The sequence below is a fragment of the Sander lucioperca genome, chromosome 17 (assembly GCF_008315115.2).
Source record: "Sander lucioperca isolate FBNREF2018 chromosome 17, SLUC_FBN_1.2, whole genome shotgun sequence".
NCBI lineage: Eukaryota > Metazoa > Chordata > Actinopteri > Perciformes > Percidae > Sander > Sander lucioperca.
In genome coordinates, this window is record NC_050189.1 from 25,942,443 (window position 1) to 26,086,621 (window position 144,179).

At 39.1% G+C, this 144,179-nt stretch overlaps 4 protein-coding genes across 8 annotated transcripts in view; 1 reads left to right on the top strand and 3 right to left on the bottom strand.

The window, feature by feature from the left end:
* Positions 1 to 4,007: 4,007 nt before the first annotated feature.
* On the bottom strand, positions 4,008 to 11,950 carry brms1 (BRMS1 transcriptional repressor and anoikis regulator). Of its 3 annotated transcripts, none has more exons than XM_031285124.1 (10): positions 11,812 to 11,950; positions 10,028 to 10,244; positions 9,843 to 9,933; positions 9,602 to 9,729; positions 7,142 to 7,221; positions 6,410 to 6,506; positions 4,843 to 4,929; positions 4,654 to 4,718; positions 4,401 to 4,440; positions 4,008 to 4,310 (listed from the first exon to the last, which is right to left on the bottom strand). In XM_031285124.1, the coding sequence occupies exons 2-10, from the start codon at positions 10,236 to 10,238 to the stop codon at positions 4,303 to 4,305; spliced, it is 807 nt and encodes a 268-aa protein (XP_031140984.1). In that variant the 5' UTR covers positions 10,239 to 10,244; positions 11,812 to 11,950; the 3' UTR covers positions 4,008 to 4,302. The 3 variants fall into 3 exon arrangements, with proteins under 3 accessions (XP_031140984.1, XP_031140986.1, XP_031140985.1); XM_031285126.2 differs by having other exon boundaries at positions 10,028 to 10,270; positions 11,812 to 11,940; XM_031285125.2 differs by having other exon boundaries at positions 11,680 to 11,936.
* A 3,772-nt stretch (positions 11,951 to 15,722) lies between these two features.
* ppp1r14bb (protein phosphatase 1, regulatory (inhibitor) subunit 14Bb) lies at positions 15,723 to 34,820 on the bottom strand. Of its 2 annotated transcripts, XM_035993782.1 has the most exons (5): positions 34,616 to 34,820; positions 34,142 to 34,560; positions 16,330 to 16,413; positions 16,207 to 16,239; positions 15,723 to 16,081 (listed from the first exon to the last, which is right to left on the bottom strand). In XM_035993782.1, exons 2-5 carry the CDS (start codon positions 34,340 to 34,342, stop codon positions 16,013 to 16,015), a joined length of 387 nt encoding a protein of 128 aa, XP_035849675.1. In that variant the 5' UTR covers positions 34,343 to 34,560; positions 34,616 to 34,820; the 3' UTR covers positions 15,723 to 16,012. The 2 variants fall into 2 exon arrangements, with proteins under 2 accessions (XP_035849675.1, XP_031140988.1); XM_031285128.2 differs by having other exon boundaries at positions 34,142 to 34,777.
* Positions 34,821 to 43,869: 9,049 nt separating this feature from the next.
* Positions 43,870 to 98,089, top strand: plcb3 (phospholipase C, beta 3 (phosphatidylinositol-specific)). The gene is made up of 34 exons (XM_031285005.2): positions 43,870 to 44,614; positions 60,134 to 60,220; positions 76,117 to 76,185; positions 78,245 to 78,382; positions 79,208 to 79,287; positions 79,394 to 79,447; positions 79,712 to 79,784; positions 80,939 to 81,039; positions 81,184 to 81,350; positions 82,117 to 82,263; positions 82,391 to 82,548; positions 83,320 to 83,402; positions 83,680 to 83,764; positions 85,563 to 85,710; positions 85,936 to 86,037; positions 86,135 to 86,208; positions 86,295 to 86,391; positions 86,695 to 86,779; positions 87,405 to 87,529; positions 87,794 to 87,948; positions 88,036 to 88,197; positions 88,302 to 88,401; positions 88,600 to 88,704; positions 90,779 to 90,873; positions 90,981 to 91,122; positions 92,373 to 92,414; positions 92,616 to 92,725; positions 92,872 to 92,981; positions 93,162 to 93,321; positions 94,045 to 94,121; positions 94,431 to 94,520; positions 94,643 to 94,700; positions 95,076 to 95,162; positions 95,243 to 98,089. The coding sequence occupies exons 1-34, from the start codon at positions 44,516 to 44,518 to the stop codon at positions 95,546 to 95,548; spliced, it is 3,771 nt and encodes a 1,256-aa protein (XP_031140865.1). The 5' UTR covers positions 43,870 to 44,515; the 3' UTR covers positions 95,549 to 98,089.
* A 28,528-nt stretch (positions 98,090 to 126,617) lies between these two features.
* The window catches only part of slc8a4b (solute carrier family 8 member 4b), a 101,661-nt gene continuing 84,099 nt past the window's right edge, over positions 126,618 to 144,179 (bottom strand). Inside the window, exons 12-16 of one of the 2 annotated variants that reach the window (XM_031285041.2) lie at positions 142,254 to 142,360; positions 138,925 to 139,049; positions 137,457 to 137,556; positions 136,794 to 137,066; positions 126,618 to 132,512 (exon numbers count right to left, since the gene is read on the bottom strand). In XM_031285041.2, the coding sequence (XP_031140901.1) occupies positions 132,133 to 132,512; positions 136,794 to 137,066; positions 137,457 to 137,556; positions 138,925 to 139,049; positions 142,254 to 142,360 (985 nt within the window). In that variant the 3' untranslated portion in view covers positions 126,618 to 132,132. Of the gene's footprint in view, positions 132,513 to 136,793; positions 137,067 to 137,456; positions 137,557 to 137,633; positions 137,973 to 138,924; positions 139,050 to 142,253; positions 142,361 to 144,179 lie in introns of those variants that run through there. The other variant, XM_035994045.1, reaches the window with a different exon arrangement.

The following is a 144,179-nucleotide window of genomic DNA, read 5'->3' on the forward strand; positions in this document are numbered from 1 at the left end:
CCTGTCAGCTATAACATGACAAATTTCCTGTCAGAAGTTAATACATGTGCCTAGCTATGACATGGCATGCCTGTTAAAACCCTTAATAACTTTATTTCTTGGCCACTTGGCGGCAGCAGAAATATGTTGTTAACGCAACATTGCTAGTAGACAGTTGTCTTGTACACATCCGGCTGATACGAATGAAAAAGTAGCATTCATTTGGAGGCGTGTTTCTGGACACCTGATGACATATGTAAGTCCAGGGGCGCGTTCAGCCCCGACAAAACGTAGCAAAATGTTTGTTTAAAGGAAACTGTGGTGCATTGAACACCAGCTGTGTTCACAGGCGCACTGCCTTTTTTAATGCGTGTCGTCGTTCAAGCCGGCAACTATGCACACCGTTTTTAAGATTGAACGTGCCCCCAGTATTCACTCTCCTTTTAGCTCTGTTTTGCTCTGCACCAACTCGTAAGATATCTGACCCTTTAGCTGCTAAATGCTCCACTAATGTTCACCAACTAGTTGCTAACTTTGTCTGTCATTTGGTGCTGGGCAGGTAGTGTACAGCGGGTTGAAAATAGCTACAGCTAGCAGTGTTCCCTAAAACAGTTTTGAGTTTAGGAGTGCAGTGTTCTTGTATTAGGAGGATGAACGAGCAGAGACGTTTAAGCGAGCAGATTGAGGAGGACTTTGCGACGCAGAATGACATGCAGACAGGTGAGTACAACAACACACACCACACAACAACTCTCTCTCCAGGTATGGAACGCCAAAAAGCTCACATTACGTCACTTTCCTACCTGTTTTGAACGGTCAGGACGTCGTTTTTTTACGTCGTCTAATGACAAAACGCCGTAAAAAGCGCCGTGGAATGCTCATCTAACGCCGCTTTTTACGTGGCTCAGTACGCGTAACATAAGTTCAGTACGCGTCAAAAGACACATAGTATATATGATAATGAGCTCCACCCTGTCTTTTCCAAAGCCAATACATTTGGACTGTTATCACCCAATCAGTAAAGAACAACAACAGACCACATTAATCCAACCCAGCACAAGTATGAACAAAGCTCGGTGGATTTGGGAGAGGTTGTTTTTTTTGTACAGTCTATTTTTCTATTAGTTTGGCAATCAGTAAACTAAAATTGTAGGCAGATAAACTGTATTGTGTTTTCATTGAATAGGTTATCATTTGTGGAAGGTTTGCTGCAGATATAATTAACTAAAGGCCACTGATATTGTCCTAACTCGCTCTCGGTAAAATAAGTGCACCAACCTCCAACAATTAAAACCACGGACTTTCATCTCGCAAAATGAATGAGCTAGTTTTGATTGATATCGCTGCATTGTAGCTACATATTAAGTAAATAACGTCTGTGTTTCCCCCTACTTTTATTAACATAATAGAACCAATAGAACCATCCAGTTGATTTGAAGAGCCACAATCCAAACATAATGCAATATATCCACTAGGGGGCACTCCCAGTTGAAAGCCTATAATTTCACTATTTACTTTATTATCATTAGGCCACTTACTTGTACTCTCACCTACATCTCCTTGTATCTAATAATGTAGGAAGTAGGCCTAAGCATGTTGGTGAACTTGTTACATCAATACATTGTTGGTATGGATGTATACACTTTAAGTCTTTAAAGCCTGTTAAAAACGAATTTCTAGTGGGTGAGTGCCCCCTAGTGAATATATTGCATTATGTTGTTTTATTGTGGCTCTTCAAATCAACTGGATGGTTCTATTGGTTCTATTATGTTAATAAAAGTAGGGGGAAACACAGACGTTATTTACTTAATATGTAGCTACAATGCAGCGATATCAATCAAAACTAGCTCATTCATTTTGCGAGATGAAAGTCCGTGGTTTTAATTGTTGGAGGTTGGTGCACTTATTTTACCAAGAGCGAGTTAGGACAATATCAGTGGCCTTTAGTTAATTATATCTGCAGCAAACCTTCCACAAATGATAACCTATTCAATGAAAACACAATACAGTTTATCTGCCTACAATTTTAGTTTACCGATTGCCAAACTAATAGAAAAATAGACTGTACAAAAAAAACAACCTCTCCCAAATCCACCGAGCTTTGTTCATACTTGTGCTGGGTTGGATTAATGTGGTCTGTTGTTGTTCTTTACTGATTGGGTGATAACAGTCCAAATGTATTGGCTTTGGAAAAGACAGGGTGGAGCTCATTATCATATATACTATGTGTCTTTTGACGCGTTATGTTACGCGTACTGAGCCACGTAAAAAGCGGCGTTAGATGAGCATTCCACGGCGCTTTTTACGGCGTTTTGTCATTAGACGACGTAAAAAACGACGTCCTGACCGTTCAAAACAGGTAGGAAAGTGACGTAATGTGAGCTTTTTGGCGTTCCATATCCAGGTACCGTTTTTTATTGTTGACCCATCACGTGTTGTCTGCTTTGGTGATATTTTATTCTGTTGTTGATTTTATAAGAAGTACTTCTTTTACAACACGTGTTGCAACCACACTCATATATATATATATATATATATATATATATATATATATATATATATATATATATATATATATATATATATATATATATTTATATTGTCCAAATTGTGGCTCTTTTCTGGGTATTTGTTGTGAGGCTACACTGATGAAGGCTGTTGTTGATAATCAGCTGTAAACACAGGCTGCTAAGTGCCAATTGGAATTTACTGTTGGTTTGGACATTAGGGCTGTGTAGTGTGATGTTGACATTTAATGCAATTTATTTTGTAGCCTAAATATGTTCTTTCATCTAACAGTAGCATCATAACACCATGCTGCTAGCATTAGCCTCTTATTTAGCATACAGTCAGTAGCCATCATCTCGTATAATTGTCGACACAAAAGCGTATTTCCTGTTTAAACATTTCCTTGGTGGGTGGTGTTGTGCTGGGGGAATTTATTTGAGTTTTTTTTATTTGAGTCATGGCATCAGTATTTGTAAAATCCAGTACAGGGTCTTTATTGTTGCTGGTTCAAAATAAATGGCTCATAAGGATGAGTGGAAAATGTTGGGACACAAACTTTCATCACTCATATTCAACCTCAGAAATTGTGTGTATTGCCGTAATGAAAAACTTTGTTGAAATTACAACTTTTTACTAATTTCATTAAGACTTTCTTCTTGAAATATTTAAACCTAATTCTCAAAATCTCAATATTTCATTTTTGAAACAGAGACCCTAATACTCCCTTATATCAGTGTTGTAGTACTCGAGACCGGTCTCAAAGGACTTTTTGAAGGTCTCGTCTCGGAATCAACCACATCTTTACTCGGTCTCTAAATGAAGAGGACTCTGGATTTTATTTCAAGACCACAACTTTAGGGATATCACTAAATTGCCTGTGTATCGTCCGATTTATGTGTTAACATCATTACTGTGATTGGAGGTAAAACTTCCTGCTTCAAATGCAACCTATTACTTGACTCATTTCTAGTCTGAAATGTGTTACTGTTAACCCTCGCCCCCTTAACACGCACTCCCAAAGTGAATGTAGTTGACAGGAGAAGAAGCCAAATCGTCGGTAATAACATGTTATGTAATACATTTTATTATATTTTTTATAGTTTATTTGCAAAACAACATCTAAAAGAGTGTAAATTCTGCAATGTAACACTGATTGAGACAGCTGGGACCGCTACATTTTTAAAAAATCAGCACTTAGAAAGGAAGCATAAAGAAAGGTAAGATAAGTGTAAGTGACGCAAAACTCTCCACCCAAAGGGATTTACCGAATATTAGCTATACATATTAGCTAGTTGTGTATATACTGTATGTTTCAGTTGTTTGGTCTGGTCTTGGACCGGTCTCGCCCTGTCTTGGACTTGGTCTTGACTTGGTCTCAACCCCTCAAAGTCTCGGTCTCAATATATATATAAATATAAATAAAGAGGATATTTTGCTACAGTTATCTACATTTTCACTTAAAGGTCTTTCTGTGTGTGCAGTCAAACATTGAGCGGGAATCGAATAAACATGCAAAACCGTGTCACAAAAGATTACAATTTTAATCATTATAAATCATTCTATAAATACATGGTTGTCATATCATTAAGAACTTGTTTTAAATAGCAATAGATAACAAACAAACAAGCAGTCGGGTGGTTGGTTGCTGGGGTCAGGCACGATTCAACACAATCTTCTGGGTCTTGAGGTGACAAAACCGTAACCGTTAGTGGAAGTAGCTGGGAGTGTGTGTGTGTGTGTGTGTGTGAGTGAGTGTGAGTGAGTGAGAGATGTTTGGTTTTTGCCACAGGTCTTCAATAAGATCCTTTTTTATTATCACCGCTCTGAAAGACAAAATGAGAATGGCTTACAGGAAAAAAGAAATCTCCCAGCAGTATGGTGTTTGTATGCCAATATATGACAGGCAGACTTACTTTCAACTTTCTTTTTTAGTGGTGATAGTGCTGCTTTCGCCTGTAAAGCACGCAGAGACAAAGTTACCAAAGTATATCTGTAACCAAGATACAATTAGCTGGTATATTTGTTGGAGTGTGTGTAGTGTAGCGTTGTGGCATTGAGGAGTTTATTTACCTTAAATTAAGTTTAACGTCAACACTGAAATTACATGTTAGTGCAAAGGTGAGAAATGTGGGAGCTTGAAAGGAAAAGTAGCTCCTCATTTTTTACCTTCTTGATAGCAGACCAGTCTTCAAGGATGTCGATGTCTCTCAACATGTAGACGATGAAAGGCCCTGTGAGACAGAGAGGGAGTCATATTAAATCATCTGTCGGTCTGTCCAGCTGTCAGGAGGCAAATAATATTAAAGATACTGTTTGTGTCAGAATAAAAAAGGGAAAGAGGATGAGAAATTTTACCTGAAACCAGAGCTACTTTCTTTTTCCTCTCCGACCGACCCAGCAGGTTCTTTCTTTTACACTTCTTGCCCATCTCATCACTCCACTCTGGAATAAGAAAATATAGCATTCATTACATTACTCATCTCACTGTTTAGATTTATTTCTTCTGACAAGAGAAGTCTTCTGAGTGTAGTGATTATTACTTTGCGTAATGTATGTAAACACAGTCTTAGTTTTCACTAAGAAATTAGCAGGTTTTTGTCCAAACATTAAAGGTAAAGTTTGGATTTTTTGAAGTGAGGTTGTATGCTACTTATCCATAGTCAGTGTATTACCTACAGTAGATGGTGGTCGGCACACATGCGAGTTGTGGTCTATCAAGTGTTATTGTGTGACTTTTGGCATTTTAAAAAGGGTTAGGAATAGTCACTTAAACGCGTTATTAACGGCGTTAAAGCAAACCCATTTTAACGGTGTCAATTTTTTTATCGCAAGATGAACTTTTTGGCCTGGCAAACTTTGTAGTTTTTTTCACATGCTGTTGCAACAACTAGTAACGTTAGAAAAACTAAAACACCACACCGGATCTAGCTAGACCGGAAACAAAATAACAGGCACGCACTTGTTGCACTTGTTTGGGCTTGCGAGCCGGCCAAAGAGTAGTAGGCTAACGTTACGTTTTGAGCGGATGGCGAGCGTGAGACGCAGAAATGGATGCCAATTAGATTCTGAATGGAAAGTTTACTTTTAAAAAGTTGCCAAATGGTTCCATTGACAAGACCAAAGTGATCTGTGTGTTTTGTCGTTGTGAACTGAGCTATCATCGCAGCACGTCCAGTCTGAAATACCACTTGATGGCCAAGCACACAGCTGATGCAAATTCTACGCCCCCCAGTCGAAACGAGGCGACAAAAGCACAAAGCAAGCCGATCCACTTTTCCATGTTGATAAGAGCATTAAAATGAGAAAAAAATAATGGGACAAAAAGAAATCAAAGGACATTTAGAATAGATAAAAATGTGCGATTAATTGTGAGTTAACTATGACATTAATGCAATTAATCGCGATTAAATATTTTAATCGTTTGACAGCACTAGTTAGGAACTAACAAAACTAACAAACTAACTAATTAAGGCAGCGGTAGAGCAGCTGTGTTCTGCGAGGTAAAAGTACTGTTTTTGTCAATGGAGTCTGGTGGCTGAGAAGAGAGCATCTAACGGCTTAATTTCCCCCTGTGTAAACTTAAACAGGGCTGTTTGGCAGCAAGGTGAAATGGTGACAATATTCTAAATACAGCACATACACTTAAACTAAGATTTTAAGGTGGCTAAAATACATTGAGCTGCTGCCCCCTGTCCCCAGCAGTACATTGCTTAGCTTTCGTGCTGGGAATCTGGCCTGCTTCTCCAAACAGGGGGCGAGCCGACCGCCACCTACTGGAGGTTATACACTGACTATGGATTCAACCCCACTTGTAAAAAAAAAAAAATGAACTATACCTTGAATAATGGCAGCAAATGTACTGTAGATGTTGTTCCCTTAACCAACAAGACTAATGATGATGATGAGGACATTTTAGCTGTACCTGAGGTAAGGTCTACATTCTGTCTGTCCTCCTCCAGTCTTCTTATCTTCTCCAGCAGTTCGGTCTTCATGGCATCAAACAGCAACATCCGCTCACTCTGTATCACACATACATAAATACATACACACTTTTACTTTTGTAATAATTGTGTTCAATACCAATTGCGGCCCGCATCCGCTTCAAGACACTAGTACTTACGTACAGGGCCACGAACGGATCAGCACCCGCTTACATCCAGAACATGGTCAAACCATATACCCCAACCCGCCCACTTCGTTCTGCATCAGCCAAACTGCTGGCTGCTCCCTCACAGCGAGGGAGAACTAATCACTCAGCGAAATCCCGAATGTTCACTGTCCTGGCTCCCAAATGGTGGAACGAGCTCCCCATCGATATCAGGATGGCCGAAAGCCTACACATCTTCCGCCGAAGGCTAAAAACGCATCTCTTCCGACTACACCTCGGATAAAAAAAAAAAAAAAAAAATCTTGACTTGCACTTTCGAACCTGCACTTTCATTTGTCTCTTTGTAGCTTTGCCTATTTAAAGCTACTGTATTTGCACTTACTACTTGTGGTCTGGAGTTTGAACCTTCACAGTTGAAAGCACTTAATTGTAAGTCGCTTTGGATAAAAGCGTCAGCTAAATGACATGTAATGTAATGTAATAAGATTGGCTGAAGTGTACGAGAGTCCTGATGCAGTATGTAGTACTGTAATGTGTGTGTATTACCTCCAGGTGCTGCTTTGCTCCTTGTTGTTCACACTCGTACTTGTGTTTGATCACCTGCAGACACAGCTCTCTGTACACTCCTGTAGTTAGAGACAGTTAGAGAGGATGCTAAAGACAGTGTGGCTAATTTTAGATGCTTTTTGTGTCCTTAGTTTCTTTTAAAAGGTAGACAGAAACAGATAGTGACACCATACAGCATATTAACCTAATACAAGTCTTTTAGGGCGCTTTCACACCTATAGTTTGTTTGCTTTGGTACGAATCAGTTGATGAGTTTGTAAACTTGGAGCGATTTCCCCTTGGTTTGGTTTGGTTTCACACCTGGAAAATTCCAAGCGTTCAAGGGCTGGGCGATATGGAGAAAATCAAATATCACGATATTTTTGACCAAATACCTCGATATCGATACCGCAACGATATTGTAGTGTTGACTATTGGTGCTTTCACAAAATATTTACACAATGAGAGTTTTGATAATTAAGCATCAGTAATGTGGATATAATGACTAAGTGGGTAAAGGCAAATAATAGAACAGTTCAGAAAATGACATCACTTTAAAACCATATCACGATATCAATATAATATCGATATATTGCCCAGCTCTAAAGTGTACCAAAATGCATCATTACAAATCACGCAAGAACGTTCACTCCTTTTTATTGGTCGAATGTGTCTGGGGCGGGAGCAAGAAAGTAAATACAGGAAGAAGGTCCTGTGTGGACTAGTGCATATTTCTTGCATCTTCATGGTCAAACCAGCTCACTTCATTTAAATAATCAGACATTGTCACCGAGACTTGGCTCTGCTCTGCCGGTGTGCGTCTCCAACTGTAGTGCCGGCTGGTTTGACCACGCAGATGCGAGTGACGGTGAGCTTGACCGCAGTCATTTCTGTGAGAGAACCACTGCAAGCTGCTACAGTTAAACACACCTGACTACAGGAGACATTAGCTCCGACTTGCGGAGTATGTAGAGTTGGTGCGGTTCGAGGTCGGATCATGTTCTTACCACAAACAAACCGCTCCAGACTTGGTTTGAAAGCGTACCAAGACCACCTCTTCAGGCAGGTCTCGGTACGCTTGTTTGGTCCGCTTTTGGTGCGCACCAGAGTGCAATTGTCGGGTTCTCACCTGCCCAAACGCAGGGTCCCTGCGGGTCCTTAAAAATTCTTGAAACGTCTTAAATAAAATTTTCGATTTTTAAGGTCTGAAAATGTCTTGAAATCTGGAATTTACGATAAGGAGGTCTTAAATTTCATGTGGGACCGAGTCTGACTCGTCATCCGTTTTGGTTTTTTTCAACCGCAATTTGACCAGTGCACCATCTGGGGGCAGCACTTTGATCTATGTGGGTGCAACCTGCATCATTCCATAGGTGATTGATGAATGCGTTGCATTTTCTTGGGGGAGACCCCCCCAAACTGCCCTCAAGGCTATTTAGCAGCCACATTTACCCATAATTTAGAGAAAGGATGATGAATACTTTAACTTTTTGTGTATTTGTGGGTTTTTTTAATGTCCTGGGGCTGTCCTCCATGTCTTTTTCAAACTGCTATGAGGGGCCAAAATTTAGAAATGACCTGAGTACCTTAAAGGCTGATAGTTTATACATACACAGTCAACCATGTCAGGGTAAGGCGAATCAGCACTTGGTATAAAAGTTGTCGTGTCCCTGTGACCTGTCTTGAGCGTGGCTCTGGTGAGCTGTGCCGCGCTACGCTTCGCCACACCATTCTGTGTCGTGTCGCGCTGAACATTTTGCCGTTTGTTTTTTTTGTCGTGGTAAAGTCTTATATTTTCCTTTTTAGAGGACTTAAAAAAGGTCTTAAAAGTCAATAAATTTGCTGTTAAAAAATGTGCAGATACCCTGAAACGAATTGCAGCAGCGGGGCAAACGAACTCTAGTGCTATACAACCGAACTAAACGAGGCAGGTGTGAAAGCACCCTAACACCCACTTGCTAATCAAAGCAAAGATTTCAAGCTGCCTAGCAGACCATTTCCAATTCAACACAGCTAAAGAAACTAGAATTGGGCAGAATAGGAAACATTACAACAAGACACTGTTAGGGTAGGAATAAATTCCCTTAGATCGCTACTATATAGCATTTGAAATTAATTCGATCATACTGTAGGCCATCATTTCCATTAAATATGTTGGTGGTCGTCCTGACTCCCTTCACCCTACCAGAGAGATTAATGTGTGCAGCCCCACCCAGAGGCCAGGTGTTGAGAAACATCTACACCCTACAGATGATGCATGTCTGCTGGAAAAGATATGACAAAAATCAAATTGTACCACAGGTCCTGCTCATTTTCTTTCAGATATTGTGTGCTGGGTTTTTAACTTAATTTCAACATCATTCCACTGTGGTCAAAGTGACTTGTATGCCATGATAGAAAAGTTTAGGCTGTTGAGCACATCATATCCTGTCTTCCTGAGAAAAGGTGCGTTTTACTTACCGGCCACTTGTGTTCGTATGTGCATGCTCTCCTGTAGTAAAACCAGTGGTTCTCTGTATTCTCCAGCCTTCCCTGTCAGCACCTCGTCCAGCTTCACTTTCACCTGGTTCTGCCGCTCCCGAAACAACCTGCAATCACACAGTGGAGTCAGCCTTTCCTTCTTTTCTTTTCTTCCATCCTTCAAAAATCACACCAGAGGGACACACTGTCAAGTTTCTTCCCTCGTCCGCTTTCAACTTACTTCTCTTTCAGCTCCTGAAATTGTTTTTCCAGATCCAACATCTCATCTAGACATTCTCCTCTCCTGCGCTCACAGTCTTCATCATCCATCTCTTCACAGAGGACAGAGAGACAGAAACAGTTTAAAAACAACCAGTGACATTGCATACAATCAGGCAACAATTTAGCAGAGCACTTGGATTTTACCTGAACTCTCCTCTTCTTCCTCCTCCTCTTCACTATCCTCCAAGTCGCTATCCCTCTCCTCCGTGCTCTCCTCCATGGTCTCCTCTCCTCCTCTGCCTCCTCTTTCATCCTCTCTCGGTTGCTCCACCTCTCCGTTGGTTTCAGGGAGTTGTGACTCTCCTTCTGCCTCCATCTCCTCCTCCGGCTCCCTCACAGGGGGTTGGGCTGGCATGGCTGGCTGAGAAACATGCAGACACACACAAACTATACCACAATGTGTCTGGGTAGAGGTTTAAAAGTCAACCAAATCTGGTCTGTCCTTCTCTTGAGCCATTTCATCAGTAATTATCAGTTAGTACACTGGGTTACTCGTGTGTACTGATGTTTGCACTTTGTTAATCTGTTGAATAATGGGTTGTTCTCTTGTAGTAAACATGCTTACCACCACCAATAATCTAAATACTCTATGTAAAACGGCTTTGTTACATTTTTTTTTATTATTCCTTGATTTTGTTTTTTTTCTTAACGAGTCAACTAAAAATGACAAGCACAACATGCAAATTGCTTAGCTTTTTTGATGTCCCAATTTGAAAATATGCTGCATGAGCATATATTTCCATTTGTATCACAATTGCAATATTTGGTCAGACAAAAAAATGTGTGCATCCACTACTGAAGTACATTTACTCACTTATACTTATTTACTGCATTTGGAAATATAGCTGGTGCCTAGTTTTAAAATCCCTATCTTAGGTTCCACTTCTACTGCACACAGAGCAACACAACTGCCTTAAATATACTTTCCTTATGTTTATTTTGCTTAAATATTGCTGATGTTGATTAATGACAACAAACTCCAGCTGGGTTGCAATAAGAGTAAACCACAACAAGGAGCACTGAAAGCAGACAAACGTCCTACGTTGCTGAAACAGAAACGTGTTTAATTGTAAATTGTGGCATACAGATAGAACATATTATAAATATAGTAGCATTGGGGCGACCGCGGGACATCGAGCTATAGTGTTCCGTATCTCTGTCAAGCCCGCTAGAAAAACACAGCACAAGACAGGAAACTACCCGATTTTCTTGTCGAAAAGCAAAAAGTGATAGTCTAAAAATAATTACCTCACACTGCGTTAGGAACGCTTTATGGGAAATAATTACAAATGGAACATAAACTGTTTATTTTCGCCACACTTGTGCTACATCCATTAATAGGCGTTTGATTTTGTTTCCTTGCCCCGGACGTCCTATTTTTTTTTATTAGCCCAGCTTGACCACTAGTAGCTTCCGTGATGTCATTCAGTAAGACGGTAAACGTTATGGACTCGATGGCGGTATTTAGACTCAAATAACGACCCTAACAGAGTCTGAAGTCCGTTATACTACTAGTATATTTACATTCAACCCCCAAGAAATTAACCGAGACTCGTCGTTGCATTTTCATGTCAAATTAACGTCAAATAAACCACAGTGAAGTAAAGTGCAACACAAGCTAACAATTGAAACCACAGAGCGAGGGAACGACTGCCTGCTCATCACACTGTCAGACTATTATTCAAGTTAATGTATTGCTAGATATTTCCTCTACACGTATTTGGTAGTAAACAATATAATCGGCGTTAAAATGTCATTAATCACAACGAAGCATCGCCACAGTAGCTTTCACTGACCCTATCTTCCAACTCTGCACGGATTAACGTTAACGTTATCCCTCCGCCTATGCAGGCAGGCAGTCGATGCTGTTTGTAAACAGATAACCTTCCCTTCCCCGGACAACACAGTGACTAGAGGAGCCTGCTCACCTTCTCCCTCTGCTCGGCTGTAGAAAGTTAAAGTATAATTTTCAATATTTTCATTTTAAAAAGTACTTCCTCTTCACTTCAGTCGTCAGTTCGATACCTCGCCGAAGTCTACAACCCGTAAATTCAACCAATCAGGGCCGAGCCGTGATGTTTGAGTGACCAATAGGAGTGACCCCTCCCCCCCAAACGTCGGTTGCCCAATCAAAATGCTAAAGCAGGTTTAGTGGGCTAATCATAATCCAGTTTGGTGCTGTAAACCATCAGAATTAGCCAATAGGCTGGAGTTTACAAAAAATACCGCGCATCTCCCTGTTTTCAATCGCAATATAATATAATATAATATATACTATAATATAATTAATATAATATAATATAGCTAGGCCAGACCTCTCAGGTGAGCGTACACATGCACTACATACAATAATTACAGGCTTCAAAAAACAATACACCTTTTTAATGCAATAGTTCTAAAAATGTCAGTCTATAGGCCTACAAATATATTGTTAAGAGTTATATACAGGTGTGTATATATGGCCCAACTAACTAACTAACTATATTGGAGGAATTATGTAAACCACTGTGATCTTTTTATAGCTTAACTACAGGAGGTGTATTAATTTGCAAAGCATTTTTTGTGGCAGATACATTTTAAGCCAAACATCGACATAAGGATCCAACGTTGTCCCTTAACTCAGATAGGAGTAATGAGCACAATGTGATGCAGCCATTTATACTACTGGTGTTAAGCATCATTCTTACTTGGGCTTACATTAACCACCATGAGATCAGAACAGCATTCAACCACAAGATGGCCCCAAAGTGATACAGAATGTCTAGAGAGCAAATAATGGTGGAATTCATATCATTTGAACAATAGGCCTTTATCATGGCAGACATTTTGGCTTGTCAATGTAGGAAAACTACAGGTGGAACTAATAACATTAATTAAGTCTGCATTCCATTTTCTCATATTGTGTATGCTGGTCACTGACTTACAGGGACACCTAATGTAACAAAGCCAATGTTAATGGTATTAATTACATCTGTGCCTGTCAAAATGTCTTCCATGAAAAAGGTGTACAAAGGCTTAATGGGAATCAGTCACACACTGATTATCAAATTTCATTAATGATGCTTTGTTGATCTCAATAGCTAATAAACCGTTGTATAATCAGCTATAAGACTTATGGAGCAGAGAACTGACCCAGTGAAGACAGACAATATGTCCATTTTACATGTTTTTATTAAAGTTGCATAAAAGTGTAACAAAATTGGGCAAAAACAAGACCTGTTGTTGCTATTGCTACATTTGTTTGTTGGTTTGATCTAATCATTGTCCAAAAAACACCTCAATCTGCATGGTTTAGCTCTTGTATTTAGCATCATGATGATAATCAGTATATATATTTTTTTGCATTTTTTTTTCCCCCAAACAGTAAAAAAACAGACTTCTCAATAACAGTCTCAGAAGATATAATCCAAACCTGGATTTAGAAATGAAAATCCACTCAAATTCACCTTCTGATTGAGCTTGCCTGGTACAATCCAATGTCTACAAAAATGCAGACCGTGCTTGATTTGGAAACCCCACCAGGAAGGCAAAAGCAATCGCACCAAAGTGTATCTGATGGGATTTTTGTTTAACTACATGTTAATCCAAGGCCTGGCATCAAGAAGTGTCATGATCACAATAAAAACAGACCAGTATTCAAATGGAAAAATGTAAAGAACATTGTTTCATCTAAACAAAATCACTGTATAAAGGCCTAAGTATTAAACACTCACTTCTAAAAAACAAAACCGAATCTCATTTTGTTTTTTCAAAACAAAAAATAGCGACAGAAGGTCCACATGCCGCAATTCTGCTCAGTAACACACGTGTTTAGCAGTTTGCGTTACCTTTTTAAAAATGAATGTCTCCCGTTTTTTTGGTTTGTGTAACATAAATAATACCTAAGGCAACATCTGTTTTTGTTTTTTTAAAGGAAAGGAAAGTGAAGAAAGGATAGAGGGAGGGTGGGCAAAAGGATGGAAATGGGTGGGAGGAGAGAGGGGATGCCAGGGAGTAATAACAGAGCAGCAAGAGGGAAATGGGTCAGTGTGTGTATGAATGCATGTGTGTTGGCGCTGAGACAGAGACAGACAGTGGAGGTCTGCTGTCACCACAGGTGTTAGCAATTGGTCACAGGAATCACAGCAAATGCTACTGCTTCTCCAATTGGCCGATGGGCTTCCGTCTCTGATCTGATTGGCTCAGGAAGAGAAACAGATGGCTTATTCTTAGAGATGATTGGCAGCTGCTGCGGAGAAACACATATCGTGACAGCTATGGACCTGTCTCTCGGTCTCTCTCCCTTTCTCTCTCAGCATTTGGGATGTGTGTGTGTGTGTGTACACATCTGTGTAAGAGGCAGCTGTATTTGCTAATGTGTTTCCGATTTTCTCCGCTACACGGGTGGCCTGTGTGTGTGTGTGTGTGTGTGTGTGTGTGTGTGTGTGTGAGAGAGAGAGAGAGAAAGACGAAAAGGAAGGGTGAATGCATGTAGACAGCTTCAATGTAAAACAGTGGCCTCCATCCCTCCCATTCAGATGTCTCATCATTACTGGGTCTACTGACAGGTAGAGGACAGTACAAAGTCCCGACATCAACATGTAGCTCCAAAGACATTTTCAGAGTTGCATGTATGTGTGACTGCTTTGAACTGAGGTCTGCCAAACACAAAACAATGTGGTGGACTGAATAATTCCTAAGACACAAGGAGAAGAGTAAGAAAGAGATGGAGGAGGGGTTGTATTGATGATACAAAAAAAAAAAAAGGCAGCTTTGTTCTGGGTCCCCCTGTCGGACTGTCAGTGTGTGTGACAAAATGCATCCAGAAAAACAAAACAGGAACCAGTCCTCTACTAAAAGTCTAATTTGTCATACAGAACAGCAGAATATACAGGCCAGAAAATAACACTCCTATTATGAATGTTGCTGTACATTATGTAGCAACATGTAGCATTTAGCAACACACAGACGTACATATGTATGTGCAGGCTGGACAGCAGCGACTTCTAAAGAGCCTCTCTTACAACTGCACTACACATTTGAGGAAAGAAAAACTTTTTCACCCCTAACAATTTGAACTCTATTCAAGCACACCCAACCTAAGAGCTACTTCTACACAAGCCTCAAAGGAAGATTTTAAATCTAAAATTGGTTTGACTGTATGACCACCACAGCCAACCAGGGACTTTTTTTAAGGTTCAAGCACTATTTCCAGGGATCCAATTTCCCTCTTTGTTGGACTAAAGATATACCACACATATTCTTCGTGGTCAGAGGTTTAGATTTTCTTCCCAAAATGACAAAGTGGAGAAAAAAATGCACCACTGTAGCAAATGCCTCTGATTAAGGGGGGTAATTATCTGAAAAGACTGTACAGACCCCAAAAAAAAACAAAAAAAAACAAAACACAAACAAACAAAACAAGTTTAAACCCCTTACAAATAAAAAGATAAGGAATCTTATTGGTAGAGACATAAGCAATGATTAGGCCCTGCTTCAAGCTGATTGGCTGTTTCCGCCTTCGTCATTCTCCCTTCCACTCTTTTCTTTGCTGTTGCAGACTCTTTCTCTTGTTCCTCTTCCCACTCTCAGCCGCTCCACTCTCAGTAATTACGGGACTTGTCTCGTCTCTGCTCCTCTTCTCTCTTCCTCCTCAGACAGATGGAGGGTGGTATGAGGGAGGGTGGGAGGAAAAAAAGAGCTGGATGAGGAAGAGTAAAGCCAAACAAAGGGTGAAGGAGGAGCAGGAGTGAGAAAGAGGCGGAAGGAGAGTGCCTGGATTAAGACCAACGAATCGCTCCTGGTTGTTTTCGCCTGCTTATCATTACGCGTTCTTTACTTTTTCTTCCTCGCTGATGGGTTTTAGTAAGGGAGTCCAACAAACAACAAGGGAAGGTCACAAAATAATGAAAATTAAAAGTGATTTATGGGGCTGGGTCCAAGCAAAGAAGAGATTAAAAAGAATGGGGTTTAGAGCAGAGGGTGTAATGCAAAGACAGAACAAGGTTCAGTGAAAGAACCTCAATGGAAGAAAACTGACATCAAAATAAAAAATAAGTTGGAAAAGCACGTTAGGAAGACGAGAGGTGAGGGCTGAGTTGGAGGGGAGGGTGTGGGTGTGGAGGAGGAGGAGGAGGAAGAGGGACGCCATCATTTCTTCTGAGGCGTGGAGAGCTTCTGCATCCCTCGGATCTTGTCAAGCAACTCTGAGATAAAGTCCTACGGGGAGACAGGAGGGACAAAAACACATGGGGGGGGATTCAGAACCAAAAAAATCCACAGTTCATAGATGCGGGGGTAAAGTGTCAGGGGGTAGGAGGATGGAAGAGAGGGAGAACTCTTACCTCAGTAGGTTTAAAACAGTCAACCAGTAAGTCCTGTAAAACAAACAAGACAGTCTGAATATAAATCTCGGCTTTTGTGTGTGTCCTTGCGTGCTTTGACACGAGCGTAGAATTGTATCCTACCTTGACCCTGGCTCCCCGCTCAACGTCACTGGGCATATCCAGCAGCTCATCCACATCTATCTCAAGCTCTGGAATGGCCTCCTCCTAGAACCCGTGGAACAAGAGATGAGCACAGTTAGAGACCACCTACAAGTGTACTGGGAAAGAAGTGATCTTGTTTGGTTGGTCAACAGTAGGGATCGACCGATACTTGTTTTTCAAGGCCGATGCCAATTATTAGTAGTTAGTGAAACCGATAACCGATATTTGGAACCAATATGCATTTACAGTGAAAATGAAAAACGTGTAACATAATACCCAGTAAAAGAGAGTCGGATAGCGTTGTGGGACATTAAGTCAGACTCAGTGGTGAGGAATCAGAGGGACAGACACAGAGCTGTAGCCGAGCCAATGTAGCACACTTTTTAATTAATTAACTTTATCGGTTATCAGGCAAATAAAACGCACATACAGATAATCTGCAAACTGACAAAAAAACGCCAGATAATTGGCTCTATCCCTAGTCAACAGCTCAGTGTGCCTATAGCTAAGTGCAATCACTAGCCTATTTGTGAACATGAGTCTCTCTCTCTCTCTCTCTCTCTCTCTCTCTCTCTCTCTCTCTCTCTCTCTATGGACACATGGATACATGGATAAAAATCGTCCTCATCATTTCTATTCCTGGTCCCTGTGTTTATGTTATGTGGTTGTCTGCAAATAGCCCAGCACTGGCATTTCTGTCTCTGTATATGACGTGTTACAGCGACTGATGAATGGCCACTTCTGAACACTAGAGGGCGGCGTCCTTCCATTACCACGCATGTTGTACATGACGAAGAAAAAAGAGGAGAGACAAAGACAAAGGCTCGAAAAATAGGCCGGTATTTTCAAATAATATTTTTTTCAAGGGAGCAAAGAACAAAATGTCTATTTAAATGCAAAATGTATTTGCCCATGCACCCAGTTTGTGGACATGCTTGTTCTGTATAAAGAGCAAGCATTTAGTGTTTGCAATGCAAATCACAGCTTCACTTGACTGTTTAAAATCCTAATGGAAACAAAGTAGCGGGGAGGTAACAGTGTTTCAACAGGGGTGCTACACTGTACTTAAGTACACTAGGGCTGCAACTAACAATTATGATCATTATCAATTAATCTGCCAACCTCAATCTTGTCATTTTTACACTTTCTTCTTTCTTCTTCTTTAACTTTTTGTACAAAAGGAGATATAACATGATACCTACGGTGTGATTTTGTTATACTGGGACAGAACCAGGCCAGTTGTTTTCACATATTTTCAGTCTTTATGCTAAGCTAAGCTAACCAACTGCTGGATGAGGCTTCATATTCAGCGTACAGATATGAGAGTGGCATCTATCTTCTCATCTAACTCTTGGCAAGAAATCAAATAAGCGTATTTCCCAACATGTCAAACTATTGCTTAATAACTAGGCTAAGTGCAATATTGAAAGCTTGCCTGTAAATGGCTGACTGTCACGCTGTTGCCTAAAGTGAAAACACACTGCTGTAAATCTCAAAAGGGTCCAATGTACTCCAATGAATCATCGTAGATGTTTAGAACTGCACAGAAAGTTAGAGAATAACTTCATCCATTCCCACCTAACCAGAAATAGCTGCAATTAATAAAAATGCACACTTTTCATTTCAGCAAAGCAACTAGCGCCTGATACTGATGAGCTGACATGTAATATGAAGGTTAAGAGCAACCTTGTCACTAGCTCAGATATATTTGGCTTTTTAAATAAGTAAAAGCTGTTAGCTGTAAGTTTGTCTTTGTCTCGTTCTTTCCCTTTCTCGCCACACCTTCTCCCTTAAGCCAATCAATTCCTTTCTTTCTAATTAATCTGTCGCTCTATAAAAAGTGCTTTTATAAAGTGCTTTAATAGTCTCCCTCTCTTTCTCTGTTTCTCCATCTGTCTCATTCGAGCACACTACCTCAGTGTGTGCGCTATCAAAGTGGTTCACCACTGGCAACAACAACAACAACAACACACACACACACACACACACACACACACACACACACACACACACACACTCGTACTAAACACTCGTTTCCCCTTCTTTTGTAGCTCAATTGCTACCCTATATTCATGTCATTCGCTTGGAATCTCTCCCTTGCTCTCGTCCTCCCCCTCAGTTGGAGTTGCCCACACCAGCTGTCTCTGCACCTGCCCAACTGCCCCCTACTCCATCACACACACACACACACACACACACACACACACACACACAGCATGCTGGGCACATTTGTGTGTCACATTAACCGAATGGTACTTTTTTTCAAGTGACAAGGCTTCAACATCACACACACCTCACATACACATGGATTAAAGAATTATAAAATAAGCATTAATAAGTCTGAGCTAGATCAAGTGTGTGTGTGTGAGGATTTAATTCTGAGCAGGACAGCCTGTGTGTGTGAGATAGAGACTGGAGGTGACAGACAGACTTACTGTCAGCAGAGTAAAAACACACACACACACAGACAGCAAAAATACTGACACAAGTACACTATTAACACACACACACACACACACACACACACACACACACAGGTATTATAGAATTTCAAAATTAAAGCTTTGAAAGAGACACAAAGGTGCACACATGCTTAGACTGCAGACATACTGACGCTGTCTGTACACACACACACACACACACACACTCTACAGGCTGTGAAGTCTGACACAAAGACTGTTCTGCACAACATGTGGGCTCCATGTGCTGCTACTACATGATGCAGTAAAGAAAGCAAAGACAGAAAACGTGAGAAAGGCGAGAAGACAAAGGAAACAAGTTGAAACTCAATTCTTTACTGTAATCTACAGTTTTAAATGCTTTCCTGCCAATTCATTTCTTACATTAACAGCATTTTATTTCTACTTTGGGTCTACTTACAAGGTAAATGTAATGCACTAATTGCCGTTCCTGAAAAGCATAAGAGCTACACATTGGCTTCCATTTAATACAGCTTACTTGAAGATGATTTAAGAGACAGACTGTTCAATCTGCTGGGGGGTAGGGGGAGGGGAGGGGGGGGGGGGGGGGGGGGGGGGAGGGAACGCCAAGAGGAAGGAAGGTAAGAGGTTAAGGAGCATATCAAGAAGAGAAGAAGAGAAGAGGGAGCAGCTGAGTGGAGCAAAGCGAGAGGGAGTGAGGAGGGAGGGAGGGAGGGATGTTGAAAAAGGCCGGAAGAAAGGCTTCAGAGAAGAGACACAAAGAAAGCAGGGAATCACGAGGGAGGATTTCCAAAACAATCCTCCAGACTGACTTACTGAACTAGTCTAGAGTCTGGAGGGGATTTTACTGTTGGCTGCAGATGTGATCTGGACTAAAAGGTGCCTACAAGATATTGGCAAACACTGCAGGATTGTAAACAAAGCAGTGTGGATCTATTTAAAACCTGATGTACCCTGAACCAGGAATAGTTCCAGCAAATCCACAAAACATCAGCAGTTTGGATGTTTGATACATTAAAAGGAGTCACTGTGTAATTTATGATAAGACAAGATAAACTTTATTGATCCCACACTGGGGGAATTCACAAGTCACAGCAACTCAAGAGTCTAAAAAAAGTAAAAGGAAAGAAGACTTTTATTTCCCATAGTTACTCTAGACTACTGAACAAAAGGCCAACAGTATTTTATAAGGCCTATGTAATAATTCCCACATATTAAGCACTTCACTCGTGGTTCTGTTTATGCTACATGTAATTAAAAACAATGCCTTTGTCATTCTGGACCACCAGCATCATCTGAGAAACTAACTGCTACTACAAAATGGCATATTTTATTGTGGTCTTTAAATTTAATTACACTCTGCCCAACGAGCTTGCGAATATGATTCACACGCCACCACAATGCAGCTGAGAGACAGGGAGAGAGCGATGTCTGTCTTACTGGAGGCAGCCTGCGGAACAGAGCAGAATGAGATGTGACAGTATGAGAGCGTATTTGTGTGCATGTGTAGGTCACATAGTACTATTATTCCTCATACTGTGTATAGCGGCTGCAGGCTTGGACAGATCAGATGCCAGATTCAGCTCCCTCACAGGAGAAACATAAGCCACACACACACACACACACACACACACACGCACGTTAAAAGCTTCCAACACTGTGAATGTTTACTTGTGAGACAAACATAATGCAGTTACAGGCTACGCACAGAGAGAGATGAACTATGCAGATAAATAAAGGGAGCGTAAAATCGGAACAGCCACTAGACACCTGCAGATCGGACCATGTAAGTTTAGGCACATACGTATAGACACATGGCTAATGAAAAGACAATACAGGTCCATATTCAGTGTAATAAGGTGGATATAAGCTAATGCCTTTTTGTGTAGGAAGCATTGTTTGTAAGTAGGTCACAGAGGCCACCTACAAGGATTACACAGCATTTCTTCCAGTGATAACGCACTACATAGCTGATTCCTATGATAAACTGCGTTTGTGAGTGTATGAAAGAGGGCCAGAGAGAGAGGGAGATGTAAAAAAGTAATTCAAATGTACAGCATTACAGAGAGGTTTACCAAACACTGGACGATGAGTGACAAATAGCCACTTTTGCTTTCCTATTGCCGCAGTAACAAACAAGGATAAAAATAGTCAGACTTCAGGATGGCCAGTCGCCCGTTTTGCAATAGAAACAATGTTTTTGCCAATAACAATGCAGGGACGAAGGGGGGGGGGGGGGGGAGGAAGTTGGAGACAGAGGGAAGTGATGGCTGGAGCCGGCAGGATGGAGGATGAGGAAGGAGTAGGAAAAGTAGGCCGCGTGGCGCTGAACAATGTCGCCACTCACTCCAATTTCCGTGTGTGTGCTTGTTTTGACTGAAAAAAACAGACTCCTTTCTACGCCATTTGCTTCTTTTATGTTACTTGCTTGTTATTTATTTTTTATTGAATAGTTGTAGAGAGAAATACAGATGCGGAAGGGGAGGTTGACAATTGGAACCATTTTTACACTGCTAAACTAACACTATGGGTCTCTCCTTTCCAATTCTATATTTAATGTCTTACTGTATTGAGTTCAGTCCAAGCAGGACAGTGTGTTTTTGCTGAGTGTTTAAATGTGTTTGCATTGTAGAGTGGGTAAGTGAGTGTGTGTTGAAGTGTGCTGCTCCATTAAAACTATTACCCCATGCCGGTTGACTTGGCTCAGTGACACTGGTACAAAATATGTGTGAATGCTGACAATGACAAGTTACAGACACAGCCACTCTGCAGGGAATGTGAGCACAGGCATAGCTGTGATTGTTTGGCTCTTAAGTGTGTGTTTCGGTTCTCACGAGTTGAGAGAACCAAGTATCCACGCAACAATTTCACAGCTCCACATCCCTAACACCAGAGCAAGAAGGGTGCTAGTATCAATCTGTTTCAATTGGTTTGGATCAATCACTCAAGAGCTAAGAGTCTGAAACCAAAGCATCTGCTTGGATTTTCTGCCTATTGGCACTCAAAAAGCATGTTGAAACATTTTTTATGGAGAAAACTGGTTTTTGGTCTTTGTCTAAAGGTCCAAATCAAAAGGCCTAAGCTGTAAATCATTCAGCGCTTTGTCAATACTTTAAAGCTTGGTTGTGATTGTGAAAAAGGGTTATTGGTGCGTCACGGACAGAGAGAACATCAAGTTACCCACCGAGGTGTGCTAAAGGACGGAGGGAGAGAGAAACGAGGGAGAGAGAAGAGGCGAGCGCAGAGGTTGAAAAACAGAAGCATGGTTAAAAGCCAATGAAAACGCTCGGATGAAAGAACCGAGAATTTTGATTAAATAGTCTGACATCCAAGTAAGAAGAAGAAAGGAGATGAAATCTGACAGTCAATTCGAAAAACAAGTGTGGTCTTGTTTACCCCACGGAAAAGACAATTCCTGCATTGCTCAAGTTCAGGATAGTGGCGGCTTAAGGATGAAATACGCTTTTTTTATGTTTGTGATTTATTTTGTAATTGTTCAACTTACTTCCCAGAGCAAGATCATAGAAATTTATTAAGGAGTTAAAGTTATGCTGTCCGATAATGTGCAAATATCTGTGGATAATACCTGTGCATGGTAATGATGACCATGCCAATATGGAAACATCGTACTTGATAATATGACTTAGTGACCTATTTATATATGCTAGAGAAAAAAAAATAGAGTCCAGCATGGAAAAATAGTGGAAAAATACTGGGCTTGAACCCGCTTCCTGTCATGCTCTCCCCCTCTGTCTCTTTATCTTTATGTCTCCTTTGATGCCCTTCCTGTCTGCTTGGCATTACCACTCTGTGCTGCTGTCCTCTCAGTGCGTCTCTAACAGGGCAATTCATAGTGTGTAGGCCACCATGCTGTGGGCACTTGTGAGCGAACGACAGAGAGAATATAAGACAGAGGGGTCGACAAGGGTGTAGAGATTAGGGATGCATTGTGTCAGTCATCGGCTGCTGCTTTCCATCTTCTCTCTATCTCCCTCTCCCTCACACGATTGCTTATCAGGAATCTGCAGCTCTTTCAATAACAGACATTTTTGGCTTCCCTCTCCAAACACTTATTTTCCTTCCTCCCAGAACCAGTTTGGCTCACAAAATATGTGACCCCCCCCAGAACATGAGATTAAAAAGGTCTCCTTTTCATTCTTTTCTTATGCAATGAAGGGGTTAAAACACCAGAGCACCCAGCTACTTCCTGTCTGGGCACGATAGCGGGGGAGGGGAGGTAGAACGATATCTGTGGGAAGTGGCTGGCTCAGTGTGTGTGTGTGTGTGTGTGTGTGTGTGTGTGTGTGAGAGAGTGTGAGTGTGAGATAGAGAGAGAATATTTGTGTATGTTTGTTTACAGAAATACTTTTAGGGCAGAGTTGACAGTTGAATGTGTCTGTGCACGCAATTAATATAAGTGGTGTTTGGCTGCTGTAATGAATATGCAGCCACACACACACACACACACACACACACACACACAACGATAAACCACAACCATCCATAATCAATACAATGCAATGTACTTAAACCAGTCAGGAGTATGCATGTAACATCGTGTGTGTGTGTGTGTGTGTGTGTTATTGTGCACCTTTTGTTCATGTGTGTGTGTAATCAAAATCTCTATTGCACATCTAATCAGCTGAATGTGTTTCCTCCCAGGAAGAATATAATGTCCAGTTTTAATTATACGAAAAACAGTAGAACTGAACTAACTGCTTTACAGCCACGAAAGAGACTATTAAATATAACTTTTATCGGTCATATTTTCTGTCCCCTTTCACACACCTTGCAGTGAGTAAGGATTGTTTTTGTTCTATTAAAAACCCCTCCTCAAACAGCATGTACCCCTCATTGAGCACATCCTACCAGAGCCTCCATATGTTTAGACTCTGCAACCCTGTCAGCCTCCCTGCTATCTCACTACTGATAAAACAGCTCTGTCATGTAAAGTAAAAGGAACCAGAGCCTCCAGAGTCTGGTGGTAGTGATGTGGGCTTGCCATTGTGCTTCAGAGAGAGTGTGTGTGTGTGTGTGTGTGTGTGTGTGTGTGTGTGTGTGTGTGTGTGTGTGTGTTGCTTCAGAGTACTTATTGCAGGAGAAAGCCAAACCAAACAGGCTCCAAGTACACAGAACGTATCTTCATATGATGCCAGGAAACATTCATCACTATAATTAGGAGGCAAGAACAGTAGTTTTGGCAGTTCTTACACTGTGATTAGGCAACAATAGCACATATATATAGCATTAGTAGAGTCGAAAGACATATAATATAGAGTAAAGTGATATATTAGTAAAGAAGAGAGTGGCTAGCTAAATCTAAAGTTGCTAAAAAATATGGATTGGCCATGCATGCACCCAGAGTGCACACACATACACACACATTGCTACAAATCTATTTGGAGAGTTAAAATATAGATTGTCACCCAACCTTGACTCCCCCAAAAGCTGCCCAAAGTCATAACTGCTCGCAGTACGGCTGAATGATTCACACATCAGCTTGTTTGGCCTGACTGAACGGTTCAGTGGTTTCTGTGTGTCGACTGGACATGTCTGTGCTGCAGCTTCTCCGGGGAAAACAAGCCGGCTGGGCCCTCAGGGTCCCGACCAGCCTCAGGAAGACTTGTACTGGCAACCGAGCAGTGCCACCAGGGCTGAAGCTCTGCTGCCGTATCACGCTTACTAACTACTACATGAGGGCCACAGGTTGCCACTGCTGCTGCTCAGTTTACACCCAACTGTGAAGTCAAATTTAAAGACAAAAAATCACTGGAAGTGATGCATTTCACTTTTCTAGCCACAGCAAGAGGCACATTCAGCACTGATAAAAAGGTTAGGATAGGCTGAAATAGCTACCATAGCTGGTCAGGCAAAAAAAAAGCATCATCTACATAAACTTTGTCAAAAGAAAACCAAAGTGTAAAGACATTACAGTATCACTGGTGAAGCAGCACAGCACAAGTGGTTAGCACTAAAACATCCGATTCTGAGGAGCATATCATGAGTCAAGCCTTGTAATGGTGTAACATTAAAGCAAATTCATTGCATTTCTGTCAGTTAGGTAATGGCAAATACAGTAAATATAACACAACCACAACCTTTGGCTGCTAACTTTTAACATTTCAATTTCCATGCAGCTCTTTACAGCTTCTATCTGTACCTCTCTCTATCATACACACACGGTGATCCCGGCAGCATCTCAAGTGCCCACTTTCACCCTCCACATCCACTCTCCATCACGTCTTGAGTCTGTCATTTATGCAGCAGAAAACGGAGGACAGATCTGAGGACGAGATCATGGTGCTGCGCAAATTCACACTGATATTGACGTGTGTGTGTGTGTGTGTGTGTGTGTGTGCGCGCTTGCATGCATGCATCTTGGGAACATTAGAGAAAAAGTAACCTGAGGTGCTCTAACAAATTGATTTTTCCTTTTTCTTCCATCAATTACTGATTAGCATGAGAGCAGACAAGTAAAAAAAAAAAAAAAAACCTGGAACAAAAACATACAGAAAAAGGGAGGAAGGACACACACACACACACACACACACACACACACACACACACACACACACACACACACACACACACACACACACACACACACACACACACACACACACACACACACACACACAAAAACACCTCAATGAGCCAGAAGAGTCATTACCACTACAATTGGACTGAAAACAAGATTACGTGCAGATTAAATTAAGAATACAATACAAACAAGGATTAGACCAGATTATCATGATGTCACTCTTGGCGGGTACTACACACACAACCAAATGGCCCTACATTCATTTGTTGATTTTGCCGTGTCATTCATTGAATGACTTATTCCTTTATTCTGGCAGTTTGAGGCAGGAGTGAAGTTTGGCAATCCTACAAGGTTTTTCTAGCCTGACAAGCCAGACTGGGTCTGGGAACTCACGATTGGCAGGGCTCAATCCGAGAGGCGGGATAAACAGTTGTCTTTCAAATTCCCTCTGCATGCAATAGGATAGCTCTACGACCAACCAGAGCAACACTAGTTCATAGACTAAACTTTTGCCGTATCTCGTCGGCAAAACTCTGAACACATCTTCCTTTTTTAAGAATGACTTCAGTGCTTAACTCCAAGTCTTCCAGAGTCGCGGCCAAAACCGATTTGAAAGACTGCTGTTAGCCAGCAGCAACAGCCATCTTCTTTGTTTTCAAGTAGCAGGGAATCGTCGCAACTCTGCTGTCCTTATGTTAAGCCCACCCACCTACTCTATACACGATGTGATTGGCCTGACTAGAGTTTGGTTTTACCAGCTCGCAAGCCAACGAAGAGTTGCTCGAATGATCCTGGCTGCAAATTACATTTGCTGCCGCTAGGGTGCGTCTAGATTTCTAGGCTAAGGTTGTTCAGGTTCCACTGAAATATTTTTCCCCATTAATTTTCACACACTTTGCCACAGAAATGACCCTGTTTATTTGTGGAGCCTTTTAATTTATTCTGCCGTTATTCATTCATTATACAGATCAATCATAAGTGGATGTTATGGTTCAATTCCATATTCAGTCAAACAGTAACACGTTTCCAGCAGATTAATTACATAGAAACAAAAACAAACAGACAAGACAAGACATGGTCTGAAACAACAACCCTAATAAGAAACGGTATGTCCCAACAGGATCATTCATTTGCTTCACAAACTGATTTCTTCTTTTTTCGCAATTCATGTACTCTCCTCAGGTGTGTTCAGTACCAGGTTCAAACAGTGTTGGTGGGTTTTATGGCAATTACAGAATCCAACTGTAATAGATTAAAGTGATAATCCACCCAATATCACATTTAAGATATCAGATTTTATAATATGGAAAAGAGGTGAATGACTGAACACTTGTTGATTTTTTCATTCAATACTCTTAATTCCATCATTATGTGTCACATATGTGTAAGAGAGAGAAATAAAGAGAGTGACCCCCTTCCTGATGAATCAGTAATTTGTAAGTCAGAGTCTTTGCCCAAATTTGGTCAGTTTTTCCTTCCTGCTCAATGACCAAATGCACATTGAAGGAATAAACTCCAAAAAAGTAAATGTATTTATGATTCACTACTGAATTAGATGAACAATATGAAACTATATAATTAGAATTTCATATACTATCATAAATGACATTATTTCTCCACCTCAATCATCTTTTATCTCTACAGTATCTGCCTATCAGCCGTCTGTCAACACATCCAGTTCTTCCCATAGCCATTTTAACAAGAATCCTGCCGCATGACTTCCACGTTGCGATACCGTGAAAGCTTACGTTGACACAGCAGTGACATCATGGAGGACATATGAAGCCAACATGGCACCGGTGCTCTAACCTGGCAAACTCTTGATCAGTGTCTGCTAACACAGTGCCACAGTCTGTTCCTGTAAACCCATCTGACCCTATCATCAACTCCTCTGAATATACATCAGCAGGGAAGACACCGTGCACAGCTCCTGCATTGTCTGTTATTGGCGTACAAGAAGTATAATAAACACATTATACAAACACAATCAGATATATACTGAAATATGCTTCCCTGCAGTGCAACAACAGCTCAACTGGCGTCTGCTCTAATGCACCTCCTGGGACTAAAATACACTCCTGAGTGGATCTGTTTTACCTCACTCAACCTGCAGGCAGTTGGCTTTGCTTACAATGAGACTTCATGATGACGACTCCGTACCAAAGATGTATGAATGCCAGGCAGCTGCTGCCAACTCTAGTCGCAACTATTCAATATTGGGACAATGGCTTTGTCGGTTTTAATTTAGTTTGAGCATGCAGGCCAATAAAAACACGCATCACCAAAACCTCATATTCATCTCTCATTTAAAAGCACTATTACAGCAGCAACAGCCTGGAGTCACATATGGTAATAACACTGGCCTGTGCTCCAAACTACATCACTATTATACCCACGCTCCCTTTAAAAAGCCTCCTCAGGGCTGCTAGAGCTTTCACATAACAGCTACCAAAAGCAAATGTAGTCTTAAAATGATAAAAGAAATGACAGTGAATAGACTTTGGTTTGGACCAGGAAGAGTTTTTGTCTGAAACTACCTTGTAGCTCATTCACAATAATGAGCAGAGAGGCACAGGGGTGCTTTAATACATCAGTCATTATATTTATGGAAGCAAAAATCAACTGTTCCTTAGGACGATGTGAATTAACAACCGGCTTTCAAGTCTGTAAACTGTCTCATGACATTTAAACAAGTTACCACCTGCTATTAGACTTGCTGCAAGCAGCCGCATTTCGTAATCATACTCCAAATTTGCCCTGCTTGGCTTGTGATCATTGAAAGGTGAAATGGCTTTGTTTAAACCTTTTACACCTGGCTGACAGTCCAACCTGTGTGACAAGAGGATAGAATGATAAGTTCATCAGGCTTAGCTAGTGCTGAAACATAATACTGAAGAGTTTTACGTGGTGCAGAGATGTTGGGCAATCAGTACTGTACATGCAGCTTACGCTGGCGAACACATGACAGAGCATGTGCCAAGGACTGTGACAAACAAAAAAGAAAATGAGACAATCAAAAAAATATAGAAGAATAATGTATGCAATACATGCACGCACACGCACACAATTTATTATGCTTGTATTATTATTTATATGTTATTAGTAGAGCTGTAACAATTCCAAATTTGGTTTTTCAGTCCAATTTAAAAATATCTATTCATGTTATTATATATATTTTTCAGACATATTAAACTTTTGAATGAATCCCAGATAGATCTTTTGGTTATATCAATGTTATGTGACCCAGATAATGTAATAACACAAGTAAACCATGCCTCTTTATTATCATTAAACATTGTATTTTTTTCTTAAATGAACATAAAGCTGATAATTACCATCAACAGCCATAACCCTTACCTAATGTTGGCAATTAATTGCAGTTAAACAAAGAAACAGCGATAAGTAAAAAATATTGCGGTTAAAAAATGATGCAATAATTATTACAGGCCTAGTTATTAGGGTTAATGTTTTTGAAACTTACCTCTAAAAAGGTACCCTGTGGAGCTTTCTCGTAAACAGAGTTATATTTATTGCATCTTTGAGGCCTAACAAACATGCATGGAGAATGCATTTCAGTTCTCATAAAACACTTGCTAAGCCCATTTCTTTCCGAGCCAGAATCGTTTAAATCTACATTTGCTAGCTATCTTCATGCCTTTTGCTGGCAACTTTCAATCAGTGAAATACGGTGAAATGTCTCCAGGAATGTAAATCATATCGCCAATATACTTGTGCACATGCATGCGTGTCCTTGTGCATGTGCACAAGATACATACAAAACAGGGAGCTGCTCTACAAAACATTGTTCCATAGCAATTCTAGTGATCAAAAAAACTCCACAGGGTATCTTTAAGTAATTTACTCCCAAACATTTTCCAGCAATGCATGCTTACACATTAGAATTAATTAGTGTTGAGCATTCAAATCACAACTTAAAACACATCTGTTTAGATTAGCATACCAGACATAACTTCCACCATATCCACCTTGATTTTATTGACTTAAATGTTTTAACTAGTCACCTTGATTTTGCTTACTACTTGATTTTACTATTGATACATTTGTTGTGCTTTTATTATTGTTTAGAATGTGTGTTGTGTAAGGTGTCCTTGGGTGTCTTAAAAGGCTCAAACAAATAAAATGTATTATTACATTATTATTAATATTATTATGAGTGATAAGTGACTAGCATGATCTGATGCACTCTTGAAATGTAAGCAAACTGATTTGGCAAAAGGAGGATGCAATGTGACAAATAAGTCACAAGGGAGGATTTCTTGTCAGCTAAAATGATAAATTGGCCAACAGAACTGACCCCCCACACATGTGGTGCATTACATTCCTTTATCTCTTAACATTACTCACAAAACTTAACCTCAAACCTGACTCACATGTTTAAGACAGCCCCTTAAAAAGCGATTGACAGCTAAAAAAGAAACCCTAAACTGCGCATAACGCAACTGCAAATGTATTTAACCAAGACCGACATGTGAGTGTGTTTGTGTGAATCAACAGGTGTGTATTGATTGTGGGAGTGGTGTGTTAATATTCTCCATTTTCCTATGTACTCTATGTGTTTGTCTCTCGCACACATTTCCTGTGACAACATACATAAACATTCCCCTGGATGACTCACATCCCTCATTTTCTCTCTCTCTACACCCCTCTCTTTCTTCATCCATGCCTTCTCTCGCTTGGCGTTCTTTACTTCCTTCCGATCTTAGTCACACACAAACCAAAACACACGCTTGGTCTCCCTCACTCACAACGTTCTCGGCAGCCTCCCTCCTCTCTTGCCGGATGGATTTATGCGCTCGGTGTCTTAAAACTGCTCACATGGTCAGTCAGTGGGTCAGGCTACAATACATGCTGACTCACCCCTAATCAAACAGGAAAAGAACTGTTCAACATGTAGGACCACATGTAAGCTATTAACACGATGTGTGCATGCCCATGTGTGTGTGTGTGTGTGTGTGCTGGTGTGGGGGGTGTTTACAAAGACACACTGGAGTCTTTCACTCCCGCTGTGTAACAACCACTCTTTGTAGTCACCCTCTTACACACACTGAGTGAAACAGGGTAATACTGATTGGTATTCAGACCTTTAAGTGTAAAGGTTTAAGCAAATGTTGCACAGTATGTGTGTGTGTGTGTGTGTGTGTGTGTGTGTGTGTGTGTGTGTGTGTGTGTGTGTGTCAGCTGAAATGGCTTACTTGCACAGACACACAACACTTGGATGCATGTTGTGTTTTTGTTGACCTGGCTGTAGCCATCACTTCTTTAATCTTCTGTTGTTTGAGACCACGATAGATAATCAATTTACAAACTTCCTTTACTGCACTGTTAACATTAGAGGTTTGAGTGAGAAAAAGTAGTTTTGTTCATTTATTCAGCTGTCAGAATTCACTGGATTGTTTTCAGTGCCTGATCCGAGTGCTGCCTCAGTAAAGAAAAGCGGACTTTAGGCACTACTACTATATTAAAGCAACAGCAGAGGACACATGTTACAAAACACTTTCTCCCTATGTGACAGCCCCGCCTCCTCCTACTGATTTTTCCTTCTCTTCTTGCCATCCCCTCTAGTTTTTTTTCCTTCTCTTCCCCCGTTTATTGCATTCCTGCTCTCCTTTTCTGCCTCTGTTCTCTCATGTCCCCATCTGTGTGTGTGTGTGTGTGTGTGTGTGTGTGTGTGTGTGTGTGTGTGTGTGTGTGTGTGTGTGTGTGTGTGTGTGTGTGTGTGTGTATGTGTGTATGTGTGTGTGTGTGTGTGTGTGTGTGTGTGTGTGTGTGTGTGGCCACGTAGGGCCCTGCAGTTTGGAGATTGGACCGCCCACTCGCCCAACTGTTAACTATGTAGCTTCTGGTCAGCCCCAGTGTATTATAAGCACAAAACACAGCGGACTGAGAGAGAATAAGTCTTTACTGGCAAATTGACATTTAACAGCACAATTGCCATGAAATGATACCAAGGCTGCTGTGAAATCGGATAATTTATACTAAAAGTGGAGTTGTGGACTTGATGCGTGTAATAACCCCCCCACTTCTCTTTTCCCTAGAGTGAGCTCAAAACTCACTTAGCACCTGTATATACAAAGCCAGTAATATAGTGTAGGCTCAATAAACAACACAGAAAATGTACACAGTTTAAAAAGGCATATATCCTTAAAGAAACACTCCCTGATTTTGTTATGTGTCCAATAACACTTTTAAATCCTAACACTTCCTGCCAGTTCAGTGTTTATGTTTTCAACCTAACACAGTTTACAGTTGGGTTTAATAGAATAGTGTGAGATGGGCTGGAGTTGTGGGATTTTGAGCCTCTATTGTAGTCTTATGTACCCCCACAACCCTATCAGATGAATTCAAGTAACCCCTTTACTAACAATGGGAATTACTGCTCTATTGGGCACTATATCAAAACCAGTGTTTTTTTAACAAAGCAAATGCCACATTAACATCAACTGCAGGAATATAATACGTAACTGAATGGAACTAGTTATAATATTGCATTGAAAGAAAATAATAAAAACAGGTGCTTTTTGGAAATTATGATTTTACTGAGCTTTCTTTTACTAAATGGACCTTTTTTTCCACTGCATGGTTAACCAACACAAACATTTATCCCCGCCTTGTTGCCATGGAAGGCTCAGCTCTTTACTATTACCCATAGCAACTCTGACTGATAGACTAAGTGGCTGGATGAATATCTGACAAGCCAGGCTGGCAGAAAAGACTGGCTGACTGCTTGTAGCATGTTTAAAGGGATTATATGAATGGGGAAAATAGCTCATTATGAATTCCCTGTTGAACAAACCCCATGTCGTCTTATTAATAGCAGAAATATGTGTCCAAGACAGGAGAGACATAAAGTGAGACAGGAAATAATGAAGGGTGAAAATGTGGATTATGGCATGACAAAAAGACAGACACAGCGAGAAAAATGAGTGAAAGATGAAGCGATGGAGGGATATAGGGGAGGTGAAAGAAAAGGAGTAAAATCCCAGGCCACATGCTCCAGATCTTTTGTCAGTGAACAGGGTTCTCCCACTCTGCTCCCTGACCGGCTAAAGCTGCCTCTCCAGTTACACTGTTGAGTAGCACGTGCTCCACATTTCCCCATCTAAATGAGCCCAATGTGTCTCTATCAGTGACTGTAAATTAATCTCTTTGTTGTCTAAAAGCCTAGCCAGACACAGAATCAGAACAATGAAAAGCAAAAAAAAATAGGCATCAATATTTGAGATGAATGAGAGATGTGTGTCCAAAAATGTGAAATAAATCAATATCCTATTTTTTATTTAGAATAATCTCATAATCCCATAACCTCACTGTCACTGCGACACCTTTGGGACCCTGTTTGCTCAAAAAAAGCAGACTAAGCAACAAAGCATCAGTGCATTAAAAACATGCCTGACTGGAAGACTGGGTGGATTAGTGAATGAGAGATGGATGGATGGATGGGTGAATTAATGAATGTATCTATACCGACAAAAGAGAAATATTCATCCTTGAAAATCCTTGTGCACTGTCTGCTATCACTCACCACTTTGATTGTCTTCTGGTGAATTATAAAAAGGTCATACTAGAACACAGTACTGCATAGTACATACATAGCATATTAGTCCATCATTGGCAGACAATCACAGCACATTGATTTTAAAATCCTCTCTAGGCCTTTTAATCGCCTCTGCTGGCATGCAGGGCTCTGTGGTATCCGTACTACTTTATTATTATTCATATGTCACAGGATATCACCGTACCTGCCGTTAAAACCTCATTGACAGTTGGATACAATCTGGTTTTCACACCAGATGATAAGAGAGGTGTTGTGTCTGTTGTTAATGTCCAGCCTGTCTGCAACAAGACAACTCCACTATTATAGCAACAGCCAGGCCATCCCTTTGTATGTCTGTGTGTGGCAGGGGAGGCTGAAGAGATAAGTAGAATGTTTTGAGAGTTGTTGAAAGTTTTGCTCCGAAACAGCAAAAACTTTTTATCCTCTATAGGCCAGCCTAACTTAGTGTAAGTATGAGTGGATTTTCTTCCAGCCTCTTGCATTCCTTGTCTTTTTGTCTCCGTTAGCCTACTAGGAATTCTCCAAACCTGTTAAGTGGTTGTGTATTCCTCACGCTAGGAATAGAATGTGGGTCAATGCCAGCTCAGCAAAGACCACATGAGCTTAGCAACTACTGACTGCATCACAGCTGCCGCCAGGTTACATTAGAACTGCATGGCTCTCCATGTGTCACAATGACCAAGTAGGGTTTGATGTGCGATAGTGCAGAGTGACTCTGAAGTTGGCTTCCACTGATGGTTATACTCTAACCATTATTACAGCCTTATATATTCACAGGTGTGCTTTAAAACGACTTCAGCCAATCAGAACAGAGAGCAGAGGCTGTCCATTTCATGGTAAGGCTATAAAGCTGCATCAGCTGCATTTAGCCTACCTGTGGGTGTGGGGCTGAAGTTAAGCCACAAGGTCTTTATTTGACTGTTAATGTCTGACATGAAATCTTCATTTCCTGTCATGTTCACACTCTTTCATAATGTTCCGTCTTCATTAACTCATCTACTTGCATATGGCCCAGATCCTATAGGCTATAGAAGAAGCGAGGCTAGGCCAAAATCAGCGACAAAGGGCCTTTTAATGTTCCTTTATCAACAGTTTGCTTTAGGACTAGACAGACAAGCCCTAGAGCTGATAAACTGATTTATTAGGCGATACAGTAGAGCCCTATTACTTAGAAGGGCCGCCTGATCGATACGTCCGATCGGTTTCGAGGCCGGTTATTGTTAGGGTCTTTACCTCACAGTCGTAGAGGTCCGTTAGCTGGTCGATAATCCACTCCTCCAGGTTCAGTCTCTTCCTCAGCTCCTTACGGTCGTATTTGACGGTTACGCGTCCCTGCTTGCGAACGGGTGTCTCCGGTTCCTCCGTGGTGCCGGCCGGAGTCTGGAAATATACCCGGGGTTGAGGGCTCGTCTCCGGGCTTGTAACAGCAGCCATGGTCGCTCGGTTTGGGAGAAAAGAATCTCCCCTGGAGGTGTGGAAGTGTGAAAGCGGCGACGGAAAGGAGGCGAAGCGGTCTGTGGACGTGCTGCTGCTTGATTTTCTGCACTGAAAAAAACCCGACTGATAAGCGTGAGACTTGGAATCCCCGAAGAAACAGCGTTGGACCTGATGCTTTTGTTGTCCAAAATCGTTCAAAGGGACATTGGCAGTAGCTGGCCGCTTCTACAAAACAAAACGTGCCGACGGTTACGGCTAAACGAACAGTGTAACCGGCTTATTGGGCTATTTACAGCATGCAAACTCTGCTTATATAAAAAAAAAAGAGAGGTGAGCAGTAGCAAAGCCGGCCTCAACTCTTCATTCAGTAGTACAAAGAGAAATCACACGTCTCTCTCTCTCTCTCTTTCTCTCTGTCCCCACGAGAGGTGCGTGCGCGCTCTCTGACTCGAGCGCATCCGACGTAGCGCGACTGAAAAAAAAAAAAGAGCAAATGTTGATTCCCCCCCCTCCCCCCCTCTCCAAAAACTAAAGTGCTAAAACTCAAATTTGTGAACAAGTATAAAGTGACTGCTCTAATGAAGTGGGAAAGATGTTATAGATGACACTGAGAGCGCCAAGGGAAATGTTCTGACTATATGGGAACATTTTCTGTTTGAGAAATGAGAACACTATAATAGAATAAAGCTCATTGGGTATAAAAAAAAGAAAACAAACATATTGTGGGTCCATGGAATTCATTGTCTATGGAGCAGCTCCAGACTTTATACTTGATGACATCAGAGTTACATCTCTGGTTTCTGGCTTTGAGAGAGAGAGAGAGAGAGAGAGAGAGAGAGAGAGAGAGAGAGAGAGAGAAGCTCATGTTCACAAATAGGCTATTGATTGCACTTGCCTATAGGTCATGGAAATAACATATTGAAATTCTTAATTCAAGTGGTGTTCCCCTTTAAGTCTTTCTCCACAGTGACCAAACTTTGACAAACCTTTTGACTTTTACTTTACCTATTATTTATCATAGAGTTCACCAAGAGCCAAACCACGATACACTAAAGACATATGTACTTTGTCCCAGCCTACACAGTATTTGCACAAATTGCCTGTTTGGCCAGGGGCCTAACTGCTTCAAACACTTGGTATTTGAATGCTCATTTGACTAGTTTACAACAAATGTCTCCTCTGGAATGTGTAAAAAGGTAAAGGCCTACAGACAAAATGTCACACGGTCACACCTTGATAAGAAAAGAAAAGACAAGAAAAGATAATCTTATAATCCACAGTTTACAAAAAAGTGATTGTTAAATGTATTCCATGTTTGCAAAATGTAGTTTTTCTCTTCTAAGATTATAAACTGTACTGTGAGTGTAAAGCAGCTGGAGTAGCTGGATTTTTTTGTTTGGATTCAGATTTTTTACTTTTAAGTTTCATCTGTAGCTTCAACAGAGATAAAAAATCAACTGGAGGTGTTCCATTAACAGGAAACCAGTTCCATTTTTTTTTTACAGTCTGTCCATTGTGTTGTCACAGCAGGGAACCCCACACCCAGGCTAGGCTGGTTAATAACAAGAGTTATATTAATAATAGGAGTGTGAAGTGAAGGGGGAGGTAAAGAGAGGGAGTCAATTCATAATGTCTCTCTCTTTCTCGCTCTCTCTTCTCTCTCCCCCCTTTGGAGTGTGTATGGGGGTGTTCACATCTGTCAACATGCTCATATTGGTGTGTGTGTGTGTGTGTGTGTGTGTGTGTCTCTGTCGGTCGCACCGGCCCAAGCAGCCATTTCACAGACAACCATGGCAACAAGACATAAAAAAACCTGAATTATTCAGTAAGCATGTCTGAAACTTACAGTTGAGTAAGCACAGACAGACCAACACACACACACACACACACACACACACACACACACACACACACACACACAAACACGATAACTTACACATTCACATCACACACAACACACACAGACATGCAGTCACTGTTACACTGAAACACAAACCTAGTGTGTCACCAGGTAAAATAATACAATGCATATGCAAAACAGCTGCATGCATCTGCATATAGACCTGTATGACATGACATGTTTGGAATATTTGGGTCTTTCTACTTCATGTCAGACAGATACTAGACTAGCCAGACCCTCCTCCGCGCCGCTGTGGAGGAAGGTCTGGCAAAGCGAAACTAGACAGATACAGGCCTCTTGAGAGGAAGTCAGTATAATGTTCGCATGCAACAATGAAACTACAACAAGGCCAGTATATACGGTATGGGTCTGAGAAAAAGTTATGTCATGAGCTCAAATAATCTCACTAAGAACCTCGAGTTTACAAATAGCCGTAGAACTGAGCTAATTAGATTGTATAGTTAATATCCCGGGGCTTAAGCACCGTGGGAGACCTATACATGGCACAGATCTGCTATTACCTAACACTGTATGTAGCTGTGTCATATACTATACTCCTGATCAGTCCATGGTTCCACAGTGACATGGTTATCTTCTGTGAGAAACCAGTCAGGAGCTCCCCCATTTAACTCCCCCCCCCCATTTAATCTTTAAGTGTGCAAAAGCAAAACTCGAGAGCCAAGAAAACCTCTTATCACCCACCTTATCATCCCCAAAACCATTATCACAATGCAGCAAAAAGAATGGATTTCACTTCTCCAGTCAGTAAGTTGTCAACAGTACAAAGACCTCTTTTTGCTCTGACATTGTGAGCTTTGGGAATAAGCAGCCAGGTAACAGCGGTGGGGGGAAGTATCCAGAATCTTCTTAAGTAAAAGTAGCAACACACACCGCAATCTGCGGAACATTTCTTTACAAGTGAAAAAAAGGTCACTAAAATAAAGTACCGCAAGGACATGTACAGTAAGAAGATAAGCGGAAGAGACAAATTCGGTAGTCTACTTTCAGTATCGACTTCCTTCTCTGTAGGTTTGACACTGTAAACCAGGCTTTCACCTGCTATTTATTTATGTACATGGACTTTTGGAGCTTCATTTAGAGAACTGCTCTCAGAAATACAGACCTCTCTCCTTTGTTACTTACACGGAGCCAGCCAGGAGTTTAGGAAGTCATCCACCCACAGAGAGTGACAGTTGAGCTGTTTCCACTCAGACGTTAGCTCTGTGAGAACCAACCTGGATGGTTTTGTCCCAGTACATTTGTATTCACCTTGTTTCTTGCCATTGCACATGTTCCCCCATAAGTAATAATAAGGCTACACAGTCTATGATTACACATTCTTTTTTCTCTATCCTTCCAGGAAGGAGTTCAGAGGTCAGCGTCAACTACACAACAAACCAAGTCAGACCAACACACTTTGAGCTGGACTGAATTCACCAAATAGAAATTATTATATAGTCTTCGATTATTAATGGAAATATAACATGGTGGATGATACAAATACAACACATACACAAACATATGAAGTCAGCATTGAAGTGTATTGCAAAAATGATTTGATTCCAACATTGTATTGTATTGTACTCTTTTGCAGTGGTTCTCATACTTTATTTAAGCACCAGCACAAAATATTTTTGGTAGAAAAAAAAAGCCTAGCTATATAAAGAGGCACAATATAGTGCTGCACCATCACTGTCTCATTTACTAAGCAACAATATTGTAACTGAAAAACACTTAAAAGTCACATTCTGATATTAAGAATCCCTAAATTAATTCATTACTATAGTGTATAATTATTTTAGGGATAAAGCAAGGCACTTTTTTTTTTTAAATCTCACGTACCCCCTGCAGTACTCAAAAGTACCCCATAGGGTTACCCATCCCCCCCATTTAAAAAACACTGCTCTATTCTATTCTATTCCATTCTATGATTTTCCAATTCACTGACTGTCAGGATGGAATCTGAATCAGTTTCTCTCATGTGTCTGCTAGAGTCTTGCCTTATTTGCCTATGTTATTTATGTAGGGTACACAATGGTTTCACCTTGATTCACGTGTGCAAATACGCTTAACGCAGATTGCTGTGATTGCACATACACCGGTGGGCTACACCCCCAGTATTCTCACAGCAGAGGGAAGCTTTAATAGTGTCTGCAACTAGTGCATCCATATTCCTAACTGTTGCACAATCCAGTCAGCACTGCACAGAGGGGAGGGTAGTGCTGCCATGCAGCCAATAGATGGCAGTATAGGATTGTACTATAGACATGTGGCAGTGATAAAAGGAGTAAAAATCTTGGGTTCAGTCCCCCCATGTGGAGCATTTTGAGGCTGCAGGGGGAATGGGGTTGAGCTAACTGGAGCTAAACTCATTTGGACGGAGTGGACTGTGATAAATGGAACTATCATGAAAGACAGGTTGGTTCTCGGCCACCATATCCATCTGCATTGTATATGAATGCCTCTTCTGGGGAAAACTGTAATCGACACTTTGCTCACATGCCCACATGATAGCAGCTTTTCTGGATAATAACCGTGCAGTGTTATGGAGACAGATGGGTCCCGTCTCTGCTGAACTGTCAGCGACTTCAGGCCAAAATCTCAGCAGCGCTGTGCAAAGTAATCTGATCAAGTTTTTATTGCTACTGTTGACTGAGTCAGGCCTTTCTTATTAAAGTTAGTGTGTGTACTGTACGCATGTGTCTGTGTGTGTGTGTGTGTGTGTGTGTGTGTGTGTGTGTGCGTGCGTGCGTGCGTGCGTGTGTGTGTGTGCGTGCGTGCTTGCGTGCTTGTGTGTGTGGAGAGGGGGCAGTGTGTGGCGAGACAGTGAATATGCCTGTGTGTCTTTATACAATGTGTCTTTGTGAGTCCTTGGCTTTGCGTTGGAGAGAAAGATCTGGCTGTCACTAGAGAGAGGGAATAGGAGAGAGAGAGAGAGAGAGAGAGAGAGAGAGAGAGAGAGAAAATGTGCTAACGTTTTTGCCATTTTCTTGATTTTATGATTTGTACCTTTTTATTTTTCCCTCTCATTATTACTTGAAGCTTTTGCAATATTGTCTTTGTTACACTCATAAAAATAAATAAAGCATATTGAATTGAAAATAGAGAGAGAGAGAGAGAGAGAGAGAGAGAGAGAGAGAGAGAGAGAGGGTGGGTGGTTGGGGGGTTCTCTGCAACATCTTTTCCATGTGTCTTTGTCCCTTACTTTGCTCCATTTTTAACCTCCATTGTCCCACTTTTGTCTCTTTATTAGCAGGCTATTATGATGAGTCCTTTTTTTCTCACTGCCTACACATATTCCAAACTCTACCCCTTTCTCCTTCTCTATCATTTTTCTTTCACTTGTTCTTTCTTACTGACTTCGCTTTCATTCCAACACTTGTATTTTTACTGTATGTCAAACAGAGACAGCCTTTCTTGTTAAACTAAACACAGAAAAGTAAATACCTGAACATGATTAGATCTCACATTCACTCTTACATTTCCAATGAATGTAAACTAGCGCTATCCCTTTCATCCCCCTCCTTTTTCGGTATTCTTTTTAATGAAATTATACTTCCTTTTGCTCAGCTTGTCCTCCTTGGCCCCTCTCCTCTCTCAGCTTTAAAGGGGGCTTGTGAGGACACTGCAGCTGTTTCATGGCAATCCAACTAATAGTTGTCAGGACATGTCACTGAAAACCAAACATGTTAACATGCGGGTGGTGCAACAAGCAAAGGCATGGGGTCATTTAAGTCAGTAGGCCTTCTCCCCTGGGAACCATGAATTTCAGTACTAAATTTCATGGCGACCCATACAATTGTTGAAATATTTCAGTCTGGAAAAAGGTAGTGGACTGACCGACAAAAACTAAAAACCACTCCGCATGCACTCTCCAGACACAAACACACACAGTCACTGTTTTAATGTGGACCCAGTTGTGATAGATCTCAGGTCATACAGGACCAAATCAACCTCGGATCCTATTCTTTTTTTAAGATGATTTTTTGGGGCTTTTCTGCCTTTCTCACTTATCTGTCCTGATCAGGACAGATAAGTGATCTGTCCTGATGTGTCCTGATCAGGACAGATAAGCGAGAAAGGGGAGAGAGAGGGGGAAGACATGCAGGTAATCCTCACAGGTCGGATTTGAACCCTGGACCTCTGCGTCGAGGCATAAACCTCTCAGTATATGTGTGCCTGCTCTACCCACTGAGCCAACCCGACCACGACTCGGATCCTATTCTAGGTAAAGTTGTAAAAGAACCTCCTGTGAGCATGAGAGATCTCACTGGACTGAAGTCAGAAATGTACAGGGAAGCCAAACCAGTACTGTCAGTAGAAACATGAAGAGCCTGCTCATCTACATTTACTCTTGTTACAGACTGTTTTGTTGCCTATTTCCATGTTTATTATGATGAGCACCATGTACACTATATCCAACTAACCAATGGGAGCTGGAAACCTGTTGGAATGAGAGAGCAGGAGATAAGGGAAAAACACAGAGGAGGAAGAGAGAGGCTCGGACAGAGCGACCTAAAGAGAGAATGTATTTGAAAGATGAGAGAGAGAACAGAGAAAGGGGTGAATGGAGGGAAGAGGCCATCTATTTACACCACAGGTGCCTGCACTTCAAATGCAGCGTTCGACACAATATTGTCTGGCTAAAAAGAAGTTCATTTGTGTGTATGTGTGGAGAGAGAGAGAGAGAGAGAGAGAGAGAGAGAGAGAGAGAGAGAGAGAGAGAGAGAGAGAGAGAGAGAGAGAGAGAGAGAGAGAGAGAGAGAGAGAGAGAGAGAGAGAGAGAGAGAGAGAGAGAGAGAGAGAGAGAGAGAGAGAGAATTTTATTATGCACCAGAGAAACACAATATCCCTGCTTATGCATGTGTGTGCTGCGCTGTTGAAATGATGCATTTGCATGTGTCCATATTGTATTTGTTTGTTGTCATTTGAGAGGTTGTGTTTGTGTGTGTGTGTGTGTGTGTGTGTTTGTGTTTGTGTGTGTGCGTGCAGGATCAGATAAATCAACCAGATAAATCTACCTGTGGACTCGGTTACTGCCTGTACTCAAACTAACACAGCTCAGATATACAAAGACACACACACACACACACACACACACACACACACACACACACACACACACACACACACACACACACACACACACACAACCAACTCAATGCCAAACTGTCTGGCTGCTGAATTGTTAAACAATGTATCTCCCGCTGGATGTGTGAACCTCCTCAGGGTCATGTAACACTGACACCGGCACAAATATGGAATTTTGTGTTCATGATAGATTATTTCTGATTAATACCTGTGGATATCCTTTGGATTTCCTCTTCCTTGCTATGGTTTTGGTCAAGGGAGAACACACTGCCAGGCAGTCACTAAGTCAGTCAGTCAGCAGGCTGCAGCATAGCAGACATTCCTGCCGGGTATAGCTAAGGAGTTAGAGAATGAAAACAGTCGCCAAAAATCTGTTGCTGTTTTTTTTTTTTTTTTTTTTTTATGAGAAGTCCAAGTTGTAATGTTGCTTGGCAGCAGGATTTGGACGGTATTGGATTGTTACTGTGCAGCCTCCTTTGCTCTCACGCTCCTTAAAACATGATACGCTGCCACTGATCAGGAGGAGGAGGCAGGGGAAAGTTACCTAATGACTCGCAGTGGCTTCAATTACCGCACCTCCACATCCTCTGAATGATTTCCTGTTTATATGAATCACATTTAATATCATTCATAAAGCATATCCTTAATTCCTAAGACGCCTCTATTGTTTCAGAATTACATCGGAACTGATTGTATTTCCAGTAACTGTGATGTTTTTAATAACATTACTGGATACACAAGTAATCTGTCACTGTCAACACCAAGTAAAATCATTTAAAGCAATTAAAGTATAATAAAAAACAAAACAGCCTTTGATTATGCTTTTGCTTCCTGCAGACTACAGTAAGTAGGAGATGACTCTTATATGTCTACAGGTATGCATGTGTGCCTGTGATATTAATGGACCTTACACAATTGTATATGTATGCTGTGTCAGCGGTTCCCAAAGTTTTTGGTATGTGGCCCCTTTAAAGGAACCCTTCACAAGTGAATAGTTGTGGAATGTAACTAAGGTACTTAGGTACTTGTCCTTTACTTTCATTGTATGAAGGCCACATGGACATTAGCAGAGAAACCAAAGAGTTGCTCACATATTCCTTTAACCCTGATGTTGTCTTCCCGTTGACCATTAACTTGTTGTCCTTCCGGGTCAAAATAAAAAATGTACTCTTTTTTTTGGCGCTTTTTTCCGACCTTTATGTCACTTTTTTCAAAGCTTTCTTTGTTCATGGTTCATGGTCAATAATGACATTATAGCTCATAATTTCTGCTTTTAGTTAAAAAAAGCAGAAATTATGATTTATTTATGACTAATAGTTAAGATCAGAGGATGTTGAGTGGATCACAGACAGGTTTATGTCAAAATTTAGTCCGGATGCTGTTTTGAAACTATTGACTATTTTTTTTTTTTTCAAATGCTATACAATTGAATAAAACATCCAAAATTCAATGAAAGTAATCATTTATTTGACCTGCGAAGAACATTCTATTGGTTCTCTACAACGTAAATACATACATCCATGTTATTTGTGGGTAATTTGGTTGAAAGAAACCCATATTTGTGATTTCAAAAAAACTTGGAAATGGGTCAAATTTGCATGTGTTGGGACAACACATGCGTTAATTGATGAAGAGGTGATGGAGTATTTCACCCAAAATAAAAAAAAAAAAACAGGAATAATTTGAGAATAGACAGAATCAACATTTCTTCTGCATTCTTATGCATTTAATCATCTTGAGACCCCTGAGATTCATCCCGGCTCTCAGTGTTGCTAATATGTGGATGTATATGCTTATATAAACATAGATTTATATTTTTACTTAACACTGTGTTACAATTCAGAGAAGGCTTATGATGGGGATTCCTCTCAATAACACCTGAGTGTCCTATGTGTACTGCTGAAGACTTTAGTACTCAAACACTCATTAAAAGGGCACTTGGCAGATTTTACACATCAAGGTCAATGTAGCCAGCATGGGAAGTAATACATTACCCGGAAAACTGTTGTATAATGTCCTCTGTGGCCCCAGAGAAGCTTTCCAACGTTTAAGAAACAATTACCTGTAGTGATGTCACCAGGGTTATCTCGGCTTGGGTTTAGAGACTAAACATTTTCAATTCAATTGTGTATTAGAACGTTATTTATATTGATTTATAAATAATTGACTAGGAATGGAATGGAATTGGAAGAGACTTCATAGTTGCATTGTGGGAAGTGTAGGACTTTTGGAGCCTGACTTCATAGGGACCATAAGGATATCTCAGCCTGTTGCTTTTATTTTGACGATTCTTCTTTTTCAAAGTCCCCAAAACTTTATGGAAGTACAATACTAAATGAAGTACACATAAAAGCTGTAAACTTTTAGCAAATAGGCTAAAGGGGAAACAATCGGTATTGTTTCAGAGTAAAAAGCATAGACGCTATCATTTTCAATCTAGATTTAAGGAGAAATGCAGACAGACTGGCAGGCAGAGGAACAGAATTAAAACACACCCCTTTTACGCGAACTGACTTCCACCCTCCTCTCTCATTCCTCACTCACTCAGCGCTATCTGACGCTGTCCTTCTTCCTCACACACTCTCCTCTCGGAATCTTCTCAGCTTTTCGCTCCACACAAAACATGCAGGGAGGAGAGGAGGAGGAGAAAAGAAGAAACGCGTCGGAGGCGACAAGAGAGAGAGGAAGCAGAGAAAGTTGGTAGAGGAGCGAGAGGGCAAGGAGGAGAGGAGAGGGGTCGACCAGATGGGAGGAAGGAAGGAAAGGATCTCTCAGCGGGCTCAAGTGTGCGATTAAAGGATTCTGCATAAATAAACAAATATATGAATCAAAGCCTATAATAATAAAAAAAAAAGAGCAGTAGGCGCGCCTCCGCGTTGCGTGGACGCGGACAAGACAGCTGCGGTGCGCGCTAAAAACAGTCAAATCCTGTCTTTCTCTGTTTGGATTTTACTCCTCATGTTCTTCAAACTCTCGGCGAGGTTCACTAACTTTTGAGGTCAGTGTCTGAAAAACTTTCCCTCCCCTCGTCCTTTTTAAGTCACTGTCTCCCCGGAAAAGAAACCCCAGCTCCGGCGTGGAAGTGAAGGAAGGACGAGCGTTTTTTTGTTCCTTCCGAGGAGACCAGCTCGCCGTAGCCGGGGTTTAGGCGTTGGCACCCGGGCAGGGAGTCCCTCGCCATGGCCGGGGCCAAGCCGGGAGTCCACGCGCTGCAGCTCAAACCCGTGTCCGTCCACGAAGCGCTGAAGAAGGGGGGCAAATTCATCAAATGGGACGAGGTGAGAATGCAATGTTTGAAACTTGTTTTCTTCCCGGTCAGCACTTGTGTCGCTGTTAAAGCCTCAAAGTGAAACGAATCATTGTTTTCTGATCAAGAAGGGCTCCTGATGAGATCAACTTAGGACAGGAGACAGACAGCATGAGACATGACAGCCTGATTTGATTCAAGCCCACTGTTGTGAAGTGACACACAAGACGTGTGTGTGTGTGTGTGTGTGTGTGTGTGTGTGTGTGTGTGTGTGTGTGTGTGTGTGTGTGTGTGTGTGTGTGTGTGTTGGAAAGAAACAAACACGGATCATGTGTATAAGTAGCCTAGTGTACAGGTGTGCGCATAGCCTCACAAAAATGCGCTGTGTGTGTGTGTTTGTCTGATAGCCTACTGTGTTAGAAAACTCCCTTATAGTTGCCAGCAGTGCTTAAGTGTGTGTGTGTGTGTGTGTGTGTGTGTGTGTGTGTGTTGAATTCTTGTCAAGCCGGTTTTCCTCGGGCTCAGGTTCAGTTCAGACGACCTTACACCCTCCTCTTCCTCATGTTTCTCTCTCTGTTTGTACTTGCCCTCTTTATTCCCAGCGGAATAGAGAAGAAAGCACCTGCCTGAGTGCACCTTGAGCTGCGAATCACACTCTGAAATATCCAACCAGTATCCAGTATCCTTAACCAACATGTTTATCGTGTTGTTTTTGTTTCTATGACTATTTTAATCATTTCAGCACAAAGGATTTGCTCTATTTTTCCTTCTGCGTGTTTCTGTAGAAGCATGTCTGGCAACCCTGACATGCACCGGCCTGTGTCATTGACCAGGTGTGTGTGTGTGTGTGTGTGTGTTGGAGTTTTCTGAGACAGAGTGCAGGGCCATTTTGCAATCTTCCCCACAGAGTAAATAGGTGTGTGTCCATGTGTCTGAGCGGCCATCAATGATTAACTGAGTTGCTGACTGACCTAGGTCTTCCAACAAATGCATGCATGTGTGTGTGATCACAATATTGCCTGGGAAGGTCCATAGTTCCAATTAGGCTGTTATCATAGGTTTTATCATACTTTGCAGATATGAGGTCAGGTGTGGTCTTACATGCACACACACACACACACACACACACACACACACACACACACACACACACAAAGAAAAAACGACAACCCCAATGTTTAATATAAAACCATATGTCAGCAACAGAGCTTCACACACATTGTAATGATGACATGATATGTGTGTGTGTGCGCATGTGTGTGTCTGGCCTCAGAAGAAGGGTCTTGTCACGCAAACACTGCATACCAGATCCTTATGATTTCCTTTCTTTCACAGCCTCTCTCTCTCTTTCACACACACACACACACACACTCACTCACTCACTCACTCACTCACTCACTCACTCACTCACTCACTCACTCACTCACTCACTCACCTCTCTCTCTCTCTCTCTCTCTCTCTGTCTCTCTCTCTCTCGCTCTCTCTCTCTCTCTCTCTCTCTCTCTCTCTCTCTCTCTCAAAGGGAATTCCCAGGAAATGGTTATGCTGGTGATTAAGTGTGTGAACACTCAAAAACATGTGCATGCTTCCTCCTTGTATATCTTTCATCCCCTCTATTTGCTATTGCCCGCGTAAGTCAAAATATGAATTATGGAGTATATATGGAGAAAGAGAACACATCTGGGAGAGGAGGGGTGTGGGAGAGATGGAGAGAAGTAAAAATGTTTTCCAAAATGTACAGTTCATAAAATAATTACAGGAATGCTTTTGTATTTGGGGACAAGATGTCAAAGATGCTCTATTGTTAAACATCATTAAAACATAATGGCACCCTGGTTGAGATGGTACAGATGTCATCTCTAACCAGGGGCTGTTTCACAATTCAGGATTATACATCCTGCAAAATCCAGAAAACCATTTAAATGTGGAAGAGAAATAATGAACTAATGTACAGTGAAATGAGCTGTTCCAGGGTTTATTCAGTGCAGTTATTCAGCCAGCAACGTAACTGCTGCAACAACGATGCTTTTCCTGAATGTACAAGAAACTCACTGAAGAAACAGTATGTCCTTCTGTTTTGTCCCATAAAGCCATCTTGCAGATTTTCTGCCAAATCCATAACGTAACCTGCTGCATAAAAAAGTAAATTAGTCATCCAATTCTCAGTTTTACCATAATTGCATCGCAAATTTCTTTCAATAATGAAATGCGATTAAATGAATGACAAACGCTATTTAAGTCAGTAAGCAAGTTGTTAATATTGTGTCCTCTGGAGTCCAGCATCTTCTCTGCACGCCAAGATAGTGCACAAACAATTAATTATTCTTTGATTGCTGATCCACAGAAAATTAGCTGTCAGTTATTTATCAACATAAAATCCTTAACGTTCTCTGGTTCCGACTTTGCAAATGTGAGGATTTGCTACTTTTCTCTGTTGTTGTTGCATTGAGTGTTGTATGAGTCAGACAAAACGAGCAACTTGACGACACCTTGAGCTATAGGAAATTGTTTGCATTGCTTTTTTTTTTTACTGTTTTCTAATGTTTTTTAATGGACAAAATTGATGGATTAATGGGTGATAAAAATAATAGTGAGTTGTATCCCCACAGTGCAATTATCCAGCCAACATAGTAATCCTGCTTAGTGAGAGAGGCACATCTTCTAATAATCCTGTTTCTATTGTCACAAAATGATGCCTCCACTTCTCCCCAACAACTCATTGAAGAAACTGCATATTTTCCTGTTTTTCCCCAAATAATCAAATTTCTTACCGAATCCATAAAATAAATGTAAGTGTAAAGACAAGACTGTCTGCGAGTTAAGACTGCCAGTCCCAATAATCATCTTATAAGCTCACTTTTGTCATAATGATAATTAATGACTTGTATAGGTGAATAATTTAGAAAGCTCTTTAACACAGTTAAAAGCTGATTTTATGCTCCTGGGCTCCATCAAAATACTTAAATGGATACTTTGCCTATGTCAGTCCACCTCTGCATCGTCTTTGTGTGGGCAGTGTGTTTAGATGATCCGCCGGATGACGCAAAATGTGCCATTTCGCGACATCTGGTGGATTTCAGTAGATCTTGGCTGCTCCAAGCTCCGTGCACTGCAGCCACGGAGAGAAACACACACACACACACACACACACACACACACACACACACACACACACACACACACACACTTCATCTAAACACACTGCCCACACTGCCATGACACAGAGCTGGATTTAAATCTGCTAAATATCTCTTTAAGCATACTAATGTCTCAAACATGAGAAAATAAGAACTTGTTGACCTTAAGTGTTCATTTAAATTTAATTTTGTTGAAGCCTTTTTAACGAGGAAGTGTGTTGAGATGCACATTGAGATGTCTCTTTTACAAAAGAAACCTGGCCAAAACGGCAGCGTAGAGTTAACACAGATTCACTTAAAAAATACATTTGCAACTTTTCCATATAGCAATAGCATAACCCCATAGGGCCTGAGAGGCATTCATTGGAGATCTTGACTGTTTAATACAGTTGAATTTCTTATGAATTTTTTTTCTTAATGTCATTTTAATGCCTGGTGTTTCCATATCTTGTAAATTATTCCAAAGCCAGGGTACATGCAGTTTTTCACAAGTTCCTAACAGACTCTAGTGACTCTGAAGGTTATCCATATCAAATGAAGTATGAGTCAACCTGGCTATGTTATGCAGAAAAACTGAGAAAATGTACCCCAACCATGCTGCAGAAATAATTGTACCACAGGGAGTTGCATAGAATTTATTAAGGTTCATGTTTAAGATGTATTGATTATTACCTGGACATGTAATAAATCCACCTATTTTATTAAAGGAGCTGCTCATCTCAAAGCTGTGTTTTCAAAGTTTTCACATGGAGCTCCGTTAGCAAAGTGAGAAAAGAATTAGGACACACACACACACACACACACACACACACACACACACACACACACACACACACACACACACACTGATTCACACAGGGCGGAGAAGAAGGAATGCATTGCAAATTGACCGTCTTTCTTCTGTGTTTTGGCTTGTGTACACACGTGTTCTCATATGTGTGTATGTCAATGACTTCCTGTTCGAGCTTGTTGTAAGGCTCCAGAGCCAAACCATTTTCTTTCTCTCTCCTTCCTTCTCTGCCTTTCTCCGCCTGCTGCTGCTCCACCCTCTGCAGCCCGGCCACAATTCAATTTAGAAGAATTCCAACTGGAATTCAGTTAAAATTCCTCCTAAACAACCAATTAAGCAAACAGAGACAGACAGCATGTCTACAGAGCAGCTCTCTGTCAGTGTGCCGTAGAGCTCACAAAAGTCAAATACAAGAATCATCTTTACACCTCACATTTACCTACTCTGCACAGTGTTTAATTCAGATGGATTATATTTGCACCTGGTATTCAGGTTCAGGATATTGAATGAATATATATATATATATATATATATATATATGATATCCTGAACTAGGGCTGCACGATATGAGGAAAAGCTGCGATGTGCGATAACATTGTTTAATATTGCGATGACGATATGACTTGCGATAAATATTCAAATGTGAATGTTAGCTATACTGTTCCCATGTCTTAGTGCTTTAATAGGTTCTTTGCGAACCTAAACATTGAATAGCCTATTCCCACTGAATAAAGAAATCAAATAGATAATTTTTGACATGCTTTTATTGAACAAATTACACATAAATGAGGCATTATAACTATAAGAAATTAACGTTCGACGAAAATCTTTTAAACTGACCTTTGTTGATCTGAAATGAAGACAGATTCAGCAACTGCACGGCCTATTTCTCTCTTAAAATGTTTTCAGAAACACGTTTCGGGGAACTATTTTAGTACAATATGAGATCGTATTCTGAACGAGACGCCATGACAGTCTGGCTGTGAATTTCCGGAGAAAAAAGAACCACGTGACGCGTTCGTCCAATCAGCTGCCGGTTTTCATTTTCTGTGAAATAATCAGACTGTTAATGGAAACAATACAGAGCAGCGCCGCCTGCTGCTATGGAGACGTGTTACGCTTCGCGTCGTCTCAGTGTGTAAACTGTTTTCCCTTATTCATCGTGTCAGGCTGTCTGTTGCGATGTGTTCATCGCGCTAGTTCATATCGCGATGACGATTAAAATTCAATGTATCGTTCAGCCCTATCCTGAACGTGAATACCAGGTGCAAATATAATTCATCTGAATTAAACACTGTGCTGAGTAGGTAATTGTGAGGTGTAAAGATGATTCTTGTATTTGACTTTTGTGAGCTCTACGGCACACTGACAGAGAGCTGCTCTGTAGACATGCTGTCTGTCTCTGTTTGCTTAATTGGTTTTGTATATGTGTTCACATTGCACAATAACAAGCAAACCATGGCTTATAAGCACAGTCACATTGAATCACTAGTTGCTCATTAATTGGACCAAGGTTTTGGAACGTTACGGGTTTGGCTCCAGTTCAAAATGCCTGTAATTTCAGTGAAGCATAACAAACAAAATGTTGCATTTCAAGGTTGTTTCCTGCAGTTTGTAGGGAATATCAGACCTTACAGACCGCACCGTAGTTCACTTTAAAATAGCTCAGAAGTATAATCTTGGCAACAGTTAATGACATAAAAACACTTGTAGTAGCTATTGTCCTCAGTGTTTATCACTACTGTGTTGCCAAACCAAACTTGAAACCTGATCCTGACTAGGCATTTTTGGATCTACTCTTTTGACCACCCCCATCTAGTTTGAAGCGCCTGCCCACATGTGCATTTTAAATTATCCATGCATGAAAGTTATTGTCATTCTGATAGTTTGTCGGAATCAGCCAAATATCTACTTCTCAACTACCTTAGAATGAGGTTTGGATTAGAGCTGCACAATATACTGTATCATTTTTTTTTTTTATCGTCATTCTAATATCAACTGGCGCAATATACATATCAGTAGGAAACTGCACTTCAAAATGTAACTTTTGAATCCCTTTTAGTGCTGCTCTTTATATTCAATTCAATGTTCAATTTGTTCAGTAAAAGAATGTTAGAAATTATTTCCTTTTATTTGTTTTAAATTCAACAAGTAATTTGTTGTATTTTAGAAGAATACTAAAAGCACCAGAAATGCAGAACTGAGTACATTGTAATATGTTATTTGTCGCAAGTAATATCGTCTTCGCGATATTCAACAACGTTATCGCATATTTTGCTCATATCGTGCAGCCCTAGTTTGGAGGAATGTCACTGCATCTGAGTCAATTTAAACCTAAAGTATGGTTTATCAAGCTCTACCGCAGATGCTCACGCAGGTTGTGAAAGGAACAGTTTGACGTTTTGGGAAACTTGCTTATCCACTTTCTTGTTGAGAGTTTGATGATAAGATCATTACCACTCTCATGTATGTATGGTAAACATAAAGCTGCAGCGAGTTAGCTTAGCATCAAGAATTGGAAAAAGGGTTCAAACAGTTCATTTTAAAGCAAATTTGCGCCCAGATTTTTGCATATATGTGGACATTTGAAGACAAAGCTCATAGATTATTATGTTACATCGTATTTGTTCAGTCGGCTCAAACATTACAACTACTAAACTAAAAAAGACCAGCTGTTTCCCCGTTTCCGGTCTTTATGCTATTAAGCTAACAAAGTGGTAACAATCTTCTCCTCTAACTCTCAGCAAGAAAGCGAATGAGTTTAAGGGTGCCATTGTTAACCTCAGTACCAGTTTAATGTTTCCTGGAAATCCATTAAACACTGCCTGACTAAGGTTTTATTCTAAGGCTGACGAAACATTTTCTTAGAAGTTTTTTTTTTGTTGTTCCAACACTCATGGGGTGACTGAAATCTTTTTTTTTTCTGTAAGTGTTCTTCCGCTGCATGTTGAGACTTGCCATGCACCTCTTTTTATCTTCGTGTTTTTTTTTTTTATTCCAGCTTGGCTTTGGCAAGTTCTTCATAAACAGTCACTTTATATTACAACATGAAATGTTTTTATGATGCCACAGCAGCACTGATGAAAAATGTCCACTGGAGCAGCCTTGAACGATCATTGCTCTCCTAAACTAAGATAAATAATAAAGATATTTTCATAACTGACTCTGCACCGCTCACATTGGATTACATTGGATATATGATATGTTGAAAGTCCTAACACAAGGCGAGATGGTTTTGTAATGGCTTGGAGAGCGTTTGACAGAGAGATGTGAGATATGACAGCCAATACATCAAAATGAAACCGTTTCTATCCTAAGAAGTCGATCTCTTTTGCAAGCAGAGGTGCTGTGTCATTGTTACTTGGGAAAACATAATGCGCTCCACTTGTTCCTGTGTGCCTGTATCAGAAATATGGATGATTCAGTTTAGCATTCGATTGACGCGTCAAAGCAACGAGCCACAACTTGTCATTATCAGTCAATGAGTACATTTACATGCATACCAATACTCCTCTATTATTCCGAATATGACAATATTCCGAATTTGATACAGGTCATGTAAACAGCATATTCCGGTTGGATATTCAGAAGAAGGCCTTTTTCCAAATATAGCATTTTCCAATTAAGACATGTGGGCTATTCCTGTATTATTCAGGTTTTAGAGGCATTCTTTGGACATGTATACAGCGCATTCGGAATATGCGTCTCAATCTGGGTTTTTACCGCAGGCTTACAGTCAGCTCTGTGCGTTGCTATGGTTGCTGTACACAAACCAACCAGCCAACAGTTTGCAAGGCTGCAGACCCGATAAGAAGGAGAAACACAGCTTCTTCTAAACATTATTAAAGACTTGGATATCAACAGGTTTTTGGACATGCGCACACATCGCTACGCCGACCTTTTCTAAAGGTGGTTGAAGGAATAAAAGAGGGACGCTGTGTTGGCACGGTCCAACAAGTCCTCCGCCGGTGGAATACTTCGTATTTTGCACGGCTACATGTAAACGGGAATATTAGTGGAATATTCACTTTCATTAGCCATGTAAACAGCTTAGTCAGACTATTGTCTTTTTCGGAATAAGGGCAAAACCCCGGAATATTTTGAGCACGTAAACGTAGTCAGTTAAAGGGTAAATGTTTAGGAGATGAGAGTAAGAGGAGGAGGAAGAGCAGGCTTGTGGGAAGGTCTGACGCAGTGCCGAGAAACACTGCTGACATCCTGACAGAGTGGTGAGAAACGAGGGATGGAGGGAGAGAGAGGTGGAAGGTCAACCACAGCCACATGTTAAGTGTGGGACTGACATCTGGACTGCTCCATCTCTACTCCTCCTCCTTCCACTCATGCAGCCTTGTTGCGCCTCTGTATCGTATATGCGATCTCTTCCCCATTCTTTCTTTTGCCATCTTTCTATCACTCTCTCTTCCTCCTTCTATTAGTCTCTGTCTGCTTCCTGTCTCTTAGTTTTGTTTCCCCTCCTCTTTTTTTCTTTGTCTTGTCTTCAGTTTAGATCTCTGTCTGGTCTTGTGTAATAATACTACTATGCTTAAAGGACAATTCTGGCACAAAATGAACCTAGGGGTTAATAACATATGTGTACCCAGTCGACTGTTCTCTGGGATATGTTTTCATGCTAATCGAATGTGTATTTAGCTTGAACCAAGCTAGCGCGAACTGGTGATTAGCTGCTAATGCTACCTTTTGGGGCAGAGGGTAAATCGCTATTTTATACCACTAACAAGGCTCAAAATAGCACCACACGGCCACGGTAGCATAATGAGTGTCCCTAAATGTTAACTGAAGCATTGAGAACTTTGTAAGTGTACAGACAGTTTATTAAAAAGATAGATTATAAAGACAGTAGCGTTCATTTTTACATGCGGGCGCCATCTTGGAAAACAGTCACGATCAGTCGAACGATATAATCTATCTTTTTAATAAACTGTCTGTACACTTAGGGTTATCCCCGTTAATCGCCGGTACGCATTCGCGGTAGAGTTGGTAGAGGTCTTTTCGTCGTCGTTGAAATGGTTTAGTTGGCTAAAAGTAGTATTTACATAAATTAAATTTTGGGAGACAATTAAAATTGGAGGATTTTATGTCACACACCTTTCCAATGTCAGAATTGGGGAAGCGTGTGTAACTTTCCAAAACTGACAATCTGACATTCACCCTTACTTCATGCAGCGATTGGCCATGTTTGTGGAAGTGAGAAAGTAAGCAGGGCTTGAATTTCTATTTCAAGCTCTCTTTTTTTTTTTTTTTTTTTTTTTCAATCTTTACACAACTATTTCTCTCACTTGTCATATTTATAACCAAGTGCAACACTATGAATGACTTCCAGGAGAGACTGTCTGCAAATGCCCATCCTTATCCTCATATTTAGATATTGCATCTCCCCCATCTTTAAGACAACCGGCTTTTCACTCACTGCCTTTGAGTGTGGCCTATACACAGGGTGCAATTTGTGTTTTAACCACAATATTTTTCCTAAACCTAACTAGTCGTTTTGTTGCTGCATTTGTCATCGCTGCATGACGCTAACTTCTTCTGGTTTAACTCCACTACCACGGCCCCTGAAAGGTTCACATTCACCTATTGGCGGCCAAACAACTGCCGCTGGTAGCCAGCGTCCCGGAGCTCTGTTGGCTAAATACAATCAGTGTGTTCACATTACAGCGCTTTACTTAGTTTAAAATACTTTTTATTTTCGGTATATAATATAGGGCCTATGGTCTATTGGTGAAGTAGTATTGATCACTTTGAGGGGGGGGGGACACATTTTGTCCCCGCCGGGGATAAAAATAATTCAGCAGAAAATCGCACAAGTATAAAAATGTTGGATTTCCGACATGGTCGTTTTGAACTATTTCTGATCAGGCATAACCCAACCTTACCCCTTGGGGTTCAAATCAACAACAGGACAAGGACAGGATCAGTACAGGAGAATGTGACCTCCTGTCTGAAAAAAAATCTTGCCACTTCATTTAACTTTATGCAACCTGCATACACTGGGGTCTTGTTCAGTCGTTAGAATGCGACAGGGTTAGCGGCCCATTTCCTGAGTGGATGTTGAATCAGATGAAGGTTAAATGACCCCTGTGGAGAAATTAGGTGCTGCAGCACCTAGTGTACATATGTACTAAAAGTTATGGAAGAAAATCTAACTAACCAAGAGTGTAAACACACCTACAGTAGTATGTGTATGAATAAATCCATCCACCACATACCCTCTACCACTCTACTAAATATTAACTTTATTGACCTTCTTTTTGTATTATATTCTATAGCTAATTTTCCCTCTCTGGCCCCACTCTTTCCTCTCCTCTCTCTCATTTGAGTCCAAAGGTTACCTACTGTCACCAACTTTTACCACGTTGCCAAAGCCGCAGCTCAGACGCACTCACACTGAGTGCACACTGGCCCTCTTTCTCACACCACTCCTGCAAGAACACACACACACACACACACACACACACACACACACACACACACACACACACACACACACACACACACACACACACACACACACACACACACACACACACAGTATGACAGACCAAAGATGCAGCCACTTTTTATCAGTTTCTCTCACTAATGGCTTTCTCCTGATTCACATTATACAACTTACACACACACACACACACACACACACACACACACACACACACACACACACATTAATTTGTGGTCTGGACAGTATGTAGGAAGAGAGGCAGAATAGATTGTGTGTGTCTCTTTACATGCCCTTTTTTAAGTGGGGCTCATTAGCTAACGTCTGTCCATGTAAGACCTCAGAGGGTGGTCCGTCCACTGAGTGTGTGTTTGACATTATGGTCAGGTAATGATGGTGTTTGTCAGGGTCAGGGCATCTGGAGGAGGTCTGGAGAAAGAGGTGTAGTCTTCAACCAATTAAGGAGGAAAAAAGGACTCAAAGTGTTGGAGAGAGAGAGTAAATTGAAGGGATGATTGACATGGAGGGAAAGACAAACATGAAAGAATGAAAAGAAAGAAAGGAAGAAGGCGAGACTTCAGAAGGTTCCTACATATGGCAGTTAATTAGGGAGTGGAATGAGGTCCTATTATAGACCTACCACCCACTTGCACACAGAAAACACACCATAGGGTGCATGTTTACGGTAAAACACACTTTTACAACAAAGTTTTGTTGTCATTAATCTGTTGATTGATTTGATTATTCATTTGATCTATAAAATGTATAGGAAAAGTAGTGAACAAATGGCCATAGAATTGTGATGACGTCATGTTCAATTTATATGAATACAAAAGATAGAATACCAGCAAATCTTCATGTGTTATAGCTGGAAGCACATATTTGACATTTTTGCCTGATTTAAACGGTTAATTGATGATGAAAAGAAACCAAATAAAATAATTGAGTGAATAAACATGGAAAGATAATTTATGGGAAGAAACAAGAGAGAAAGACAGAGTGGAGTGTAACAGATGTGTGTCATGGTGAAAGGAAGCAATTGCCATGTATGTAAAACTCAACTCAGAACATGCAAAGTGTGTGTGTGTGGGGGGGTGTGTGTGTGGGTGTGTGGCTCTAAGGCTATATGGGAGATGTCATGGTCACATGAGCCTATAGATCACATTCCTCTTGGTAAATTTATATTTTTGTGTCCGGTCACAGTGGAATTCCCCATCGATACTGCAAAGTGTGTATTGTCGAGAGAAGAAGAGAACTAGTGACATAAACTGAGCCTGTTGTGGAACGGTTGAGGATAAACCGTTTAATGTGTCAATTAATAAACAAATTTAAGAGAAGGAGACACCTTATTCACCTCATTTCTACGGAGGCAATTTGAACACTTAGGGTGGGTGCCTGAAACACCTTGAATATAAAATGTACCTCAAAACACTGTACTACGCGCACCATATACACATTCTGTTTAACAAATTTGAATTATTTTCTTCAAAATAGCAATGCCTTCCATAATGTATTCATCCAACATTATAAAGATAATATTGCATACATTATAATGTTGCCTAGCAAGGGTAATGGAGCATGAAATGGCTGTAAAAAATGTAATGTGAGGGTGCTCATTCTGTTCCACTTACAAGCCGTCATCACCATTTTTAGATTGAAGTCAGTGAAGTTGAATGGAAACTGGCAGAAAACAAAATGTAAATCTGACTCTTGAAGTAGAGTGGAGAACTTTCTAAAATGGATTAAAGTGAAATTTGTGACTGTCAATGCATACTGTGGATTTGGATGTGTGGTTTTTTTTTTTGTGTTGACCAACTGCAGCAAAGATTACCTAGAATTTTCAAACAACAGTCTCATTTGCCTCCATCGCCCAAGCCAGGCATTTTGATTTGCAAATGATTTGCATTATTTCATAGAAAGCACGGTTGTCTCTGCCAAACAAGAATGGGCGTTGGTTATGTTTTCAGCACTTTGACCGTGGTAACAACATTCTTCACCTTCCCAACTGGCTGTTTCCAGTTTGTGTTGTAAATTACGTTCTGTTGTCTCACAAAGTCAAACCTAGCAAACCAACAACAAAAAGGTGCAAATATATGCAAGCTCACAGGCTTCACTGCAAGTTAAAGAACTGCTCAGTGTTGACATCAAACCACCAGCTGAAAAGAGCATCTGACATCAGGTCACAGGCTCTAGATGGTAATCCCAGCGTGAAATTGGAGTTGTACAGTTTTCCACTGATTCCAGTGAGTAAACACAGGTCACAAGTTCAGTGATTTATCGTGCAGTCGGCTTCACATTTGAAGTTAAAGTTAAGCTGTCATATGAAAGCACAGGAAGACATCCTGATAACTTCCCAGCTGGTTGGCGCTACAGAGCGTCTTGCTGTATAGAAGTAGTCTCATAATCACTCAGTTAGGAATGCCCTCTTTAAAAAGACTACATTTACTGTGGCTTATTAAGGTCTCATGATGTGGTTGGACTTTGATCTCATGCTCTCTTCTTCTACTCCTGACCTTTTTGTTTCCTTCTCTTTTTCAACCTCAAACCTTCCCCTCCCCCCCAATCCCTCTCCTATCCATCTTTTCTCCCATTTTTCTCTCTCTCTCAAACTCTTCTCTCCTTTTCTCTCTGTGTTCCTTCTGTCCTTCTCCCAACTCAAACATTCACCTCTCCTGCACTCTCCTTCTCCGTTAGCCGACTTTGGAGCCTAAACTCAAGGTATGTTCGGCTTAAAATGCACTAAAAACGTGCATTTCCTGGGAATGAGACAAAAGTTAAAGCTGAGGAGACTTCTTTAAGGAATAGTTCAACATTTAGGAAAATACACTTACTCGCTTTCTTGCGGAGAGATAGACAAGCATTATTAGCTTAACGTGAGCATAAAGATGGGTAAACAGATAGCCTGGCTCTGTCTGAAGATACCTGTTTTACAACCTAGCAATGTTTTGTATCCCTCTATTTAAGCCAAGCATGATCATTGTGAGTATATACGTATATGAGTCAAATAGTCCTTTATGGAGTCTTATGAAGTGATAATGTAGCATTAAGTAATTTGCTTACTAAATTGATAAATTGATGTATATAAATTCTTTTATGCTAGATTGTTTGTTATGCAGAATTTGAAATCATGAATCTTGAATAATTATTCAAATATTCAAAAAATGTTACTTTCATGTGGTAAACATGAAACTATTAGTCTACTGGAAATCCCTATACGGCCCATATGAAACCCACAAATGTTTTCTATTAAATTTTATGATTGGAATGTCATTTTTAGGCCTAGTGGATGAAATTAAGCTTGGTTGCTAAACGTTGCATGTTGGGCAATTTGAGTAATTAACATAATAAGTTAATAAAGGTTAGACACTGCAGGTGAATAAGGTATAAAATGTAACTAATAGATATCAACATGAACCTTTCCCAGTTGATTACTTACATTAAGACAATGTTGGTATCGTTATCTGAAAGGTTATGTTTAAGTATGCAAATGAGGCATTCTCTTATTGAATATGCGTATATTTGCATACACATCCATCGGCTTAGTTAAAATCATATAGTAGTCTTTGGATTTGTTCTACTTCATATTAGGAAATGCAGTTTGTATGTGGTTAGTTGTTAGTGTGTTGCGTTTCTGTGAACTTACTGCATTTCCTCTTATAGTATGTCAGTGGGAAAGTTTGTGTGGGTTGCCATGCAGAACTTTCTCTCTCTTCCCATCTAATGGCGATGATGATGATGCTGATATTGATGCTCATGATGACATGTGTACATGAGTCATCTGTCACTGCAATAACAAACAATCTGGGTCATCATCGTTGTTTCCCAGGATGTCTGGACAGTATGTTTGTCTGTTGGACCGGAGTATGGCCGCTTACCACTGTAATTACAGAGGCCAGTAGATGTGTGTGTTTACGTGTGCGGTCATGGTATCTTGCGTATAACCCCATAATGATGATGCTAATGACATGTTGATGCAGGCTTCCATCTTCATGCTGGCAAAACTGTGTGGTTTTTCTGCATCAAAACAGCTGTTGCACCACACATGCACAGAAACACACAATATCCCTGATTGTCTACATTTCCATAATGCCAAGGCACCATACAACGGCAGGTACAAGCAGGTACAGCTATGGCCACATCCATAAACAGCTTTTTTCATGTAGTTTTCAAAAACATTGGCTGTTCAGTTCGGAAACAAAATTATGGTTTCATACATCCTGGGTCTTATTTTCATAACTTTGGCTAATCGGAAGTATCACTTCTTTCAAAAATTTAATTTCAACAAACCAAACTGACGTGTTTTTTTTTAAATTTTTGATCCAGTTCAAATGCAACCCACGTAGCCCTGTCCTAAACTACGACGGCCTATTAGGGCCATTCTAGGTAGGGGAGAGAAAAAATATTCAAAATATCATATCAAAATTTTCGAGATTAGTTGTAAATCCATGAAAAAAAACCTTGGATATTCTCCGAGATTAAAGTGGTAAATTTAAGATAAAAAAATAAATAAAAACAGTTAAATTCCTACAGATTGAATGACTGTTTTTCTCTAATGTTTCGTACAGTAGTTCTAATTTTGAATGAAATGTGACAACCTTAACATGTAGTCACCAAGTTAATTGCTCAAATGTACATTGCTACAAAGTAGTCAGACTGCTTGAGAAAGAAGACGATCTGATCGAACTTATTTGGAAGAGAAAATGAAAGCAAATGATACATTTTGTCCCCAATTTCTAAGTTGTAAACATCCCTCACAATTTACAGAACTTCCTGGTCCATTTTGACCTATCGTACTTTACAGTTGTGCAGTGAGGGATTACAGTGACATTTCAGATGTGCTCACTTTCAGTTATCCCTCTTAATAAAGTGGTTTAGATATTAATACAGCTAAACTCATCATCTGAACACTTGTTTTTTGACCCAGTCAGACGTCGCTGTAACAATGTAGCCATGTTCCCAGTCATCAGCAATGACTTTGGATAGGATTATCATAGCCAATAGAATTGTTGACTAAAAGTATTAAAATAAGTCGCAAGTTGTAATAAACCTGTACACTGTCTTCTCGTTATAAACTTGAAGCTCACTTTACCTGAGCAACACAATAAGTGTGTGTGTGTGTGTGATGTTATTGTTAGTCCCTCTAACATCTCTATTTCTGTTGTTGTCTAGGAGCCCAACAGCGGGCCCCCCACCCTGGTAACCCTGAAAGTTGACCCAGATGGATTCTATCTCTACTGGACTGGAGGATCCAACCTGGTGAGACACACACACACACACACACACACACACACACACACACACACACACACACACACACACACACACACACACACACACACACACACACACACACACACACACACACTGGTTGGTTTCAAAGTTGGCCAAATGGACTCACAAAGTATTCACAAAAACAGACGTGATCATATACAAATGGGCCACTCTATAGCAGACCACAATGGATTTTTAATGCACCAATAGGAGTACCAATATGGACATTACACTTGTTATTTGTTTATTTGAAGTCTACCACATATCTTCTTCTTCCATCGTCTTTCTAAATAGTTGGTTCTTCTTCCTCTCTCTTTGTGTCTCTTTGTCTCTTATTGTGGTTTTATCCAGTCCATTAGTTCAACCAAAATGGCTTTTATCAATTTCTCCCAGCCTTGTTTGCCTCCTCCTTCCCCCTGTTCCTCCTTCTCCCTGATGTCTTTGTGGTCTTCATCCTTTTAGCCCTCCATCTCTTTCCCTCCATCCAACTATACTTCACCCTCCCCGCCATGTCTTTTGGTGGCTGCGCTGAAGCCATTAGTTTAGTAAGATTGGATTTTAGGCATTTAGCTGACATGATTAGCTGTAGCAGGATGTAGGGTTTTGAGATGTGCAGATGTAATAAGGGTGTTTTATTTTAATCCCATATACAAAGCAAATCTCTCTTCATCTGTCTCCCCTCGACCTTTAATATAGATGAATGGAAGATAATAGTATATTCCATTCATCTGTCCATCTATGATATGTGTATATATTAGAGCTGGGCAATATATCGATATTATATCGATATTGTGATATGAGACTGGATATCGTCTTAGATTTTGGATATCGTAATATCGTAATATGGCATAAGTGTTGTCTTTTCCTGGTTTTAAAGGCTGCATTACTGTAAAGTGATGTACTTTTCTGAACTTACCAGACTGTTGAAACTGTTCTATTATTTGCCTTTTCCCACTTTCTGTCATTATATCCACATTACTGATGATTATTTATGAAAAATCTCATTGTGTAAATATTTTGTGAAAGCACCAATAGTCAACACTACAATGTCGTTGAGGCATCGATATCTCGGTATTTGGTCAAAAATATCGTGATATACACATATATATATATATATATATATATATATATATATATATATATATATATATATATACACACAGTATATACTGTATATCTGTGTGATGTTGGCCTGGTCAGAACATTTTGTGATGCTTCTCTTGGATCAATTTTATGATTTCAAAGCAGCTCAATTAACTCACTCCACCTCCCCCATGCCTCCCATCCCAATCTCTCTCTATGTTTTTCTTCTCTCTCTCTCACAAACACACACACACACACACACACACACACACACACACACACACACACACACACACACACACACTGACCCTCTTTTTTCATTTCTGGCTTTCTATTTATCCAAAAGGCATGTATGGAATGACCAATATTATCACTGCGTTGTGTCTCCGTGTGTGTGTGTGTGTGTGTGTGTGTGTGTGTGTGTGTCTATGTCTATCTATCTGGGCCAGAGCACACATAATGCTGTCTGTCTGCACGTGTGTCAGCCTGTGTTCATGCATTCACATAACACACGGAGGCTTGAAATACTCATTTTATTCTGATGCCTGCACAAGCACGCGCGCGTGTGTGCGTGCGCAGTGTTACGTTAATGGGCCATTTGTCGCCCGAGGTGCAGCTGTGACATTGTTTAGCGAGGAGTCAGACCGTCAGGCATTGAATCTTTTCATCGTGACGATGAAGGCGCTCCACACTCCACTCCACAGATGACTACAAACAGCTTTATAAAGACACACCACTAGAAGCAACAGGTTGTTTAGATGTCACATCACATGTGGTATGGGTAACAAAAAGAGAACAGGAGATGGTAAGAGAGACAGAAAACTGCAGAGAAACCCCTGTGAGCTTATTACAGGAGCGTAGGTGAAATATCTCTTAAACTTTCATAATTCTGCCATGTCACATTCAATTTAAAACTACAATTTTTAAGTCATCTTCCAGGTGCCTCCCTGGAAATGCTAGGATAAAGCAGTGTCAGTGTCACCACAGTTGCCTCATGTGCTGCAGTGTTTGGCTTTACTTTGATTACTTACTTACTTAGGGCGTTTCATCTTTGTTATTGTTGGCGTGACTGAGCTGGATTGTGGCCACTATGCTTCAGTAGCGGGAATTCAGCTTGCTGTTGGCCACAAAAGCTAGAATAAGCCTCAAAATATTCAGCCCACCAAGGCCAATGACAGGGAAATGTGGGTATTTAGACATGTAGAAAAGGAGTCAGGCAGTGACAAATAATGCTAATCCTTTTTTGTCCATTTTTACAACATTTAAAAGTCCAAAAAGCTGCATGTGACCAATTCTGTGGTGTTTTTGAACTGCGCTTCCCAGAGATCACTTGTCAGTTAAACTGTAGGGCCAGTGCTGTGATGTCCGTTTCTTCAACTTTTCTATGTATTAGGTTTCTACAGTGATGCAGGTTTAAAAATCTGGACAGTAGAAATGGGAATGAAACAGGGAAACGTGCCCTCCGCTCTCTCCATTCTCTGCACTGTTCTAAAGTGAAAATAAACTATTTATAATTTAGAATTTATAGATCTAAATATGGACCGTGGCTTTAAAGAAGTCCTATTTCAGTGATTTCTGTGATCCCATTGAAGCTTTAAATCAGCGTTGTGGCTCCCCTGGAGATTTTAAACCAGAGCTGAAACGAAAGAGGACACGGCAACACAGATATCCAGCTATTATTAATGAGATCAGTTAATATGCTTTTACACAGATGACAAGGGTATTCTGGATGGAACCCATTTCTCTGAATAGAGGTACCCAAAATATTTGATCTCCAGTGCTCTTCTTTTTACTTTTCATGTCAAGTGATACAGTGTTCAGAGAAAGACACAGTGGGATTCTTTCCATTCAGAGGTGATTCTGGATGTATTTGTGTCTGCTTTGTAAAATTCAGGGTCTTAACGGTCAGTGAGTGGAACTGGAGTCATTTTTAAATCCTCGGCAAAGACACGCGAGGACGTCCAAAAGTCTATAACCAAAAAAAGTCTTTAGAATAGGGCTGGGCAATATATCGATATTATATTGATATCGTGATATGAGACTAGATATCGTCTTAGATTTTGGATATCGTAAAATCGTAATATATTAAGTGTTATCTTTTCCTGGTTTTAAAGGCTGCATTAGCGTAAAGTGATGTAGTTTTCTGAGCTTACCAGACTGTTCTAGCTGTTCTATTATTTGCCTTTACACACTTTGTCATTAAATCGACATTTCTGATGATTATTTATCAAAAATCTCATTGTGTAAATAATATTTTGTTAAAGCACCAATTGTCAACACTACAATATTGTCACAATATCAACATCAAGGTATTTAGTCAAGAATATCGTGATATTTGATTTTCTCCATATCGCCCAGCTCTACTTTAGAACCTTTTTTTTTAAACAATGCTCAACTTGAGATGAGAGGATAGAAAATATCACTTTGTTTATCAAGGTGAGAAGGACGGAGCACTGACATTGCATTTCATTTAGGATGGGCCTATGCATAATAGCTCAGCCTCTGTGGATTTGAGTGTGAAGACTCCGCACATAGAGGACTTTTGAAACAAACGCTCTAAAAAATAAAACTTCTAAATCAAAATTTTAGGCCTTAAAAAGTCTTAAATTCGCGGAAGTATTGTGTTCTAGGTTAGTCTGGGTAAACCCAACCCGATCTGCCGGCGATTTGTTTCGCCCTGCAGCTCAGGCTGGAAACCTGTACGTTTATCTATCCTGCTTCCGTTACAAATTTGTGGGAACCAATCACAAACTGGCTTATCCACCCGGCGCTCTATTGGCGGGTTTAACTAGATGACGATAGAGAAGCGAAGGCAAGCAGCTTTTTGTTTACATTCAACATGGTGGCCACCAAAGCGCAGCAACCCGTTGACACCGCTGTCGCTGCTGTTTTAAAAGATTTCAAAGGCAAGTTTTCTCTGAAAACGGAATAGAAACTTGCCCTGGAACAATTCCTACAAAAGAAGGATGTGTTTGCCTTACTACCGGTTGGCTTTCGCTCTGCAAAGTACGTCACCCGGATCGTTGGTCTGATTGGTTGAAGGACTATCCAATTGCGTACAGAGTCATTTGAACTATGCCCGTTGATCATGCCTCTTGTGCAGAGAAAATACAGAGCAGACTCCCCCAGACTAATGTTCAATCTTCAAACAGGTCTTAATTTTCCTACGTCAATGTAACGCTACCTGTAATGCTCATTGAAATGTTCCCGCAGCGCCTTAGAATTCTGTGGTGTTGTAGTTCTTTCTATCGCTAGTCTAAATATAATTTGCTGTATTATAACTACAAATGAGACCAACATGCAACTTATATTGCAGCCAATGTTGACACCGGTCCTGTAATGCCAATGAGGAAATCGGGGAATTCTTTCAGACAATGTTACTGGACTCTGACATCTGACTTTGTTTTTGATGTTGTGATATACAGTAGGTCTTAAATTTCATTCATAATGGTCTTAAAAAGGTCTTAAAAGTCTTAAATTTGATTTGGTGAAACCTGCAGAAACCCTGGGTATTTAAATCAAATATTTTTCCACACCTGCAATTCAATATAATTTCAGAAATCCCCCTACATGCAACCTGAAGAAGCACTGCTCCGGCCTTTTCTCTTACTCCATTCATTTATTCCTCTCTGACGTTATTTGAACCACTTGCCTCTTTCTTCTTACCTTCTCTTTCAGTTTTGAATTTACAAAATGTCCTCCTTAAATCTGGTTTATCTCATTCCCTTTCCTCCTCCTTTTGTACATCCATCTGAATATGTGTCCTTTCACCTTTTCTCCAGGTGCTCCTGCTTGTCCCATCCACCATCTATTCTCGTTCTCTTCACTTATCTCCATCTGTTCCCTGTCACCTTTCATCTTTGTTTAACATTTTCCTTTAAATAACTCTATCTATATTTCTCTCTTCTTCCAGTGTTTCATTTGTTTCCGTCTCATTCCTGACACCTTTTCTTTGGAACATTATTCACGCTCCCTTTCTTGAGTGCAGTATTCTTCCTGCTCTGCCGGTCAGCTGTGCCTTCTCCATCCTTCTGTGATAATCTTTGACATCTCTCCCTTCCCTTCCTCTCCTCCCTTCCTTTATCCTTTTCTCTGTTATCTCCCTCTCTCCATCTTTATATAATGTTCAGAGGTTTGGCTTACAAGACCTCTGACGTGTGTTAGTGTGTGTGTGTGTGTGAACTCAGAGCCCAGAATTTCCCATAATGCCTCAGTCAGTGGCGATAACAACCGACACACACACACACACACACACACACACACACACACACACACACATTGGCTTGGCAGTGAGGGAGACACACCCCACCACACCGCACCAGTCTCCACTGTTTTTCTTTCCCTTTTACTCGCTCACTGTCCTTCCTTTTCATTCCCGACTCTTTAAATCTATCCACTCTTTGCACTTTGAGATGAAGTTGTTATTAACATGATTGGCAATACATTTGCAGTTGAAAGAGTTAACTTTATCTAACTGAGGTGCAGCTACGCTCTTTTGATTTATATGAGTTATCATTCCCTTGGGTGTTCTTCGGGCATAAATCGAGTAGGGTACACAGGGGTTGGATTTTATAAAAATATTTAAAAGTAATGACGCGCGACTCTGTGACATAACATACAGGCCTCGCCAAATGTTGGTGTAACACGGTTGATGCTGTTTGATGTAGCACCTTGGAGAATTATACTCTCACACTGCTAATTTATGCAGTCCAAAGGCAGGTTGGTTCCAAGCGGTCGCTTTAATTAAACAGTGCATATCTCACCAGTTTCCAAACTTTAAAACAGTTCATTTGATAAAGCTGCAGCAGAATTTCCTGCGTAAACTGCATTTTAATGCCTGCCTGTCTAGGAAAAAAACTATCATTGTAGACATTAACATAGTCTTATTGTGTTAATCTTTAATTCAAAACAGTAAAATTATATTATTCCAAGACAATTGAGATTGGTTTAAAGAAATGCCAATAAACCAGTTTTTTTTTTAATGTGTGGACTCACCAGACCCCCCTCCGCAGCGCTGTGGAGTAAGGTCTGGCAAAGCGAGACCCCTACAATGACCCCTAAGGATCCATGGTGTCCAGTTTGGAAACCAATTCCCCAATACTGGAGGCATTGCCAGTGGCTGAGGGTTACACAAGATCCACATCCCAAATCCACACATCTGTTACAACAAATGCTTGCACCCTCCTGCTAACCCCGCTGTGTGAGTCCTTTTTCTGTCTTCTAGCCAAACACTCCTCCACCTCTACATTTGCAATCTAAATTTGATGCTTTGAGTATTTAGCAGATGGACAGACTGTTGGAGGTAAAATAACGGGTTATAAAATAAAATAAATAAAGGGTTCTCTAAAGAGGTTGGGAAGGGGTCTCAAACTAGAGCCATCAATCATGTAGCATCGACAAGTTGATTAAAGGAGTAGACTGAAGTTTGTTGATTGTTCCTTTGTGGAAACTGCAGCTGTAATTTTCCACAGTTTTTAGAGAACAAATCACCCCTGGATTCCTCAGAGAGGATAAACCTTGAAAGTGAATTTCAGTTTCAATACTTGGTTCATTTTCTAGCCGTTTTAACCTGCCCTGTATTGCAGATTACAATGCTATTTTTGACGTGCTTGCACTGTATCTGGGGTTTCTTGGGGTTTTATTCTGTTCTGTTCAAATCTCCATCTTACACTCACTTCTTTGGAAAGTAAACGTGTGAGTTACAGAGAATAGCAGGGTTGGGCATCGTTTTGATTTTAACAGTTATATTTTCGATTCTTCCTTTTGATTCCGGTTCTTATAGATTCTGGATTTTGATTCTTTGAGGGTTGGAGTTGAAACTGGTCACATTCTGATTTCACAAATAAGAGGAAAGTTTTATTTTGATTCAGTGGTGATTTACAGTTTTACTGCATTTTTTTCAACGTAACATAAAGCCACACTACAGTAAAGGGGTGGCGGTAGCTCAGTTGGTTTGGGAATGGAGGGTCGCTGGTTCAAGTCCCCGTACGGACCAAAGTACAGAGTGTGGATTGGTAGCTGGAGAGATGCCAGTTCACCTCCTGGCCACTGCCAAGGTGCTCTTGAGCAAGGCGCCCTACCCCACCCAACCGCTTCAGGGCGCTGGTCCAGCACTGGCAGCCCACTCACTCTGACATCACTCTGACATCTCTGTCTTGTGCATGAATAGGTCCTGAACGTGTGTGTGTGTGTGTGTGTGTGTGTGTGTAGTGATTTCTAACAAACAGAGTGTAAATTGTAATTTCCCCACTGGGGATCAATAAAAAGTATAAATGAAATGAATAAAAAATTAGAGCGCAGCTTACTGTGCTCCACGGCTGCAACACAACAAGCCCCCTGTCTGCTGTCAAAACTTGCGCATGTTAAATTTGGAACCGATGATCGGATTTGAAACCAAATCTTCCAAACGATTCCAATAAAGAAACGTTTCCAATGGAATCATAATTTTTTTAAACGATTCCAAGTTGGTTTTAAAGAACAACACAGGGTAAAGCCTGGTCACTACTACATGGCCAAACAGGGCTAACCTGCCCAGATATTAGTCATGACACCTTGTTTACTTGTTCAAGAACATTTCTGCAATAATTTTCCACACCGCTGTTGCCAGCACCGATGATTTGTCAGGTGAAATGCCGTTTCCAACAAACAGACGTTTGATTTAGGGTTGTCCTGGCGGAGTGCAGCCTCACCTGCCAATGGCTAATCCTCACCGTTGCTCTGTTTTACTTTGGCTATCCTTTCTTTGCTGTTGGCTCTTGACCTGTTTCTACACGGCTAATCCACCTTCAGTTTGTCTTTCTCTCCCTCCTTTTATTTCCCCGTGCCTCGCTGTCAGGGGGGCAGCTGGTAGCTGTCAGAGAGCTGAGGCAAAAGTTGGTCCTTTTAGTGTAAACTGAAGGATGACATTTCCTACCTCGCTGCTCTCCGTCTTTTTTTTCTTTTTTTTTGCTCCTTGTCTGCCACCTCGCTATCTCAATTTTCTCTTCTTCTCTTTGTCCATCCCTCCCTTTTGCTCCCTTCATCTTCTTCTTCCTCATCTCATCGATGCATTTTCTCACGTGGTCCCTTCCTACTAGAGTTAATGCTCTTTAATTTCTTGTAACAACACTTCTAATCTCGCTCATTCTCTCTCTTGGCGTGGGAAAGTGGGCAGGAAGTTACTCAGACAGGGAGATAGGGGTTCTCCCCCCTATCTCCTCCTCCTCCTACACATTTCCCCTTTTCTCTGAATTTCTCTCTCTCTCTCTCTCCTTCTGTCCTTCCTCCTGTCTTTCCTTCCTTCCCTCCCTCCTACTTTAAGGTCTAGACCTACAGGTTATGTCAATAGCTCCTGGGCTTTTAGACATTTGCCCCCAGGGATGTAATTAAGTTGCAACAGAAGTCCAAATTAGCCTCTAATTGTGTGGAATTGATTTCACATACCTTGGCCAGATTGAGGGGCGGGACAGAAACCACAAAGATGTAATCTAGTGTGTCAGGTACCTGTGAAGTAAGTTTAACAAACACCCTAGGGGGGTGCTCCAGTGTCACCACATACAATACTTCCTGGAGTCGCTGGAGGTAAAAGTGATTTGAATCATTGTTTCAGTCCAGTATGAGAAAAAAGTGCTGTGAGTGGTTTGGGTTTTTAAATTAGGGTTGATTTTCAGTATTGATTATGTGTACATTTAACGTTTTGATTAACTGAATGTTTGTTTAAAGGAATAGGACATTTTGAGAAATATGCCTCTCTTGCCGAGAGTTTGCTGAGAAGATCGATGCCCCTCCCATATCCGTCCGTTGAACATACATTTACAGCCAGGAGACAACAAACTTAGCTTAGCATACAGACTGGAAGCAGGGGGAGCTTGCACAGTCCGAAGGTTAAATAATTATGCCAAAACTCACTAATTATAGTTATATCTGGTTTGTTTAATCCATACAAAAAACTGTCAATTTGTGTTTTTTAGCGAGGGGGTTATGTGTTGTAGATGCTAGAATGTATATACTGAGCGTAACTCAACATATTCAATTTTATCTAATTTACAATTAGATAAAGTAGAGAAAAGCAGCAAATCTCCAAGCTAAAACCGTTTTAATGTAGTAGCACCCTCTTGAAACTCTCTCTCTCTCTGTGTGTGTGTGTGTGTGTGTGTGTGTGTGTTAACTGAATTGTAAGTAGAACGATTGTTGGCAGGTATAAGTAGAGATCTAATAGAGATTATCGCCGTGGCTCAAGACAGACATCCACAAGGAATTAACTTGGAACAAGGGGTTTACATAACACACACACACACACACACACACACACACACACACACACACACACACACACACACACACACACACACACACACACACACACACACTGGCGCAGGAGGTCATTCTTTCGCACACACTCCCAGTGAGCGGTGGCAGGGGAAGTTGAGTGTGTCAGTCGATAATGTGACAGCTTCCCTCTTTCTCCTCTCTTCTGGTTTCTTTACTTCGCTTAAACACACGTTTCATTTTCTGTTGACATTATCTGTACGTGCACATGGCGGTCTTAACTTTCACTCTCTGTCTCTCTCTCGCGCGCACGCACACACATACACACACACACACACACACACACACACACACACACACACACACACACTCGTAGACATTCAGTTCTGCACTGTATGAAGAACTGAGACACTGCACGGTATCGAATCCATTGTCTAAGCAGATGCTTCCTCGTACATGTGTGTTTTTGGGTGAGTGTTTGTACACTACTTACTGCTAATCTCTCTACTCAGCTAATTAAACTTCACCTCGTGTGTATGACAGGCTGAGAAATCAAACATTAAAAGATAGTTCTGGTTTATCACAATCTTATTTTGAGAGTTTTATCCATTTATAACGTTGCATTTTCCAAATTAATTGCGAAAGGCAGTCGGGGCAGGAAAAGAAAGTCATGCAGTCAGTTGATCAAACAGGTTGTAAAAAGACTTTCAGGTTAGTTTAACTTATTTGGAGCAGAGGAGGGGCAAATTAATCCAATTTTTACCTCAACTGTCTCTTTAAAACATCGGTCACAGTTCCCAGACGGACTTTCTGGTTCAGCTTTGACCTACTCCTCGTCATAGTTTTCCTGTGCATTGAGGGATTATTACCAACATTCTTGTGCACTCAATCTCTGTTTCACCTCCAAATAAAGTAGTTTATATTATCCCAGTTTTACATTTAGTGGACAGATTGATATTGAACTTCTTGTGTAACTCTCGGCAAGAAAGTGAAAAAGCTTATTTCCCAAAGCGTTGAACTATTCCTCAAAACTAAACACGCTCATCGACTCAACAATCTTCCTGTCGTGTGTGTGTGTGTGTGTGTGTGTGTGTGTGTGTGTGGCCTGCTGGCAGCTGCACATATGGGTTTGTGTTGTAAGTCCCCCCCCCCACTGATCTCTGTGTGTTTGTGTTTTGTGAGAGATTTATGATTCCAGCAACTATTTTTGTTTTGTGTGAGTTTCTATGTGTTTGGCCCACTTTTGCGCTTTGAGACATTTGGTATGCCTTTGTTGTTTTGTGTGTGTGTTAATTTTATTGATGTTCATCTTCTTTTTGCTTTTCCTTTCAAAAATGATGATGTTTTTCCTTCCTCGCACATTTGGACTTCATTTCTCTTTCGTGTTTTGTTGTTTCTTTTTCCATCTTTTCAGCACTTCATCTTCTTTGTGTAGATTGTAATATTTAACTGCTTTCCGGATCAGTCTGTCAGCTAAGTGGCTTAAAATGTTTACTCTCTACTCTCTCTTCATTTTCGCCCTCTCCAGACCACAGAAATACGAAACAACTAAGTGAGGAGGAAAGACAAAGAACGAGAGAGAGAGATAAACCAATAAATGAGGGAGCAATAGTGGATGGGGGTAGAACGGGGAGAGCGGTATCTCATTGATATACGCAGACGGAATATTACGAGGCGACACGGACAGTTATAGAGCTGTCCCGTGTTTACAGGGGTATTAAGTGTTCCCCACCTTCTCTTTCTCTAAACACCTTGCCAACTGTCTCATCGCGGCCATAAAACAGTTTGAAGGTCTCTTTGTTCTGCTTCTCCGATGTTTCCTTTAAAGTCTTCTTCTGTCAAGGCCTCCTCTCCTCTCCTCCTCTCCTCTTCTCCTCTTCTCGTCTCCTCCTCTCCTCTCCTCTCCTCTCCTCTCCTCTCCTCTCCTCTCCTCTCCTCTCCTCTCCTCTCCTCTCCTCCTCTTCTCCTCTTCTCCTCTTCTCTTCTCCTCTTCTCCTCTTCTCCTCTCCTCCTCTCCTCTCCTCCTCTCAATTCAATTTCAATTCAATTTTATTTATAGTATCAAATCATAACAAGAGTTATCTCGAGACACTTTACAGATAGAGTGGGTCTAGACCACACTCTATAATTTACAAAGCCCCAACAATTACAGTAATTCCCTCAAGAGCAAGCATTAGCAGTAGCTATTGCGAGAGTGGCGAGGAAAAACTCCCTTTTAGGAAGAAACCTCGGCAGACCCAGACTCTTGGTAGGCGGTGTCTGACGGTGCTGGTTGGGGGTGTGGTGAACAGTGGCAATAATAGTCATAGTAAAGATAATGGAACAGTGACTACAATGGTAGTCGTAGTAGTTCATGTCATAGTAGGGCACAGCAGAGCATGGTTGGACGCAGTAGAATCGCAGAGCATAGCAGGGTGTAGCAGGTCCACAGCGACAGCTGCACCCATGACCCAGGGCTTGGTGCCACCTTAATCCAAGGCGATATTCTGGGTGAAGAAGAAACATAAGGACTCCGGGAAGTAAACTCCCCAGAGCTAGGTTAGTAACAAGCATTTCTGGGACAAGGATGCACACAAATGGAAACAAATGAAAAGAGAGGTGAGAGAGCAGCTCATTGTGTCATAGGAAGGAAGGAACTTCCCCAGTGGTCTAGAATTATAATAGCATAACTAAGAGAGGCAGGCTCTCCTCTCCTCCTCTCCTCCTCTTCTCCTCCTCTCATCTCAGCTTCTCCTCTCCTCTCCTCTCCTCTCCTCTGCACTGATTGTCAGTTTGGGTCACAGGGGGTGGAGGTGTGTGTGTGTGTGTGTGTGTGTGTGTGTGTGTGTGTGCGTGCAGGAGGATCAGTTTCCTATATGCCGTCATCATATGTTATTTGATAGGAGCCGTGATTGGTCATTCGAGGCATATTTAGCCGTGGTGATCTTTCAGACACACACGCTGGCGCGTCACAGGAAAGGAGTGGCGCTCTGGTGATTGTTTAGTTGCCCTTTCATATTCCCTTCTTAAGACAATAAAATGAGGAGAGTGACAGGGCAGGAGGGAGGAGGGGTAGTCAAGAGTCAATGAAAGAAATGAAGGAAGGAAAGGAGTAAGTGAACGAGGGCCTAATCAAAGCACATTAACATTTACTGTACTTTATGTTTAAATATAGACTGACCTGCTAGCAATTGTTGAAGCAAAAACCACCTACGCACGCAACTGCAGCAAGATTACCCAAAGGATACTGTGTCAGAAATTATGATTTTATTTAAAGCAATAGTTTGACGTTTTGAGAAATACACTTATTTCCTTTTGTGCAGAGGGTTAGATGAGAAGATCAGTACCACTCATATCCGTCCGATAAATATAATAGTGTTATCAAAGGCCATCCCGTACATCACAGTGAATCAACACCTAATGTGGCACTGACACTGCGAGGCCTTGTGGCTAAGCTATTAAAGCATGTTCCATCCTTGTATTTCTGGGTCCATTTTGTCATTTTCTGGCATTGCTCTTGTGGCCAAATGTAAAATGATGGCTCACTCTTTTGTCTCTGATACTGCGTTGGGTGAAATGACGATTTATATCAATGAGATTAGAGGAATTTGTCAACCGATACTTTGCTTTACTGCTTACACCAAGGTATCTTTCCTTTCAACATTTTCTTGTGGATAAGGATGGGAATTGATAACATTGATACCAGTGGCATTATTGAGAGAGTTGTGTGGAGCTGATAGTCTTAATTAGCTTTGTATCAACTCATTTGGCAATGGCTTCAATGTAACGGACGTTCATTAATATCAAAAAGTTGCGCACTAAAGCTTTAACAGACTATTTGATACACCACAATTCAGCAATAGCTCCAGATCAATTATTCTGTGGTTGACAGCAGAAAGAATAAATCTTATCTAAAACATCAACAGTAATGGTGTTTGTTCACTTCCTTAGAACCAAAGAGGGGAGGATGAGCTTCTACTAGACTCAATAGACCAGAGTGCCTTGCAGCAGCACCTGCATTGTTTGGAGTAAGAGGTGCAATACATTTTTTGTCAACTCGAAACTGCTGAGTGCAACAAGTTTACAACATTCTCTAGAAGTGGTAGTGAAGTGCATTCTGGAAAATGTAGGAAATCACTAATGAAGCAGTGAGGCAGGCTGAGGAAAAGTTCTTTGGTCCATCAAAAACTGGTAAATTATAGCAAATTATAGCACTTTATCACAACATGACTCCTGGAAAACTCTCACCCAGACTCATTTAGAGCAATAACGAGCCTGCAGCCGTGTCTGAAGTGATAAATGAGTGAGCGGTGTTTTGGCTTAGCACAGAGATGAATGGAGCGCTACAGCTGCCACGGCTAGCTAAATATTACACACTGAAGCACACAGATACACACACGCTAACTGAGCAGAAGGCCGGAATATGTTAGGAATGTGCTCTCTGAGATGACCGACCTTCACACGGACACACGCACCACGTTGTGTGCTCGGATACACAACTTTTGTTCCAAAACGCACACATTTCAGTTGGCATTCACACACTTCTCTGATCACATGCTGACACATTTGTACTTGAGTGAAGATTTGCTCATGAAGAATTGCTCACACTTCTGTGTCTCATGCATCTGTCTTCTGACTTACAAGCCTTTTCCACACACACACATGCACACACCTACACACACACACACATGCACACACCTACACACATACACCCAGTCTTGCTCAACAGGTCAGGATGTTTCACAAGTCGAGACCTGCATGTCGAGAATATGCCTGTCTGTATATTGCTGCGTTTGAGTGTGTGTGTTTTACATTACTAGCCAGTGAGAAACTGTAAACTAAAGACACACACACACAAACACACAGGCGGCAGACAAAGTTGTAGTCTCATTACTGCGGTCTCCAAGGAGTCACCATGGCAATTGCAGAATGAAACCATGGCCTGTGGGAGAGGGGGGTGTGTGTGTGTGTGTGTGTGTGTGTGTGTCCTACAGACCCAGAAGTGGATTATTCCTCCAGGAAGTAAGGTATTCTCCACAGGCCAATCAGAGGACAAAGTATAAGACAGAGTTTAATCCAATTGTTCCAACACTTCTGACCTTTTATTACCCGTGTCCAATCCCAGGGGAGCGGACAGCCAGAGTGAAGTAACGAAAGCAGGAGTGAGGAAGATGGAGTTTCAATACTTGAGCCAAGGATAGGGACTTTATGAGTTTGGCTTTGCTATTATTATCAGAAAGGAAATATGGAGAGAACATAGATAAAACAAGGGCAAATAACAGTCAGAGTCAGAGAATAACTTTTACTAAAGACGGAGTAAAAATGCACTCAATGAGGAGAAAATGATGTGAGAGAAGAGTGACATAAATGTAGTAAGAAAGCCTGGGGAATGAGTGCAGGGCTAAACAAATATTTACAGCGCATCCTCCTCTGTGTTTATGGCTGGGTTTATGACCACACTTTTCTCATCTTGTCCATCGCTCCCATTTTTTTCTTCATCTCACTTCCAGAGCACATTCTCCTTCAGGCTAAGGGTGCCGTTGGGTCCTTGCATGCTGTTATGTAGTACAACTATTTTCCTATCTTCTGTGTTTGTTTCGCTTGTTTGCATATTTGTGCATGCACACATCAGTATTTGTGTCACAGCATCCATCATGCAAATCTATTCCAAAGATGTATGTAAGATATGTTTGTGGAGTTGTCCAAACATTCTGTGTCCCATTGTCACACACACACACACACACACACACACACACACACACACAGAGAGAGATGTCATATGTAGCTGGTTGTGTTTTATGTCTGCAGAAGCGGAGGAATCTGATAAAAGATAGATAAAAGTGGATTTAATGGAAGGAGGACAAAGGCTAGACGGAGCATAAACATACCTAAAACAAAGTATCAGTGTCAGTATTTCTGCTTGCTGCTTCTTACATAAACTTTAAATAGCAGAACAAATTGGCGCCACCATGGTGCATAAACCTACTCGCCTCTATTATCAGTTAAAGTACATTTTCTGTTCACTATATTTCACTGTGGCTCTGTTATTCTTGCAAACATTTGCTATCTAGCACAGAGTAAAGCTGAGGCTGATGAGAATGTCTTTAGTTTTGCAGGTGTTTGTGATCCCTTAACTTTCCAAATACCACTGACCAAAGGGATTACAGTTCTTCCGGATAAGAGGACATGAAAGTTAGCACCAAATGTCATGACTATCCTGTCAAAAGTTGTTGAGAGATTTCACTTAAAACCAACAATGCTTTTTTGACTATCAAAGTCAGTAGGAACCATGAATGTGTCTGCACAAAAGTTTGTGGCAATCTCCCCTACCGTTAGTAAGATATTTCAGTTTGGACCAAAGTAATGGACATACCAACCGACCAACATTGCCATCCCCAGAATGACACCCCATAGCGTGGCAAAAATATGATGGTGAGGGATTATTTCCCCCAGAATGATATACCAAAATAATATATTCATATAGTTAGCAAAATACTGATGCTAATGTTGAATTTTTGCACACACTCTGCTACTCATCAAGTAATTGACATTTATCTGTCTGTTTTTTTTAGGAGGTGGAAATTCTGGACATAAACACTATCAGGGACACCAGAACAGGAAAATACGCCAAACTACCAAAGGTTGGTAATTTGTGTGTGTGTGTGTGTGTGTGTGTGTGTGTGTGTGTGTGAAGCTGTCACCTCCTGCTGTTGATAACTTTGTCACAAGAAATGTAATGCTCAAGTGTGACTGTCACTAAAAGATGTGTCCACTGTATGTGTGTGTTTCCTCTCTCAGCTAATGGGGCTAAGGTGACAGAGTGCTAATGAGCCTGCTGACAGATGGATCTTCAGACAGGAAGTGATATAACCAGTGACTGTTGGCTAGGAAGTCATTGTGTAAAGAGCCTAGATCTGGCCGCCAGAGACGATAATTTAAAGCCGTGTAATAGTGGTTCAAACATACGGATGTGTTGACATAGTGCAAGCTTGTGGGTCAGATTGGTAAAAAAAATAACAAGACTCATGCTGCACTGATCAATAACATTATTATTTTACTGAACTCTATAATCAAAGTAAGGAACAATCAAATTTGGTTATGCTTTTAATCGGTATGCAAGAGTAGATTCTGCAATAACTGAAATGAAGCCTTAGCCGTTATGCAAGAAAAACTGCATGTTCAGGAATATTTTGGGGTGTGACATTTAGGGCTGTTAGGGTGGGAGTATGACTAATGAACAATGTCAAAATATGGTGTTCATATCAGTGGTTAAATGCTTAAATGGCCAGTTCACCCAAATTACAAAAGTACCCATCTCCTCACCTATCATGAATGGCATCTAGCTATGCTGATAGCTATGGTAGGCGCAGGTTTTGCTCTGAAAAACGCTCTAATAAACTAACTGACTAACTAACTACGCTACCTGTTCAGCACCAAAGAGCACACAGACGACATTAGAGCTGTTGAACATAGTGGAGCATTTAGCAGCTAAAGAGTCAGATACTTTCCTCAGGAGTTGGTAAAGACCTAGTCTATATCCTTGACGTTCCACTTCCGGGATATCTCCGTTGCCGACGGAAATTCCGCCGGATTTCACTCATTTAGGCCAGATGTCCGTTGCCTTGGGCTTTCTTTGTGTTGGCATTTTAAACTCCGGTGGATTTATGAGGACTATGGTTAACTGCTCCTCAGATCTCTGCAGGGTAAATCCAGACAGCTAGCTAGACTGCTCAGATCTGTCCAATCTGAGTTTTCTCTTGCAAGACTAAAACAACTTTTGAACGTACACATAACGCAATAAACCAGAGCACGTTTTTCTCCCATCCCGGAATACTGTGTGGACTCGCCAGACCCTCCTCTGCAGCACTGCAGTGGAGGAAGGTCTGGCATGCGAGACTAGTAAAGACCAGACCAGAGCTAACAGGAGAGTGAATATTAGACTTACATTCTTCATGTTGCCTGAAACACGTCTTCGAATGAATGCTAATGTAGCTCTGTATGGATATGTCAATAAGTAACTGTTTGTTAACTTCGCCATATCAACTTTATAAGATAATAATATATTGATGTTGTATTAACAGCTTGCCAAAAGAATAAAAGGCTCTGATCCACAGAACACACTGTTTACAGTTTTACAAGGACTATATATTTGGTCGATAGTGGTTCCAAAGAAAACTGTTAATAGTGGAGTCTGTGTAATATCTTTAGTCATGTGGATGCTTTTTAATTAAAAAAAATAATAATTTAATTTGAGTGTTCTGGTCCTTTAAACTCGCTTCCCGCTTAATGACAAAGTACATTTTGTGCTCTGCTTTGGAAGTATTTGTCTTCATAAACAGGCATCCAAGTTAATAACTTTAATTGAAATGAAAGAGAGACATGACAGAGAGGGAGTGATGGAGAGAATGCATAATTGATGGAGAGACATTGAGTGTTGGAGAGAGTTGGTGGTAAAGAAAGAGTGCTCCAAAAAGAAGGAAAGAGTCGTTTGGTTAATTAGATCAGAGTGCTACACCACATGCATCACATTTACTGTTCTCAGGAGGCAGAGAGCTGGACAAGGAGTGGGAAGGATGGAGAGTTTGTATGCACAAGTCAAACCAGTGTCAATATACTGTGTGTGTGTGTGTGTGTGTCATGTTCACATGCAATGTCTTAAAGAGTATGTAAGCACAACAGTGTGTGTGTTTGTGTGTTCAGGACCCGAAGCTGCGGGACGTGCTGGGCTTTGGTAAGGGCGATAACGCCGAAGGGAAGCTGGTAACCGTCGTCTATGGCCACGACCTGGTCAACATCTCCTACCTTAACTTCCAGGCTATGCAGGAAGATACAGCCAAGGTAATTATGGAAACTGCCACCACCATCCCATAACCTACTTACATTACTTATACCTGCCTTTAAAGGTCCTTTACGATGTTGACATAGGGGCATGTGCGTGATTAGGAGTTGTTAAAAGGTTGTTTTCCCCTCTGTGTGTGTGTGTGTCTGTGTGTGTGTGAGTGTGTGTGTGTGTCTGTTGTATATAGAAACTGTTTCACTTAGGGGCCATCCACACGGAGACGCTTTTTGGTGTAAACGCACGTTTTGCATCGTTTTGGCCAATCGTCCGCACGAATCCTGTAAACGCACTGCCTGAAGACGCACTTTTTTGAAACCTGGTCCCAGGGTGAAAAAAATTCTAAAACGCAGCCCATGCGGCTTTGTTTGGACGGCGAAGCCGCATACTTGCGTATCGATGATGTCATCGCCACACCCCTCGACCTCTAGCCTTCGACCTCTTATCCCGCAATGACGTCTCATAACAACAACAACAACAACAACAACAATGGCAGACTACATGCTTGTGTCCCTGCTTGAGAAGATATTGAGCCATTTTCGTTGTCTTCTTCTTGTGTTTGGTTTCTTCTTCTACTGTCTGTTTGTATACAGCGCGCAAGCTTTATGCGCATGCTCCGCCTCTTCTTCTCCATTTTTTGGTGAATTTCTGTAGCAGAAACAGCGCCAGCTATAGGCCCGGAATATGAAGTAGCGTGTTGAGTCATTTACAATCCGTTTGGACGCAAATATTCTTGAATATAAAGATTGTTTTGGTACGTGTGGACGTGGCCTAAGTTTTGAATTCAGACAGTCAAACAACCCTGTTTTATCATCTTGTGTTTCCAGATTTGGACAGATGAGCTGTTCACTTTGGCTACAAACATACTTTCCCAGAATGCATCGCGGCACACCTTCCTCAACAAAGCGTAAGAAGTTGTTGTCTTATCTTGACATTAGGGAACTGTAGATTTGAGATCATTGTTTTTAAAGCCTCTCTGTCTGTCTGTCTGTCTGTCTGTCTGTCTGTTTCAGGTACACTAAGTTAAAGCTGCAGGTGAATCAGGATGGGAAGATTCCTGTAAAGAAGTGAGAAACATGTTAAAACACTTCTTCTTTCCATTCCTCTTCTCTGTCTCTCTTCCATTTTCTCTCTTGTCTCCTCTTGACCCCTGGCGTATCTCTCCTCACTGTTAAGGTTTGTTGATCCGCCCTGTCTCATGCACATGTAATCCTTCTGTAATCAGACTTTGCTGACAGGATTTGTCTTTTAATGGTGAATGGCTTGACTCATGATAAACCCCTTTTTGAACAGTGACTGTTATCTCTCCAAATTCTTTGTCTTTCTTTCAGTATTCTCAAGATGTTTTCAGATAAAAAGAGAGTAGAGACGGCTCTGGAGCAGTGTGGCCTCGTCAATAACAGGGTAATCATCAAATGTGATCACTGACCACACGGCTACTCATGATATGCACATGTATTGTTTTGGTCCATACATGAGATTCAAAAAGTTGCAACTCACCCTGGGGTGTTGCATAGTATTCTTTGCATGCCTTTGCAATGTAAGGAAGGCAACAAAAAGGCTGCAGGCAGACATTCTGATTAACTGTCAACCATTGTCTTAAGTTTTTAAGATTGTTTTTTGTACGGATTAAACAAACAAAATATAACATGGTAATTAGACAGTCTTAAAGATGCTGTGGATTTTGTTGCAGAGAAAGGCTAGCTGTTTCCAGTCTTTGTGCTGGACTTCATATTAACCTAACAGACATGAGAGTGGTGTCAATCTGCACAACTAACTTTCAGCAAGAAAGCAAATAAGCCTATTTTCCCAAATGTCAAACAATTCCTTTTAAATCCTTGTGTTGCTATTGAGCTTGCATAAAAACTAGATATCAAGTAGTTTACTTAGTAGTCGCACAATATTTCCTCATACATTTGGCTTCGTAGAGAGAGAGAGAGAGAGAGCAACTGTTAAAATACTAAAGTCCTGGCTTCATTCATTCTTTCAAACTTGAGTGTCCAATAATCATAATGTATTGTCAAAGTCTGCGTGTATCTGCAGTGTAAGGTACCACTGGCTTGCGGTTTGGTAGGTAAAACAAGATTTCCAGTGTGTTATTAGTCAGTGCAATCTTTCCTTAAAATCAGTCTTGGAGTCACAAGACATTTCTTTTTTGAATAAGGGACCAGATTGTGCAAACTGCACTGTCAGCGTTTCTCTTTGTACCGTTGTACTCCAGTGCCTCCTGCTGGTTGAATAGGAGAACACGTGGGAAAAGACTGAGGAGGATCTGAGCCCCGACTGACATTGACATCAGTGTTATTTGGTGCTTTGGAAAGCATATATATCTTCCACCTACAGACTGTACAATACTTGACAGTTTGGTTTAACTTGTATTGGAAATCAGGGGATCAGTAGTGGAGACCAGAATGAATTTTAATGGCATAGCAGCGGCATGTGTGAGCCAACATTTACATGTGTTACACTTGGCATTTCATCCTCAGTTTGGTCATTTTTTACTCTTCTTTCTCTTTCCCTCCATATCTTTCTACACAATCCTCGCTGTTCTGTTTCAGGCAGAGGGAATCAAGCCAGATGATTTCACGTGGGAGGCCTTCCAGAAGTTTCTCGACAGCCTCTGTCTCCGGCCTGAGATACAAAGCATCTTTGAGGAAAGGTTTGTGACACTTTCACCAACATATGTTGGGATTTTTCATTATGTTTGTCCCCATTTTTGAGGATGCTATATTTTGAGGATCCCTACTATTGCTCACAACCTGTACCTAAGTGATCACACAGTACACTTTTCTCTTTGCTCCAGTGGCTCCAAGAGGAAGCCATTCATCTCTTTGGACCAGTTGATGGATTTCATTAACCGCAGGCAGCGAGACTCCAGACTGAACGAGGTGCTGTACCCCCCGCTGAAAAGAGAGCAGGTCCGACAGATCATGGAGAAATATGAGACCAACGCCAGCCAGCTGGAGAGAGGTCAGTAACTTTGGGTGTGCTTTGTTTTTTCTGTTCACATTCCAGGTATGTAGATGCTTGTGTCCAGAGCAGCTTAAAACAGGTGATCTTCATTTCTCAGATATTTTAATTCAATAATGGAGGGGGGGGGGGACTGCACAGAAAGAGATTCAAGTCACATAAAGTAATATTATTTCACTAGATAACAAGAGTTCAGTATACGTGCAGCTGTATCCTCTTACAGATTATATATTTGTCCCAAAGCAAGGTTTATCAATTGCAGCAAAGTTATAGGTTTATAGGTATGATTGATTTCCTGGTCTTTTATTGCAGTAGGTTGTCCTTTTCTAAAATCCTTGGCCGTGCACTGACCAAGCCCATATCAATTTCCCTTCTGTAAAACATCCAGAATGTGGGAATCATTTGCAAATTTGATTAATTGTCCTCCACCTGTTTTGCCGTGGATAAACTGTACTGCTGTCGTAAGCCTCTCTGCTAGGACACTGTTAAGCCAAAATCTGTAAGATGATCCACTATCCAGCCCACTGTGTTCAGAACTAAGCTGGAGCTCCATTAAAGTCAGCTGATGTCCGAATACAGACAGTACATGACGTACATTTAGTATAGTATCTTCCAGTCCTTGCCCTTTAAATCAATTACTCTGTTCGTCATGAACAGATGGATGCTGGTCTGACTGTGAAAAACAAGTTTGACCTTTTTCATATTCTCTCTCTCTCTCTCTCTCTCTCTCTCTCTCTCTCTCTCTCTCTCTCTCTCTCTCTTGCAGACCAGATCAGTTTGCAGGCGTTCAGTCGGTATCTGGGAGGAGAGGAAAACAGCATCGTACCTTCAGAGAGGCTGGATATCATCGACGATATGAACCAACCGCTGTCTCACTACTTTATCAACTCCTCGCACAACACATACCTCACAGGTAAACGTATACACCTTCAGATCTGACAAGACCCAAGTGTAATGCGGCATTATGATATCTAGCTTCATAGTTCATTTTTTGCATCCAAAACCCATCTTTCCCTCCCTTTTTGTCTGTCTGCCCGCAGTGGGTCAGCTAACCGGTCTGTCGTCAGTGGAGATGTACAGGCAGGTGCTGCTGACTGGCTGTCGCTGTATAGAGCTGGACTGCTGGAAGGGCCGGCCGCAAGATGAGGAGCCCTACATCACCCACGGGTTCACCATGACCACTGAGATCCCCTTTAAGGTGGCAGTCACTGCTGTTTGGCATTCAATCACCCCAGATTATTCTTTGGAGCTTTTGTCTAGTTTCAATGTGACACCTTGGTTAGGTTGAGATCAAAGTTATTGCTCTCATATAACATTTACTGTACAGCATTTTGACAAGGGAATGAAATGTTCACTTTCCCTATTTATGAGAGGTTTTGCATTTACACACAAGAAGTGCAGTATTTTTTATCTTTATGGAGTCATTATTGTCTTTTATGTACATATTATAAAGGCCTAACAAGCTGAGACGCTATTTCTTCTCCTCCAGCTGTTAAACATATAAAAATGATGAAGGGAACTTGGTGTTTGGACCTCTTAACCTTGGTGCATTTCTGCGGTTTGGTCAGCAAATTCTTTGTGCAGTGGATTCAGAAATGCTGAATATGGAGGCAGCAACTGCAGACAGCTTGTACAAACAGAAGAAAGCTGAAGAAATAATAGTCTCCATTGTACACTGACATTCATTTTTTATTATTATTACTACAGAAAGTGGTAGCAGTGCCATAACCTGTTGCCAAAATGAACTCAAGCTAAATAAGTTTCAAACCTTTATCATAAAAAAGCTCCCTTCTGCTTTATAACTGTGTTAACAAGGCAAAGTTCTGCTTTTTATAAGCTACAAGTTGCTCAGTAAGTACTCATGACCTTACAATCTGAGGAAATGTTTATTTTACCATTGTTGTATGAGATTTTATTCAGTGAAGCTTATTTTAAATTTCTCATTCTTTCTTCCTGTCCCTGACTGTAGGAGGTGATTGAGGCAATAGCAGAGAGTGCTTTCAAGACCTCACCATACCCCCTCATCCTGTCCTTTGAAAACCACGTAGATTCGTAAGTCTTGTCAGCCTCTATAAGTATGTTTGTCAGCACATAGATTCAGATCATCTGGTTTCTCTAAGGCTCTATGTGTTTTGGGTTGCAGTTGATGTGTTTATTACCAGACCAGATGCAAAATGTAAGGCTTTTATTGAAGCATTTGCTCTAAAGATGCGCTGTTACAATGGCAATTGATGATTGAAGGCATGTTGGAGTTTTAATTTAGGGGCCCTGTCCCATTGTGGCAGGTTATAGTAAACCAGAAACTAACCTGTGTCTCTCATTCTGTCAGGGCCAAGCAGCAGGCCAAAATGGCAGAGTACTGCAGGACCATCTTTGGAGACGCCCTGCTCATTGATCCACTGGAGAAATATCCAGTAAGACTGATCTCCAGACATGAACTTTGACAATGTGTTGCACTTAGCTTTCAATATGCAGTACTTTCTCACACACACACACACACACACACACACACACACACACACACACACACACACACACACACACACACGCACACACACACACGCACACACACACACACACACACACACACACACACACACACACACACACACACACACTGAACAGTCATATATTATATATTCTAAGGTCTGTTTTAGTCTAGAATAAATGCATTTTTAGTGAAGCCTTGCTGCTGTTTCTCAAAGAAAAAACACAACACACTTATATCCTTTGACTCCACAGTCATGGTGTTCATCAACTTGCAAACTATCAAACAGCTTGTGATACGCAGATCAGATCAGCTCATGATGCACTGCTTTTGAGCTCATAAACCCCTCTGTATTCACAACTTTCAGTGCATGCACACAATTCCTGAAATAAAACTCAGACTTAGGGTCATAGCATTCGATTTGATCATACAGTGTTAATATTATTTTCTATATTTCTACTTGCAGAAGCATGAGCTATGCATGTTTTGTATTTTTATTTTAGTGTTTTCCTGAGAACTCTTAACTGTGTTACGAAGTAAAAGTGGGGTTTGCAGTAAAAGTGCACATGAATTAATTACAACATGTTTTACTGGTGAGGAGCTGCATATTCACAAGAAATATATGTGTAATATGTATTAAAGTGTTTATGCAGGTTAAAGCATACAATGAATGGGGCAGTGTGAAGCACAGGGCAGAGTGGGATGACTTTTAAGTTAAACACAAACACAATCATTCAGAGTTTTAAGACTGCAAAGTTGATTTAGACAGATGATTTTTAAGGCTAAAGTTGAACTTTAGTTATAACACATTGTGCATGGCCATGTTACTCTTTTGATAAAACATAAAATCATTGCACGAACATTATGAAGTTTAAAACAAAAACACTTTATTAAAAGTATGTGAGGATGAAGAAGGATGATTGCGAGGCTGGGTTACTGTACTGATTGTACTGGGATGAGTGATTAGGGTGATGGCTTGTTTGGTAGGTGTTTAAAATTATATATATATTATGTATATTTGTTATCTTGCTATGCATATATAATATAAAATATATAATGATACATACATATACAAAATATATAATATATACAGTAACTATTTAGAGTTGAGTGAGTGGTGGGAAAAATAACAAGCTTTGTCCCGCTCCTTTTCAGACATATTGAACATATTGTTTGTAAAACTTTATAGATATTGTTTTTCCTTTTGGTGTGTTGCTACGTACTTATTGTGTTTTTATATTTTATTTTGTTGTTATTTTTGTTCAAAATAAAAAAAAAAAAATAAAGAAACATTAGGGCTGGGTACTGAACTCCTGACCGAATTGCCTCCATAATATCGAAAAATGCCTTGTCATTCAATACCAAAGTGTATTACCTATGTGTGTGTCACATAGGTGTAAAAGAGCTGAACAATAAATTTGTACTGTAATGTTGTCATTTATTTTTGTTATAAAATTGGTATCGGAAAAAGTATTGTTTAGAATCCGGTATCTAATTCATGCTATCGCTACCATTATCAAAATTATAACTATAATTATAACCAGCCCTAGTAACATTACATTTAGATATGTTGTGGCTGCCAGTCTACACATGACTGACACATGACATCGAAAAAAAACAATACGTAATCTAGCACTGATACTGGATAAACTGGATTTTATTCTGTTCTTTTTCCAAATGATCAATTTTGACTGAGTTTACCAGTGTCTTTCTTGTGTCTTCAGCTGGTCCCCGGTCAGCTCCTCCCCTCACCGCAGGAGATGATGGGGAAGATTCTCATCAAAAACAAGAAGAAGCACCACCACCACCGACCCTCGAGTAGTGGCAGCATACGTCGCAGAGAGCTGGAGGGGCGCTCGTCACCCAACAACGGTGAGCGCAGGCGACTGGCTGCGTCTTTTGCAGTGGCGTGCAGGGCAGAGAATGTGACTTCACTCCTATGTCCCTCCTGTCTGGTTGTAAAGAGTGTTTGTAGCTTTCAGTCATATGCCATTATTCCTCCAATGCATCTACCACATACATGCTTCAAATGAGCTTAATATATACCATTTAGTACACATAGATGTTAACACTATTAGTTTTCTGTTTTCTGTGTAGACTGCCCTTTGACAGACAGCGAGGGAAGCCAGCTCCTGTCTAACGTGGAAGAGAAGCTGGCTGAGGGGATGGTCAAAGACTCTGAGCCTCGCAAATCCATTGGTAGGTTGTAGAAGAAGGTATAGATGGATATACGGATTATAAAGCCGGCCATTCAACGACTGGGTTTTGCATAACATGTATTTATTACATTGCTCAGGAGGCGAGGGAGAAAGCGAGGAGGATGAGGAGGACGAAACGGCGGCGGAGCTGAAAAAGCCGAACTCCGACGAGGTAAGAGCCATCAGGAACAGGGCTGACGGTGTGTTTGGCATGCTGATGGGCGGATTCATGGATTAGTTGCTATCTGCCTCCTTCAGGGTACAGCCAGCAGTGAGGTGAACGCCACAGAGGAGATGTCGACTCTCGTCAACTACATTGAACCTGTCAAATTCAAGAGTTTCGAGGTGGCAAACAGTAAGTGTGTGTGTGTGTGTGTGTGCGCATGCGCATGCGTGTGTGATAAAGAGACAAAGATGTTGTGACTTAGAGTACAGGAAGGATATGAAGTGAAAGGAAAAGAGTGTGTATGATGAGGTGGACAAACCTCATTAGTTTTAAGCACCCCATGTAGCTCATTAGGCAGACAGGCCGGTTGTGTGGACTCATTTGTGGTTAATGATCAGTATTGTCATACAGACCTGTCGCACATAAAATACAGAAATTGATTAAGATAGTCTGACTTCTTTTCTCTTTTTTCACTTTCTTTCTGTCCACCAGAGAGGAGGAAGTTCTTTGAAATGTCGTCCTTGGTGGAAACCAAAGGCATGGACACCCTGAAGAGCTTCCCCAACGAGTTTGTCGAGTATCCCTGGAAGCTTATTAGCTTTTTTTTTTATTGAGGAATACGGTTTATGTGTATGTGCATCATTTTTTTGTGTGTTCAAGTGTCTCTTCTGTAGGGCTGCAACTAACGATTATTGTCATTGCCTACCAATCTGTCGATTATTTTCTCGATTAATCGATAAGTTGTTTATAAAATGTCAGACAATGGAGAAAAATGTTGAATCAGTGTTTCCCAAAGCCCAAGATGTCGTCTTGAAATGTCAAGTTTTGTCCACACCTCAAAGATATTCAGTTTACCAGGAGTACATAAAATAGAAAATATGCACATTTAAAAAGCTGGAATCAGAGCATTTTCACTTTTTCTTCATAAAAAAAAACGATTAATTGATTATCCAAATAGTTGGCGATTAATTTAACAACAATTGACAACTAATCGATTATTCGATAATTCTTTGCACATCCACTCTTTTGTGTTGTAACTCTTTATCAGTATGGAAAAGACTTGGTGAGGAGAAGTCTTTGACGCCTAGTCTTGACTTTAAAACAACAAGTAAAAAGTGAGGTTTGCCTTTTATCTGCTACAGTGTACAACATGCAACAAATGCCGCATATCCAGTGCTTGGTTCTTAACAGCACTCCTCCAGGTACAATAAGAATCAGCTGAGCCGAATCTACCCTAAAGGAACAAGGGTGGACAGCTCCAACTACATGCCTCAGCTCTTCTGGAATGTCGGCTGCCAGATGGTGGCGCTTAACTTCCAGACCCTAGGTGAGTCCGGTTATTTTAGCCTCAGATTGCCTAACAGGGGCATGTAAGCTAGGTCTATAAAGTACAAAGTATACACAGAACCAAACATAAAGCAGGTCTTTAAGGAATAAAAGTTTTGCTTTCTGTAGCTGGCAGATACTGTGCCACGGACGATAATTTAAAGAGGCTCAGGGAGTTCAAGTTAAATAATCTCCGTTTTTATGCTTTATCCCTTTATCTTCCTCTCAAACCACCCCTCTTCATCTCTCCATTCCTCTGTACCAGACCTCCCTATGCAGCTGAACATGGGGGTGTTTGAGTACAACGGCCACAGCGGCTACCTGCTGAAACCTGAGTTCATGAGAAGGACAGACAAACACTTTGACCCTTTCACAGAAAACATAGTGGACGGGATAGTCGCCAATACTGTCAAAATTAAGGTAAGGATAAAATGTGTCATCATTTGGACATAAAAAAATCTTTGTAAGACTTGTTCTAACAAACATGTTTTATTTAACCTCCACCAGGTGATCTCAGGCCAGTTTCTGTCAGATAAAAAGGTTGGCGTGTACGTGGAAGTGGACATGTTTGGACTTCCTGCTGATACAAAGAGGAAGTACAGAACCAAAACATCCAATGGGAACTCGCTGGACCCCGTGTGGGATGATGAAATGTTTGTGTTTAATAAGGTGCACATACCAGGAGTCAGATGTCTTTCACATTGTTCTCTCACCCTTCATTGTCTGTCCTTTGTTCACTCTCTAAACGTCTCTCTCTCTCTCTCTCTCTCCAGGTGGTCCTCCCCACACTGGCCTCTCTGAGGATAGCGGTGTTTGAAGAAAACGGAAAGTTTATTGGACACAGGATCCTCCCTGTGTCTGCCATCAGACCTGGTCAGTTCAAAAAACACAAACACCCATAAACACGCTCTCGTACTGTTAAGCATTTAGAGAGTCTGGTTGTAATGATGCACGGTATGTCTGCATTCAGTTGAAATGTCGTTCCTGTACCTGTACCGTTTAATGTCCAGCCCTAACGGACAGTAGTCATTTATGTATTTGTTTCTTCCTTTCCTTCTTCTATGCTTCTAGGCTACCACTACATCAACCTGAAAAATGAGCTGAACCAGCCCCTCCTCCTGCCCTCTCTGCTGGTTTACACTGAAGCTCAGGACTACATCCCTAATGAACACCAGGGTAAGAACACCACATTAACAGCAGCACTTTGCAGCTTTGCACCACACAACACACTTGAGTCACTTGACTCGGCTAACTTTAAACCTACCACCTTAAAGCAATATTTTTAACAATTTGAGAAATAACTTGTAGCTATCTATTTCAGCTGTTTATCCATTGCCTCTCTAACTATTTGAACAATTAATGCATTAGTTTTAGCTAACTATGTTGACTTCTCTGCACACTTGCTTACTAGTTTTCTGGCAATCTCATTGGCAACATGTGGCTTTAAAGGTCCAATATTGTAAAAACTAAGATTTCCATGTCTTTTTTCATTATAAAGCAGGTCGGTGAAATACTAAATACTAGGGGTGTGCAAAAAAATCGATTCACATTCGTATCGCGATTCAAGCTCTACCGATTCAAAATCGATTCATAGAATTCCAAAAATCAATTTTTTTTTTATCGTATGGCTACTGCAGCCACATGGGAAAAGTAACTATATTTACATACTGTGAATTGTTTTTTTAATCGAGAATCGTTTTTAAATCGAAAATCGATTTTGAATCGAATCTTGAGCCTAAAAATCAATATCGAATCGTGACATTTTCTGAATCGTGCACCCCTAATAAATACTGTGAAAGTATCAAAAATGCTCAATCCACAGAGAAATGCACACAGCCCGTATTCAGAAACTGCGCCTTTAAACGAGTCGTCAGGACTTCTGTATGGTTGTGATGTCACAATAAATTCAATATATAGTTAGAAAGTGCTGCTACAGTGCCGTTACAGTCATTCCAGGGCTGCAATGATGGTGTAGAGACTCCGAGAGCCGTGATGCAGCAGATTAAAAAAAAAGCTGACCAATTAGAGAAGACTGGTCTTTTTTGGGGGGTGGGGGTTAATAAGACAGGCATTAAAACTAAGCATTTTAGACAGAGAGTGAATATAGGTATATTTAAAACAGACAGTATAAGAAAAATAATGTTTTTTGAACATTAAAGCATGTAAACAGGTTCTGGTAGAAACTCAAAATACAAGTATGAACCTGAAAATGAGCATAATATGGGACCTTTAAAGGGAACGTTATTTGGTTTCTTGTCGAGAGTTGGATGAGAAGATCGATACTAGACTTGAGCCGGATACTCGGCTGAAACGAGTATCTGGTACGAATAAAGCACTTTTGCAGAGTACGAGTATTATACGAGTAATACGTGTCAATATCTGTGCTCGGATTGAATAAAAATCCTCATCATTCACACTCACACACACACATATACCTGGTGTGGAAATAAAAAATAAAAAAAAGAAGAACCAAAAAAAAAAAAAAATCGCACTGATCATAAAAAAATTAAAAGTTAAAAAAAGAAAGTTATGTTGAGTATGAAAACTCTTGTTCATTACATTTGACTTCATAATTGCAACCGCATGTGTTGTATTCATTGTTCTTGTTCTGTATATAGTTTGTTTGTTATCGTGATCAAAACCATTGATCTGAAGCTCAATGCTGATGCTGTCATGTAAATAGTTTTCTAATCAGCAATAAATATAACAATTTCTGATCAACCCATATCAATTGCATGCTTAAAATAACATACTGGTTAAAGCCCCGCCCATTTCAAGACAACCCGATCCACTTCCGGGTTAAATCCTGTCCACTTCCGGGTTAGGCCCCGCCCAGTCCGAGTACAGATACAGATACAGATAATTCATATGGTTAACAGATACAGATACAGATAATGCTGTACTCGCTCATCCCTAATCGATACCACTCGCATGTCTGTACAGTAAATATGAAGCTAGAGTCAGTCTGGAAACGGCAAACAGCTACACTGACCCGGTAAATCCCAGAACCATATTAATCAAAAGGCCTTGGTCTCAGCTATGTAAAAAAAAGAAAATCTTTGAAAGAGAAACCTTCAGAGACCTGAAGGAGTCCCACACTGCAATATTAAAGTTATTGAAGTACTTGATTTGAAAACTTGTGACTTGACTTGGACTTACCATAAAATACTTCAACTTTGCCACTGGTCTAGAATATCTGAACCTATGGTTATCTATGACATCTTGTGTGTGTGTTTGTGTGTATTCTCAGAGTACGCAGAGGCTCTGACCAACCCCATAAAGCACATCAGTCAGTTGCACAAGAGAGAGACACAGCTGGCTGTTCTCTTAGAGGACAGCAGTGAGGTAAGACACATCTGTGCTTTAAATAATAATTAGCAACTAAAAAGAATTTATAGTCATTTTTTTAAATCTGTACCCCAATTATACATCTTCCTGTTGCTATTGTCCAGCATGTTCCCAACCAGCCGAAAGAGAGAGAGACCAAGGGAGAGTGTGAAGTCAATTCAGGAAGTCGACTCCCCTCCTCCTTCCACACGCTCCCCCCCTGCTCATTGGATGAAGCCCCTGACATCATCAAATTACCTACACCGGGTAGAGACATCTACAAATCACACATACACAGCCACAAATGTTGTCTCAATGTCTACACGACACACATGCAAATACACACGCCTGTCATGTATCTGCACTTCTGAAAGGGTGTTATACAATACATTAGATTTGTATCACTTCCAATGATCAATACCTTTAATTTACTGCCGTGAATGACTTTTTACTGTCAGTACTGAATACGATTCTAGGTGTAATCCACTGTAACATTATCAGTCCATTTTAGCTGTTTCAGGTCTACCGCTCCTGTATAAGGGTGGTTGGTTGCAAATTTTGGTTATTGTTATCGGTTGATAACTCAGAAATGATGTTGGGAGACTTCAAAGATGATGACCAGTCCGATGAGTTCAAATCAAATGCAGCTTTATTCAAACAGTGAACAAACTCTCATGACAATGAGACAACCGTGAGCATACAAAAGCTTCTGCCCAAGGGTGACTAACATGAACATCAAAATGGATCCTTTTTAAACTCTTTTTGTCCTCACACAGTCCAAGTTATCTATTTTAATGGACCAGTTGCTTTCAAACTACACCTTTTATGGAAGATTCTTCTAATAGAGTCTCACATTCCAGGCTCCAATTCCTCTGTGTGAAGGTTGTACCCAAACTCATAATAGATTCACACATTCTAAGCTAGGTATTTCTGTGAGACAATGTCACCTTAAAACTGACCCGTTCATAGAAGCTCCTTAGAATAGATGAGATACATTCGAACACCTGCATGCACAAATACCAAACCTATCAGTTATGGAGCTAATTTAGCAGTCAAAACGTTGCTACACTCCATCAGTCTGCTTGTCTTACGTGTATATTTGCGTCAACCTGCTGCAAAGTGTATTCTATGTTAACGTTAGCTAATGTAATATGTCCATGTATATGTCTTCACTGCACAAATATCCATTGTAATCTATTTAAGATCTTTTCACTTGTCTCTAGGAAACTTCAACAAGTGAAACAATATTTTTTGTTGTGAAAATCATTAAATGTCAACATAAGGCTTTTTGAAAATGTAACTTTTTAGGAAATCCAAAGGGACATTTTATTATCAGTTTCTTCCATTTATGAAAAATATTGTTCTTTGCTCATTGCATTAGACACAGTTGTTTGTGTCTGGTTCCCATCATCCATTTCACTCATACTGTCTGTGTGCTTCTCCTCTTGTATTTGTGTGTGTGTGTGTGTGTGTGTGTGTGTGTGTGTGTGTGTGTGTGTGTGTGTGTGTGTGTGTAGCACAAAGTCAGAAGGAAGACCTCATAATCACTGTTCTGGCAGGTAAGGTCATTCCAGCGCATTCATTTCTACACAGAAACTAGTGAAATCATTTGTGTGTCACATAGAGCTAGAACATTTATTTTATGGCTATTTTTTAGGTTGGAAAAGCAAGGAGTGGCTAGTTTTCAGCAAGATTTACACTGAATGATATGGTGATTGGCCATAATTCTATGTCTGTCTGTCTGTCTGTCTGTCTCTCAGATGTCCAGGCCCAGTCTATAGAGGAGTTGAAGCAGCAGAAGAGCTATTCAAAGCTACTAAAAAACCAGAGCAAAGATCTCAAAGAGATGCGAAAGAAACACCTCAAGAAGGTACACACACTGACAGATGCCTAACAGAATGGAAACATATTTTTAACTCTGCAAAGAAACTGGATTTGAAAGGTCCACTGTGTATATCACCTACTTTTGCTTGTGTGCTGCAAAGCAAATCGTTTTTTGCTTGTGTGCATTTGTAGGTGTGGAATCTAAGTAAGGAGCAGAAGAGTCGGACTAGCAAGCTTCAATCTGACACCCAGAGGAGACGAAGTCAGATGGAAAAACACCTTAAATCTAGCATCAAGAAAAAGTGAGGATGGAAGGATGGTTTTGTGGGCTGTATGAAGGAAGAACAGTGGAGAAAATCTCAAGAAGTACTAGTAAAGAAAGGAGGAAAGGATATGTTGAAATGCGTGGATAGATTGATGGTGTAAAGATGGATAGATGAAACTAAACTGGCTGACTAAACCTGACTTAATTGTTTGTTCAGCGAGCCCCATGAGCCGGTGCAGCATGAGCTGTCAAAGTTGGACCAGGAGCTTGAGAAGCAGACGGTCCAGCTGAGGGAATGGCAGATGCAAGAACTGCTGAAGCTCCGACAGGACCTTCACTTACTGGAGAGAGAGAAGCAACAAACACACCTGCAGGAGGTAACGACACACACACACACACACCTATATATGAAAGACATCAGTGCACTTCCCCAATCTTTGCACACTTATGCACTTATTGCAAAGACCCAATCACAATGTTTGTTACGGTTGATAACTTCCAGGTAGAAAATCCCTGCGTCCCGTACATACAGTTTAACCGTGCTGAGCAAACGGGGATGAGGAACAACTGGATATACCCCCATCTCCTTCATTTAAAATGCATGTTTGATGCTTTCATATGTCAACACTTTCACTAACATTAGGTTGGAGACTTAATTTACCTGTTGGGCCACAGACTGCTAGTTTTGGGTGGTGTCATTTTCTTCAGTCAGTGCGACCGGTGGTGAGATGACGCTGTTGATAACACTAGATTTGGTTTATCATAGGTTGGCCCTCCGTGTTTAACTATGTCTTTTAAACATTACAGTTACGGTTGAAAATGACAACAGAAATAAACAAGTTTGCCAAATTCCCAAATCTCAATTCAACTAAACGGTCAGTTGTCTACCCGGAATTAATTGTTTGTGTTAGCATGACTTCATGTTGATTCGGTCTATACTCAGTGTGACAAACTTGGAATAATAAATTACAGATATATACTGTACACACGCTCACACACAGAGTTCATCATTAGCTGACCTCTGAGACACTTTGTGGCACTACCGTACACCTGCACAGTGATTTGCTGACAGGTCGTCATCTGCTGCTGTGTGTTTTCAGGCCTTCCTGAAGTTAAAGGAGACGGCCGTTGAATGCCAAGCAGCTCAGCTGAAGAAGCTGAAGGAGACATGTGAGAAGTAAGTGCAACCTCCTTACCTTGCATGGCCAAATAAGAAAAGTAGGGACAGGACCCAGAAGTCACTGCCAGTGTGACTTTCTGCTTTTAGTTATTATGGTATAATTATGTTTTTCGCCATAATGCCGTAGTGTTGTATTGATTTTAAAAGTCCCTTTTTTTACAACATGTGGCTTTGATTCCTGGATGTTGGACTTACCACAAGTGTCTAGGTTTTTTAATAACATTCACAAGAAATGTAAAAGTTTCCTACAAAATTAGCAATTTGTCTTCCTCCGGATGTAATGCTGTGATGTAATTGTGTTCGCAGGGAGAAGAAGGAGCTCCAGAGGATTCTGAACAGGAAGCGACTAAACAGCATCAGCGAAGCCAAGACCCGCGACAAAGACAAGGCTGAAACGTAATAAGCTTTTGAGATGTTTATTGGACATTTGGGCCTTTGGGACCTTATTCTGATTCATACACCTTTTTTTCTTTTATTTTTCTCACTCTTTCTCTTCATCTTCCTATCTCCCTCTATAGGGAGCTGATTGAGATCAACAGGAAACATATTCAAGATTCTGTCGCCTTAATCCGCAGGGTAAGTACCCAGACTTGTCACCAACAGCCCTTATGGATGGCCATTTATCTACTTTATAGTACATTTTCCTGCCATTGTCCTGAACTTTACTCTCTCTCTCTCTCACATATTATCTTATTTTCCCTTCCTCCTTAATTCATCCCTAAATCTTTTCGCTATCCTTCATCCCTCTATTTTCTTTTTTACTGGTTTCTCCTATAATCCCCTCATTATGCGGTTATTCATCCCATATCTCCCTTGTATATGTATTCCTACTTCCCCTGCATTCCTCTTTTTACCCCTCAAATCTTTCTCCCATTGTCTCTTGTCTTCCTTCCTTCCTTCCTCCCTTCCTCAATCTGCCTCCCTTCCCGCTCTTATCTCTTCTCCCTCCAGCTGGAGCAGGCTCAGACCAGGAGACAGGACGATCTGATGCTGAAGCACCGGGAGGTGCTGCAACACGTAGATGATGAACTTCCACAGGTGAGCAAAAACCACATAGACGTACATACATTGACGTGCTTGAATATATTTTTTAGATATTTTCCTGGTGTTTCTTATAGCTCAAGTCTCAGTTGAAGAGGGAACTAGATCAGGAGTATCGGGGACTACAGGAGGAAATCTGCCAGCACCTTCAGTTGGAGCTCCAGAACAAAGGACTCCGAAAAGACGCCCTGTTCTCGCACTTGTCCAACAGCAGCCCCAGCTCCAGCTCGGGTCCGCCCTCCAACTGCTCCACACCCTCTTACCCGTCAACGCCCAATCGGAGCCCCTGGAACAGGAGCATGGACAATAGCACTGCGTCATTGGCCGATTCCACTTCCTCGTCCACCACTCCCGTCCTGTCGGAGGCGGAGATGTCGTTATAATAATACAGACAAACGGAAATACATACATTTAACTGGGGTCTATAATGATTATAATGTGGGATAGTAATGATATTAATTATTTACTAATTTTATTCCTTTTTTATTACAGACTGTTTTGTTCTTGTCTACAGAGCTATATTATTTTTATTTGCTGTTTTTGTCAGATGTACATCATGCCTATTGTTGGAAGATTTAATAACGATCATAACCAAACTTTTAAATTTTTTTACATTTTTTTTTACATTTTCTTGTCTCTTTGTCTTGCTTTTAATGTTGTATCCTTTGATACATTTTTCTTAGCATCATTTCCATTTTTGTCTGGTCAGTAAGCTCTGCTGTGGTTTTAGTTTTTTTGCTATAGCTTTCTGTTTGTAACAGCTTTAACCTTTTTATTGACACTTCTGAAAGCTTTAAATTGTGTAGAGAGGAGTAGTAAACGGCTGCCTTTATTCAGGAAAACTTTATAACATACATACAGTTGGCCCAAGTGATTGCCATAGTGGTAAGAAAAAGAAAAACATTTTTGATATTTTGTTTGTAGCAACGTTAGACCAACAGGATTGCTTCATAATGGCCTCATGTATTACAAATCTGAGGAACTATTTAAAAGGCAGCCTATGGAAATGTCTGAGTGCTACAAATAAATGTCAAAAACACATCTTTTCCACTTTTGCAAGTAAAAATATCCAAGGTTCAAGTATTTTCCAGAACTGGGTATTAATAAGGAATATGAGGGAACAGAGGGCAGATTTTATTTTATTTTTTTAGCTGTAATGGCAGTAGCTGACCAGCAAGCGGTGCTGCAGCCTTAGCTGTTTATTTTAAGCTGGTGGTTTGAGCCTTCCATTTATCTAGCCTGATTATACTATTATACTGTACCCCGACACACACACACACACACACACACACACTCTCTCAATCACACACCCGTCTCAGCAGGATTTGCAGCATCATAGGTCTGGATAAAGTCTTTGGCATTTAGCCTCCAATCAAAGTCCAGCCAAGGTTGCATGGGGTCATGGTGGCGGGGGGGCTATCAGCAGCAGTGGTGTGTGTGTGTGTGTGTGTGTGTGTGTGTGTGCGTGTGTGTGTGCGCGCGCAACAGACGCCTCAGTAGAGGACGTACAGTGTCAGGCATGCATGTGTGAGTGTTATGTCACTAAAACCCTTCCCTTCTTTACACACACACACAGTCATGTTACCATCACTTTAGAGGACATTACATTGACTTAAACCAGTTCTTCACCCTAATATGTAATGATTTATGTCATGGGGACTTGCATTTTGTCCCTGAAAGGAGGGCGAGTCCCCACAGTGTGACTGTGTAAACAGAGGAATATTCCCACAACATGAGTAATACACACACACACACACACACACACACACACACGCACAGTTTAAATCCTCATCCCATCCAATCTACCCTGTTTTGTGAAAACAAGACACAGACTTTAGGAAGGAAAACATATCATTTTATAAATATCGCAGATTACTAAACTCTAGAAGGGTATTTTTGTGTTAGGCCAGAAGTTAATCTCTTGATGAGACATCTGCTCTTTCCTATTAAATGGTGTGTGTGTGTGGGTGATGGTGTGGGTGTGGGTGCAGTTTGCCACTTTTGCAGCGTAGAGAAGGACACCATTCTTAAATAGCAACGCCACTATAGGAGACAGTCTTCAGATGATGACTTAAAGCTGCACTATGGCATTTTAATGTAAAATGCCATGCTCATTTGTAGTCTGAATCACCAAATGAGACAAACACATGAGGGTATTCAATTTACATTCTAATTACAACACTGTATATTAGGTAAATTTAACAAATGAGTATTGTTTTAGTGTGAGATAATGTGGTACGAAGTCCTGTCACAGCTCAGGTGACAGCTTGATGCTTTAATTTCACTGAAGCCTCAAAATTCAAAGAGTTACCTCTTATTGCCATTAGAGACTGTCATGTGTCAAATGAAAAACAGTAGTTCAGTTCACTTGTGTAAATCTTATTTTAGGGTGAATATGCCCTTAATACAACCCACACAGTTCCCTCAGTTTGTTAGACACTCCATTTAAGCCAAATATTGAATGTGGGATTGTAGTGCACAAATGGAACTTTAAGTTAAAATTCTGTATTTTTATCTAAGCTCCCTCGCTCTTTATTTTCATCCATTACTGGAGACCTTTTTTCATTTTGACAGCACAATGTTTTTTTTCTTTCATGTCTTGTCTGCTTTGAGGGGTAAATGATGGCACTCTGTGTATATGTATTCTGTGTATATGTTTAGGTTTATGTGAATTTTACTACTGACCACAAGTGCTGAGGAGGGATGGATGTCAGGAGAGGTCAAGGAAGGTTGAGGGAAGAAACAAGTTAATTTAATTTCTAATTTTTCTCACAGAAAAGCTTGTTTCCAGATGACATTCCTGTCTTGTCCTCCTCCACCTCCCTCCTCCACTGAGCACTGGCTGCTTGTCTGTCTGATTATTCCCCCCTCACACAAACGTCTTTGTAAACTATCATCTATTTAAATGGAATTTTAACAACTTTTTCTTTTGTGGTTATTTAAGTTATTTATTTTTTATTATTAATGGATGAAATGATCCATTCATTCAGAGTGTAAAAGGTTTTCATAAGCCCCCCCATTACAGATTCAGTATGTGCATCTTTTTCAAAATCATCACGGAGCTCTGCTTTTTCAGGTTGGACACCATAAAGAAAGCAACTTGAGGTCAATAACAGTTATGAAATTGTTGGTATGACTATACTTGTCATCAGTAAGACAGCAGCAACAACATACACCTGCTGGGGTCAGCACTTTCTTTAAATGAGTACGCTGACCTTTTTGATCTCTGATCATTTAACAGTCAAAGAATGCCTGTTCACCTCTGGCTGTTCTGCACTCAGTGTGCCACACTGCATCCAGTATGTGAATGATTTGCTCATCTCATTTTGGACACTAATGCATACAGTGTATTTTGCAGTGGAGGTGAAACAGACACCAGTCTTCTCAGATCAAAAGGTTTATTTGCTAAAGAAAAGTCTATACATTCCTCTCTGCTTTTAGGGTTGAGGTAGTCCATGGCCAAGTATTCAAAGTGACATTTGTAAGATAATTCCATTTTCCAACAAACCCCTTTCAGCTGAAACTCATTTCATGTTTAAATGCACTTTTACCATTTATTCTGTTTTGTTGTTTGTCAAAAAAAAAATATATTTTTACGAGTTTTAGTGGCCGCTGGCAAAAGAGCCATCAAGCACATTTTGACATTAACACAAGAAGGTTTTTTTTTATTATTTGGTACTTTTCCCACGAATGCTAATGTGTAAGGAAAATGTGTGATAGAAGACAAAAATATAAGAAAAATATCTCTATATATAATTCAAAATGGAAAAAACACGAAAAATACCAAGTACTTTAGATATCTTAAGTTATTTGACATGCAGACTACTGTAAAAATACATGTTGGTTCTAGATAGCAGCCAGAGGCTTTGAATTTAGATGTACAGTGTCTTTGTAGATCAGGAAATAAAAGAGGATTCTTCTGCTGGATTAATTTACATTAACTGTATGGACAATAGGTACTTTGTGCTGGGAGCTAAAGATAAAGTCCGTCTAGTTTTATTCAATCCAATATGAGTTCATGGAGTCCATGGCATTTTGGGAGTTTGACAAGAATTGACACCAGACTGATCAGTTACCTGTTAGCTCTGAGACTGGAAGGTAGTGATAAACTGTCAATGAGCTGCTTTAATACTGTATTCTTCCATAGACCTCCTGTAATGACTTGATTGATTGGTAAAATACCCAAAAGACCTATACATTTGAGTCACTTTAATGCCTCAGTTAATTATTTTATTTCACAGCTGTTGATTGGTATCAGACTTAAAGCTGCCCTAATTAATATTTTTATTTTAACAATGGATCAAACGATAACGTGTAATGTGAAAGTGGTTGCATATAGTGACGAACCTACCAAAAACTACTGAGCATTTCAGCATCTTTTAGGTTTTTGTTACTGCTATTTGTCTGTGACTACCTAGCATTACTTAACACACTGCGTGCTAAATCATTAGCATGTGCACAGTACACATAGTCGTGTCTACCAGTCACAGGGTCAGTACTCCTGTCAGGCTTTGTGCAAATCAGTCAAACTCCCAAGAAGCCAGTATAGTCCCTTAAAACATAATTGTGAGGTAAGATATTTGGATATATCTTTTGAATCAGGATCTTTATTGACTTCCAAAGTAAACCATGACACTAAAAAGGCCAACGTCAGTTCTCTTTTTATTCAGTACATGCTTTGATTTGGCCTGTGCTGCTTTGGCACAGAGAGAGAGAGAGAGAGAGAGAGAGAGAGAGAGAGAGAGAAGTCGGTATGCTAACGCTGTTAGCTAGTTTCCTTACCACCAGAATGGAGCCTGGGGGTTGTTTCTTGTCAGCTGTAAGCTTTAACCGCTGTTATTTCTGTCCTGTTTATGTTGAAAACACTCATTTAAACAGACACGCACAATATCATACTCTGATTTAAACACAGCAACGTAACATTAGACACTATGCTCGCTTCAGCATTACACACACAAACACTCCTTGACTTTCCTCTTATTAGACATGTGGTGTGACTAATCTCCCTCAGGCCCACCCTGAGGCCTCTGGCTGTCATGTCTTCTCTCCCTTTCTTTCTCTTCCTCTTTCTACTCCACTGTTCCATTTCCTTCTCTTCAGTTTTACTCCAAAATGAGACCATCTTTTACTTTTGGACTACTTAAATTAATTAAAAGCAGCAGCTGTGAGTGTACACTTTAGTTAGTGAAGAAAGCATGCAATATACATTAGAAAAGATATGTAGTGAGTTTTGTTGACCCAGTATATGTGTATATGATTGTCGGATATAAGGGAATACTATACAATGATCCAGATGTAATATTTTATTCGTAATTAATGTAAAGTATATGAGTGAACATTCATTAATAAACTTAAAACTTCCTGTTACAGAGCTGAACCTCGACTGTTTGTGTGTGTGTGTGTGTGTGTGTGTGTGTGTGTGTGTGTGTGTGTGTGTGTGTGTGAGATGAAGACTGTGCACCATAGACACAATCAGTGCAACATTTTCATCTTTGTGTTTGGTTTCTTGTCCTGGATGTGGTTGTTTGAGTTCAGAGTGATGTTTCCCCCCAGCATTTAAGGCTTTCTGGGCACTTAGCCCCTATCCATTTGTAATGAAAAGTGTCTGTTATTTAAGAGTTTTTGCTATGTGGTGTGCTTTTAGTTTATTTAATATGACAGAATCAGTTTTGAGGCACATCTTTGCCATCACACTAATTCAGAGGCAGTATTTGCAGAAAGTAGAGACCAAACTGTCAAAGAAACTAGTTTCATAAAAACTAGTTTCATAAAATATCCTGCTTTTGGACCATTGAGTAATAAACTGTGTCTGCGTTGTTCGAACTACACACTAATATGTAATACCACTGTAGTATGCAAAATTATTTTGTGAAAGGTGAGGAGAACAAGTATACATCAAATGGAAATGTTCAAAACAGCTGTTTTACAGAAACTGATGTCATGAGTTCATCACAATGATCGTACTTCGCTACATTTCAAGTCGCACCAGTTACAGTTACATGAAAAGGTCGGGATAAACTGTGTGAGAATTGAACAGAAGAAAGAAGAAACATGACACTGCACTCAGCTGACACAACGGAAATGATACACTTTCTAAATGTGTTCCTTCACTGGCGGAGTGTCAGGAGTTGCAAGTTGTCCCCGGACCGGGGCTAGCAGTTAGTGAACAGTAAAAAAAATTAACTACATTGCAATCAAATTAAGGATCATGTCACGTCATTATGGTTTATACAATACTGTGACTTCAAATGTAGCATCACGTCACGTCATTTTGTGTCAAACTATATTGTAACTTATTTTTCAGACGTGTATGCCATATCATACTATGAATCTAATGACATTCTTATGACGTAGTATACTATGATGTTTTATATGACATTTATAATATACTATGAAGTTGAATGACATTTTTCTGACATACTATACTATGACGTTTTATATGACATTTGTATGACATACTATACTATGACTTTTTAATAACATTTTATGACATTCTATGAATTTTTAATTTATTTAAACATATTGTACTATGACTTTTTCATGTTTCAACATACTATACTTTTACTAGAAGATTTTTCGACATACAATTCTGACGTTTTTCAGACATCTTTCAACATTCTATACTATGACATCTTTATGACTTTTTTATGACTTTTTATCGACTAACTATACTATTACGTTTTATAACATACTATAACATGACATACTATACTATGACCCTTTTGTGCCTTTTTCCGACATACTCTGCTAGGACGTTTTTTATTACTTTTAGACATATTATACTATGACTTTTTTTCAACATACTATACTATAAAGTTTTTACTTTTTGCGACACACTGTAATATTACTTCTATTTTGACATACTATTCAACGTACTATACTATGGCTTTTTTATCACTTTTTTCGACATACTATACTATGACTTTTTTGGACACACTATAATTTGACCCTTTACTACTTTTTTCAACACACTATGCTATGACTTTTCATCACTTTTTTTCGACATACTATACTATGGGTTTTTTTATCACTTTTTTCGACATACTATATATGGCTTTTTTATCACTTTTTTCAATGCACTATATTATGGCTTTTTTCGACATACTATACTATAACATTTTTACTTTTTGCGACACACTGTACTATTACTTCTATTTTGACATACTATTCAACATACTATACTGTGACGCTTTTCTGACTTTGTTCGACATACTATACTACGACTTTTTTGACGTATTATACTATGGCTTTTTTATCACTTTTTTTGACATACTAGACTTTTTTTCCTCTTTTTTCGGCATACTATACTATGACTTTTTTCGACAAGCAATACTATTACTTTATTTCGACATACTATACTATGACATTTTTCCTCTTTTTTCTACATACTATAATTGACTTTTTTCCATTTTTTTCGACGTGCTATACTATGACTTTTTTCGACATGCTAAACTATGAATTTTTTTCAGATTTTTTTATATACTATACTATGACTATTTTCCACTTTTTTCGAAATGCTATACTATGACTATTTTTCTTCATTTTTCGGTATACTATACTATTACTTTTTTCGACATGCTATACTATTACTTTATTTCGACATACGAAATATATACTATACTATGACTTTTTTCCACTTTTTTCGACATACTATAATTGACTTTTTTCAGTTTTTTTCGACATGCTATACTATGACGTTTTTCGATATACTATACTATGACTTTTTTTCTTCTTTTTTTCAACATACTATACTATGACTATTTTCCACTTTTTTCAACATACTATACTATGAGTCTTTCGACATACTATACTATGACTTTTTACCTCTTTTCTCGACATACTATACTATGATTTTTTTCCCTCTTTTTTCAAAATGCTATACTATGACTTTTTTCGACATACTATACTAAGACTTTTTTTCCTCTTTTTTTGACATACTATACTATGACTTTTTTTGCTCTTTTTTCGCCATACTGTACTATGACTTTTTTCAATATACTATACTATGACTTTTTTTCAATTTTTTTTCGACATACTATACTATGACTATTTTCCACTTTTTTTGACATACTATACTATGACATTTTTTCCTTTTTTTTTTCGACATGCTATACTATAACTTTTTTTTGACATGCTATACTATGACCTTTTTTCGACATACTATAGTATGACTATTTTTCCTCTTTTTTCGACATACTATAACATGATTTTTTTCTACTTTTATCAACATGCTATACTATGATTTTTTTTCGACATGCTATCCAGTGAGTTTTTTCAACTATATTCGACATTCTATAGTATGAATTTTTTTCAACACACTATACTATGATTTATTTCCTGTTTTTTTGACATACTATACTATGACTTTTTCAACATGCTATACTATGACTTTTTTCGACATGCTATACTATGACTTTTTTCGACATACTATACTATGACTTTTTTCGACATACTGTACTATGACTTTTTTTCCACTTTTATCGACATAATATACTATGACTTTTTTTCGGCATATTTTTTCGACATACTATACTATGACTTTTTTCGATATACTATACTATGACATTTTTTTCCACTTTTTTCAACATAATATACTATGACTATTTTCCACTTTTTTCGACATGCTATGCTATCACTTTTTTCGACATGCTATACTATGACTTTATTTCCTCTTTTTTCGACATACTATACTATGACTTTTTTCGACATATTTTTTCGACATACTATACTATGACTTTTTTTTCAAATTTTTCGACATACTATACTATGACTATTTTCCACTTTTTTCGACATGCTATACTATGACTTTTTTTCCACTTTTTTCGACATGCTACATTATGACTTATTTACTCTTTTTCGCCATACAATACTATGACTTTTTTCTACTTTTTTCGATATGCTATACTATGACTTTTTTCAAATTTTTCGACATACTATACTATAACTTTTTTCCACTTCTTTCAACATGCTATACTATGACTTATTTCGACATGCTATACAATGACTTTTTTTGACATGCTATACTATGACTTTATTTCCTCTTTTTTCGACACACTATACTATGACTTTTTTCGACATATTTTTTCGACATATTATACTATGACTTTTTTTTTCAAATTTTTCGACATACTATACTGTGACTATTTTCCACTTTTTTCGACATGCTATACTATGACTTTTTTTCAACATGCTATACTATGACTTTTTTTCCACTTTTTTCCACATGCTACACTATGACTATTTTGCTCTTTTTCGCCATACTATACTATGACTTTTTTCTACTTTTTTTGATATGCTATACTATGAATTTATTTCCTCTTTTTTTGACATTATACTATGACTTTTGTCGACATGCTATACTATGACTTTATTTCCTCTTTTTTCGACATGCTATACTATGACTTTATTTCCTCGTTTTTGACATGCTATACTATGACTTTTTTCCTCTTTTTTCGACATGCTATACTATGACTTTATTTCCTCGTTTTTGACATGCTATACTATGACTTTTTTCGACGTATTTTTTCGACATACTATACTATGACTTTTTTTTCAAATTTTTCGACATACTATACTATGACTTTTTTCGACATACTATACTATGACATTTTTTTCCACTTTTTTCAACATAATATACTATGACTATTTTCCACTTTTTTCGACATGCTATACTATCACTTTTTTCGACATGCTATACTATGACTTTATTTTCAAATTTTTTCGACATACTATGCTATGACTATTTTCCACTTTTTCGACTTACTATACTATGACTTTTTTTCCACTTTTTTCAACATACTATACTATGACTTTGTTTTCAAATTTTTTCGACATACTATGCTATGACTATTTTCCACTTTTTCGACATACTATACTATGACTTTTTTTGCTCTTTTTTCGCCATACTGTACTATGACTTTTTTCAACATACTATACTATGACTTTTTTTCAAATTTTTTCGACATACTATACTATGACTTTTTTCGACATACTATGACATTTTTTTCCACTTTTTTCGACATAATATACTATGACTTTTTTCGGCATATTTTTTCGACATACTATACTATGACTTTTTTTGCTCTTTTTTAAACATACTATACTAAGACTTATTTTCCTCTTTTTTCGACATACTATAACATGATTTTTTTCTACTTTTATCAACATGCTATACTATGATTTTTTTTCGACATGCTATCCTGTGAGTTTTTTCAACTATATTCGACATTCTATAGTATGAATTTTTTTCAACACACTATACTATGATTTATTTCCTGTTTTTTTGACATACTATACTATGACTTTTTCAACATGCTATACTATGACTTTTTTCGACATGCTATACTATGACTTTTTTCGACATACTATACTATGACTTTTTTTCCTCTTTTTTCAAAATGCTATACTATGACTTTTTTTGACATGCTATACTATGACTTTTTTCGACATACTATACTATGACTTTTTTCGACATGCTATACTATGACTTTTTTTTAAAATTTTTCGACATACTATACTATGACTATTTTCCACTTTTTTCGACATGCTATACTATGACTTTTTTTCCACTTTTTTCGACATGCTACACTATGACTTATTTACTCTTTTTCGCCATACTATACTATGACTTTTTTCTACTTTTTTCGATATGCTATACTATGACTTTTTTCAAATTTTTCGACATACTATACTATAACTTTTTTCCACTTCTTTCAACATGCTATACTATGACTTATTTCGACATGCTATACTATGACTTTTTTTGACATGCTATACTATGACTTTATTTCCTCTTTTTTCGATATGCTATACTATGACTTTTTTCAAATTTTTCGACATACTATACTATAACTTTTTTCCACTCCGTTCAACATGCTATACTATGACTTATTTCGACATGCTATACTATGACTTTTTTCGACATGCTATACTGTGACTTTATTTCCTCTTTTTTCGACACACTATACTATGACTTTTTTCGACATATTTTTTCGACATACTATACTATGACTTTTTTTTTCAAATTTTTCGACATACTATACTGTGACTATTTTCCACTTTTTTCGATATGCTATAATATGACTTTTTTTCAACATGCTATACTATGACTTTTTTTCCACTTTTTTCCACATGCTACACTATGACTATTTTGCTCTTTTTCGCCATACTATACTATGACTTTTTTCTACTTTTTTTGATATGCTATACTATGACTTTATTTCCTCTTTTTTGACATACTATACTATGACTTTTTTCGACATGCTATACTATGACTTTATTTCCTCTTTTTTCGACATGCTATACTATGACTTAATTTCCTCTTTTTTTGACATGCTATACTATGACTTTTTTCCTCTTTTTTCGACATGCTATACTATGACTTTATTTCCTCTTTTTTTGACATACTATACTATGACTTTTTTCGACATGCTATACTATGACTTTATTTCCTCTTTTTTCGACATGCTATACTATGACTTTATTTCCTCTTTTTTTGACATGCTATACTATGACTTTTTTCCTCTTTTTTCGACATGCTATACTATGACTTTATTTCCTCTTTTTTTGACATGCTATACTATGACTTTTTTCGACGTATTTTTTCGACATACTATACTATGACTTTTTTTTCAAATTTTTCGACATACTATACTATGACTTTTTTCGACATACTATACTATGACATTTTTTTCCACTTTTTTCAACATAATATACTATGACTATTTTCCACTTTTTTCGACATGCTATACTATCACTTTTTTCGACATACTATACTATGACTTTTTTTGCTCTTTTTTCGCCATACTGTACTATGACTTTTTTCAACATACTATACTATGACTTTTTTTTGACATATTATATTATAACTTCTTTTCAACATGCTATACTATGATTTTTTTTCGACATGCTATCCTGTGACTTTTTTCAACTATATTCGACATTCTATAGTATGAATTTTTTTCAACACACTATACTATGATTTATTTCCTGTTTTTTTGACATACTATACTATGACTTTTTCAACATGCTATACTATGACTTTTTTCGACATGCTATACTATGACTTTTTTCGACATACTATACTATGACTTTTTTTCCTCTTTTTTCAAAATGCTATACTATGACTTTTTTTTGACATGCTATACTATGACTTTTTTCTACATACTATACTATGACTTTTTTCGATATACTGTACTATGACTTTTTTTCCACTTTTTTCGACATAATATACTATGACTTTTTTTCGGCATATTTTTTCGACATACTATACTATGACTTTTTTCGACATACTATACTATGACATTTTTTTCCACTCTTTTCAACATAATATACTATGACTTTTTTCCACTTTTTTCGACATGCTATACTATCACTTTTTTCGACATGCTATACTATGACTTTATTTCCTCTTTTTTCGACATACTATACTATGACTTTTTTCGACATATTTTTTCGACATACTATACTATGACTTTTTTTTCAAATTTTTCGACATACTATACTATGACTATTTTCCACTTTTTTCGACATGCTATACTATGACTTTTTTTCCACTTTTTTCGACATGCTACATTATGACTTATTTACTCTTTTTCGCCATACTATACTATGACTTTTTTCTACTTTTTTCGATATGCTATACTATGACTTTTTTCAAATTTTTCGACATACTATACTATAACTTTTTTCCACTTCTTTCAACATGCTATACTATGACTTATGTCGACATGCTATACTATGACTTTTTTTGACATGCTATACTATGACTTTATTTCCTCTTTTTTCGATATGCTATACTATGACTTTTTTCTAATTTTTCGACATACTATACTATAACTTTTTTCCACTCCGTTCAACATGCTATACTATGACTTATTTCGACATGCTATACTATGACTTTTTTCGACATGCTATACTATGACTTTATTTCCTCTTTTTTCGACATACTATACTATGACTTTTTTCGACATATTTTTTCGACATACTATACTATGACTTTTTTTTTCAAATTTTTCGACATACTATACTGTGACTTTATTTCCTCTTTTTTCGACATACTATACTATGACTTTTTTTCGACATGCTATACTATGACTTTATTTCCTCTTTTTTCGACATGCTATACTATGACTTTATTTCCTCTTTTTTCGACATGCTATACTATGACTTTATTTCCTCTTTTTTTGACATACTATACTATGACTTTTTTTTCCAAATTTTTCGACATACTATACTATGACTTTTTTCCACTTTTTTCGACATGCTACACTATGACTTTTTTGCTCTTTTTCGCCATACTATACTATGACTTTTTTCTACTTTTTTCGATATGCTATACTATGACTTTTTTCAAATTTTTCGACATACTATACTATAACTTTTTTCCACTTCTTTCAACATGCTATACTATGACTTATTTCGACATGCTATGACATTTTTGTCCACTTTTTTCGACATAATATACTATGACTTTTTTCGGCATATTTTTTCGACATACTATACTATGACTTTTTTTGCTCTTTTTTAAACATACTATACTAAGACTTATTTTCCTCTTTTTTCAACATACTATACTATGACTTTTTTTTGGCATATTATATTATAACTTCTTTTCAACATGCTATACTATGATTTTTTTTCGACATGCTATCCTGTGAGTTTTTTCAACTATATTCGACATTCTATAGTATGAATTTTTTTCAACACACTATACTATGATTTATTTCCTGTTTTTTTGACATACTATACTATGACTTTTTCAACATGCTATACTATGACTTTTTTCGACATGCTATACTATGACTTTTTTCGACATACTGTACTATGACTTTTTTTCCACTTTTTTCGACATAATATACTATGACTTTTTTTCGGCATATTTTTTCGACATACTATACTATGACTTTTTTCGACATACTATACTATGACATTTTTTTCCACTTTTTTCAACATAATATACTATGACTTTTTTCCACTTTTTTCGACATGCTATACTATGACTTTATTTCCTCTTTTTTCAACATACTATACTATGACTTTTTTCGACATATTTTTTCGACATACTATACTATGACTTTTTTTTCAAATTTTTCGACATACTATACTATGACTATTTTCCACTTTTTTCGACATGCTATACTATGACTTTTTTTCCACTTTTTTCGACATGCTACATTATGACTTATTTACTCTTTTTCGCCATACTATACTATGACTTTTTTCTACTTTTTTCGACATACTATACTATAACTTTTTTCCACTTCTTTCAACATGCTATACTATGACTTATGTCGACATGCTATACTATGACTTTTTTTGACATGCTATACTATGACTTTATTTCCTCTTTTTTCGATATGCTATACTATGACTTTTTTCTAATTTTTCGACATACTATACTATAACTTTTTTCCACTCCGTTCAACATGCTATACTATGACTTATTTCGACATGCTATACTATGACTTTTTTCGACATGCTATACTATGACTTTATTTCCTCTTTTTTCGACATACTATACTATGACTTTTTTCGACATATTTTTTCGACATACTATACTATGACTTTTTTTTTCAAATTTTTCGACATACTATACTGTGACTTTATTTCCTCTTTTTTCGACATACTATACTATGACTTTTTTCGACATATTTTTTCGACATGCTATACTATGACTTTTTTCGACATGCTATACTATGACTTTAAATCCTCTTTTTTCGACATACTATACTATGACTTTTTTCGACATATTTTTTCGACATGCTATACTATGACTTTTTTTCAACATGCTATACTATGACTTTTTTTCCACTTTTTTCCACATGCTACACTATGACTATTTTGCTCTTTTTCGCCATACTATACTATGACTTTTTTCTACTTTTTTTGATATGCTATACTATGACTTTATTTCCTCTTTTTTTGACATACTATACTATGACTTTTTTCGACATGCTATACTATGACTTTATTTCCTCTTTTTTCGACATGCTATACTATGACTTTATTTCCTCTTTTTTTGAGATGCTATACTATGAATCTTTTCCTCTTTTTTCGACATGCTATACTATGACTTTATTTCCTCTTTTTTTGACATGCAATACTATGACTTTTTTCGACATATTTTTTCGACATACTATACTATTACTTTTTTTTCAAATTTTTCGACATACTATACTATGACTATTTTCCACTTTTTTCGACATGCTATACTATGACTTTTTCCACTTTTTTCGACATGCTACACTATGACTTTTTTGCTCTTTTTCGCCATACTATACTATGACTTTTTTCTACTTTTTTCGACATACTATACTATAACTTTTTTCCACTTCTTTCAACATGCTATACTATGACTTATTTCGACATGCTATACTATGACTTTTTTCGACATGCTATACTATGACTTTTTTTCAACATGCTATACTATGACTTTTTTTCCACTTTTTTCGACATGCTACACTATGACTTTTTTGCTCTTTTTCGCCATACTATACTATGACTTTTTTCTACTTTTTTCTACATGCTATACTACGTATTTTTCCCTCTTTTTTCAACATACTATACTATGACTTTTTTTCCACTTTTTTCGACATACTATACTATGACTTTTTTCTAATTTTTCGACATACTATATGATGACTATACTATGACTTTATTTCCTCTTTTTTTGATATGCTATACTATGACTTTTTTCTAATTTTTCGACATACTATACTATAACTTTTTTCCACTTCTTTCACCATGCTATACTATGACTTATTTCGACATGCTATACTATGACTTCTTTCGACATGCTATACTATGACTTTATTTCCTCTTTTTTCGACATACTACACTATGACTTTTTTCGACAGATTTTTTCGACATACTACACTATGACTTTTCTTTTCAAATTTTTCGACATACTATACTGTGACTATTTTCCACTTTTTTCGACATGCTATACTATGACTTTTGTTGAACATGCTATACGGCATAACTTTTTTCCACTTCTTTCAACATGCTATACTATGACTTATTTCGACATGCTATACTATGACTTTTTTCGACATGCTAAACTATGACTTTTTTTCAACATGCTATACTATGACTTTTTATCCACTTTTTTCGACATGCTACACTATGACTTTTTTGCTCTTTTTCGCCATGCTACACTATGACTTTTTTGCTCTTTTTCGCCATGCTACACTATGACTTTTTTGTTCTTTTTCGCCATACTATACTATGACTTTTTTCTACTTTTTTCTACATGCTATACTACGTATTTTTCCCTCTTTTTTTCAACATACTATACTATGACTTTTTTTCCACTTTTTTCGACACACTATACTATGACTTTTTTCTAATTTTTCGACATACTATATGATGACTATACTATGACTTTATTTCCTCTTTTTTTTACATGCTATACTATGACTTTTTTCGACGTATTTTTTCGACATACTATACTATGACTTTTTTCTCAAATTTTTCGACATACTATACTATGACTATTTTCCACTTTTTTCGTCATGCTATACTATGACTTTATTTCCTCTTTTTTCGACATGCTATACTATGACTTTATTTCCTCTTTTTTTGACATGCTATACTATGACTTTATTTCCTCTTTTATTGACATGCTATACTATGACTTTTTTCTACTTTTTTTTGATATGCTATACTATGACTTTATTTCCTCTTTTTTTTACATGCTATACTATGACTTTTTTCGACGTATTTTTTCGACATACTATACTATGACTTTTTTCTCAAATTTTTCGACATACTATACTATGACTATTTTCCACTTTTTTCGACATGCTATACTATGACTTTATTTCCTCTTTTTTCGACATGCTATACTATGACTTTATTTCCTCTTTTTTTGACATGCTATACTATGACTTTATTTCCTCTTTTATTGACATGCTATACTATGACTTTTTTCTACTTTTTTTTGATATGCTATACTATGACTTTATTTCCTCTTTTTTTGACATACTATACTATGACTTTTTTCGACATGCTATACTATGACTTTTTTCGACATGCTATACAATGACTTTATTTCGTCTTTTTTCGACATACTATACTATGACTTTTTTTGCTCTTTTTTCAACATGCTATACTATGACTTTTTTCCACTTTTTTTGACATACTATACTATGACTTTTTTTCCATTTTTTTCGACATACTATACCATGATTTTTTTCGACTTGCCATACTATGACTTTTTTTAAAAATGTGGTCAACATACTATACTATGACTTTTTTTCTCTTTTTTCGCCATACTGTACTATGACTTTTTTTCAACTTTTTTCGACATGCTATACTATGACTTTTTTGCTCTTTTTTCGCCATACTATACTATGACTTTTTTTGCTCTTTTTTCGCCATACTGTACTATGACTTTTTTCCACTTTTTCTGACATACTATACTATGACTTTTTTTCCATTTTTTCGACATACTATACCATGACTTTTTTCGACTTGCCATACTATGACTTTTTTTAAAAATTGGTCACATGCTATACTATGACTTTTTTCCTCTTTTTTCGCCATACTGTACTATGACTTTTTTGTAATTTTTTCGACATGCTATACTATGACTTTTTTGCTCTTTTTTCGCCATACTATACTATGACTTTTTTTGCTCTTTTTTCGCCATACTGTACTATGTCTTTTTTTGCTCTTTTTTCGCCATACTGTACTATGTCTTTTTTTCAACTTTTCTCGACATGCTATACTACGACTTTTTTTCAAATTTTTCAAAATACTATAGTATGACTGTTTTGCTCTTTTTTTGAGATACTACACTATGACTTTTTTCGATATAGTATACTATGACTTTTTAAAAAACATAATTCAACATATTATACTATGACTATTTTCCACTTTTTTCGACATACTATACTATGACTTTTTTTCGACAAGCTATACTATGACTTTTTTTCCACTTTTTTCGACATGCTATACTATGACTTTTTTGCTCTTTTTTCACCATACTATGCTATGACTTTTTCTGCTCTTTTTACTCCATACTGTACTATGACTTTTTTTCAACTTTTTTCGACATGCTATACTATGACTTTTTTGCTCTTTTTTCGCCATACTATACTATGACTTTTTTTGCTCTTTTTTCGCCAAACTGTACTATGACTTTTTTTCAACTTTTCTCGACATGCTATACTATGAATTTCTTTCAAATTTTTTCGACATACTATACTATGACTTTTTTCCACTTTTTTCGATATGCTATACTATGACTTATTTCGACATGCTATACTATGACTTTATTTCCTCTTTTGTCGATATACTATGATATGACTTTTTTCGACATATTTTTTCGACATACTATACTATGACTTTTTTTCCACTTTTTTTTACATGCTATACTATGACTTTTTTGCTCTTTATTGCCATACTATACTATGACTTTTTTCCACTTTTTTTGATATGCTATATTATGACTTTTTTCTAATTTTTCGACATAAAAAAAAGTGGAAAAAAGTCATAGTATACTATGACTTTTTTCCACTTTTTTCAACATGCTATACTATGACTTATTTCGACATGCTATACTATGACTTTTTTCGACATATTTTTTCGACATACTATACTATGACTATTTTCCACTTTTTTCTTCATGCTATACTATGACTTTTTTGCTCTTTTTTCACCATACTATACTATGACTTTTTTTGCTCTTTTTTCGCCATACTATACTATGACTTTTTTTGCTCTTTTTTCGCCATACTGTACTATGACTTTTTTTCAACTTTTTTCGACATGCTATACTATGACTTTTTTGCTCTTTTTTCGCCATACTATACTATGACTTTTTTTCAACTTTTCTCGACATGCTATGCTATGAATTTTTTTCTAATTTTTTCGACATACTATACTATGACTTTTTTCCACTTTTTTCGATATGCTATACTATGACTTATTTCGACATGCTATACTATGACTTTATTTCCTCTTTTTTCGACATACTATTCTATGACGTTTTTTGATATATTTTTTCGACATGCTATACTATGACTTTTTTTCGACATGTTATACTATGACTTTTTTGCTCTTTTTTCACCATACTATACTATGACTTTTTTTGCTCTTTTTTCGCCATAATGTACTATGACTTTTTTTCAACTTTTTTCGACATGCTACACTATGACTTTTTTTCAAATTTTTCGAAATACTATACTATGACTGTTTTGCTCTTTTTTTGAGATACTATACTATGACTTTTTTCGATATAGTATACTATGACTTTTTAAAAAACATAATTCAACATATTATACTATGACTATTTTCCACTTTTTTCGACGTACTATACTATGACTTTTTTTCTACAAGCTATACTATGACTTTTTTTCCACTTTTTTCGACATGCTATACTATGACTTTTTTCGACATGCTATACAATGACTTTATTTCATCTTTTTTCGACATACTATACTATGACTTTTTTTGCTCTTTTTTCAACATGCTATACTATGACTTTTTTCCACTTTTTTTGACATACTATACTATGACTTTTTTTCCATTTTTTTCGACATACTATACCATGACTTTTTTCGACTTGCCATACTATGACTTTTTTAAAAATGTGGTCAACATACTATACTATGACTTTTTTTCTCTTTTTTCGACATGCTATGCTATGACTTTTTAAAAAAAATAATTCAACATATTATACTATGACTATTTTCCACTTTTTTCGACATGCTATATATTGACTTTTTTCGACATGTTTTACTATGATTTTTTTGCTCTTTTTTCGCCCTAGTATGGCTTTTTTTGGTCTTATTTCGCCATACTATACTATGACTATTTTCCACTTTTTTCAAAATGCTATACTATGACTTTTTTTGCTCTTTTTTCACCATACTGTACTATGACGTTTTTTCAACTTTTTTCGACATGCTATACTATGACTTTTTTTCAAATTTTTCAACATACTATACTATGACTGTTTTCCTCTTTTTTTGATATACTATACAATGACTTTTTTGATATACTAAACTATGACTTTTTTTCCACTTTTTTCAACATATTATTCTATGACTTTTTTTCGACATGCTATACTATGACTTTTTTTTACACTTTTTTTGACATACTATACTATGACTTTTCTCGAAATACTATACTATGACTTCTTTTCCTCTTTTTTTGACATGGTATACTACGTATTTTTCCCTCTTTTTTCGACATACTATTCTATGACTTTTTTTTCCTTTTTATTCGACTTACTGTACTATGACTTTTTTCCTGTTTTCTCGACATGGTATACTATCACTTCTTTTTCCACTTTTTTTGACGTACTATACTATGACTTTTCTTTCTTTTTTATTTGATTTACTATACTATGACTTTTTTTCCTCATTTTTCAACATGCCATAATATGACTATTTTTCTCTTTTTTCGACATACTATACTATGACTATTTTCCAATTTTTTCGACATTCTATACTATGACTTTTTTCGACATACTATACTATGACTTTTTTGAAAATTTTGTCAACATACTATACTATGACTTTTTTTCTCTTTTTTCAACATACTATACTATGACTTTTTAAAGAAAATAATTCAAAATATTGTACTATGACTATTTTCCACTTTTTTTGACATGCTATACTATGACTTTTTTTTCACTTTTTTCGACATGCTATACTATCACTTTTTTTCCCTACTTTTTTCGCCATACTATGGCTTTTTTGGTCTTATTTCGCCATACTGTACTATGACTTTTTTTCAACTTTTTTCCTCATGCTATACAATGACTTTTTTTCTAATTTTTCGACATACTATACCATGACTGTTTTCCTCTTTTTTTGAGATACTATACTATGACTTTTTTTCCACTTTTTTTTGACATATTGTACTATGACTTTTTTTCACCATACTATACTATGACTTTTTTCCTCTTTTCTCGACATGGTATACTATGATTTTTAAAAAAATAATAATTCAACATATTATACCATGACTATTTTCCACTTTTTTCGACATACTATATTATGACTTTTTTCAACATACTATACTATGACTTTTTTTCTCTTTTTGCGACAAAAAAATTAAAAATAAATTGCTGACATTAGGAGAAACTAATAAGAGATAAAAACAGGAGGGTATACATCAATAGGGCAACACATCGGTAGAAAGTTTTAAGAACTATGACTTGTATTTCTCTTTTTTCGACCTGCTATACTATGGCTTTTTTCCACTTTTTTCATCAATCTATACTATGACTTTTTTTTCCCTTTTTATTCGACTTACTATACTATGACTTTTTTCCTCTTTTCTCGACATGGTATACTATGATTTTCTTCCTCTTTTTTCGACATACTATACTATGACTTTTTTTCCTTTTTATTCGACTTTTATTATACTATGACTTTTTTTCCACTTTTTTTGACGTACTATACTATGACTTTTCTTTCCTTTCTTTTCGATTTACTATGCTATGACTGTTTTTCCTCTTTTTTCAACATGCTATACTATGACTATTTTTCTCTTTTTTTGACATACTATACTATGACTATTTTCCACTTTTTCCAACATACTATACTATGACTTTTTTTCGACATACTATACTATAACTTTTTTGGACAAGTTATACCATGACTTTTTTCGACATACTATACTATGAATTTTTAAAAAAAATAATTCAACATATTATACTATGACTATTTTCCACTTTTTTCGACATGTTATACTATGATTTTTTTTCGACATGCTATACTATGACTTTTTTGCCCTTTTTTCGCCATAGTGTACTATGACTTTTTTTCAACTTTTTTCGACATACTATACTATGACTGTTTTCTTCTTTTTTTGAGATACTATTCTATGACTTTTTTTCCACTTATTTCGACATATTATACTATGACTTTTTTTTCGACATGCTATACTATGACTTTTTTGCTCTTTTTTCGCCATACTATACTATGACTTTTTTCCTCTTTTCTCGACATACTATACTATGACTGTTTTCTTCTTTTTTTGAGATACTATTCTATGACTTTTTTTCCACTTATTTCGACATATTATACTATGAATTTTTAAAAAAAATAATTCAACATATTATACCATGACTTTTTTCGACATACTATACTATGAATTTTTAAAAAAAATAATTCAACATATTATACTATGACTATTTTCCACTTTTTTCGACATGCTATACTATGACTTTTTTTTCCACTTTTGTCGACATGCTATACTATGATTTTTTTTCGACATGCTATACTATGACTGTTTTCTTCTTTCTTTGAGATACTATTCTATGACTTTTTTTCCACTTATTTCGACATATTATACTATGACTTTTTTTTCGACATGCTATACTATGACTTTTTTGCTCTTTTTTCGACATGCTATACTATGACTTTTTTGCTCTTTTTTCGACATACTATACTATGACTTTTTTTGATATATTTTTTCGACATGCTATACTATGACTTTTTTTCGACATGTTATACTATGACTTTTTTGCTCTTTTTTCACCATACTATACTATGACTTTGTTCGACATACTATACTATGACTTTTCTTAAAATGTTGTCAACATACTGTACTATGACTTGTATTTCTCTTTTTTCGACCTGCTATACTATGGCTTTTTTCCACTTTTTTCGACACGCTAGACTATGACTTTGTTCGACATGCTATACTATGACTTTATTTCCTCTTTTTTTGACATACTATACTATGACTTTTTTTCCACTTTTTTCGACATGCTCTACCATGACTATTTTCGACTTTTTCGACATACTATGACTTTATTTTGACATGCTATACTATGCTTTTTTTCAATTTTTTTTGACATACTATACTATGACATTTTTTCCTCTTTTTTCGACATGCTATACTATGACTTTTTTTGGACATGCTATACTATGACTATTTTTGCTCTTTTTTCGACATACTATGACTTTTTTTTCCCTTTCATTTACTTTTTTGACATTGTTTAGGTGAGATTGTAATTTAGAACCTTGGTGCAGATACAAAACACAGAGGCAGGAATAGTTAGGTAGGAACAGAGGTTTATTTCAAAAACAACAACTTATAAAGTGCCTTGGAGGGCCAGAGTAACGGAGGACCAAGGAGGGTTCGAGGAAGTGCTGGGTGCACACCAGGGGAGTTTAACAGAGTCAAGCGAAACAGAGTATATCTTTCAGTCCAGCTGAATTCCAATCCTTCCAGATCATGCATGTGGCAGGAGTAGAGCAGTCACAGGAGTCAGGTCCAAGCAGCAGGCTACAAGCACAAGAGACAGAGGCTTAGCCTGCAATTCACAACAAAGCAAACAGAAAAAACTTGACGCCCTGCCAATGACTGACAGAAAAGTATAGTCTACAATCTAGCGCTAAGTTGAAGGAGAAACCGGGTATATGAAGCAGAGGTTGATTGTAGCTAATGACGTGCAGCTGGTCTCCTCACTCCCACACCTGGCTCCACTCCTGCAATTAAACACACACAGAAAATGGCACAGGGAGGGGATTAGGAGACACACAGAGCAGCTCTTTGCTATGCAGAGGCTGTGGACCTGATACACATACTATACTATGACTTTTTTTTTACATACTATACTATGAAGTTTTTAACTTTTACTGACATACTCTAATATGACTTTTTTCGCCGTACTGTACTATACTATGTCTTTTTTTTACTTTTTTCGACATACTATACTATCACTTTTTTCGAAATACTATACTATGACGTTTTTGTGCCTTTTTTTTTACATACTATACTATGACTTTTTCGTCTTACTATACTATGACTTTTTTTATGACTCTTATCAACATATCTTTTATGTGATTTGACACATTTCTTTTTTTAAAATTCTAAACAATAAAGTTTTTGTGACTTCTTTAGACATACTATTACTTTTTTCAACCTACTATATCTATGATTTTTTATTACTCTTATCAACATATCTTTTAACATATTATACTATGACTTTTTTCGACATACTATACTATGACTTTTTTCGATACACCATTCTATGAAGTTTTTGTGCCTTTTTGTGACATACTATACAATAGCTTTTTTATGACTTCGACATACTACACTATCACTTTTTTCGACTTACTATACTATGACTTTTTTTGATATACTATGACATTTTTGTGACTTTTGGACATACTCTACTATAATTATTGACAAAATACTACATTATGACTTTTTTCAACATATTTTACTTGACTTTTTCATGACATTTTGATTGCATACTATACACTATGAAGTTTGTTATGCTGTTTTGTATGACACTTGTATGACATATTATATTTTTATGTCATACTATATTATGAGGTTTTATATCACATCTTTATTACATAATATAATATTGTTTTATTCTACATTTTTATGAAATACTTTACTATGACTTTTTGGACATATTTTACTATGACTTTTTTGTGATTTCTTTGTATGACATACTTTTTAAAAATAATTTTTACAATTTTTATGGCAAACTTTAGGCTACTTTGATGTGTTGACACTTTTATGACATACTGTGACGTTTTATTGTACATTTTTTTATTACTATTTTGTGACTTGTTGCATGACATACTAAACTTTTTTTATTTTTTATGGCAAGCTATACAATATATTTATTTAATTTTTTTGACATAGGCTACTATACTTTTTCCCCCCCACATAATACGCTATGGCATTTTTTATGGTATTCTGGTAATAGTCTACCTCTGGTTGTCTGTGTGTGTGTGTGTGTGTGTGTGTGTGTGTGTGTGTGTGTGTGTGTGTGTGTGTGTGTGTGTGTGTGTGTGTGTGTGTTATGCAGTCTACGTTGTGTTCCCTGCTTGTCAATCTGTAGTTCCTGGGTAGCTTTGTGTCCTCAACCGTTATGATGATGATGACTTACTTACATATACACACACACACACACACACACACACACACACACACACACACACACACACACACACACACACAGCAAAGAAAGGAAGTGACACAATTAGCTGCTCTAGTATCAAACTGGCAGCTTATAGTCCGGAAAGCTTTATCCTCTCACTCTCCCCTCTTATTCTTTTCTTTTTTTTTCAATCCCTCGCGTCCACTCATCCCTCTCTCATCCCTTGCTGCTGCTCAGCAGGGTCGTAAAGCTTAGTTTGAGAATAAAATCCATCACAGATCGCTGATTACCTGCCACAAATCCAAATCAGCGACACAATAGAACCTCAGAAGAAGCAATTGGTTTGGGAGATTATCAACATTTTATCCAGGCTCAGTAATGCATTTTGATTATCACCTGCTTCATTACAAAATGTCCATAACCTCATAATCAAATTGTCCTGTAGCCAGTAAAAACTGTTCCAACTACATTTCTATTTCACAAAATCATAGTTCTCTCTTCAATCATCCTCGTATTTCCTAACATAACTACTTTACTTTTTTATTTGTTTTCATTCTTCTCTCCTTTTCCTGCATCCTCCTTTTTCAGATATAACAAAAATCTTCTTCTTTAGCCCCTTATTCAAACACTCTCCCTCCTCTTGGTCAAAACAGACTTTAATTCCACCCAGAAAAAAACACCATTTCACCCTCATCCTTCTCCCACTCATTCAACAGTCCCTTTTTTTTTCTTCTCTTGCTCCCTGTCAATCTCATTTCCTCCCTATAGCTTCTTTATCCCTACTGTTTGCTGATCTCCTTTCCATCGCAGCCACTATTCTCTGCTCTTTGTGATTGCAAAGTACTGTTTCTTTTTATCCCTCCCTCTCTCGGTGGTTTTATCCCCATCATCCTCTCACTCCAGTCTGTCTGCCCCTCTCTTTCCTCTACCCTCGCTGACATTGCTGTTTGTTTTTATCCTTTCACAATTCTATAAACTGCACTGGACATCCTCATCCCTCCTCTAGACCAGTGGTTCACAACCTTTTCGAGTCGCGACCCCCCCAAAATAATGAGGTTGGTGTTTGCGACCCCCCTCAACCAGTGTTGGGCAAGTTACTTCCAAAATGTAATACATTATAGATGACTAGTTACTGTCATTTGAGAGTAATTAGTTATATTACAATATTACTGTCTCTGAATTGTAATCTGTTTTGCATTACTTTTGAGTTACTTTCACCAAAATAACAACGGAAGTTTGATTTGGCAGCTAGCTTGTGAATTTCACCACCGGATCAATAAAGTCTCCTCTTTATCCACTTTAATACATCATATATTATTCATAATATTTTGTATAATTAATATGTATATGCAAAGTAACTAAAGCTATAAAAATAGATAAGTAAAATGTACAATAGGCAAGTATGAGAAAATGAAAATACTCAATTAAAAGTACCTTACAGTTGTACTGAAGTACGGCATTGTTGTAAAATGTTTGTTTAAAGCGCTTGAATAAGACATTCATGTTGTTTAGTTTAAAACAGTCTAAAGGAAATGATTCATTCATTCAGTGTGATTAAAACTTACTATTTACATTATTTACAGTACTTGATTTACAGCTGATATGTGAAAAGGTACACAACCTTGTTTAACAGTAATTTAGTTTTACTGTGAACCGTCACAGGAAGTGATTTTATTTTGAAGTAGTCTATACGGAAGTTGTCTGTTGTGTACTCTTGCTAGCTTACTGAGATGAACGTGAGACGCAAAATATGTCCATCAAGCTCAAGTTGCTCAATTTCTTGTTTGTAAAACTGCAACATATTGACCAGTAAATGGTCACAGTAAGAGACAAGTGTTTTTGGTCGTCATTCGAAGCCATTCCACTACAGGCATAGTTACTCTCCACGGCTAAAAAAATGCAATGGTATTTACGTGTATGTTGTTGATGCTGATTTTGAGTGATTCTTGTGAATGCTCTGATTAATACATGTAAACAAATAATGCTTTGCTTTAATGACAGTTTAGTGTTAGCAGCTAGCACCTAGCCTTGTCTAAGTGCCCCAGGCTCTGTGGATTTTTGATGTGCTTCTGACTTTTTCTCTCCCCCTGACCCGCCTTCAGACTGCTTTCTGTGTTCCAGGACCTCCTGATTTACAAATGAAGCTCTGAATATAACACATGAAATGTATCAAACTCACACAGTAATGTAAAAACCATTCAAATCCTATCTAGAATATGTTATTTCACGTTTTTCTCCCAAACCATCTGGCGACCTCTAGAAATGACCTTGCGACCCCCAGGTTGAGAACCACTGATCTAGACAAAGGGCTTATGTTTATTTTGATATAGAGAAAATTGTCCATTTAGCTTTTCTATTAACTTGTGTACTATAAAAAAACAGTTTCTTTTCATGTCTGTAAAGGACCGAAACAGAATTTGATGCTTTCCGCTTTTGTTGAGAAACAACATTTTGTTTGGTGAATTCTAATTGTAAAGGTAAAGTTGTTTGTAAAAAAAAACTGCAGAGCCAATTAACCAACTAAGAAGAGTCAAAATCAGTTCATGCGTGGAGGCAAACATTTGGACCCATGAGAAGGGAATCAACGTAGCGTGTCATTTCCTGTCTTCTTCCTCATCCCACAGGATGAATCTGTGTCAACAGCAACTCTGTCACTCTTCTCTCATGCTTCAATGTGTTTATTGCTTTCTCTCTGTGTCTGCTTGTCTCAAATTCTGGTCACATTTACACTCATCTCCATCTGTCTGCCTTTCATTCTCTCTTCCTCTTCACACACTTTGTAACACTCCCATCTTTTTTCCCTGTCTGTCTCTGTCTGCATCTTCCTGCTTGTTGTTCATCCTCCACTTCTCTATCTGTCCCTCAGGACTGTTCTGTTTACTCTTAGTCTCTTCGTCTCGTTCTCCTCCAGCGGAGGATGGAGACGTGTCTCGCAGTCGTGGTTACCGCGGGGTTGCTTTGGGAATAACAGCTGCCACTTCGTTGTTCGGCAACTGACAGAGAAGAACGAGAAAAGGGGACAGTAAATGCAAAACATCTACTGTTTCAAACCACAAAGTCAAAGTTTGGATTTGTTTTTCCTTACTTAGGTCAGTGAATGTAATGCACACACACCTGGACTATAATGTAGAGCAAATACAACCCCTCTCACCCTCCCTCCCTTGTCACCTATTCCCAAAGTGCCTCAGATCAAATCAGGGAACCAAAGTGGAGCCGTTTATTGGCCAACAGGGCAACACAGCGGTTGTGCTGGTCAGGTCCCTGGTGTGTTTGTGTTTGTGTGTGTGTGTGTGTGTGTGTGTGTGTGTGTGTGTGTGTGTGTGTGTCCCTCTGGCCAGTGCTATAAATATGATTGCATTATTTCTCATGTTGCCAGGTTAGATAACAGCTACAAAAAAACAACACAGAGGTGAATGCTGATGAGATAATTAACTGCGAGGCAGCTTAGTGAAATGAATGTAGAAAGTAATGCACAAACAGGAGAGTTTGCAGGTTGACCTCATCCTACCTGCAAGTCTTGTTTAAATAAACACCTTTAGGCAACACTTGTCTTTCTGTAGGTTTATTCAATCATCTGCAGATGGATTCACAGCAACACACATACATCAAGTGCATGTATGCTCGGATGAGTGAGGATAGCTGTGGTTATTTATCCATCATATCACAAAGACAAGTCCCTATTTTCTGAAAAGTACAGAGAACAGAGATGCTTTGTACGTTACACATATTCAGCAGCATACCTGAGTCACTCGGAGTCCAGCTGTTACATGAATCATAATAAATGCTTAAGACTATCTATCGTCTGGGCTTTTATTTTTTAAAGTACTTCTGGGTCACCTGTCTGTCTTTTTTTTATTCTTCAGGGTCAGGGTAAGGGTTAACCATTCAAAACGCAATATTGACAAAAGGAATTTGCAAAAAACAAACATAATTGACCTGTAATTTAACTTTGGCTTTCTCGTTTTTCCGTTTTGTTTCTTACATTGGTTTAAAAGAAAAACAAACTATCACAACATATACAGACCCATGAGTTACCTTACACAGTTTACTGCAGTGTCTTGCTCAAAGACTTACATTGGCCATATGGGCTTGAACCTGTGATCTTTTGATTGGTCAGGTTAGGCCAGACTCTTTCCCAGCACAACCACACAGCTATTTACCGTAATGGCCTCGTTGTTTCCTTGATTTAGATAGGACCAAATGATTCAAACCCTTTAGGATGCTGATTTGACCTTTTCATTGCTGTCTTACCAGAGAGAAAATATATACTGTACCCCCTTGGTGTGGCCAATCATTCATAAGTTAAAACAGGCCACAGCTGAAATTGATCACTGGCAAATGTTTAGAAGAGGATTCTCTCTTCTTTTGTAAATGCCCATTTACCGCTGTGCTAGTATAGTGGGGTCAGAACAAGGTGAGAGAGACTGAGCATATATGTCAGTGGTTTTACACCCAAAAGGCCAAAAAAAAATCAATATTTGTTGTTCTCAGTAGAGCCTCACAGAGCTGCTAGCATGTCTGTAGACTCTCAGATGGTTTTATAAGAAAGGACACCACCACTTCTGCACCGATTTGTGCTTGTTAAAAGATGGGTTCACATTTTTTCAAGTCTGAGAGTTGAGGGACAACATTCCCAGTCCTGGTTCTAGGCATAAGTGCATTCTTAAGTTCAGCCATAGTCTTGCATTGCCAGACCTATCTCCACAGACTGTATAAGCGCTAGAGTATCTATCTATTCTGGGAAAGGGAAAAAAACCCCACTACTTCAGCTGAAATTCAGAATGTCTCTTGTCAGAAAATGAACAAAAAGTGAGCCAATCTTTAAAGGTGATAGTTCAGGTTTTTGGAAGTCAGGTTGTATGCAACACATCCTCATACCTATACGACAGAATAGGTTGATTGCCAAATCCATAGTGTATTGCAATAGATGGTGGTCGGCAGGTCCCCAGTTTGGAGAAGCAGGCAGGAGTCCCAACACGGAAGCTGATCATTGTACTGCTGTGGACAGGGCTGCAGCGAAACGTATTTTGGCCACATAGAAAAAAGGACCACCAAAAAAATATTTATAAAAGTTTAAAGCAACACTAGAGAACTTTTCTCGCTTCGGTCCCCCTACAGGTTGGAAGTGGAATTGTCCATTACATTACATTGTCCAGTTTATTCGAACTACAGATCCGCTACCCGATCTGGCAAACTTGCATAATGTAATGTAATGGACAATTCTGCTTCCAACCTATAGGGGGACCGAAGCGGGAAAAGTTCTCTAGTGTTAAGTGTATGCTACTTTATATTTAGAATATTTAAACTTTCATTTTTGTTTTACCTTGCCGTCAAACTGGAGGAACTGAGGTCGTTAGATCCATCTATGCTCTCTTCAAAGCCACCAGACTCCTTTGACAAAAACTAAAAAAATTACCTCACAGAACACTGTAGTTGCTGGTCTATCGCTGCCTCGATCGGTTAGTTTGTTTGCATTATTGTTGTGATTTATAGGCTTAGTTTATTCATTATTAAAAACTACACAACCAAACGAGTTGTGCATGGGGTGGTTTGCCATTTGCGGTAAAACAAAAGAACCTACTGCATACAACTCCACTTTAAAAAAATCCAAACTATCCCTTTAAGGTTACAGAAATCTGACATGACGGTCCAGACACGGGTTGAATCTGTGTCAGATGTGAGTCACTTTCAAATCTCCAACCACAACCATTTTAGGGATGCTTGCAAATGCAAATATAAAGCAGAGCCGTGGCTCATTTACCAACCGACTAATGAGTTAAATTCAAATATGATTACAACATACGTATTACACATTTGTTAATTGCAAAGCATTTAGTGAAATTAGCATCTCTATTTTGAAAATAAACTCAACCGTAATTGAGTTAAGACTTCGTCTCCATCAGTTGAAAAGATAGAGACAATCCTTTAAGCATTTGCCAGTTAAGTTTTATTTCATCTTTGAGAGAAAAAAAAGAGACAAAAGAAAAGTTTGGACTTTGTAAACATCGATAACATTTTTCATGTCATGTCATTTTCAGCGTTTAAAAATACTTTACTACGACATTTCCAACATCAACACTGTATTCAGAATGAGTTTAATTCATGCATCGACACACTCGGACGTGGACGGAATGATATGAAGAAATGCAGGCATTCACACACACTCACACACCAAACAAATCACCAAAACAACACAAAACAATGGACACAAATTGAACATTGTACAATAACATAACAATAATAATAAAATAAATGGACAAATTAAAATACCAGATAATTATATCAAAAGCACTTTGTGACCTCATACTGTAAATAGGGCTGCATGATATATTAATAAAATGAAGAACATGAAGTGATAAAATATATAAATATTTAGAAGGTAGAGAGCAATAGAGTGACTTTAAGTTGAGAAAGAGAGAGGGAGAAAAGAATGGTTCAAATAAAAAATAAAAACACTGATAAATAGTGGTAGATCAACACAAGATAAACACTCTCTTTTTCTTATCTTACTCACACACACAAGCACACCCCAAATCTGAAATGGTGGCAAAGTATAAATAATGTTTTGGAATAATGAAATATTGTTTTACAAGTTTGTTCAGTATTATTTTTGTAATCACAAACCAAATCCTTTACATAACTTAACATTTCTCAAAGCATACAACAGCATTGAAGAAGTCACCTCAAAGTGCAGAGTCAGCAGGGCTGTAACACGGAGGACACGGAGGCCCTGTCCTAGTTTTGGGGTTTTAGCAAATTGGGAGGAGTGACAGTCAGCAATTAAAAGCATACACATGGTGTGTATTATTTGACTTAACATATTTAAATTTGACGACTGATGTGGCAACACAGTCTAAATAAATGACATGAGCTGAGAATAGATATTGGTACCAATAAGATGTATTTGGGATAATGATAATGGAAATTTGACAGCAGCTACTTGCATCAACAATGTCACCGGCCACTAGGTTTACCAGAATATAAATATTTTTTACAAACTTTTTTAAACACCTCTAACACACAGCAAATCAACCTAGCAACCCTCTACGTACACTTACATAGGGAAATAAATACATTTCAGTTTTCATCTCAGGCCACCATTATAGTCATTTTCTAAGTTGAAGTGTAACATTATTGAGAAATATAATAGATTCAAAAAGCCAAAGCTACCAAGTACAGCCAGCGTGTATGTGTGTGTGTGTGTGTGTGTGTGTGTGCGTGTGCGTGCGTGTGTGTGAATTGCTTGATTGATTCCCATATAGATCTGTTTCTGCATGTACAGTACATGAGTATAAATTAATACTTGTGTGTGTCAGCATTGGGCCATCAGCCATCAGCATCAGTTTGTGGAGTCAGCGACCTCAATGTTTGACAGTTACACAGACACACAGACAGACACACACACACACACACACACACACACACACACACACACACACACAATGGAGGGAATCCAATTTCCAGCCATTTTTACAGTAGGTCAGGTTGGCGTTCTAATTCATTAATCTAGTGTATGGGACTCAGCCAGGGACACACAGGGGGAGCCCTTATAAGGAGATTACAACACCAACCGACACACACTCACACAGAGGCACAAGTACCCATGTAGATCTACACACAATGGATACACATGCAAAACAAGGGGAGGCACAAGGAAAACAAAGTAAAAGATAAACACGCGTTGAAAAAAAATGAACACATGAAGAGTAATATATGTTGAAATTCACCCGTAGAGAGGGGGAAAAAAGAATGACTCACATTGACTAGAAGGAGGGCAAGCAGACACAGTGAGAAACATCAAAAGAGAATGACACACACACACACACACACACACACACACACACACACACCAGCAACAGTCAAAAAGACAGCGGCTTGCAGATAGATGGTCGCTAAGCAACAGGCAAGAGACTAAATATGGTATGGTATGGTATGGTAAATATGGTTGCATTTCTTCACTCATTTAAAAGGCATGCACTCGCACACACACACACACACACACACACACACACACACACACACACACACACACACACAAACATGCACTCACGCACACACTCAATCGTCCTCCAACAAGGCTTATCAACCTTTAAAAAGCCTACATTTCTAAATCAGTCGCAGTATTGTTGTCTTCCCACAGCATCACTATTATCCTGCCCACTCATTCTTAAACTGGCGACCGTTACGGAAGCTTAAGTCACTGAGAAACGGAGTTTGGCCCGTCAGACATCCTGGCGTCTCAAGAGGGCCAGGAGCCATGGCAACGTGCCTGTCATGTCAATCTGCTGACTGGCTGATGACCTTTCGTCACGGAGGATTTACTGTACTTCTACATTTTAGGATAGAATGCGCGCTACAGAAATGACTAAGGAAGCCGAGACAATGACAGGATCTGGATGGTTAGTCAGACAGTTTCATCTGGATGATACAGATTCAAAGACCATGTCAACAAGCATCCAGGGCTGTTCTACCAATTAAAGACGCTGAGGTCATGTCTTTTTTATTTTGTCGGTGGAATTTTAGAGATTTGTAAAAGAGAACATAACATTCTACAATTGACACTACACATTTTGCACTCTGACTCCAGTGTTTTTAGCCATGCTACCAGCATTGTAGGTTTGTTAGTCAGTCCAGCACTTTGGTCCAGACTGAAATATCTCTACAGTTATTGGATAGATTGCTGTGCACTTTTGTACAAACATTCATGTTGCAGGAGGACGAATCCTAAACAATTTGGTGATCAAAGTGTGGTTTTGAGTGAAATGTTGAGACAGATATGGAATGGATTGCCATAACATTTGGTACAGACATTCATGTTGCACTTATGCTGAATTGCAATCACTCTGATGATCCCTTCACTTTTCATCTCATGCCATCATCAGGTGAAAATTTAAACTTTAACTTCATGACCAAATACCTGCAAAACTATTGACATTTCCATCAGCCTCAGATGTAAATTGTTTAGTGCTAATTTTCTGGGTTTGACAAACTTTTCTGCGGAGGGTGGGGGTTGCGTTGCATGACCTCAGTACTTAAATCTTGGCTACGGCCCTGCAAGCACTTAACATGGTGAAGTGTCCCTAAAAGCTCCAGGGCAGCTCCTTTGTGAAGAGGAAACTTGTGTCTAATTTCTAGACAGCAATGTTAAATATTTGCATCCAAGAAATATTCCTTTGAAATAGAGCAAGAGCATCATGGAAGGTGGCCAAAATCCTTCTATCAATTAATTTTGGCTGAGCTTGTCTGAAATCAGCTGATACAGTAGCTCTACTGTAAGCTGGGGGGAAAAACTGTTCAAAGAATCCCAGTAGTTTTCACTGCTGCTTTTACACATTTTCTGCAAATAAAGATTGGAATATTTCACTTTCTCCTTTCCTTTACAGCTGTCAGAAAGTGCAAGGAACTGGCGTGGCATTTAAAACATTTGGTGACGCATACAAGCATTTTCACCCCAGCGGATCAATGCCCCTCTGCTCCAAATCATCACTTATCTTCCATTTGTGCAAGCACTGACTTTACCAGGGCTGCATCGGACAAGCTCGTGCTGTGTTTAGCCTGGTCATGACCGAGCTGGCTTTGTAAAGCCTGCATTTACATTGAGCTGAAAGCAGCGGGTAATTTGTCCATATTTAACAACGTGGATTGTGGGCAGGTAAATTGTTGTTTTCAGTCCCATTTTCTCTTAGTGAACAAAAAGTATAACAAAAAGTTTAATTATTGTTTTTTTTTCCTCAGGATTTTCCTTGAAGTTTACAATGAGTACTGTGGGCTCAACTGCCGGGAAAATGGTTTCAGAGATTTTCCTTCTGTGCTGTTGTTAACAAAGGGATTCCATTTAATAATAACTTGCACTGGTGAGCTAATATGCCAGCCCTTCTGTCCAGCTTCAGTCCAGCCCCTGGCTAAGGCAGGGGCATCCACACAGACATAATGTAAATCTGGATTGCACACAAACAATAACAACATGGTTTATTACATATACATGTGGCATTATATTCTCATTAAGCTATTCTGATATCTTACTTTCACTTTCACACACATGACATGCCTGAATGAACAAACTTTTCACAAAATCAAAATCATTAGCACAGCTTTTGATACAGGCTCATCCCCATTAAAAATACCAGTGGTTAAGCACATTTATCTGTAGGGTGAACACCTTTATGACTTTAAATTTGCCAATTTTTTTTTTTCAACAACTGGCAGCTTGTGGGACTTGTACAATGCCTGCGAGGTAAAACTGCACACTGAAAACGAATGGTTATCTGTGACAGTGTTCGCCTATTAAATCTTTGGATGACAGAGGACATGGGCTTTGTGTTTGAGTATAAAGAAACGTCCCAACTGCTGCGGAACAGTCGTGTGATATTTCAGAGCTGCCATACATTTCCCTCAGAGCGTTCGACTCTTCTCTCTGTCAATAAATCATCTCTGGTTTTAGCCTTTTTTCCCTTGGATTTCCTTAAAATGTCTTCTTGAACTGTGTTTCAGAGGAAAAAAGGGCACATGGATTTTTCTTTTCCTTCTCCAGGCTTTTCCTTACAAAGAGGGGGGCTTCACATAAATTAAATAGCAGTGTTTTCTCACACACATCAATACAAGTTTCTTATATTATCATGTACAATTAGAAACACTGGGTACGGTTATAGTTTTGATTTGTCATCAACGACACTGCCGTCGCTGTCATCTTCTTAGTCCTTGCCAGTGAGATCCTTCATTATGACTGGTCCCACTTTGTTATCGTTCATTCCCGTTTCGGCTTGTTCACATGCTTATTTCCCCACCATTTAATGCAACATTAGACGTGTAAACAGTGTACCTCACAAGTGCACACCGCTTCTTCATTGCAAGAAAGACAACAATTACTAGGTGGACTGCTTGCTTGTTGGTTCTCCAGACGTTTCTAATCTTCACTCTGCTTATCAAACATTCCTTTTGCTTCTCCATCCCACTTTTGAGATTCCTTCCAGGTGCTAATCAATCTTGATCCTCCACGTTACATTCTATCTTCCAAACCTGCTTTAACTTTGCTTATCTCCATCTCTCTATACTTTATATGTCTTCTTTTTTTTCTTTTTTCTTTTTACAATTGCACGGTAACAACATCAACACGTGACGCCATTGAAAAGTTTAGAAAAAAAAGCGGGTGAGTTTCCTTCGTGTGACGAGGCTGTTGATAGAATATAATGGTAAAAGGAGAAGGACTTGGGATTGGCTCGATTAAAAAGAGAGTTGATCGGTTGGTGGTGACTACGGCGTTTCATTATCACAACTTTAAGACAATTCCTACAGGAGAGATAGGAGTAAAGCAAGAGGAAGGGACGGAGGAGTGTGTACAGTCTGTAGAGTATTCGTCGGAAAGGGAGTGTACAGTCTGTGTGTGTGTGTGTGTGTGTGTGTGTGTGTGTGTGTGTGTGTGTGCACAGTTTGGGGTAGAGGGGTTAAAAGGAATGACTCACTGGTAGTATTATACTGTATAAAGTTCAGTGGGTATAATGGGAGGATCCACCATTCCCATGATGACGAGATACAGTATGGACAGAAGTAGCGAGAGAGTGAGGAGGGGGTGTAGAACATTTTGCCATCAGCTGTATCCAGACCTTTCTCTAGTTTTGTTGCCTCCAGCCTCCTCTCTCCCAACCATTCCACTTTTATCTTCTTCTTTTCATCTTCGTTTTCCCCGTCAGAGGCCGGCTTTTCTTTTCTCCTGCTGCTTTGGATCAGCCTTTTATTAACTATTAAACAGTGTTGTCAGATGGCGATGAAGCTGCTCATGTAAAAGAAAATTGTTTGGATATAATTGGAGAGGTTAAATCTTTCATAATGATACACTCTTTTTCAGGAAATGAATAAATGGAAAGATAAAAATAAATCTGAAACACTGAAAAAGTGTTTTGGACTTTTTTAAAAAAAGAGGACATGGAAAGATCTGCTGACTCCATAAAAAATATCAGAATCGGCCCATATCAATCCAATTCTACCCATCTCTCCTCGTCTCGTTCCTGTTTGAAGACTCCTCCATCCCTCCTTCCCTCCCTCTCTCTCTCTCTCTCTCTTCATATTGGCAGTGGGTCTCTCTCCCTCCTCTCTGCTCTCCATTTAAAACATTGGTAAATGGCAGTAGGCCTCCAGTGAAGCCAGCAGGATGTAAATCAGCCACATGGAGATGAACAGCAGCGACGTTATTATCTTGCAAGTCCGTGGCCCGCCCAGCTCGCCGCCGGCCACCCCCGCCCGCCGCCGGTACAGCAGTGTGATCACACACAACAGGGCCATGATGGTGAAGAGGGTGACAGAGAAGGCCAGGTTTCCTGGGTCCACCTTGAACACCTTGCCCTTGGAGCGCCAGACGACGGCGGCAATGGTCCACGCCACTCCGATGCCAAGGAAAACGTTGACGGCGTTGGAGCCAGTTACGTTGCCAATGGAGGCGTCAGCGTACTGGTCCTGGATGGCGGCAACCTTGCTGGCGAATGTGTCTGAATAAGAAAGACAAAGATGTTAGTATTGATTTTATGTTTAAAACCTTTCAGCATTTTTTTTTAAATCAAAGTAACAGCTGATCAAATTGACAGCAAAAGCAATATGAAAACATAAAAAAGAAAACGAGCAAGGAAACATTAAAATAAACCATCAGCCTGAGGTCAAAACATAACAACCAAATAATGTAAAGCAACAAAATGAAAATGAGTCTCATGAACATGACTTATGATGATCTTTTGTAAATGCCTTTCTCACAAGCCACTGAGGAAACAGCCTCAAGGTAACATTGAGTATGAAACCACCCACGTACAGTAGCTCACAGCCACACACAGACTGTGGCACCATGCACTGTAAGCTAAGAGAAACACAAAAGAGAAGCAAGGAGGTGTAGAACGTAGTGGGTATCATAGACAGGCACTATGAACCAGTTGTCAGTATTTATGGAAATAATTACACATTTAATAGATGACTGTTAGAGACAGAGAAATACAGGGATAAACAATACATACAGATAATGTAAAATAGCAAGGAGAGCAGACAAAGGAAAAGACAGAACATAGAAATAGAGAATAGAGGGTTAATTGTTTGAAAATCTGCTTGTCAGTATGAAGTTTTACTAAAATTGATTCAACAATCAGTCAAACTGCTCTATATTCTGCATTTCTCACCAATCTTAAAGGGACATTATATATTTTTTTCATATTCTAACAATGGGTCAAAGGGACTGTGGTTCTAATTTGCACATACCACCACTGTTGTAGAGGTTTAGGAAAATAATAAAATAGAATAGAATAATGTACACTATATTGAAGCAAGCAGAGCAAGCCTCCTAAAAATGTCAAAATAAAATACAGTTTTACATGAATCATTTCAAATGCTTGGCTCTGAGTTGAACGTAGAAAGAAACCCTCTGGATCAGTTGTTGCTAACTATTATAATAGCACAGGTAGCTTGCCATCTGGTTGCCCTGTAAGTAGATTCTCTATTTAGGTAATGAAGTGATATCATTTTTGTGTTTTTGGACTTAGAGACAAGCATTAGAAATTATTTATGTTACATTCATTTTATCTGAAAAGCTTTAGGAGGCTTGGCTGCTTGCCATTATATACTGTACATTATTTTACTAAAGTCTTTATAATGGAGGTGGCGGATGCAAAGTTTGCATGATTTATAGTCACAGCAGCCACGGTTAAGAACCAGGTTGAAAAAAAAAAAAACTAGTTACATCCACTTGCTTTCCATCTATATTTTGGAAATGAAACACATAGATTTGATTTGGATTATTTTCAGGAAGATTCATAGTTCCCATCTGTAATCTGCAGTTATATATTGGCATCAGCCTAAAAGTGAGCTGATGTAATTAATAGGGGTGCACGATTCAGAAAATGTCACGATTCGATATCGATTTATAGGCTCAAGATTCGATTAAAAATCAATTTTTGATTCAAAAATGATTCTCGATTAAAAAAACGATTCACAGTATGTAAATGTAGTTACTTTTCCCATTGATTGTAGACATACAATAAAAAAATAAAAAAATCGATACAAATTGATTTTGAATCGGTAGAGCTTGAATTGCGATACGAATGTGAATCGAATTTTTTTGCACACCCCTAGTAATTAATGCTGTAAATTGCTGTAAGTGCACGAGTGGAGCTCTTCTTTGGTGCTGAACATTTGAGGAGAAATTGGGTAAAAAAGCAGAGAGACTCTACTAACTGGGTTGGCAGGGAACACCAGGGAAACAGCTGCCAGTTATTGTACGCCTGTCTCGGCTTATTTCTATTTATAGACGAGCTGGTGAGATTAGTCCCAATTCTGATTTGAATGTCAGCGAGATTAGTTGAAATTTTATCCCAACGTACAGTAAAAAAAATCCTGAATTGTAATTCCGTTGAAAGCACACAAAAAGAAATTAAAGTTTGTGTGTTGACACACGGGCACATGAGATTGTGGGTTTGAATCTGAGTCATGAAACTGCACATTATTGTCTACACACGTACACACATCCTACATATATCTACTGTACTACTGCTGGCAACACCAAAAAACATCATACCCAAATTTAGAAACCCATTGTATCATATTTACATTTACCAAGTGTATGAATTTTTCTTTCCCGGTCATGAATTAACTTCTTAAAGTTACCGGTGTTAAAGTGTTCTACCACCTGATTCCACATCTCTGAATGAGACGTGACTCTGATGTTAAATGGTTTATGTTAGCAAGCCGTCTAAGGTGATCTTGGAGTTACTGGGCATATTTCTCCTCTCTTTTAACAGAAACTAGCCTACTCACCCCCACCCCTCCTACTGCCAAGCTAATATGTCCTCCACCAGTCTACCTCCTTGTTGGACAGCAAAAAAGCCAATCCCCAAAGACCCCTGAAACAAATTAGACCATGTTCCCCCATTTGATAAGATTTCGTTCCAGGGTCCCTCCATCTGATAGGATTTTTGCTTTTGGATCTTTTATTGCACAAAGTGTGTGAAACTTATGACCAAAAGTCATACATTCTGTCATTTTGTTACTTAGGGATGGAATTATAGAGAAAATAATTATTCCCCTTTTAGCTGGAACCCCCTCAATGACCCTTGGTGGTCCCCGGACCCCACTTTGATAACCACTGCTCTATAGGACTTGACCACCAATGCAAATATCATATATAAACACCACTGATACTGTTTGAATGGCTCAGATGGTTACAGATGAGCTGCATAAACCTCTTAAACAGCCAGAAACATGTAGCAGTTCATAGTGTTCAAGCCTCCGATCAGCATTTGCTCTCTTATTGCCTGAATCGGCAAATCTGGTGTAATTGGCTGGGTAATCCTCCAGTGTGTCTCCAATGTAATAATGCAGAAATGCTTTTATGAATCTGGAGGAGGAAAGAGTGCAAGGCAAAAAGTGGGGAAACAAAAGAGGAGATGAACAAGCTTTAAGGAGATCTCACACACACACACACACACACACACACACACACACACACACACACACACACACACACACACACACACACACACACACCAGGGAGCACACACTCCCACTGGAAGTTATAATGAGCTAAAGGGACCTGTCGCACGCAAACTTGCATCACCGCTGCAGAGCAAACATATTTTCACCCACACACACCTGGGTACCACAGCACACAGGTCAGAATGATGGATGATACAACAGTGAAAACACAACATCCAATAAGAGGAGGGGAGAGAGGGATAGAGGAGTAAGATAATACCCAGTCAGAATAATAAATTGACCGGGATGGGGCACGGGAGCAAGCGTAACACTTAGGTAGGATGGTATAATGTGAAGGAGGAAAGAGGGAGAGAAAACAGTGAATGTGAGTGAAAACGATAAGCTGAGAAGAGTGAAGGAGATTCAGAACAGGAAAAGCAAGAAAAGCCAACAAATTAACATCAACGTGTCTTGTGATAGGACAAACCAACAGATAATGGATATCAAATCCGTGTTTACAGCCTCCAAATCCAGCACATAACATCATATGGCTGCTGAAGGAATTGATTCAGACCTCGGCGCCCGCAAGCCATCAAAGTTACCGCCTGGTAGAGTGGCAAAGGAGCTATTTCTATAAATCATATGGAGGGGCAACAATAAAACGGCTGCAGGAGGAATGAGGAAGGGAATTGAATTAAAGTCCTGGGACAATGCGTGCCCTCCAGGCGGGGACAAACTGTGATGGAGCCGGCGTTTTACAATTCAATTTTTATAACCAGCATGTTTATTGAGGGCGGCTGCTATTGAAATGAGATGGGGGAGGTTTGTTTGTCTGGAAATTTGGGATAAACATGCATCTCATTTCTGTTTTAGTTTGCTGTTAATAAGGAAGAATGTACCAGGACAGAAATCCCAAATGGTTTGCCTTTATCACTCTACACACACATTAAAGGTGCAGTAGGTAAGCCTTATAAAACTAACTTTCTGTCATATTTGCTGACATGAAGCAGGTAATTTAAAAAAAAAAAATCTGGCTCCTCTGGCACCACCTACAGCCTGTAGTGTGATTTGCAAAAATCCACCGCTCCCTGTTCAGATGCACCAATCAGGGCCAGGGGGGGTGTCTAACTGCGTGTCAATCACTGCTCATGCACATGCATTCATTCTCCCTTGTGGGGGGAGGGGCTTAGGAGACCGTTTTGGGCTTTAGCAGAAAGGGGGGAGGGACTGAGAAGTTGTTGATGTTCAAATTTTTCCTTTCCTTTCAAAGTCCTGGATCTTCACAATCCTACCTACAGCACATTTAAACCACTCCCACTCACCTGGTACCGATGTTCCCAGTGCCACAAACACCACGGCCGTCACCGAGTCCTTCAGTCCTACCGTGCAGCCGAAGTGTGATGCCAGATCGCCGGTGACTGCCGTCAGGACGCCGATAAGTGATATAGAGACAATGAAGCAGGCCCAGCCGTTCCAGTACTCCGTGGGCGGGACAAAGGCGAACAGAACCTTCCAGAAGACGGTGAGGAAGTGCATGATGTAGTCGAAGCAGGACGGCAGCCGCTCCTCGCCGCTCTCCTCGTCGTCGTCATCTCCTTTGGGTGCGAAGGGGGATTCAAACGTTGAAGAAAGAGACAGATAGAGAGAAAAAGCAGAGAGATAATTGAAAGATTAAAGAAATAACTCAACAATTGAAGAAATACTCGCATTCGCTACCTTGCCGCTGTCTATTGTTAGCCCATTGGGTATTTAGATTTAACAATAAAACCTGCACAACAAGTACACTATGAACAAATTGAAATAAATCCATGAAAATGTTCAAAATAAAATGCTGTTGCAAACTTTTAAGAAATGTACTTTTCATCATATATCATCTTTTCAAAATAAAGTCAAGAAAGATGTAAACCAAAACCATCGGTTCATAAATAAAAATGTTAGCTGTGTGTGTGTGTGTGTGTGTGTGTGTGTGTGTTTGTGTGTGTTACCTGCGCTGACAGTGACGGCACTGACAAACTGCTCCCTCCAGCTGCTGCTTCCCACCACCAAGGCCAGGTTTGTCTTCTTGATCAACTTATCTACCGTATTCTGCACACACACAATCACACACACACACACACACACACACACACACACACACACACACACACACACACACACACACACACACACACACACACACGCACACACGGACGGAAGTAAACATGCAAGTGCATACAGACCAGGCAAAATAGGAAAGACACAACCCTCAAGTTGTTAATTGACTCTCCACACAGAAAGGGGAAATCTTTCAATTAGCTCAAGATTTGTCAGTATTTCATAACACTGACAATTTGATTTATATGATGTGCTGCATAATTAAAATGCTGTGAAATCATCCATTCCAATATTTCAGTATTGTACAGTAGCAGATGGAAAAAGTAGCATTGCATGCACAGAAAAACTAAAGAGAGAGAAAGATAGATAACCTTTTCAGCACGCCAAAGAAGAGTATTTACTGCTCTCTGCACACGCGCACACACGCACACACGCACACACACACACACACACACACACACACACACACACACACACACACACACACACACACACACACACACACACACACACACACACACACACACACACACACACACACACATTCACAATGACATAAATGGACAAATGTGCAACAAAAATATGATTGGTTACATTTTCTAGACCAAAATGTAATCACAGATTGGAGACAAAATAATCCACAGAATGGATATAAATCAACACACATGGCATGATGATGTACAAAGTAATAAAAGACAAACGTGAGACAGACGCAGCAGTTTGTGAGAAATGTCAAGTTATCTGTAATGATCCATGGCTAAATTACAAACTGATCTCATTTGAAAACCCATTCCTTCTAATATACAATAATTATAACAGGAGTAAGCCAATGCAAGGTCTGATTTGACGACAGCTCACTTTGAACAAATTATTTGTTGGCTTTTCCATTGTCTGCAATCAAAATGACAAGCATCTCATCAGAGAGTCCATTACATGCTAACAAAATATATCATTCCTCCTCTGGAGCAGGGCGGCTAGCACTCAATTTAAACCATTTCAAGTCAGTTTACTTTTTTAGGTGATCAAAAACAATCCAACTTGATGGCTGCCAAACAGATGGTTATTATTATTTAATTTCATGTTTATTTGAATAGGGACAGATGCTATGGCATATATGTACAGCATCACAGCATTTATAGCTAGTCCTAATTTCCAATGCCTGTCCCTAGAAGGGCTTTTAAACAGTCCTAAAACAAACACTGAACATTGCCACATTAAAATACATAAAGCACTTCAACAAGACTAGCTGCTAAAACATTCTGAGGAGCTTCTGAACACACAAAATGAAAGTGAACACTTACATGCACACATTCCTGTTGGAAATGGAAATAAAGTATGTGCACACACAAAGAAACTTACCTTAAACTCATAGGACTCTTCTATGACCACCTCTACTTGTGTGTGTTCGCCCAGACTGGGACAGCCCATCTTGGCCACCTCTTCATCCTCTGCTCCCACCAACGGCTTGTTCTCATTGGAGTCACCTAGGAGACCACAGAGATGAATAGGTCAGTGTTGCCAGTAGGGTTGCTTTAACTGTACAGAGGTCATGCAGTACCAACTGTACCAAGTCACTGTGTATTGCAAAAATATATGAGGAAACTTGAATTATATGGGATCATTCGTCTCTTAAATCCTCTGGGGAGGCGCTACTGCCACTTTAATTGACTAAGAAATGTCTTAAGTCTTCGAATGGAAGTTGCTGCCAAGTGAGGAAGAGCAATGGATTTCAAAAATAAAACATCATGTCACCCTGAAACATTTATACTGGAAGAAATCTATATCTTTCCTTCAAAACAAACTTTCAATTAGTGCAATAGAGCTTATACAGTAATTGTAGGATTAATATGCAGTATCTATGAAGTAGTATTTACGCATTCAGCCTGGCAGCTGAACTTAATCATGTAATGTTTTGATTTGTCTGATTTTTGCTAGAGCATATATTTTCATAGTTTCACTGGGCTATCATTTTAAAAATGTGTGCAAGCAGTCATGAAAGTCTATAATGTAAAAAATGCTAATATTCCAATCTATTGAGCATCCCATGTTATTACAAATATGAATACCAACGAGGAATTTAGATCTTCTCCCATGAAACAACCTTTCTATCTCACCATTACCGTATGTCCCACCATGCATCCCTCCATATGTCTCCTCCCTCACTCTTCACACTCGGTGACGGTCATTAATCGAGTCAGCTGTTATCAGCGTAGGCCTGCTGTAATTGAAAAGCAGTGTACAGTATGTGACACAGTATGTGTGTGGCTCAGTGTGTGTATATGTGTGTGAATGTCAGTCCACTTGCTATGTGACAGTCTTATTAAACCAATTCTATTTCCTCTGTGATGAAAGGCTGGCTCCAGGCTGTTGGCTCTTCATGACTGACATCGAGAATGTGGCTCTTCACTCCACCAGCTCTGTCACCTTGTCTACAGAGGAGGCGTAGCATGAGCAGCAGCATGCTAGCACAGCAGTGGCTTCAGTGCTCCATCTGTGTCGACACAGGATGCGTTTGGGCACAGTTCTGAGTGTAGGTCACCCGTGTTTTGGCAGCGCTCAGGCAACACAGTCACATTCACTGTACTTGACTTGAAGCTTAAAAATACACTTTGGGGCGCGTTTAATGCAAATAGAGTGAGTCAAAGGCGAGTAAAGCCTTGGCATTACAGGGATTGCATAAAGGCGCATGTGAGACGCACAGCTAACAAGCGCTGCCGACACACCGTGTGTGTGTGTGTGTGTCATATAATAAATAACGGATTAATCAGTAATATAGTAATCATTTGTAGCAGGCCTACTTTTTTATACTGACGGTAGAAAGTGAGTGAGAATAAATCTATGTGTGCAAGTGAGTGAGATAATGTATGTGGTAGAGGAATTTTTTTCCAGTAGACGTATGCACTAGAGTGCGGATCGGGCCGCATTTTTCTGTCCGAGCCCGGCCCGCGTCCGACAGAGCAGTAACCGAACCCGGCCTGAGCCCGACAGGCATTAAGATATTTATGTCCAAGCCCGACCCAAGCCCGACAGTTAAAATCTCGTTTTTTTCTCATACTAATGACACATAGGTTTGTTTGTGTGGAAAGCCCGCTTTTATTAAGCAACTGTAGGAAGGCATTCGGAAATGTCAACAGATGAGCGCATCAGCACACACGGGCCAACAAGCGCACATTAACACAGGCGCGCACCTACATAATAAGCTTTTTTAAATTTAAAATGTTCAATGCCTTATCACGCTGATGTGACAGAGCCCGACCCGAACATCATTTCTAAATATCTGTCCAAACCCGGCCCGGCCCGGCGAGTACCGTCGGGTACTGACGGGCTCGGTTCAGGTATCCATCCTCTAATATGCACTATGCAGCATTACTTTAGAGGCCTGAAGAAGTGAACAAATATTCAATAATTCACTTGAAAAAAGCTGAAATTAGTTTTTGTGGTTCTTGTGCTGTTTATCTTTTACGACCCATCAGATTTATACTGTGCCCCAGGTTGACAACCAGTCTGTTAGAGGTTAGATCTATGTAAATGATCCTGTTATCAACAAAAAATGCAAACACACAGTGCTGCAGTCAAAAAGTAAGTTAGTGAGGGAGAGAAAGAAAGAAAGAAAGAAAGAAAGAAAGAAAGGAAGAAAGAAAGAAAGAAAGAAAGAAAGAAAGTAAAGGGGTGAAATGAGGTAAAATGAGACAAAGAGTGAAAATGACTCAATGAAAGTTACTCCACATTTATTTTGGTCTTTTCTGTCATCTTGTAAACTTTACATTTTGTGGAAATTCAACAGAAATGTCAAAGCAGAACAAGCTGCAGAAATTACTTATTGACTTTCAGCGCTGGCTCTTTTCAGCCTTAAGTCACCTGCCAGAGATTAGCTGTCTGCCTACTGTAATGAGCTTTTCAGAAATTTCAAATAAAGCTTCCTACATTCCTAAAAACTTAAATGACTTAGATGGTTTAGATGTGTGGATTTCAGAGCTCTCTGGTAACTATGTAGATTCAAAAAGTATGAAATGACAGTGCAGAGGAAGGAACCTGATCAAAATAGGCACGAATGAACTGCAAATTGTGTTCAATCTGTTTTTTTCTGGCTGCTTAGTTTACAGAATTCATTGCAATTGATGCATTATATAATAACAACAGTGCAATAGGGCAGTGATTTTAGACACAAATACAGAAGGTCCCTGGCTATTTATGGCAAACACATTTATGTACTATATATAAGAATTACATGGGCAAAACACTGATTGTGATAGGTTACTATTACTATTCCTCCATCTGTGGGATCCAACATGATGTGACAAGGATTTTTTTTATTTCAAAAACCCCTCATAGCTCAAATGCAGAGTGCTTTAAATCCTTTCCAAGCCACATCTTTTGTTCAAAGTGAAATGATACCCAAGTCAATCTGAGTTTAGATTGGAGGTTTCAGACAATCAATGCAGGTTTCACCCTGTTTGTCCCGAGACTTAAATAAAGACTCCATTCTGTCTGTCACTCTGTTCCCTCTTCTGGCTTCTTGATATTCTCAGTGAATAACGACGCAAGCACGCACGCAAGCACGCACGCACGCACGCACGCACGCACGCACGCACGCACGCACGCACACATACACACATACACACATATACACACACACACACACACACACACACACACACACACACACACACACACACAAAGACACCCACCGTGTTTCTGCCCTATCTCCAACAGAACGGGCTCTCCCAGCTCGATGATGAAGTTCTTGTTCTTCTCATACTCCTCATCATCAATAATCTTCACCTCGATGATCTTCCTGTTAAAAAGTGAAGAGAAAGACAAGTCTCGGTAAGAGTATTCTAGATAATTAATTAAAATTTTAGTTTCACGCTCTCTTAATAATAGTGTTCATAGCAAATGTGTTTAGAGCAGTCGATTAAAACTGGGAAAGCCTCATCCCGTCAGGCTGTAATCAGACAGGAGGTCATTTCTGCCGCTGCTACATGAGCCTCATTATTATCAAAACCTATTAGCTAACCTCCAGTAACAAATAGAATGCATCACAAAAAACTAAAATGATGATTAAGTTTGCACTCTTGCAAAGATGAAGGTTGGAGCCCAAGTCGACATTGCTCAGTGGGACACTCTCTCAGGCTGCTTACTTCTTCCCAGGCCACGATTACATTTTTCGCCAGCTGACAGTGATCCAATGCGCAGCACCACCACAGTTGAGACATTTTCAATTAGGAGCACCCAGGGGAAAGAGCAGCGCAAAGAGTTTTGCAAGAATGTGTACTGCAACCACATCTAAAGCAGTAAATCGGGGGGGAGGAGGGGGGGGACTGTGGGAAAACAGCAATGTGAGCAGTGTCTTGGTAGACTGAGAAAATAGGTGAGATGGCATTGTTATCGGATCTGTCAGTGTATTTAAAGACAAATTGAAAAGTTTTTATTAACACTGCTGTTGTGCATTCATTGGATAATAAGGTCAAAGACATTTAACATTTATAACGGCTAGCTCAAATCAAGCAATCTGATTGGTTCAAGCCGTGATATAATAACCATATACAAAGGCTACGACGTCTAATGACGTTCCTTTGCACAAAACGTATCACTCCGCGTCTGTGAAAAAAACAAACTGATAGCTGATGCCAGGGGCTCAACTACCCAGTGTCAGAGGGGTATGCAGCAACAATTTTGGCACCCCCTGTTAAGTACAAGGAAAGATTCCAATGAGAAGAGTTTTCTTGATGCATGAAAATCATTTTTATTGCCTATTATTTTACAATTCTAAGTTGCGCGGGGAAAGGGGACAAGAACAAAGGCAGTATGGAGTCTCTTTGTGCGTATCCCGCGCTGTGCGTCCATGGTTCCTTTAACCTGGGGAACCCCAATGGACCACGCCCACTTCGACAGGGTATGTCCATATATGGAAACGTACGTCACACTGCAGAATCAACCCCTTACTGGCAGGGGGGACGTCTCCATTTGTAGAGCTAAATAAGCTGCAACGACAATTGTTATGGACATGCAATATAGCCACAACACCCCAGTGTGCCGGACATCATCATGTATGGGCTTTAAATAATAAAGGTTTATCTTTCAAAGTATATCAGCGACGTTAACGGTTGCCAGTTAAAAATTGTGACCATTGGCAACCTAATCATCACCCCTGTTTGATGTGATTTGACTGATGAGTGGCTTTCCATCTCTGTCTGCACTATTTCCCCCCCCAAAAAGGACACAGTGAATAGGTTGGTCAACAGAACTTCAAACCATACTGGACATTTAGTTTTGTGTGGTCTAACTAATAGAACTGATGTCATCACTGGTTTCATCTCTACTTAATGCCATCGCTGACCTCATGTCTGTCTCATTCACTCCTTGCCTGTGTTCTTCTCCACTAAGACATCTTGTCAAACAAACATTATGTATTAGATTTTTCATCAGTTTTTCCATATTAATAATATTAAGAAATGAATCTGTTGGTATCAAGTGGCTCCCCCTACACTTCCACCTAATGTTAGACCTACCTGTTGCCTTCCCCTGCCTTTCCTGATCCACCATCCTCACATCTGAATGAAATGAACTCACTGTTAAATATAGCAGCCTAAATTCAATTCTTAAATCAGCCT

What these genes read in the sequence shown, in the direction of transcription:
- brms1 (XM_031285124.1), bottom strand. Translation starts at nt 10,238, where the DNA reads ATGCCAGCCCAACCCCCTGTGAGGGAGCCGGAGGAGGAGATGGAGGCA. An exon ending in TTTCAGGAGCTGAAAGAGAA is followed by an intron (nt 9,730 to 9,842) that starts GTAAGTTGAAAG and finishes GTGTGATTGCAG; the next exon opens with GTTGTTTCGGGAGCGGCAGA. An exon ending in GAGCAAAGCAGCACCTGGAG is followed by an intron (nt 6,507 to 7,141) that starts GTAATACACACA and finishes TGTGTGATACAG; the next exon opens with AGTGAGCGGATGTTGCTGTT.
- ppp1r14bb (XM_035993782.1), bottom strand. Translation starts at nt 34,342, where the DNA reads ATGGCTGCTGTTACAAGCCCGGAGACGAGCCCTCAACCCCGGGTATAT. An exon ending in CGGACCTCTACGACTGTGAG is followed by an intron (nt 16,414 to 34,141) that starts GTAAAGACCCTA and finishes CACGGGTTCTAG; the next exon opens with GAGGAGGCCATTCCAGAGCT. An exon ending in AGCGGGGAGCCAGGGTCAAG is followed by an intron (nt 16,240 to 16,329) that starts GTAGGATACAAT and finishes TTTGTTTTACAG; the next exon opens with GACTTACTGGTTGACTGTTT.
- plcb3 (XM_031285005.2), top strand. Translation starts at nt 44,516, where the DNA reads ATGGCCGGGGCCAAGCCGGGAGTCCACGCGCTGCAGCTCAAACCCGTG. An exon ending in GAAAGAAACACCTCAAGAAG is followed by an intron (nt 92,726 to 92,871) that starts GTACACACACTG and finishes GTGCATTTGTAG; the next exon opens with GTGTGGAATCTAAGTAAGGA. An exon ending in TAGATGATGAACTTCCACAG is followed by an intron (nt 95,163 to 95,242) that starts GTGAGCAAAAAC and finishes TGTTTCTTATAG; the next exon opens with CTCAAGTCTCAGTTGAAGAG.